This window comes from Coffea arabica, chromosome 1e (assembly GCF_036785885.1).
Source record: "Coffea arabica cultivar ET-39 chromosome 1e, Coffea Arabica ET-39 HiFi, whole genome shotgun sequence".
In the NCBI taxonomy this organism is placed as follows: domain Eukaryota; kingdom Viridiplantae; phylum Streptophyta; class Magnoliopsida; order Gentianales; family Rubiaceae; genus Coffea; species Coffea arabica.
Genome location: NC_092311.1, coordinates 57,316,284 through 57,438,179, shown reverse-complemented (window position 1 = coordinate 57,438,179; position 121,896 = coordinate 57,316,284). Strand labels below are relative to the sequence as shown.

The following is a 121,896-nucleotide window of genomic DNA, read 5'->3' as shown; positions in this document are numbered from 1 at the left end:
AAAATTTCTTCTTCTCTATTGTTGGAAAAAAAAAAAAAGAATTTGAAATTAAAGAACTAAAGAGGCTGAAGAAAGTAAAGACAGAGCGGAGATTTTTCGACCCAAATACAACAATGACACAACACAATCCATTACGACCCGTACACAGAGTGTCCATAGAAAAAATTAAGCACAGATGAGAGTGACATGATGCCATTAACACTGTGGAAAGTTTGTACACCTTTAGCGGATGCAAAGTGTTTAAATGCTAAAAACCATCCCCATCGACATTCTGGAGGATTGTTCAGAACAAAATCACAAGCTGGGCTCCAGGGCTCGGCCGTGGTTGGAATGCAAACAAAAATAAATGGGTATTCAACAAACAAAGTTGGCGTATGATTGCATTGTTAAGTTTTTCTCAAAATATATAGAGAAGGAAAATAGAAAATCCGGCAGTTGGTACCATTTCCTATTGCAAGAATATTACACTCCACAAGGAACAAAATGTTTATGACATCGAGGAATCTCCAGCTTCAATCATTCTGATTAGCTGGGACGAAATTATACTATCTGGAATGTACAAGCAACATTTAGATTTTTACAGAGACTAAGCAGAGCCACCAGGAAAAGAAGAAAGGGTCGTCCTATAATTTTTGCCAAAAAGTTGATGACAAGTCCTATGCCACGCTACTGAAATAAATAGGACTACTAAAAGTTTCCAGAGTTTCAAAAAACTATATATTAAGGTACCAAACTCGCAGCCTCAGGGATACAGCTCCCTTTCCAATTTAACTCGAGGGGATTCATAAATACATATATACAGTCACGTAATGGCTATGCTGTTATTTCCCTTCGTGGACATCCTCCTCATCAATGGTACATATCTTATACAAGGTACAGATCAGCCAAAAATTCTCCATATTTTGAACAAGCCGCAAAAAGAAACCGGTTGCACCTATCAACAATATCCCAACAAATTGAAGGTTTCCTCATTTTTCTTTAACTAATTCAACCAGAGATACCAAAATACTGAAAGGAAGATGACAAGGCGGAACCATATACCATTCACTTGAAGCCATTGATGATTACTCATCTCGGTCTCCAGCAGTTGGGACCTGTAATACAGAGAAAACCAAAATTAGGCCAAAAGCACAATACAAACCGGTTCCCACCTGTAGAGTTTCATAAAAGCTGCATACAAGTAATGCAAACCATTCCCCAGCATGCAACCTTCAAAGTTTCCTTGTCTTTTGAACAAACTTCTTGCTTAATCAGCCCTACCTACACCAACTCGCATAAATTGGCCTTATATAGAGTCTATATAATAAATAATAAAAGGATAGAAAGCCACCTTCCACAGGATTATATGGCACAAGCTACATGGTAACCCCTATTAATCTCATGTTACCATGTGTCTACTGCCTTTCAAGTAAATTTGATGGACAACCTGTTACTACTTTTCTCCTTAAACCTTTGCATACGTTTTTATCTCCATTTTCACTTCTCATCAGCCATCAGAATCTTTTCACTACCAGAAACTTGTGCCAATCTCCCTATACCCTCCCTCAAGCAAACTCAAATAAATGTTGGCTTCCAATTGAGTAAAAAAGGACATTAGGCAGTAGTTGTAAAGGGAATATGGTGTGATATTCCTAGGAAAAAGTGCAGGAAAAATACCTCTAGCTGCCACAGGTATTGGACCCCCAGAAGGGGGCCTATGAGGCATATGATTCATGGCTCGGGGAGGAAAAGCCCAATGATTGCTTGGTGGTGCTGCTTCACCAAGTTGGCTGGAAAATGGAGCGGGTGCATAAGGCATTCTTGATCCCTCAAGATACCGTGGCCCTGAAAAGAAGTTTCTTAATTCTTACTACTGCCAGCCATGCAAATTGGAGGGGGGAAGGAAAAACAGAATGCAACTCAGAACACCGATAAAAGCTAAGGAGAATCTTTACCAGGAAAAGGTGGGGGAGCCCTCCACCGCTCTCCAATATCATGTGGTGCCAATTTCATCCTATCACAATCTCTGTAAAAGTTTCCATTATCAGTGTTCTGTAAATGGAATCTGGTGGGGTGGGACGCTGGTGGGATATCCCTCCTTGACTGTGCTCGATGATCGACTTGCATGTAGGAAAACTGATTAGATGGAGCAGGATGAGGCGGACGTAAATGGAAACCCTTGTTGAATGCACCATCAGCTGGTGGATTATTTACTGTTCGAACTGGTGGATGGGAGACAGGTGGGCTACTGAATGAACAATTAGTTGAGTTTGGTATTTGTTTTGGCACCTGAGAATGAAAATCAATATGGCCATGTGAAGAACATTGAGCTGTCTCAGAAGTCAAAAGGTTGACTCCTGGTGCAATAGACTGATCTGCAGTAGATTTTTGCAAGTCATCTTCTATGTTCTGCAAATCCATATTGCATGATATTAAAATTAGAAATTCTGAAATGTCCTGTCAATAAACTCAGCCATATGAAAACTGAGAACAAATATGAAAGGAACACTAATACTCTGAATTTGAGTTTACCTGTGAACAAGTAAAGAGCTTAGAATTAAGACTACTTGCAATGCAATCAGGCCTTTCAGATGGAAGAGGAAGAGACGCTCGAGGAACTGGGAGTAGGGGTGGAGGTGGGGGTGGAGGAGATACTGGCAGAGGAGGAGACATTGGTGGAACATCCTTGGGTAATGGAGGAGCAAAGACCACAGAAGCTGGATTTCCAATTGAATGATGTGATGCATGCAGAATATCAGTTCCCGCACTATGACTAGTGGAAACAACAGCATCAGAAGAGGGAGCCACATCCTCCATTTCAAGCTCACCATCAACATCTTCCAAGATATGACGATGCTTCTCAACTACAGGGACAGGCTTCAAATTTCCTTCAGATTTTTCAGTGTCACGTTCAGGAGTGACTGCCTCGAAACTCTCTCCATCAGAATCACTTCCATCATCTTCATCCCTCAACATAGGAGGCATGCAGAATCCAGGAAGTTGAATACTTGAATTGCTGAAACAACAGAAGAAGATTGAATAATGACAATCCAGTAGCTCACCCCAGAAATAAACAAATAAAAAGAAAAAGGAACGAGTAAAACAGGAATTAATAGACCATTGAAGATAGTAAAATTTAAACTACTTCCCTGTCGTTTCCTCTAAATAGTTTGTAATGCATAAAAATTTATATCAAACGAGATGGAGGAGCCATACCTTCCATATTCATCAACATTCATGCCCTCCATTTCTCTAATTGGATCATCAAATGCCCTTTCATTTCGTAAAGGACGACGTGAGAACGCTCTAGAACAAGATGAACCACAGAGAGAATCGAGTTCCCGGATATGGTGGCGAACAATGGATTCTGGGAGGATCCTTCTTTCCTGCCAGACCCTCAAAACCTTTCAAGTAAAATCACAGCAATGTTAGGAACTAAAATTCAAGAATACATGTACAAATAACTGTTCACAACATAGAACATCAATTAAAGAAGAAATCTTACTCACTTTCAAGCACTGCCTACGATTTTCCTGAGAACTACTTCCAGGAGGAGCAGCAGCTGACAATAAACGTGGCAATACTGCTAGAATCGCTGAAGGATATATGCCACCAACATCACCTGAAATTTTGACATTTCAGCCCAACTACCATATACAGCAATTAATGTAATAATGGAAGTCTTAACTGGAAAAAAAATCACCATATATTGAAATTCATAAAAAGATAAACATACCTTTCAAGCCCCTTGAGCACTGCGCAATAGAGTCAACTAGAAAGAATAAGTCCACTCTTCGGTGTAAACTTGATTCTCGTTCCAAACTCCGTGCAAGAATTTCTACCACCTAAGAGTGAATGAGAGAGAGAGAGAGAGAGAGAGAGAGAGAGAGATTTAAGTTTTCCACCAACATCAAAGGATGAAACTACCAACAATACTCAAATTTAATGCACACATTTAATCTTCTATGCATTACATTCATGTTCATGATACAGTTCATCCTACCTTAGGATACATATATTTCTTTAATAGATTGATTATCACAAAATACAATAATTTAGACCCCAACAAAATTGAATATACCACATGCACCTTTTTTCACTTTAAAATTGGAACATACAGAATTAGCCAAACCAGTTCGTCATATGCCTGTATGTTCTACTATTTTGAAAAACATACAGAGTTGTGCAGGGTCCATCTACAACATGGACTTTTGATTGGATGGAGTAGTATTCACCATTTGAACTGCATTGCAATTTAACAACGGAAGAAATGAATTGTCATAGGAACTACAAGATCACATGATTTAACAATTTCATCACCAATCTATGTGATTTGCATCAATGATTTTGTAAGAGAGGAAATATAAAAAGGATTTGTACAAAGGCCATGCTTGGATGGCTAATTAATGAAGTGCACAATTTTCGGCTATTCATTGCGAAGAGTATATGCACAAAACAAACTACTAAATTTACACAATGAAAATGGATATAGGGTGTGAAAGGCCATACATATCCTTTGTAAAAATATCTCAAACGCATGCCCTTTCTATAAGAGTATCCAAGCCCCCCCCCCCTCCTTTTTTTCCACAAATTTTCGAACACGGGTGTTTGTATAAAACTCATATATTTTCAAGGAAAATTTGTCATTTGATTAACCTTCCTTGTTCTTAACATGCAAACCATATTTCAGGAATTAAAAAAAAAATTTTGAAGTTTTGTATCTCTAGCTTCTAATTAAAAAAAACCTTGAAAATTGAACATCTCTTAAGGCCTTCAGGTCACACAAAATATGGCAAATGAGGAGCATATATTGTTATCATCTGCTTACAAGAACCAAATGCTCAATATAAATATATCAACATGAGCAATGGAACCCAACAGTTTCAAACTCAAAGACAGTCAGACATCCTTTCACTAAATGATAAATCCACTAGAACGAGTCTCTCATCTAAAATATCTGGGAAATGACAGGGAAATGACAGGACCAAAACCAAACAATAAATTAGTCCAATAAACCTAAATTAAAGCCTTCCAAACTTAAACTTATAACTTTTACTTGACTCAAGCATTAAAGTTTATCAAACCAAAGTAACAATGCATCTTTCCATGAATACTGCAATCCAAGAATCCCTCAGAGTCACCAAAATTGTTAACAAGTTTGAAAAAAAAATGAATAAATTGCTACTGCAATTGAACACCTAATTCTGCCCACCTAACCAACACTCCTGGCGGTAAAAGGATGAATTGATTTTACAAGTTCATTCAAGATGACCAACCAAGCCTGATAATCACACTTCCATTTTCATGTATCATAAAAACATTCATCATCCCAAGTAGGCCAAAGAGGAACATGCATGAACCAAGACCAATGAAAATTAGAGTAAATGGCATAAGAGGACTTTTAGGTATATAATATTCTTTCTGATTCATGCTTATCTCACATAAACCACTTAATTATGTTTCTTTCCAATAGAATAATCCTGAAAAAATTCTCATCACTAGAGCTTTTGTTTTCAATTTTTCTGATCTTGGACTCAAGATAACCTAGATTGTACTGTTTCATACAACCTACTGATCACCGGATCACATATCTTTCACTTATAGCTCAGCAGAACCAGCTGAGTTTAACTGGGACATACTTGATTCACAAACACATACAAAGGATTTTTCTATATTCGTAACAATCCTCTCCCACACTAGGTAAATAGCACAAGCAGTTTAACAGTAAGTCTGCTAACCTGATGCAACCTTAATTTCACTCCATGACAATAATCCTCAATTATGAACTTCCAAAAGAACCTTAAAAACCAAAACAAATAACTAGCATATATCCAGAACTATATATGTACAAACTCATAAATCATTGAAAGGAAATGCATTTTAAAAGTCGAACAAGGTCAAACAAGGTTTTTTTTTAGCTTGCTTACGATTCTAAACTGATCCTTTCAGTTATTAAATGACTAAAATTTTGACAGTTACTGGTAGCACAATGAAATAAAAATAACCAAATACACACTCAAGATCTTTGCTTTCTGAAACTAAAATGGTGCTTGATTAGGGAATAGGGAAAATGCACCAGATAACCCATTAAAATCCTGTAAATACATCAGGAGAAGAATCAAGACAACACCTCAATTGCAAAGCAAAGCCGCAAGAAAAACAACCATGGCATTTTTTTTTTGCCGACGCTAAAATGTGTCTATATTGCTTCTTCTAGTTGCCCAAAAAAGTATCCACTATCAACAGTCAAAGCTCATATGAACTATTCAATTCCATTAAGGGGATTTTCTTCTACAAATATGCAAAATTTTCAATTTCATACTTTGGTATATCTATAAAGAGGACACAAACTATAAATGTCCTCCATCTAAAAGGCCAGCCAAAAAGGGACAAAGGAAAATGACGTGAAGAACAAAACCTACCTTAGCAGCAACACCAAATTTTGCACACTCAATGGCACTACGCGTTGCTCGACCAATGCTTTCCTTTGTCCTTGTTAGTAATCCAAGAATAGACTCAAAAGATGTCAGAGCAACATTAGCTTCTTTGTAGTTCCATCTCTCAGCAAATTTTTGAGTCTCATGATGGGAATGAACAGCAGGGCTACAAGAACCATTAACTTGGATAGAATTATTAACTGATACAGGTGCATTGCTGGTTGAATTATGCGGTGTTGCACGTAAAATGAAGTCCAAACCATCAGTCAGAGATGATGACGACTGGGTAACTGAAACTGTTTTGTCCCCTGAATGATCATCAGAGATAGAATTAGAGTGAGAGTGATCTTGATCCTCTTTGCCATTAGTCATAACATCCATGTGAGCTGGAGATAACATAGAATCACAATCCCTTATGGTGGGCCCAGTTGCTCCAACATCCTTCAACCTATGGAAAAATTCATAATCAATTCCGTGTGGAAAAAAATTATAAAATTGTAAAACTTCAAAAATATATTTACAACAGTGAGATAGTTAAAAAGCATACAAGTGCTCGGTACAAAAAAGAAAGGTAATTAATTACTCAGTTGATAATCATAGATAAGAAACCATATCAAAATATGGTTGGCACACTCACAATTCATTAACTTGTTTCTTGTCCTCTAATATGAATTGACACGACTTCATAGTTTCATCAAATTTGGCATCTGCATTATCCGTTTGCATATTGGTAGCACTATGTGGTAACTGAATGGTGGCATCTTCCGCTGCTAGAAGATTAGAACTTAACAGGGATGTTTTATCATCAAGAGTTTCCGGAGACTTGCCCAAATCAGTTTTTCCATTTGTGCAACCACCTTTTAATGGCAAGACCGCATCCAGTGAACCATTAGTACTCACATGAGCCTCTTTAGTTGACAAAGATTTGGGGCATTCTAAAATTAAAGCAGCATCAATGAGGTCACCAGAAGAAGATTCTAAAAGATTTTTACCATCAGAATAATCCACATCATCTTTGCATGACTTACTCTTTGAGCTATCATCGCTGGAGCGAATTGCCACCACTCCCGAACATATCCTAACTTGTTCTATTGGCAAGTCAGACTGCACAGAAAACTCAGAGACACCATCCCGAGAATCATTATTACTAAGATTTTCCTCTGCTAAACTGACTCCAAATTGACTGACTGACTGTCTTTCCAGAGAGAACTTTGCGTGGTCATCTGACGACGAAGAAAATCCATTAGTGTCAGCATTTGTTGTTGATGGTCCATCTGAAGCTATTTGATTGTCTTCAGCTGCATTCGCTGACATGGCCTCCAATGCACGATGCAAGCGTTTTGAGGGAGGTAAAGCAGCTTCACCATCTAAAGAACTACCAAAGTGTTGATTCTTTCTTACTTCCCATAAGTCACACTTCATGGCATGAGAATTATTTAATGGTGGTGAATTTTCTACATCTCCTTTCACAGTAGAAGGGTTCTGATCTGTAGAACCATCTCCTTCCCGATCGGATGACACATGGATATGATCTGAAAGGCTATTACAAACGTCTGGCCGCTTCTCTTCAGTATCCAATGAAGTTTCAGGTTCACATCCAGTAGATGATGCCCTACCCATACGAACCCTAGCTCTTTTGACCAAAGGCAGGTGCTCATCACCATCTTCCTTGGGGAATCTTTCAGTTGATCTCTCTTGATCACCAGGCAAGATACGTTCACCCTTAACAAGATCAGCAACTGAATCTACCTTTTCATCTGGTCTAGCATTGAATTCGACAACCTCAGAATTAGGCCTTTTTCTATTAGGCATCCTTCTCTTTTTATGGATGCCATTTCTTTGGAAGTCAAGCCTTTGGTTCTCAACATTTCTTTGAGCAAGTTCAATAACAGAGTCGGGATGTGTATCCTTACATTCAGACTCAACAGTGCTGCCTTCATTCAAGCTCAGTGAATCAGAGTCCGCTGTCAAGATTTCTGAGTCATTCCCTTCAATGCTACAATTTGAAATCAAATCATGCAAATCCATATCATGGCCAGTTAAAACATCAGGTGATTTTCTAATCCTTTTATTTCTCCTCCCAGATCCATCCCGAAATACACTATCTGTGACCCCAGAGTGGGTTATGAAATTTTTAACCTTACTAGAATCTGCCCTGCTTCTAGCCCGTCGAGCAGAGGGAGGCCTTCTACGTGTGAAACATTTTTGTGACCTATTGCTCTCAACAATTTTTCTGTAGGAGTCAGTATTTGCCCAGGCCATTTCTGTAACAACCTCCTTTTCAGGCATTCCTCTGTCTGGCAAATCTTCTTGTCCATTTACAGCAGTACCACTCTTGGATTTCACACCCACATCACCTTCTTCTGCAGTAGAATGTGTCTTTTTCTGACATAAATGAAATGTTGTACCAGCAGCTTCACCATTTGCATAAGATTTGATTGATAGTTCCCCAGAGTTATTTTCACTGGCCAGCGTACCATCAACTGTGGTGTTTGCATTATTGACTTGATCTTGCCTTTTCAGCTTCTCATAGCTTTCAATTATCTCATGCACAGCACGAACAAAATCAGAACCTTTTCCATGACGTCTGCCTAGAAGAGATTCCTTTTTCTCTTCAGTAAACGCTTCAACATCAGCAGGATTACAGAAGGCTCTGTAACGACAGAGAAAAAACAAAATATCAAAAAATGTTGCATATATATATTTAACACAAATAATTGAATCCTGGCCTACAACTTCACTTGTATTTATCTACTTTGATACCATTATTTGTTGTCATGTGTTTGGTGTGCATGCTTAGTTTATTTGGTTTGAACATTTTGTTATGTTGAGCTGGTTTTTACATTTTGTTACAATGGGCAAAAGTCAATCAAACAACAAGGTGCAAGCTGCCATAGCCATCCAAAGAAAAGGAAGAAGAAAGCATGCTAAATCCCCACCATTCCACCATGCCATCAACTAAAAATAAGAAAGCCCTAACTTTCTCTAATAATGCCCCTCAAGTCTCCAAATTTTTTATTTCACCACAAAATTCAAACAAACCCAAAAAGGCAAAACCACAACATGTTATTCCCACTGAGAGGAGCAAAAGACTGGATTAGGAGCTGAATTTTAAGAAATCTAATAACAAAAGACGAGTGCATCAAACACCCACAAAAAAACTCCAAAAAGATCATCTGTTGAGCACACGTAAGTCCACGCAAACAACATTCTATCTGCACATCACCTAATTGTAAGTGTCTCCTGTTTGTTGTACCAATATGTCATCCTAGTGTCTTGGACATATAGTATGGTGAGAGACAAGTAATTATACTGGGTTAACCAGTGAGATAGTCCTAAAGGTCAACTGGAGTAAGAAGCAGACCGAGTAACAGGAAAAAAGGAATGAGAGAGAGACGGAACAAAGGCCACTTGGAACTATCAATGTTTTAAGAATTTCCATCAGCACATAAACTCAGCCACCCCAAATTGACTTCTAACCTGACAAACTTGGACCTATTTAAGTTCTATATCAGTTATTCTAGATAAATCAACAATGAAGTTACATCATGGATTAACTTATGGACCAGATGTAGACCAAAGGACTACGCGACCCTTGCAACAATCCTTCAATTAGGTGCTCCAAGGCCAAGAAATGGTGTTTTGACTATCCCCAGCAGTGGAAAAAAGTTAACACTAAAATGCTTAGCAATGATTCGTAAGTTAGTCAATTACCTAGATTTCAAGAGATATACAGTGGCCTCCACGCTTAAGGAGCAAAACAAAGATGAAAAATGAAACCTCAAATGTCAAATAGATAAAAGAATAATACTTACCTAGTTATCTCTAGATAGTGCACAAAAAATTTTATGCATATAGCCACCCAATGCATGAACAAACAGACATCATGTGCAGATTAGACAAATGTAACAACATAGACTTTTACTGAAATGTAATACCATTGACGTATGTAATGCCATTTAACAGGAAAACCAAATAGCCACAAGAGAAGAAGCAATAGAACTCACATCTGTTGAGTTCCAAAAAAGTAGACAAGTACTTTCTTCCAGTCCGTAGCATAACCCCACTTCTCCGGCTCACTTACCTGCAAACAGCAACCAAGCAGGGTCAATTTACTCTTTCTACTGTATTCATTCTTTTGAAGAGGATTAAACAACATTCAAATTAACATGTATAAAATAACTATCGTCTATATAATTAGGCCAGGCGCAAAAAGAGGAATATATTGCAATTGCAATTGAAATGACTTGCCATGTTCCAAAATTCACTATCAACTACAGCGTGAATAAAATTGACTACTTGAAGAATGGGATAGCTAAATACTGGTGTTGGGACCTGTATTTTGCCTTCAACCCTTTTAATGTAGAGAGAGAGAAAGCCTATCATATTTTGTCACCTTAAAGCTAACAAAACATTCTGTAGCTAAACTCCTGTTTAAGTTTATGCTTCTTGAACACACTGATGGAACAATAATTCAAAATTCTCACATGCAGAAACACCAAATGACACTAGGCATTTCATTTAGCAAAAGCATTTGATCTAGATAGATTGATATATTTAGTCAACTTTTCACACGATTCTCCTTCTAAATGAAAATGATACAAGCCCACAGAATCACCTAAACAAACAAATGGGAAAAAAAAAAGCAAGGAAAAAGAAACCACAGCCTCTTGGCATCAAATTAATTCTTTTGGGAGGAAACTGAAAGATTGCCAGATTGCTAAACCGATAAAGCATGACATGTTCAAGTACTAGCTAGCAAGCATTTCTAGAGAAATGTAATTGGAGTGACACCTAAAGTAATATCATTAGAAAAATTCATAAAAGTAGTAGTGAGCTCATCTAACAAATAAAAACGAGCAGACATCTCTTTGCAGAATAAAAGTTGAGCCTTATTGTGCTTTTTGGTTTGACCCATACTGCGCTTCTGTTAGTAGTTCATAGGCCCTCCTTGCAGCAGTGAAATTTTGCCATGGTCCAGAGTTTTAAATAAACTAAATTTCCTAATTTCATCCTGTTATACCATTTTTATGTTGTATAGGAAATCTCAGTCTTACTCAATGCCAGAATAAGTCCTCGGACAACTCCTTATGAAGTTACAATACTGGGCCCGCCAAAGAAAAAATACAGATGCGAGATCCCCACCAACCCAAGGTTTACGAGACTCATTTCTAAGTCCAAAACGCATAGAACCATAAAATGTGGAGTTCCCTCTACCCTTTCCTTGAAAAATTATATGTTCAATTCAACTAGTTATGAAGCAAATACAGCCTCACCAAGTAAGCCACGAATAAAACCACTCTTTCCATCTAACAGAACCAGGAACAGCCATATGCAGTGAAAAGGGGACCAAATAATTAAACTTGGCACCAGATCCACAACCACTAACACACATCAACGAAATCTAAACCATATTCGGAAAATCTCGAGGAAATTATGAAAAGAGAAAAAACTTACTAGCTAAGTGGGGGAGACAAAAAAATATGAGCTAAGTTTTTTTTTGGGGGGGGGGGGGGAGGGGAGCGGAGGGGAAGAGCGAAAGAGTCTAAGCTAGTTGGAACATATAAGCAGTAGACATACCGTAGCAGGCCAGGCCGGAAAACCTTTAACTTTGGCAAGAACAAGATCACCAACCTTCCATTGTCGGCGGGCCGCGGCGGCGGCTGCGGCCTTATTGGCACCTTTTCTTCGACTTGGCGCCATGAGGACCCAAAATATCAGAGAGGTGGGAATCAAATTAAGGGCATGCGGAGAGTAAAAGATAAAAAGGAAGACGAATTGGAGTAAAAGATAAAAAGGAAGACGAATTGGAGGTCTTTGTGGATGAAAAAACACCTAAATCACCCACTTCTTTATAGAAAAAGCAAGCGCTTTTCAACTTCCTAGGTTTTGCAACACAAGATTTGATCTTTCGTGGCCCAGGCATTGAAAGATCATTCGCTCCCAAGAAGAAAAAATAACCTGCCGGCGACCAAAGAAAATGTCGAATTGAGAAACCCAAAATATATAAAATTAAGGAAAGCTTGTTTGGGGGGCTTTAAAACCCTAACCCTAATAAGCTTGTTAGAGAAAGGAAGTGGAAGGGAGGGGCGGGGGCTGTAAGAGAGTTTTGTGGAAGAGAAGCGGATAAAAATAAAAATACAAAATAAAATGGAATACTACTGCAGCAGCAGCAGCAGCAGGTACACTACTAGTACGGTATATGAGAAGTGGTTTTTGGGGCTGAGGAGGATTGGCAGGTGCTAACTGCTAAGCTGCGCCTGCGCCGCGGATGTTTAGGTTAAGGAGTAGTTGACTAACGTGCGCGGTGTGCGGTGATTGTTTGCCCTGCGGTCCACCTGTCAAAGTAGTTTCTTTCTTTGAAAAGAAATTACTATTGTCACGTGACAGGCATACTTTCAAAATTAAGTCCATTATTACGTAGCTACAATATCGATAGCTAGCTTCTATAATGAATCAACCCAATTTTATCAAACGAACCCCCGATTTGTGTGATTAGTAGTCGGACCAAAGTGGTTCGAATACCCACTCCACTCCGTCAGGAAAAAAAAAAAATCAATTTGTGTGAGCCACCACTTTAATAACCACGCAAGCACTAGTAATTTTAGTTTGTCTGGTAGATTATTTGAAATAATTTTTTAAAAAATTTATTGTAATATTTTATTAATGTGTTATATGTAAAAAAAAAATATGATTAAAAATATTGTTACAAGTGAATCAATTTATAGAAATAATTTATTTTTTTTAAAAAAAAAAAACCGACGCCCCTCTGTCATCAACTGCAACTCAGACATCAACCTCTCAACTTCATTTTAGCCACAGACTACAGCAGATCGTCAACCGGGACGGAATTCCCGTCGCGTTAGCGCCTGTTGGCATGAACTTGGACAGAATTGGGCTAGCCCATTTCCTTACTGCTTGGACACCACCGGACCCACTCCGGTGGCCATCTGGTGGATATGCCATTGCCAAAATGAAATGCGAATAATATTGTTGTCCTTGTCCTAGTGGCCCAGCATATCCCCACAGATCATTTGACATGTGGGTTCACTAGCCTCTGTTGGGCCAATGGGACGACAAATACCAGCTGTGTCCATCGTCTCTCTTTTTTTTTTTGTGGGGTAAATAGAAGGGGAAAATAAAGGCTGGTAATGTCTCTATTATGAACATGGGCGCCTAGCAAAACGCAAACCTAAGCCAGATGCTTAATAATTGGTAAATTATTCTTGGTGCATCGATATCGAAGAAGAAGAATCTCATTAATAGATGTGCCATGAATAAAACAGCCACAACTTGAGGAAAACTGCGTTGAGATTTGAAATGGTATGGACACAATGCACTTTGCTTCCCCTCTAAGTTGGTTTTGTTTCGATTATGAAGAACTAGGAACATTGGAAAAAAGAATAAAAATAAAATCTTTTGAAGAAGCGCAGAGTAGAGCTGCAAACGAATCGAGCCGCTCGAGTCAAGCTCGAGTCGAGCTCGAGATTAATCGAGCTCGAGTCGAGCTCAAGCCAGCTCGAGTCAACCTCGAGCTCGAACTCGAGCTCAGATTATTAAGCTCGTTAGCTCGCGAGCCGGCTCGCGAGTTTGAGTATATATATTTATATATATTTTTTATTTTTATTTAATAATAAAATTACGTATATTATATATAAATATATTTTAATTTTTTATTTTCATAGTGAAATTACGTATATATCCTTAATATTTTATTATTTATTCAGAAAAAAATATTATTTTTTTTTATTTTTTTAAAAATAAAATAAATTTTTTTTATTTTTTTCGAGCTCGAGCTCGGCTCGACTTGATTCGAGTCGAGCTCGAGCTCGAAAATTGCCAGCTCGTCGAGCTCGAGCTTGGTAAAATTTAGTCGAGGCTCGGCTCGATTAGCTCAAAACTCGACTCGGCTCGCCTCGTTTGCAGCCCTAGCGCAGAGCTTCCCCCGTGGAGGCCAATTGTGTGTTTTGTCCGCCCCAACATCAGGTGCGTGGAGGGGGGCTTCCCCAGGATTCGAACCCTGGTCCTTGTGTATAAGGGTCTTGGGGTTGAAGTCCTGGTACCACTTGGGCTATTTTACCAAGACTGGCAAGTTCATCATGCCCTTTTGTTTTGGCTGCTTAGAAACTCAGGAAGTTACCTTCTGTGTTCAATGGTGCATTTCTTTTCTAGTAGTGCTTTTTTTTTAAAAAAAAAATAACAATGAGTGTGTCTGGATAGAGTATTATTTGAAATATTGTTTAGAATAATCACTGTAACACTTTTTTTGTGATGTGATGCATGTGAGATAAAAAAATAGTTGAGAATATAAAAAAGGTGTTTATGATGCAAACTAAATATTATTTGGGTTAATTTAGCAATCCAAATATCTTATTATTCATATATTTAGCAATCCAAATATTTATGATGTACCTTTTTCAATTTCTTACAAATATCTTCTTATTCATATATACTAATAAATTTTACTTCAACATGAGGAGTTGAGAATGCCATATGATCAGTTATCCTTTTTCCTTTAGCTAATTGCCAAATTCTCGTTGCACGTTTTAATTTTCGTCCGCTCAAAACTCGTCTCTAAATATAGAAATAGCAGACAGAACGTGCTTTTCGTTTTTTGTTTATTTTTCATTTGCCGTGATTGCACATCTCTAATGGTAAACCTCATTCTACTATAAATACTATCAGGGTGGTGTTTCATTAATTTACAAAATAAGATGCTTTGGGAATGAAAATAAATATCAATCAATTACTAGGAGATTCTCGCATTAAGAAAAAAAACAAAACAAAATAAAGAAATTTATAAAGTAGAAATAGAAGAAGGAAATCGAGCCAAAAGCAAAAAGAATCAAGAGTAAGCATTTGAAAATCCTCAGCCCCCGTGTCATAATCAACAAAAAAGAGTACCGATGAACGAGACAAAAATATGGTCTATTAGTTGCTGGGTGGGGATCAAATCACAGAGTAAGTAAATCCAACAATTAACCAACGGGTTAGGGGTAAAAGGCGCAAAAAGTCAGGGGTATTAAAGAAAAAGCAAAAGCAAAATTTCACGCATAAATACTCATCAGTCCTCCACGCCAGGGCCTCGCGGTGCATGAGTCAGTCGGATGCATTTGCATGCCGCCTTCCCTCCTCCATTGCATCTACCTTCACTTAGAGATCATTTTCACCCAAAATCACAACCTCTTTTTCTTTAAACGAAAAAAACCTTGATCTCCATTCCATTCCTCTGCTCTTCCTTTTTTACATTCTTTTCCGTTGTCAAGTTAAACCTTTTCCTCATTTCATTACATTCCTTAATTTTGTTTTTTCCCCCCCCCCTTTAATTTCCTCAATCTTGCATTTCTCTTCGTCTCCAATGAAAAGGGACTCAATTTTTGTAGCAAGATTCCGCTTTTGGATGGTGGAAAGGCGGATGTTATGAACATCATTCATTCATTTCAAGCCGAGAATCTTATCCCAAAGTTGGTTTGGCTTTCTAGGGGCGAGTTTTCTTATGCTCTCTTGTTTTTTAGTCCAGTTCTTTAATATTTATGCTGATTTTCCTGAAAATATGGACTTGTTCAGTTTTTATGTTTTCATGAAAGACTGCCATTGTTTATTGAAGCCAGTCTGTCCTCCCACATGTACTCTATTGCATTCACTTTACGAGGTTATGTTCATTGCATCGTTCATCAAATTTGATTCTAAACTTTTGATTGAAAGAGTAAAATAGTTATACTGTACCAAACAACTATCTTGCAGAGGCATCAGCATGACCACTCGTATTTTTTCACAAGAACGATCATTGCATGTACTATCAGCCATAATTAATAAGGTGTAATATTCGAAGCATTTTACAGGTTGAGTCCACATTTTCTTTTTGCCAAAGAAAGTGGGGGGCCGTTTATTTCTTCTCTTTCGGAGGGTTCAAAATACACATTTCAGGTATGTCAGAGTTCCTATTTATGTTGAATGAAGTTCATAATATGGCTTGTTCTGTTCAATTCTTTCGAAATACCATTTTGAAGCAATTGAATTTGGACTTCTGAGGTTTGACTTGGCCATAAATTAGAGTCACCATTTTCATGTTTTCATGGCTGATGAGGTTTGAGGCCTTATTAGCTTCTGGTGGAAATAAATTAATTAAAAGAATGTCTAGTGTAGAACTGGGCTTGTCTGCTGCAGTTGCATTGTATTGCGAACTTATCCCCTTGTTAAGGTTAGATTATGATATGTCTCAACTGTTTTCTCAAATTTGCAGGTGATACGTAGTAGTATTGAAGGACACTATGGCTAGTGTTTCAGATATTAGCGTTTCAGCTGCTATCAATCTTCTTTCTGCGTTGGCATTTCTTCTGGCCTTTGCATTTCTACGGCTGCAACCAATTAATGATAGAGTTTATTTCCCAAAATGGTATCTCAAAGGTATAAGGGCAAGTCCTAGAAGTTCAGGACCTTTTATGAAGAAGTTTGTCAATTTGGATATAAGAATGTATTTGAAATTCTGGACTTGGATGCCTGCGGCATTACGGATGCCACAACCTGAGCTTATAGATCATGCAGGGCTCGACTCAGCTGTATATATTCGCATTTATCTTCTTGGGTGAGTTTCTAATATTCAAGCCTATAACACGATACCGTAATTAGTATAACAAAGAACTCACAGACTCAAGGCTATACTATTAGCATCTTGGGGAATGGAATCAGCAAGTTCTGAAGCAGTATAGAAAGATAAGTTTCTATTTTTAACGTTTCTCTAATTCACAAATTAAGTGCAGATTGAAAATCTTTGTCCCAATAGCCATACTTGGTTTTGCTGTCCTGGTGCCTGTCAATTGGACTGGGAAAACATTAGAGCATATTCACAACTTAACATTCAGCAATATTGACAAGCTTTCCATATCCAATGTTCCGTCAGGATCAGAGAGGTAAGAATCTAAACTACGTCAGTCCCTCTCGGACTCTTCTCTGTATTTGGTGTTCCAGGTATCAAGATGGTGGAACAGGGAAATTTTCCAACTTTTTGTTGAGTAAGCACTTCAGTGTATGAGTAGGTTATTGTCAGATCATGATGCAGTAAATCAGCAAATAAATAACACAAATCTATTTAATGTCTACTGTCAACTCTAATTGATGGATTGTGGTTGTAAAGCATATGAGAGCTGGTTCTCCTGTACAATTAAATCATATGCGGCTACTTATGGTTACATTACTTCATGCACTCTCTTTGTGAGATTTAATTCTTGAGATCCTGAACTGCAAAGAACATACCTCTAATCCTTCAAACTATTAGTCTATGTTTCAGATAAACCATTATCCTTTATGTGGATTTTTATGTAACAAGTACTTCCAAAATGTTAGGGATTCGTACTGCAAAATGTGCTGCATGTTTGTTGGCTGTGCTACTTATTTTGATAGTTATGCTGATGGGATATTCTCACCAAGGACAACATATCCCTCTTTCTTTTCAGGTTGTGGGCACATCTACTAATGGCATATACTTTCTCATTCTGGACATGCTATATTCTTTACAAGGAATTCAAGATTGTGTCTACCTTGAGGTTGCATTTTCTTGCTTCTGAAGGTCGTCGTCCAGATCAGTTTACTGTGAGTAGGTCACAAGTTGTATTGACTAACCATGTTTTTGTCTGAGTTTCTCATGTTCTCATGGGTTCAGATTGGTAAAAATAGGAGCCTGGTGGAAATACATTATAAAACTGGTCGTTCACTTGGAAGAACTTATAGGGGTATAGCATACTAGTAATATATTTGCTAAGGGAGGAAACTCTTCTATAGCCAACCGTCTTGCATACGGATTTGATTCATGTTAAACTGCGCCGTGTTTATAGAAGGCTGTCTTATACATGTTTCAATGAAGTGTATGTCTGGGTATCTGATAAAGTCCCACACTAGTAAGTCTTGGGAATGAATGAACTTAAGGTCTTTACCTCTTCTAGATATTCTTTTGTTTTCAATTTGTGAAAGAAACAGACAGAGTACAACATTAAGCTTCTGAAATAACTACGCAGCATCTTATTTTTTGTAAAGCTGGTCTTGTTGGTCTCCATAATATTTCTTTTTCATTCTATCATCAAATAGAAGGCAGGTCGTTTTGAATGTTATGGTTACCATATTACTTGCTCACTTTAACACAGTTGTGAATGCAATGGTAACATTTGATACCACAAGGCTGAGTCATGTCAATTTAACTACTTGTTCAAATTTGGACATATATTTGCTTTATCTAGAGAACATATTTCTTCAATCAGGAATAGCTAGAGTTGAGGCTTCTTAATGGGTTGGACTTCTTCACATGTGCTCTGGCCTTTACTGTTGCCATTAGACTGCTGATGATCTAAAAGAATACTGATCATTCTCATTTATGCAATCTTCTTGCTAAGTTGGATACATCAAGTTTGAAATTTGTATACCTAAATTATTCAGTTCTAATAAAAGGCCCATGTATGTGGATACATTAGAGTATCAAATTAAGCATGCAGCTATTGTTTCCTCTGCAAGTTACCATCATTTTCATTGTAAATGGATTACAGTATGTCTCTATGTGGCAAGGAGGTATCCTCATGATTTGCCATGGCACTTACATGTATACAGTATTCGTGTAGTCTCTCAAGAGCAGGTCATTTTCTGATCTATCTATGCTAATGTATCCAAATATTGCTGCAGGTTCTTGTGAGAAATGTACCTCCAGATCCTGATGAGTCAGTTAGTGAACACGTTGAACATTTCTTTTGTGTAAATCATCCGGATCATTATCTTTCTCACCAGGTGTTAAGCTTATCAAAAACACTCTGTTTAATATCATGGACAATCTATTAGAGTTTTGTTTTGCCTTCCATATAAAATCTGAATCAGGAAAATATGCGTCGTTTTTGAGGACTAAACATTGAGATCAAAAACTTTTTGTAGCAAACAACATTATATAATCTTTTGCTCTCAATTAATGAAAATATTGGACATTTTCATATGTCATGTTTTCTGCAACATTCTGAAGTAAGATGTTTTTATCAATTTTACGTAGGTCGTATACAATGCAAATAAACTAGCAAAATTGGTGGAAAAGAAGAAGAGTTATCAAAATTGGCATACTTACTACCAAACCAAGTACGAGAGAAACCCCAAAAAAAAGCCGACAACAAAGGTATTTTATCCGTATGCTAAGATGCTAGCTAGATGGGCAACTTGTATATAAACATGTTTTTATGTAGCTTATTCATTCAAGTGATATATGACAACAAGTTCATGACCTCATATTTAGACACGTGTAGACAGGTTTTTGGGGACTTTGGGGAAAGACTGTTGATGCCATTGACTACTATACAGCTGAAATTGAAAAGTTGAGTGAAGAGGTAAGTTTCTTTCACTCATAAATACCATCATGTCTTTTTTTCTTTGAGTAAAATAAATGGCATGTCTTTACAACATATAAAGTCTGTTTGGATTGGGAGTTTTTTTCCAAATACCAGTTCTTCACAAAAAAAAAAAAAACCGTACCACCTCTTTCTTCCTCAACTCCTACCACCACCATCATCTCTCTCTTCCTCCTCTTCCCTGTTTCTCATCTCGCCTCCACTACCCATCCATTTCCCTCTCTTCGGCGCTATCACTGATGGTGCCTCCACCAGCCCTACCTCCACTGCTTGCACCACCACCTATATACTCTTCCCCCTCCTCCTCTCTCCTCCTTCTCTTACCCCTACCTCCCCTCATTCCCCACTCTCCTTCCTGCCTGCAACCAGATATGGTCATCAGTCGTGACTAGTCTAAGAGGAAGAGGAAGATGGAGGAGATAAGAGGAGGGGAATGGAGGCAGGGGTGGGGCAGTGCTGCTGGTGATACCTAGGGGAAGGGGTTGGCAAGTGGTTATGGCGGGGAAGAAAAAAAAATTTAAAAAATATCTCAATAAAATTTTAAATTTAAAAAATACCCCCAATATATACATCTAAAATGAAAGGTTTTAATATACAAAAACAAAACTACAATAAAATTTTTAAAAAACACCTAATTTGTATGGACCCTAAGTATCATGGACATGGTTTAAGATGGTTTACTTAACAAAAAAGCAAATGTTCTTCTAGCCTTGATTTTCTTAGACTGTATGTGTCTATATTTCTCAATCATCTACTAAAGCAATTAGATTCTTCACAAGGTTAATGCATTTAAAGCTCACGGAAACTAGAATATTAAAGTACAGGCCTTTGGAAGGCTTTCCTATACTCGGTTTTGGTAGCTCCTAATTGCCCTCTTATGTTGGATAATGAAACTAGAGAAATAGATTGTCATGAGAAATCCCAATGCCAAATTGACAGTGGAAAAACAAACTACAGTTGCATAATGAAAGCATATATTTGTATGTTGCATCTCTGTCTTATCATGATTACAAATCCTTCAATGTTGAACTAGGAAGCTACAGAAAGAGAGAGAGTCATGAGTGATCCTAAGGCCATAATTCCTGCTGCATTTGTTTCATTCAAATCCCGATGGGGTGCAGCAGTTTGTGCACAAACCCAACAGTCCAGTAATCCGACAATTTGGCTGACAGAATGGGCTCCTGAACCACGTGATGTTCATTGGGCAAATCTTGCAATACCATATGTTGGACTCACCATTCGGAGGCTTTTGGTTGCTGTTGTATTATTTTTCCTCACTTTCTTCTTTATGATCCCTATTGCATTTGTGCAATCTATGGCAAATATCGAAGGAATTGAAAAAGTTCTTCCTTTCTTGAAGCCATTAATAGAAGCGTAAGTAAATTTTTTCAGCATGTACACGTTATGATTGTTTCATATGTGATTTTTTTTCTTCCTCATTAAAAAACAAATTAACCTCTGTATTGCAGGTCTAGTGTGGGTATAGCAAATTAATGATGCTTTCCATGTTCGTCCATAAAATTTAATCTAAGAGAAGAAAATTTAGATCTTTTTGTTTTCCATTTCATATTTAAAGACTTTCTTTTTTTGGTATTGGTCCATATTTATACTCATCAAATGTTAGAAATTTCTGTCACAGCAAAACAGTCAAGTCCGTCATTCAAGGTTTCCTTCCAGGAATTGCTCTGAAGATATTTCTGATTCTTCTTCCAACAATTCTCGTGACCATGTCGAAAATAGAAGGCTTCACATCCCTTTCATCTTTAGACAGAAGATCTGCTGCAAAGTACCACTTGTTTCTGCTTGTTAATGTTTTCTTTGGCAGCATCATCACAGGAGCAGCATTTGAGCAGCTTCAGAGTTTTCTCAAGCAGGCTCCAACGGAGTATGTTCCCTTTCGTTTTAAAATGGGTATTAATTTGTCTCAATCAGAGTTTCTTCCAGTTATATTTAAATATATAGATGTTATTCCTATGAATAAGATCCAGTTTAAGCCTACTTCATATATAAGGTCACAGGGTGGTCATATGCTCATTTTAACTCATCTGATATCATAAGTTCCTTAGCATCTAATGACTCACTGATTGAGACCTTGATCGATTCTAATGATCGAGTCTTTGCAAACATATATGTAATGTGTGGCTGCAGGATACCAAAAACTGCTGGTGTGGCTATTCCCATGAAAGCAACATTCTTTATCACTTACATAATGGTTGATGGTTGGGCTGGCATTGCTGCAGAGATCCTTAGATTGGTTCCATTGGTTATGTTCCATTTGAAGAATACTTTTTTGGTCAAAACGGAGCAGGACAGGGAGGATGCCATGGATCCTGGTTCAATAAACTTTTCTACCTCAGAACCCCGCATACAGTTGTACTTTTTACTGGGACTTGTGTACTCGGTTGTCACACCTATACTCCTTCCATTCATCATCATATTTTTTGCCTTTGCTTATGTGGTTTTCCGTCATCAGGTATGTCTTTCTTAAATGCTTGTATGATTATCCTGAATACAGCAATGGATGCAGAAAAATAATTGTGATAAATACAAATTGGTCATTGCTTTTCATACTGTGTTCGTCTTCTTCTTAACATTTTGTATTCTGGAGAAGTGAATATAATTCAAAATTTTTTCTCATGTCAAGATCATCAATGTGTACGACCAAAAATACGAGAGTGGGGCAAAATTCTGGCCAGATGTGCATCGTCGTATAATTGTTGCTTTGGTAATATCGCAGCTTCTATTGATGGGGCTGTTAAGCACCAAAAAAGCTGCCAATTCAACACCATTGCTGATTGTACTTCCAGTCTTGACAATTTGGTTCCATCTCTTTTGCAAAGGGCGATTTGAGTCAGCATTTGTAAAATTTCCATTACAGGTTACAATCTGATATTGTGTTTCCATAGCTATTCAGAAATACTCAAAAATCATCTTTAGCGGTGACTGATCATATAATCACTGTGTGTTCCAGTAACAACTCTTTTTTTGGCCGCATTCTTATAATAATGTTTCTGTTATATTATTTTTGGTTGTGTATAGGGCTAAAAGTTGTTTCTTAAGGTGATGGCATCTGATTTGTTGAACGCAGGATGCAATGGTGAAGGATACATTGGAAAGGGCCACGGAGCCAAACCTAAATCTGAAAGCATACCTCCATGATGCTTACATACACCCAGTTTTCAAGTGTGTTCAGCTTGACAAGCCGAAAGCAGTTGATGATGAGGAGAATAACCCACTTGTTGCCACCAAGAGAAATTCCCGTAGGGATAGTAAAACTGGGTCCGATGGCATTCCTGAAACATCAGTTTGAGATACTTCCCTCATATGCGATTTCAGTATAATTTATCTTGATTCTTCTTTGAATGCGATAATGATTTACTTGCACCAGGGTTTGTGATTGCTAGAAACAGTTTTGGATGTACACTTGTTGATAGATATGGCATTAACTGTGCATGTACACAATCAGAGCTAACGTTGTCAAACATTTTGTCATTTTTGTCAAACTTTACTTAACAGATGCTTCAGCAATTCACTTTGTGAGCCGTCGTACGGTCATACATACCTCTCGAATAGTCATAGCAATTCTCTGAGCTTGTCAAGACTCAAGAGAGTATCACAAGGGGGGGAAAAAGAAAGAAATCTCCCCTCCCATTTCCACAAACATGAAGTAATAACACAAAAAATAATAAATAAAGCGGCCAAGGCAATCTTTGCGTACTTGAGTTCATTCCCAAGAAGCCGAGAATGTCGGCGAAGCCTGTCATCAAAATTGTGAACGTCCTATGACGCTACTATTTTGCAGCGCCACAAATATCCAATCAATCAGGAACGAAGGTTGTAGTTCCTGGTTCCAAACTCTAGACAAGTAAAATATGTGATAAGAAAACTGCAGTATAAATTAGGACAAGAAATTAAGATACCGTTCCATTTCAAACCCAGGCGGCTCCTTTTTAGAGGCGCAAAAATAGAGTATCTTTATTATGTACAGGGCTTCAATATCTGTTGTTCTATGTATGATATACATGGCAGAGACTCTAAAGCAGCTAGATGAACTAGGGTTAGATAAGTATCTACCAGGAAAATACTACACTTCAGCGACTAGTTGATGGAACAAAATTCAGTATCCAGTTTCTATGATTAATTCAGCAGCTGCACCCATTGCACCAACCCCACTAACTCCCAACAAAGCCAGAGCCAATTCTTCTTCATTCCACTGCTTAAGTGCCCAGCTTAGCCTCTTCAAAACATCTACATCCACCTCATTCATCCATTTTGGTGTACAACCCACCATCAAGCTCACAAACCCTGAAACATATGCTCTCCATGTTGCCTTGTTACAACCAAGTGATATCTTCCCATCAACTGCACTAGCCAGAAATTCTAAGTGTGCTCCAAGAATCTTTGCTCGCCGCTTAGAGGCCCCCAATGACGAGTCTACTCCCCATCCAAAAGTTCCAGAAAGCACTGCAAAATATGCAAGAGCATAACCACCCAGCATGGCAACCATTCCTCCCGGTTCCCCTCCATTAGCTTCTGACCCTTGGGCTGATATGAACCATGATGGCAACGTTTCTTTGATCAAGGATTGAACTAAACTTAGTCCACCTGTAATCCAAACTATTGAAGCCCCCAATGAAGCCGCAACCTTGACACGAGTCATTGCAGCAGCAAGAGAAACCTGACCATATTTCATGCTGAATTTTGATTTCTTTAATTTCTCCTGTTTCTCTGCAGGTAAACCACTACTTACAATATCTTTAACAGATTGCATCAAGAGAGAGACAATTTCTTCAGTCATGAACATGACATTTCTTACAGCTCGATGGACTCTCAAGTACAGTATTCCAGGAGCAACAGGATGCATACCACCATAAAAATGAGAGCCAAATCCATGACCAAGAAGACCTCCCACGCCACCATTGCTTGAGATAGAAGAAGAATTCAACCCAAGAGTGGTTGTGAAACACGCCCTGAGGAGTTGGACCACAGCATCACTATTATGATGGAAGACTGTCTGGGATGCAGAGAAAACCAGAAAGTCATTCCAACGCTTCACTTTTTGGGCCCACAGAGCAACTATAATGGGCATGCTTGGCCAAGGGCAACCAATGGCAAGGTTACGTAAGGAAGGGCCGACCAAGTTAAGGAAACGGTCAGTGCTTCTCTCAAGTTTATAGGTTATCGTGAGGCTCACATAGGCTGCAAGGGGTAAAGGTAGGGTAGCTGGAGAATTGCCACCTGCAATGAAACCAAAATTTTAGGCAAGAGACTGACAACTAAGTCATTAAAAACCTCTAATCCCATTATACTATCCAGCCTATGCATACAAACTGCAAAACAAATGTCAATAAAGACAGTTTTATGAACTACTTGTTAGGCCTTTTTCCCCATTGACTAATTGAAAGATTAAAACCAGGTAGTACCCACTAACCGCACAGGACACATAGTTCAACTTTTTTTTAACTTGCGTTTCAATGGTACAGAAGTCAATTAGTTCAATAAACAATACTATCTTATGCAACACTTTCTAGGCTAGAGGAAGGAGTTGAATGACTAAGACAAAGTACACCAAGAACATACCTACAGGTAAACTTGGTATATCAACACCAGTGGCAGCTAAAATCTTCTTTATCTGCTGTTCGACATTGGCTAGATTTGCGGCTGGACTTGGCCAATCAGAACCATTCATACAAGCATGCTTCCACACACCTCGCGTCACTTCAGCAGAAAAGTAACTTGCAATTGTTGCCAAAGATGCAGGGAAAAAATCGGCCAGATCTTTGAGCCCTAGAAACAGTGTGTACGAATAAGTTATGAAGAAAAACTTTTAAACTATCTAGAAATTTTTAAAGAAGCAATGAACGACCAGTCCTAACAAAGGAATGTGCATGCCAAGTAAAAAGAACAAGGAAAAGGCAGAAATCAAATACCAAAAAAAGGGGTTCTTTTCAACATTATTACAAAGGTAATGATTGCTTAATATTTGGTTAGTGATAGGAAGAAAGGATACAGCAGTTTGGTCATGTTTCTTTTTGATTTAGTATGTGCAGGAAAAAATGAATAATGTGTTGAAATGTCACTTAATTTTGGGTGTACACTGTGCTGACAGAACTTTTCCTAATGTGCCTCATAGGGTGTCTATCAGAAGTTAAAGAGTATTGTAAAATCAAGGGTATGCAAAAACTGTCCAAGCTATTGAACATGTAAACAAGCAGAAAATTCATTGGGCAATCATGAAAATGTCCAACACCCTATGAATGAGATAAGAAACTATTTTGACAGGCATAAAAATACCTAGTCAACATTGGAGAGAATATCGATATATCACTGTGCAACTCAAACAATAAACCATTACAGATGGATTGTGGCAGATTACTAGATTTCTGTCCATACTTCTATCAATGGCATAGAACGGGCTCTAGTGAATAAATATTATCTTACCAGAAAATTATCATCATGAGTTAGACAAATAAATAGGCATTGACAAAAATTATAAGAAAATATAGCAGCATTTTTTTTTAAAATGTCAATAAAACTCTTGAATCAGCTAAACAATTAGAATTCTAGCATATAGTTCATGACGCAATAAATAGAAATGACAAAGGTCCCCATTTGTTAAGTTCCTCAGACAATTTACTAACCCGTAGCTAGTTCACGAGGTGATAGTGTTCCATGACCACAAGCTGTGAGGGCAGCATCAAGCATGAAAGGAATAGCTTCTAAAATATCCCAAGCAGGGATTTTAAGACGAAGGGAGAAGTCATCAATTCCAGTTCCAGATGAACTATTACTCCCAGACGCTGTTGGAGTCATTGGTTGAGCAACTCTGTTTATTCTCCTAAACATCATGGTCAAGAGGCTATCGACAATCTGATGAACAGTTCCAGGTACAAGGCCAGATAGGGTTGATGCAATACATGCTTGATTCTGCCGGTACCACTGTTTTACTTTTGGAAAAGAATCCATGACTATGGGTTCTCTATCAGATGGACTTGAAAGTCTTGAAAGTCTCTTGCTCTTAGATTGCCCTATAGGTGAATTCTCGGATGACGTCAATTGCAGGTTGCGCACCAGCAAAAGGTATTCAGGAGTCAAATGGGAGCCCACAGGGGGCACATCACCAAAAACATGTTCAAGTGGTGGTTGATCAAATCTCCATAACTTCAGCAGAAGAGTGAATGCATTCGAAAAGACAGTGTGGGTAGAAATTTCTTCCCCTGTTGTAAGAGTCCATGAGACATTGGGAGCACAGGAACCAAAAACCTCACAAATTGGCATCAATGCACCAGCAAGCTGTGGAACCTGGAAGACAAATCACATTCACTAGGACTTTATGTAGCAAACAAGCCAAACTTGAGCAGCCTTAAGCTTCAGCATCTTTGCATTAATTTCCTCAAACAAATTGTTATTTTCTACAACACCTACACAGTTATCATACCACATAAAAGCAATAGCAGGCTTTTGCTGCAATTGACGTCCAGAAATTCCACTAATTTTCATGTAATGTCCCCCCAATATGTTTAAGCTACAAAATGCAGGATAGCTACGTAAATAACTAGTTTATGAAAGCCTGCAAAAGCATTATTCAGCAATATATAGAAGTAATACAACAACATTGCAGCAAGCTCAGATCTGCTAAATTCAGAAATTTTGTCATTCATACTACATATTTCAGCAAAAGCATTAGTACATAATATTTTCACCTACCAATCCATGCAAGGAAAAAATCTGGATTGTGTCAACAGGTGATATCCCAACAAGAAGAACATTCAGAAATAGAGCATAGCTAATTAAATGACTCGCTGGGCCAGAATAATCAGCAGGAATAGGAGGTGAGAGCAGTCTAGTGATGAAAAGAACTGTATGTTCCTGCATATGGAAACAAAACTATGTTTACGATGGGGCAGTACAGAGTTAAAGTTATAATAAATTAGAAACCTAGCTGCAAAAGGAGATGCCATTCCTCAAATTAAGGAATCTAAAAAGACAAATTACTCGGCAATATTATTTACTTTCTGAGGTAATGACATGTACATATTAGAGGGGTTCAAAAGTATTGTGCACTTAATTAAATAAAATTCACAAAGCTCTAGTCAATAAGCTCACAACAGGATACCTGTATATTCCAACCACGAACAAGAGATGCCCCGCAGAGAACTGTAGCAGCAGAAATTTTCTCGTCATTTGATCCATTGGCTGCAATCTCATATACTTTCTCTATTTCTGCTAAGCTTCCATCAAACCCATGAGCTTAAATTCAGTTTCCTTATCACTGGGCATATTAACAGAAACAGAATCTGATATACTTGGCTACAGAAAGAGAAGGCTCTAACTAATGACCAGGTGACTTCAAGAAAAAATATAATACTTGTAGCCATCAAATATCAATCATTAGAACCTTGGGATTATCTTCTTTACAAGGACAAAATTGAAATAACATAACTGAAGCCATCTTTAGCACTTTGATCTTGCAAAAGGCTTGACTTGCTTAAACTTTCCAAAACTCAAGCTCAATCCCGCAATGTCTCCACTTGTGATATTAATTTCTTGTATTTTTTGAGGCTCTTTTGAGGTAGACAAAATTTTTAACATTTTTCTAGTAAATCAAAGTTTCCACTGTATTACATAAAAATAAGGATGATTTAAGCTAATTTTATTGCCACCAAAAAATAGACATATACTACTAAGAAAATATCTCAAGCTTGATAAAGACGAGCCAAGCTTATTGCACTAGGTATGTGCCAACAGAAGAGCTGAATCATTGTAATCTCAATTCATACTATAATAAAAGAAGAATACAGTCGAGCTTAGACAAAACCAAATCAGCTATATCTCTGGACAGCTGATACTTTAAACCTGTACCAATTGACCGCTTTTTCTTTGTTCGGAAGTGTCAAAAATCCCTTTAATAATTAATGGGCTGTCAGTCATGCAGCCAGGAGTTCAATGTATACCAAACAAGACCATGTCTGTGTATAACTAAAATGCCTCCTAATGGAAAAGTTATTATTCTTCAACAACTTTCTCAACCGTCTTCCCTCCAGATTTGTTCAATATTCATAATCCAGCCTTAAAATGCAGAAAAGACCTTACAACATACCGTCACCTAATTTCATTTCATTGACAACAAAAAGCAAGAAAGATGGAAGACAGAAGAATAGCTACAAAGCATTAAAAATGTAACATATTATAGTAAGATATAAAGAAAACCCCTCTAAGAACCCTTTTTCTCCTACCTTGAAGCAGGAATTGAAACCAATGCACTGACCAATGGAGGAGTTAAAGGAGATCCTTTCACTAAAGATGACCAACCAGGCATGTGGCCAGATATGCTACGTGGCATTTGGTTGGTGCGGCCTTTCACATAGCCAGGCCATAGATATGATGAAGTATCCAAAATTTCTCTAGCAATGCAAGCTTCAACAATTAGATGCAGCAGGTTTCCAGCTACACGGAGTTGCAAACTATCAGATATGGAAATGGAACACGGAGCCAGGCTTCAGTTCCCAGCTATCCAAATACAAATAAAGAACCAACAAGGTAGCACAATAAACAATAAACTTAAGCAATATCTTTCCCATTATACTCAAAGATTCAAGCAATATCTGCAGGGATGTAAATCTATTATGGTTTATACCATGAAAATAAAAGTCAAGCACACACTGCAAACACTTATAAAAGCCAATTATGTAACTATAGAACTGAAGGAATTCCACTTGCAACAAATCCTACAAAGCTGCAGATCAAAATTTTGAGAACAAAATTTCGTGAAGCATCTTGAAAGCAGGAAACAAAATTTCGTGAAGCATCTTGAAAGTAGGATCTAATATAACATTACGAACAACAATCTAGTTGCTTTACACCATGTAGAAAGCAAAAAAGAGATACTCACAACAACCCATTGGCATATCATTTAAACTTATGCCATCAAAATATCCACTGCCAACTGATAGACCTGAAAGGAACATCATCGCCTTCGCAGCAGCTTGATTAGCCAATGAACTAACAGATAGAGGTGGAGTCAACAGGCCTTCATAATCTTCTAATTGCTGCAGGCTTGCCACTAGATCTTTGCGACGCTTTCCAACTGAATGTTTCTCTTTTCTTGGACCAGTAAGGTGGCAGCTTTCAGATCCACCAGAACTTTCTTCCTCCTCAATGATGTTCACAATTGCAAGTGGGGTGATAGACAACAACAAACACAAGCAGGTATCTATGCGTGGTACAGGTGCCTCACTTGAATCCCTTTCCTAAACAAAGAGAATTAGGAAAACTCAGTGGGAGGAGAACTAATTACCATGTACAAGAAGTTTTCAATGAACCTTCCAAATGAGGTACAATGAATGGCTTAAAATAATAACCAACTCCTTAAAGATTCACTTAAATCACAAGTAAGCTAACTAGGTAACTTGATGCCTATCTAGGCATGCCAGGGTGAAACATCTTATATGGCCAAAAAAATGTCTACCTACAGTCACAGAGCCAGGACCCTAAGATTAGGGGATGAAACTGCTCAAGTACTCTTAAGCAACCATCAAAGGAGAGATTACAATTTTTTTACACAATACACACATTCACAAATATAAGAATATAATGATGGCTCTCTTAACTTTTTACAGATCCAAAAAATTATGGTAAGATCTGAGACAACTACAAAATGCCTAAATTTATAGAAATGTACATAAACAATGAATAAAAATGTAGATCATATGTCAATTTATGCATTAGTCTTCAAAAGGCTTTGCAATTTGTATGTTTCCAAGTGGCATTTATTTTTTATAATACATGGGTTATCATTTTTGATAGTAAGATTTAAAGACTTTTATGTGTGTGTATAATTTTTTTTGGGGTGGGGAGGGGAATGCAATTATGGGACAAAATTTAGATTATTAAAACTTTTCCTAGCCTACACTCAAATTTTTGAAAGTTGAGGGGCAGCAATTGCCCACCCTCACAGCACTGTAGCTCTACCCCTGTCCACATGGTTAAGGGAAGACTTGATCAATTCACAGCATCTGAAATAAGCCAAATGGTCCAATTTGTCATAACTTTTTAATAAGTAATTACAAGCTTAGAGTAGAATGCTCCACAAATAACATACTGCTCTCCCGCAGAACAAAGAGCCTCAAAAGCACATGAAAGGACGTTTAAAAATGGTATCAATTTTATATTACCATAACTGGTTCAGGAAACAAAAAAAAAACCCTAGCCAGAGAAGCAGCAAAATCCTAATTTCTCATCCTCTGCCTTCTTACCCTCTGAACAAGCCTTAAAGCAGCAATCCACAGGCCGAGAAATGTATCCTGCCAAGTTGTCCGATTAACAGCCTGAATAGCCTTCACTAGACCTGGAATTTTGATCTAGTTTATTATATTCTCCAGGAAGTATGTAACACACAGGTCCCCCTTAGTTCTTGGCATAACCAGAGCTTGAATACATAAAAGAAGCATACCAGTAAGAGTTTCAACAGCACTTGTAGCTGTCACTTGTGATCCATCCATGGTATCTTCCAAAAACATATCAATTGGAAGCCAAAGTGCTGAAAGACTTGTACCGTGGCACTGACCAGCAGAAGATATGAGCGATCCAGAGACCATTACTGCATGGAACATTTGCTGTGAACTTGTTTTGCATTCCCGTGACAGGACCCTACGTGTACTGGACGTCAATTCTAAGAGAGCTTCTGGGGAAATATTCTTCGAATTTCTCAAAGCAGTTGATTTTCCTGTGAGCAAGTGCAAATGCTGAATGAAAGATTCCCAATGCCCAGGCCTAATGAAAATAGAAAGACCAAAGTGTAATTAGATGCCAACCATGATGCTATATAAGCAACACAACTGCAATTACCATATTTTATAGAAATACAATTCAAGGAACAAATTCAACTGTCAACTGTCATGTCCTTTCTCCCCCTCTCACTCCCCCAGGCAGGAAGATTAAAGGGAAATAGATTCTAAACTGTGCACCAGTAATAATCAACTGTACAAGGAAGTCACAAAGGTCTGCACAAGAAGTTTGAATAGAACATGTAAAAGGATAAGATTCTCACATGTTCCGTCCTGCCAGATAGAGAATTCTGGAAGATACTTTATTTCGGAAAAATTCCCCAATTAATTCAATAGCCAATACAGTATTCATTTTCAGCATGGCTTCCTGATTTTCTGTAGTCTTCAACTGAATGCCATCATGATTATCTATTTCCATATCTTGATTCCTGGTTGCCCACCTGGACTTCTTTTCAGGAGCGATTTCGAGCAACCCCTCATCATCAAGTGATGCATCAAGCAACTCCCATACAATTGAGAACACAAATTCAACAACAAGAAGCCCAGGTTCACATGCCTGAAGCCCAAACATTTGGGTAAGATGAAGAACATTGTCTATAGACTCCATAATCCTGAAATTGCATTTGCAAACTAGTGAGTTTCTGTAGTTATATCAATGGCATAATTAGAAAGGACCCTCTTGTATAGGAAGCGATCAACAATGTAAACTGAATAACTGCAACTCATGCATTGACAATTGTATAGCCGTGACAGGAAAATATATTACTCACGAGAACTATTAGCTATATATATATATATAGACACACACGCGTACGCCTGTGTGAGGGTGAAGTTCCTCATGAAAGTTGCAATTGATGGAGAACGCAAATTAATTAAGCAGCGAACAGACGGTATTGCTTCATTATGTGAAATAAGTAGTAATTAATGAAACCATATGAACAAAGAAATCAGAGCCTAGAAATTCTATGCGAATTTTCAGAAAGCAGGACAAGCTTCAAAATGACAAAAAGAAATCATACTTCGGATAGTTGGGGCCATGAATAAGAGATGGCAGATAAAAGGCATATCTTTTAAGAAGCTCCATATACAGCCTGTATGCCGCAGGATACCTGTTTCGATTCGGAATTACCCTGCAGAAATTTTTTTCGAAAAAAAAAACGCGGAAAATGTTAATCCAGATAATAAAGGTCTAAGATACAGACATACACACATACACAGAGGGGGTTACTATGGGAGGAATAAGAGCTCAGCACCTGGTAGAGAGAAGAGCAAGGACGAGCATAGGGGGAACGATTCGGAGGGTGAGAGCTTTTTCAAGAAATTTCCAGGCGGCAGGAACGTTGTTGGCCCAACAAATGTGAGAGACGAGAAAGTTGGCAAGGTCCGGTGAGGGAACGGAGAGACCAGCGGAGGTGAGGGTGGAAGACAACTGCATCGCCCACATGAGAGGGTCCATGTTCCTGTCTTGCGCTGACTTGGTCAACTCCATCAGCCCCTCCCACGGGCTCCCTCCATGTCCCTGATTCTCAACAAACCCTACCCCTTCCGACGCCATCATAGCACTATGAGTGTTTCTTTCGAGTTGTCCTACGCCAAAAAATTCCCAAGGTTGCAGTAACAGATCTGGGTCAAGCGTGCTCTATCTCAGCATGAAGAAGAAGAAGGTCCAGAAGTGAGTAGCGTACCATTCGGGCCGTGTGAGCGAGAGAGGGAGGGAGACTTTTTCTAGTCCACTGTCGTGACTTTTGACTGCGCTGCTTGCGCAAGGGAGCCACCTGATCCTGATGTTGGGGTTTCCAAAAGAAAAGTCAGTTTTGGGGGCCTGGGAATAATACAGTAGCACTACTGCTTGTGTCGCTCTGCGATTTTAGTAGTAGAGTACAAAGCTTGATTGGCTATTTCCTTCTCGATCTCGCTGCTTGGTTCCATTCTCAGCCGTTACTACAGAAATGTCAAGGGATAATTTGAGAAAACTCTCCCTAGATTTCTTACAGTTTCACTACTGCCATCATCCTCTAAGATTTACAAAATATCACTACTAGCCTCCCTTAAAACATATTATTATATATCCTTGTAATTGTTTTTTACCCCAATTCAAAAACAATAAAGAATGTTTTTACTTTTTAAGTGTCCCGTTGATAAACATCAACGGTGCTGTAGCCCCTGCTGCTTGTAGTTGTAATACATATTTATTAAAGCCAAGGATAGTAGAACAACCCAGAAAAAAAAAAAAAAAAAAAGTAAAACAAATCAACCAGTATATCCAACTCCTGATGTATTGGAGGACCATTTTATTTTTCCCAGGTTACAGGTAAGACTTTTAGATGTTATTTTATGCTGCTGATGCGGCGTAACATTCAGTCGAGGGTAGGAACTGGGAAAAAAGAGGCGCATCAGTTCAATCGCCAAGTTTCCACTCTTTTTTTGGTACGTGGCTATTGACGAGCCTCAAAAAATGCAAAGGCGTCACTATGATGAAAGCAGAACAGTTGCCAAAAAAACGCGGCATCCATGAAAAACTTAATGCACATCAACAAAAATTCTCCAGTCATAATAACTAACCTCTAAAATGACCAAAAGTAATGTACAGTGAGAAAGCAAACATCGATCACTTCCTCCAAGAATTTGACATTTCAGCTTTAACGCAAGTATTGCAGGCATGTTCAAAGGCTTGGCTTGAATCCAAACACCAACATTTATAGTTTGACCTGGATATCCTAAAGAGTTCAACTGGTGTCATTTGCTCCAGTTCATTTAGTTTGTATGAATCATAAACAGTGCTTGAACAGAAATTGTCTTGAACCGGCAACGACCACCCAATCCCATCCATCCGGTGATCTTGGGAGCGCATTATCTTATACAACCTCATCACAGAGACACAATCTTCGTAAGGATCGCGCGCCCCAATTTGGATATCATACCTGTAAAGCAAAAACGAACTCAATGAACAAGTTAATAAAACTCTCTAAGAAAGATAATTGTATTACAGAGTTTAATGACATCCAGAAGCATTGCAGATCCAGAAAAAGAAATTTGATATGATCCGTTACTGTTATACAGCATACAACAGGAGAACTTCAAACTCATTATATCACAATAATGCAGGTAGCTCTTGTTTTTACACTGCATAGCATAACTAAAAAGCTAACTATATGAACTGATTTTTAATCCATTTGGGACGCAATAAGGTTTCACACTAAATAAAAGGGAAAAAAAAATGTTTAACCAGATTCCATGTTTAGGCATACACTGACTGCCCAATGTGAGTAAAAAAAAAAAAAATGAAATTTCTATTCTTCATTTTTTGAAATTGCCTTTCAGCATGAAATTTTGACAGAGCATCATCTTGAAACACCAATGATAGATAAGAAAAAGCTGAGATTAAGAACTGTTATGTGAAAGAATACCCAAACAATAACTGATAGATTATTTAAAGCTAAGAAACTTGCCCTAGAAATGTCTTTGTAAGATACTTGAGTGAGTGGCTGACAAGATTAGTCTTCATCAAGGGATGGTATTTTGCAGTATCCCTGCATGTACAAAGAAACAGATAGGAAAATAAGTATGTGAAAGTAAACGAAGCAGTGAATAGAATATAGAATTTCTTTTTAAAAAAAATGGAAGTAGTTCTTTTTTGCCCCTCAAAGTTTAGGTACAAGGGTCAGAATGCCCACATAAATGATCCAAAAATGGAGCTCATTAACTACCAAGCACAACCCTTGGACTATGTCAACCGCTTTAATAATGGTTATTCTCAAATTATGCAAGCACGCATTTTATATATTTTCAACTTCAGCATTTTCTAATTGAAAAGTGATACAAAAGATGTCACAAAAGTCCAATTTAAAGCCATAAAGGATGCTATTCTACAAGTTTTGCTCTATTCCTATCTTTCTCTGACTTTTTTCTTGTCTTTCATCCTTTTTGCAGTTGACGGTTTCTGGCATGGTAAACTAATAACACAATTAAATTTTTATAAGACAAGACTTCAAAACTTTGTCAAAAGGGATTCCAACAACAATATGGAAAAGTCAAATCTCAGGAGCAATGAAAACAAGTAATAAAATATGCTGAATGTCATGTGCTGCCAATTGAAGTTAAACAAGCAAACATGATGCAGTTTGTCCAGAAAATGCTGGTTTCTTTGTTATAAATACATGCAAACAACTGTAGAGTGCATTGGAGGATTTGAATTGCTCAGGAAACTATACATGTACTAAGGAAGAGCTAAAGAATTAATCAATGTAGCCATTATCCTGCAGAAAACATGAGATAAGATCTCAGTCATAATCAAGGACCAAACATTCTTGATATCCAAAATTATAGCAATTTTGGATTAAAAAAACCTCAGTAGATGATCAGGATAATTCATTCTCAAGCAGTCCAAGTCGTGCTCAAGATTATGACCCACAAGAACCTTGGCTTGTCCGCCACTGCACCATAAGCTCTTAACTGACTCCCCATTGCAAAGAATCTGTAGAATTTGGTCTTGCACTTCCTTGAGTGGCATGGCACCTTTCAGGTGTTCCTCTTTGATACCAGTGACTTCAAACCTTATGCAAATTGTGCAGAGGAACATGATCAAAGCGTACAACCATAAACCATAAAACTCAAAACAACAAAAAGATTATGGATAGAGATACCTATAGTCAGTCACAGGGATTTGGGGTAGCACATAAGTGTGGAAAAGTATCTTCTCATATTCATCAACAAGGCACACCCTCGCACAGAGATCAAGTGACCCATTGCTTCCACCACCTACCATTTCACAATCTAAGGCAATGGCTTCGTAACCTCTCCCAATGCCTTTTTTGATGTCCGATGCTAACTTATTAATTTGAGGTTCTACACAAGGCAACTTCATCATTCCCTGCAACACCATACTGAGACAGTGATGTATGTTCATTGATAGCATTTGTTAACAAGTTATGTAATGGTTTCCGCGATAAGCATCATTGAGAATATGATAACAGATAACTTTATGGAACATAAGCTATACACCTCTCTGGAGTTACATAATAAGTTACAAGTAAATATTTCTAATCCAACTCACAAGAGGATCAGGAGCAGGTAACTGACACTTGTGACTTGTAAGAGCATCCACACTGTCAAAGAGTTCCAAGCAAAGTATGCAACCCCTCTCTGTAAATATTCTTGAACAAGATGGTTTAGACAATTGACCTACAAGTTTAAAGGACAAAAAGTTGACAACTAACCAGCTTGAATGACCATCAAATTCCAATCAGAGAATCTCCATGATCATTGCATAATATGTTACCGTGGATGTGTTCCCTCAGAGATTCGAAGGATTTACAATACTTGTGACATACCCCACATTTAGGCTGATGAATAGAGTGGTAGGAGGCCTTCATGTGTTCAATGAGATGCTCCTTCTTCTTATACTGCTTGAAACATGCTGCACATTTATGCCTGGGAAAAGGTCCCCAGCAGTCAAACATCATTAATACGCATTAAGGGGGACACCATCTTTTGGATATGAAAAGAGAGTTTTGGGCCAAAAAATAAGGCTCAGGTGACCTCGAAAAGAGCAAAGATTCTGAAATAAAGCAGATACAATAGGTCAAATTTTAATAGTAAAAAGGTCCGCATTCTTCCATAAGGACTCAGAGATTTTCCATTCGTTAAGATCTTGTTAACTCTCAGGGAACCCTAATAATTTGTTAACTACATGAATGACTACGATTGCCAGATTCTGCAGACATTCTGTTCAAATAACTTATATAAAGCAAGGCATTTCAAGTCCTCCCCTTTCCCATTCCCCTTGGGAGGCTTGGAATCTCCCTCGAACAGACTAAGTAAACACGAGCAAGGCATCTTAAGTTACTACATAAAACTACAGAGAACCAGGAATCCTAATTTTAGAAGGGCAATTGTAACTTTAAACAAACAAAATACAAGCAAGCCACAGAAGGTGGTAAATTTGACCTGGCACTTAAATTCCAGTCCCCCTTCGGCGTGGAAACAGGTCGGAGCATCCCAAATTGAGATATTATTTGGGAGAAATTCTTAATATCAACAACCAAAAGCAATAAATGTCGAAGACCGGAAAAAAAAAAAAAAAGGCAATAAATGTAGAAGACCAAATTGCTGGACGATTATGCACAAAAGTTACATGCTTGGTATAAAAGTTTCCACGGAGCATAAAAAAATAGGTAGGGCGCTCACAGACGGAGTACCTAATTGTGGGAATTGTCGTCGTTGTTAGGACTTGTTGAGGAGGATCTTCGGCTAACTCCATGAAAATATCAACCTAAAAATGCTTTTAAAGATGATGGAGAAAGAAAATCAAAGCACTTTTCCTCAATAATTTGGACGCTTCGAAATCTGTCTGAAGAACTTGAAGCCAGGAAAGGTTTTTAGATTTAGCAGTTTTGCAATTGCTCTCTCGTCTTCGATTCCGCGGCCACAATTTGACACTACTAGAATTGGGCGGCCGTTTGATACCGTTCTTTTTTCTTTTTTTTTTTTTTTAAATGAATGGAAGGATCCAAAGTGGAAATTATCAATTTACTTCAGGTCAATTTAAATGCTCATATTTGACCTGTCAAAACAAACACCCAACCACAGGGAGTTGGGTCTGGAACACAGCTTAAATCCAAGTCCATCATCAAACCAACAAACCAAAAAAGTGTGGTCTCCAAAAACTAGACCATATTAAGGAAGGGAAGGATGTCAGGAACCAGAAGCAGGCGGTGCAAACTCTGAAGCCAAATCACATGACGCTGCAGTGAGGCGCGGTATCATCAGCGCGCGGCGGATAAGCGTACGGTCCATAACCATAACCACCACATCCATGGTGGCACTGGTAAGGATCCTGATGATCTGCCATTGCCCTCCTCCTTGGGCAGAAGGGTTGTTGGCCTAGATGGCAGTAACCGTTCTGATCATACCATGACGGGCCCCTTCTCGTGTACCTGCCATGGCAGCCGGAATTATGGCAGTCATTGCTGAGCGCAGGATGCTTCAGCCTAACCCATGCTACCTCCGCATGCTTCCCACTTCCTGATAATGCCATTAGTAGTATGCTTGGATCCACCTCGCCGTACACTTTTGCTAGCCCTTCTCGTGCATCAACTTCCACGGCATACACTCCTGCCACCACACACACACACACACACACATATATATATAGTTATAAGGAGATGCTGCCATGACCCGTGAGGATATTTCTATGTCATCTCATGTGGTTAAAGTGATGAATTACCATTCTTTTCGTATACCAGTCTGATCGATATAGTATACTACAAAAATCTTCAATGACAATAGTTGATCAGATTAAAATTATCAAATAGGAATACTACTTTTTTTTAATATATATATATATATATATATATATTAGCATAACTTAATTTTACGTATGATGCAACTAACTGGAGTGAAGGGATCATTACCGATGATGGAACTCAGCACCTCGACCACCTTCATCTTACATGCCTCGCAACGTACGTTTACTTTCAACACACAACTCTGCCAACACAAAATTTGAAATTTTGTTATAATTATGCGTACAAGTATATATGGAGGTTAGTACGTATGTTGATTAACACATCAAGTTTTAATTACAAAATAAATGTCGTCTGGCTACAACTTACAGCATCCGCATAAGGCTCCATTGCACCAATCTCAGGGACTACCCCAATTAGATACATACGCCAACATGCAAAAACCACGAATGCGTAATTTTAGAACGATTAGTATTCACCAAATTCATCGGACTGCACTAGTGAAGAGTCACTCACAAATTCATCGAATAAATGATGTTACAAAAAGCTTCACACTCAAAATTTCAAGTGGATCTTTTCCGGCCTCAGTCCCACCCCTAGATTTGTTCTTGATCATCAATTAAGAAATTAACAGACGCAATGATGTAGTATTTGTTTTCACTCGTTCATCATTTGACAACCTCCATTCTAGATTGGTTGGCCTTTTGACTGTTTCAAAATTCATCCAACGTTCAACCACGATGTGGTTGCATCATCGATCCCAGATTCAGTAAGGTATGGTACGTATGTTAAACAATGATTGATGGAAAAGAAAGGTTAAAAAAACAAGAACTACGTCGTCTTTATTCTAGATCATGATTACCATCCCTGTCGTGACAGCATTTGCAGAGGCATGAAAGCGATGTAACAAGTTCTTTCACTCTTTTAGTTCAGTTACTGTCTCATGCATCAAGCGATATTGAGAAGGACGAAAAGCAGCAGCAGAGAGCGTACCTTTGTTCGAGTGTCAGGGGCTTTCTGTGCGCTTAACAGCAAGAAATAAGAATCAATAGTAAGGTGAATGAATCGCGAGGTCGGTCGAGAGGAATTAATAAGGTGAATGTTTCACGAGAGGAGGACGGCTGGAGCTTATATATGATGAGAAATTGTTCTGTGGAGAGAAACAAATAAATCTTCGGACAAATCTCGAAAACTTAATTGCACCCATTCTTACTTGAGTCAATCTTTCATTAGTATAAAGGAAAAAAGATTCTTAGCAATATACAAGAATTTGAAGGTCCGTATCTTCTACTCCAAACGAATATATTTTTCGTCCGCGAACTTCCCTTGGATGCAATGGGTCGGTGATTATGAAAAGATTCAAGGAAATGCTAGTCCGGGAGCCAATGAGGAGGTTGTATCCATAATTGATTTGATTTTTTGCGTATCGAGATCTCTCAATTTTTAATAGGTACCTTCCTTAGTACGTCAAGGCATCATGCAGCATCTGGTGGGAATTTAAATAAGAAACCAAAAACTAGCAGTATTAGCTTTAACTTATAAGCTGTGCTAGCATGAATTAAAGTATGAATTAAGGAACAAAGAACATTCTCAAAGTCCTAGACATGCCACGGTACGTGTGTTGAGGTATAATTATGTGTGTTTGTTTCAAGACAATCTTGCAGTTGCATATGATTGAAACACAGGCTTGAACAAACTTAGTTGAAAGTGAACACCAAATAAATCCCTCCTTGGACTGACTGTAGGTAGGAGTTCAAACCCCACCTGCAGCAAAAAAAAAATTCAAAGGTAATGTTATAGCATCCTCTTGGTCTAGTCAGGTCTACATACCTACTAGCTCCTACACACAAGCCTCCTTAGGCTTCCCCTCCTTTATAGATTAAGATAGAATAGGTTATACAATTGTTATCGTTGCCCGAAAAAAAAAAAAAAAAAAATGTATACAAGCGAAGCATACACAAAGAGAAATGTGCATAAAACAGGTTTTGTAGTTAGGGGTGACATTAGGGCTCTCTAGGAGAGGCAAAGATCTAGCGCACGTTCTTGTTATTTGCCAATAACTCCAAATCACAAAAAAGGAGAAAATCTGGAGTTAGCGATAGAAAGAGCCTATCTACATAATTGTGCAACCACTATCATCTCCATGGGAACCATATCCACCATAACCGGGTTGTGACATTCCGGGATGAGAATAGTAGTCATCAAGGTGACTCCCATGGTAAAACATGGGACTTGCTCCGTGGAAAAATCGGGCAGAGTGGTGGGGACTGTTCCACGCAGGTACCTTCTCATGAAAAATCGGTCTTCTATTGTGAAGTTTGCAGAAAGGATCCCTGCATAGGTGTGGATCAAATTTGGGTGGTACATAATCTTCAAATTCGTGGTCATCATCTCCTTCTTTCTTGCCAGATTGCTTCTGCTCCATCCCAGTTCGTCGGAAGTTGTAGTCTTCCTTCCCGTGATAGTGATAGTTTTGTCCACGGTTGAAGAAGTGGTCATCATAAGCTTGTCTCTTGTCTTTGTTGGCCCCTTCTTCGCAGGACAAAATTTCCGCACTTTTCCCCATTTTTGCAATGGAATCTAGCAGTAACTTTGGGTCTACTTTGCCTGCAACATACACCAACTTCTTTTCTGGATCCACTGCAACCGAATAGACACCTGGACAGCATTACACAGCCGAATTTTCAGATCTCGAACACAAGCATAATTAGTTAATGTAGCCATATATATATATATATATATATATATATATATAAACCATTGAATTCGGATTGGGAAATTGGAAAACATTATTCTTAAAAGATACAAAACATAAAGGTATTAATTGTAGCGAACAACTATTACCATTGATACTCCATAATGCTTTCTTGAGCGTCTCAGGGCAGTCCTTGCAGCAATTTATGTTCACTCTGAGAACAATGATCTGCGGGTTAAAATAAAAGTGCTAGTTATTATTTTTTTATACAAAAGCGTCCGAAAAGAAAGAAGAAGAAGAAGAAGAAATGATGGCACCATAAGAAATGTAACATGCTAAAATGTGCTAAATAAAATTGAAGTGATCTGAGTACCGGATAAAGAACGTGAGTTTCCATCGTCAAAGACCAGAAGAGACTAATTTAATTCTTGGTGATCTTCTTTGCTTCAGACAAGCGGAGAGTTTTTAAAATCTGTTCCAAAAACTCTTTTCTGGAGGGGAATAGGAGAGAGCGATGACAAAAAGGTTGCGACGAGGTTTTGAGGATGGAGGAAAATGCAGAGACAGCGAATCTATAGCATTGATGGGATATATAAATGCAAAATTTACATACGCTTAACATTTTAGTTTAAAAAAAAAAAAAAAGGAAAATCTTACAAGTTTCTCTACGGGGAAAGAACCTAAAAATGTCCAAAAAAGATCAGAAAACAGATTTTGAGGAACCAGTTAAGACATGCATGCATGATTATTTGACCCACAAGGAATTAGAGTATCCTTTGAGCCACGTAATTAGAGTATCCATGAGAGATCTTTAGAGTATCCATGGACACAAAGGCCTGTTATCCTATTCCTCCCTAAATTACGCAAAGAAAGGAAATTTATTAATTTCTGGTTAAAAAAAAAAGGTTATGATAATATTAGTACGTATATTGGATTGACGAGGGAAGGAAAGAAAATCACAGTAAAAAGGCCCGTCAACTCCTTTTCTTTTCTTTTTTTGGAAGGGGGGGGGGGGCGCGGGGGGCTTGTCTGGCAAATAACTGAAATTTTTGGATGAATTCAAGAATGCTGGGGCCGGACTTGCAGGCCCCGTTCTGAGTTGTAAAAATCTTGGGACCAATCCAGAATATTCAGCGACTGGATTTATTGGCGCTATTTTGGTTTTAAACGCGCTTATATGAAACTAATCTCAGTTACAGATAATTAATCTCGATTTACTTTTATTAAAATGTAAATATAAATTCTCTGCTTCATTTTTGGAGCCTAAAATATAAACAGGCACATTACAACTCCATGTGATTATTTCTTTTCCCATTCTCTTGCAGCCATTCCTAGTCTTTAAATTAAAAGTATTCTGTTTCTAAGGATTTGGGGTCATTGAACGCCTATTCGTACAAAATATTTATGGCTCTGCTCACAATCCCACCAGAAGAAACTGATCAGCTACCAAGGTGCAAGGAGGTGAGGCGGCTTCCAAGTACAAAAGCTAGCACCGTCCAAGAAACAACTTATCATCAAATATAAACGAGATGTCAAGGCCATCTTAAAAATATCCCGTACGGTGAACTCCAAAACATTTCTGACCAACCACATTCTACAAAGTAAACAATTGAGAAGTTTTGCTAATACAACAAATATAAGCCATAAAACTGATACGTCAAATATCTCAATCCAAGGCTCATGCACAATGTCATTGCTAGACCTTTACCCACCACGAGCTTCCCTTCTAGTTGCATCATGAAGCAGTTCGATGTCAACTCCCTCTGGTGGTAACTGGACGTATCTCACCACTGACCCTCTAATGAAGCAGTTCCTCACCGAAAGCTGCAATTGAATGACCAGATGAATGGATAATTCCAACATTATGTCAAGCAAAATTTAAGAACAATCCAGATGTAAGATGAGAACGCGAGGAATAAGGCCTAGGAAGGGGCATGATATCCAAACTGATCTGAACGTGTTAAAATTGAGAACTTGATTGGATAAAGGGAAAGGATTAAAAGTTCCAAAAAAAAAAACACTAAATAAGTTTAAATCAATAACAGCTATGGGTGCATCTCAAAAAAAATTCTGACACGAACACAAGTATGCCCTGTCCTGGATGCTGCCAAACCAAGAAGAAGAGTATCATAATGCTACTAAAGGTTCATCATATCCAACATGCTAAAGGCCGCCAATCGTGGACGTACCAGATGCCTTGTTGGAACCACGAGGTCCACTGCTTCCAATTCCCAATAAGAGCCACGCTTACCATTTTTTCATTCTAAATTATCTTCATAAGTCAGTGACTATAATCATCTTATAACAATATGAGATGAAACCTAAACTTTTCATTCAGGACAGACTTACTAGTCATTACATTAACACAAGGGGCAATAGCCAGCTCTGTACTTCCAGTAGGTTTAATTCCAGTAGATTGCCAAATACAGCCCAGTAGAAGCAAAGACATAAATAATATAATGAGATGACAATAATTTGTTCAGACCCATCCACAGACTAACTTCTCATACATGGTGGCAGAGAAGAATAGTGAATCTCCTATACCAATAGAAGAACCAAATCAGACACGGGAAACAGCCACAAAAACCTAGACCATTAGTTCCAACAGTGGACTAAAAAACGTTTGAGAGTTCTGACTGAAAACTTTTAGACACAACTGATAAGGCCTCCCCACCCCACCCCCTTGTTGCAGCATTCCTTAAAACCGTGATCTTTTTTATTCTTCAATCAGAAAAGATGTGCATCTAACATTGCTATAGCACATAGTATTCGATAAACCTTCTAACTAGAACTGCAAAGTTTTGTTAGAAAATTATTCGACCTTTTCATCCATGAAACCTCTAACATTCCCAACTATATATTACTCCTTGGATTAGAGAAGCACAAAAAGGCAAAATATCATTCAGCTTCCATTATACCTTTGTCAATACACTTGAAATGAAGAACAATAGATCATGAAATTTACCTTTACCAGAAAATCAAAACCAATCACAAAAGTCAGTCAATTTTCAAAAATTATTCATAAGCTCACAGATTGATGTACAAGAAAGGACCAATAGTTATAATATATTTTGGTCTTTGAAAAACACACTACATGTTTGTAAAGTTTTTATGCATCTTGTATGAAAAATCAGGTTCCTCAGGAAAGTAACGAGTACAAGAAGCACTTGAAAAGAACAATACAGTTACAAAACCCAGAGTCACAACAAGAAAACTGAAAACCTTAAAGACTACAACACACTCAAAAATTACTTGAACTATAAAGTCATTCAAGAAAACCATGGCACCACATCCTTCTCATGTTGATTCCTTGTTAAGATTCCAAAATCACAAGTTAGATTCATACAAACAAAGCAAAAGATGACCAAAGAGAGATACAAATCACGCATTGAACAGAAAATTTCTTAGCACAACATCAAAATCAAACGAGAAATTGAATAATTTTCACTCGAAATTATCAAAAGCCCTAAAACCCACAACAGAAACATAACCCTAGAAGAAAAGAGTAGAAACGCCTGTACCATGTGGGGATAGTTTTCTTGATCAACAACCCTAGTATTTTCAAGCTTGATATTGAGGTACTGATCGACCGAATGGAGGGTCCCTCGAATTGCTAAATCATTCTTTAGTTCCACAGTGACTTCTCTGCCTACCAAATCCTTGAAATAGGAGAAAAACAACTGCAAGAAAACACGAATCCACGTCACAACAATTGAAAAAGGCAGTCCTTGAGGAAAGCATTAAAATTCTTATTGAAGCATCAAAAATTTGAAAACGAAATTTAAAAGAGAGATAGCCTCAAAGAACAGTATGTATTGGAAATAGAATAGTATCACCATTCTGATTCTTTTGGTTTATCTGTGCTCCGGCCGGGACGAACTCTTGAGACAGGAAGATTTGAAGCTGAACAAGGAAAGCTGAGCAGCAAAGCAACTCTCAGGAAAGGGTCTCGGGGAAGGAAAGGGGAGACTACTGGTTTAGTACTTCGATTTTTCTCTAGGCAGGTTATTGTGGGGCGGGCTGGGTTGGCCACCATGAGGGATTTTAAGTCCTTGTAAGTTGAGGCCTATTGGCTATTACTCTTGGGGCGTAGAACGGGGGATTTCAAAACCCTTTTGCGTCTACCCTTCCTCTTTGTGTAGAGGTGGAGCAAGAATTGCATGAAAATTATCGTGTCAAATTTTTTTTTTTTTTTTTAAAAAAAGAGGTTTTTTGAAGATTTCTAGGGAGGTTTATGTAATTATGAGAAATTACAGTGGAGCTCAACAAAAATTAAATATAATAAAGAGTTGAATCCATTTTTTAGTCAAGGGCTAACCTCACTGGATTTGCTAATTGAAGACACCAGACAACTGAGAGTCTATAGTATGTACCCTAATGCATTTCCACTTCTAAATATGTACGTTTGTTGGATACATACTTTGATAAATACTTATTGTATCGGAGAATGTGTAATTTAAAATTTTTAAAATATATTTATATCTTTATTAAATTTGGGGTGAAATGATTAAATTTAAAGTTTTATTTTTTTCAAATACAAAAATAATTCTAAAAGTACTAAATTTAAATTTCAGCTAAGGGCCTGTTTGGAATTGCAGTATTTTATTGAAAAATATTTTCCTGATAAAGCTTTTAAAGGCTTATTTAAAATTGAGATAACTTATTGAAAAGTAGTTCATCTGATAGAACTTTTAATATAAGCACTTATTGAGTTTTCAATTACTTTAAGTATATTGTTTGGGTACATAGTTTAGTGAGTACTTATTATATTAGATAATGTGCTATTTTTAAAATTTTTAAGTTTATTTATCTCTTTATTTAGTTCATAATATAGGATGAAATAATAAATTTAATATATTTTTTTAAGCACAAAAAACTACTCTAAAAGCACCATATTGTTTATGGAATAATGTTTACCAAATAACTCAAAAATACTTTTAGCATCGAAAACTACTTTCTATTAAAAGTATCACAACTCCGTGCCGACCTAAAAGTGCTGTCAAAGGTACTTTGTTTTTCTTTTTTCTTTTTTTTAACAAAAACACCTCACTTCAAAACAAGATCTCAATGGTACCAAATGACAGGTCTCTTTTCTATTCAATATATATCTCTCTCTCTATTTAATTGTAAGTGGAAGGATTCGACTCCAGACTTCTCGTTTACACGCCCTCCTTCCCGAACCACTCAACCCCTCCCTTTGGTCTCTTTTGGATTGCGACATTTGAAATTTTTATAAGAAAATATATTATAACAATTTGATTTTATGAAATAAAAAATTATTGAAAAATGTGTTCAATATAAAAATAAAAATTTTTATTCAAAAATTATGGTCCAAAATTGCAAACATAGTGCAAATCTTGTTTAATACTAAATCAAATCCTCACGAGCCATTATTGTGATATATTATTTTTTTTCTTTTAAATAAGTAAGATGTTTTAAATTTAGAATCTCCTACTTATAATCAATCATATCTTATTACCCAACCCTACCCAACCCTCTACTTGTTAAGCTTCAAACGGGCATCAAAGTGGGAATTCCCAAAATGGTGACATTGTTGTTCACGGAATACCACTGTAATTGAGTGGGAAAAGATAAGTGTTTGGATACAAAACTTATCCCAAATAATATTTCGCTTGCATCATAAACACATTTTCCAACTTACCTTTTTATATTTCCAACCACCTTTTTATCTCACATACATCATATCACAAAAAGTGCTACAGTAATTATTCCAAATAATATTTCAAATAATACCCTATCCAAACAAACATATTAATATTTTAAAAGGAGAATGTTTAATTACACCCCCTAATCCCAAATCCCGGCATTACGTGTTAATGCTAAAAGACATCAATGCACTAAATTAAGCCTTGAAGGTATTAATTTAAGATAGAGGTGTGTAAATGTAACTTCTCCAAAATAAAAAGTCATTTTACTTCTTCCTTTGCTGTAACATGGTTTTCCACCGAGCAATAGAAGGACAAATGCTTTGGCTCCCTAGTCCCGCGACCAAGATCAAGCGGACAAACACTATAGAAAGGCCAACCACACGAGGTTCCTTGATTCCTAGTTCATTCATGCAACTTCTTAATAAGCTCACGTAAATTTCCAGTTTCAAAACACACCCCCTCTTGTCATCGAGAGAAAATAGTGGTTAAACAACTTAACGTTGAAATTGATTATTCCGACTAGGAATACATGAACACCTACAGCCAAGCTTAAAGCGCAGCCGACTAGGAATAACTGCAGCCGTCTGCACTGTATTGCGTTGATGCCAAAGAAATACTCGTCCACATCTAAAAGAGTCAACAGCTTGTTAAATTTATATGGCCTAATATTACAGAGAACCATACATTTACAAACTCACAACGTAATGCGTTTAAAGATTCTGACATTCGAGAAAACCGACACTCCAGAATTGTAACAAGATCATGACACATACACAGGGAAGGCACTACATTTACAACTTTGTCAATCTAGAAGCTGCATTCAGAAAATTGTCTCTCTAAACCCTGCAAACTGATTTCAACTACTCTCTTTAACCTACAGAGGATGGTTGAATTGCAAGACCTACTACAATCTCTGCTTCACCCGCCGACCATTGACATCACTCCCGTCCAATATACCATCAGTCAATTGCTTGTTCACACTGACAGAATGCTCATTGATCCTAGCTACATACTCCAACAATTCTGTGAGCACGCTTGGACAACTTTCTTTTAGGTATTCAAACCCGTCTGTCTGCATAACAGCTGCAAAAGACAAACTTGAGCAGATTAGTTAAACTTGTACAGAAAAGTCTCACTATGCATATGAAACTCAACTAATACCAAATTATCAGTCTTCACTAAACCTCCATCAAGTGACACACACATTCAAGATAGTTAACCTTGAACTTTTAAATTGTTTTATCTGTCTTAAATCAAGCTTCAATTACTGAAAACAGGTTTACAAAACTGTCATCATTTCCTATGACAAATAGCCTCCCCGGAAACAGAATTGTTAAATGGCAGTAGATGATTAGGACCTATAAATAGCTATTGAATTAATTGTTCTTGCACATGACCCCAGCTTAGTTGGCAACAGCATACAAAGAAAACTGCTCTAATGACTGATTAACACCAGATAACAACCATTCAGACATGCCAGATACTTGAGCCAATTTCACTTATTGAGAGAGCAAACCAATCAAGCAGCATTGTTTTTTCAGAAAACTACTCATCATCACAATCTAGTAAAAAGATGTATGCACATCGGCAGTGCCTACAATAAATTGACTCTATACCCCTTCACAACATTTCAAGTATTTGAAAATATACGAAGGCACAAAATGAGAAGTATCATAATGCTTTCCAATAAAGACAGAAATTACCCCTAAGATTTTCTGGCATGGCAACAAATTTTAGGCATACAGACTTCAGCTGGAAACAGTGATGCTGCTCTGCAAGGGCCAGCGTAGTAGCAACAGTATTTATGGCAACATCCTCGCAGAGATTAGCTTCACATATCAATCTGAGCCTATCCAAACCATATCTATCTGCAGCAGCAAGCAGATGTTGAGCCATCAAGCTTGTAGCCCCTTTTGAGTTCAAACCAGTAAGTTCTTCCATATTGGGTAAGCAATCCCAGTATATGAAATGAAGTAGAGCCTGTAAGTAAAAACAAAGGCAACAGCTCTGTTCAGTTGACTTTAACGAAGAAAATGAATAATCAGGTCCTTCAACAAGCATAATTTCAAATGATTGACATTGTTACTATAAATTTGGAAACAGAAAATTTCAGAAAACAAAATAGATCCACATCAGCCACTAAGTTATATTCTGCACATTCCAAAGGTAAAAAAAAGTTCAACGAATTTGATAAGCACGGTTTACCCCATCATAGACAGAACACCTAAACTGTAATTGATTCATTAACGGGAAAAGGGGAAGGTATTAGGCCCTTTTTTCTTAAACCAAGTATGGCACCCTTTAAATCCATGTAAAGCTGCATTATTTTTCATAAAGCACCTTCCATAGAGAATATTTCCATGAACTAGATTTCCGTGATAGAGTAAAGATTTATTTTAAATTGATTTCGATTGCCTTTGTCAATTGACAAAATAAAAACACATAAAAACAAGTCAAATTTATTTCGATAGCCTTTGCCAATTTTTAAAAAAAAAACAATCAGATTTTGGCCAAGCACATAAAAACAAGTTGTGTCCTACTGTTCACACCAAATGTGCCTTTGTTGGAGACTTTGGCACGTTTTCAAACTCATAAGCATCACTATCTTGGTCTACCTACATAAACGTATTCCTGTACTACCAAGGCTGAAGATATAGCAACTATCAAGACAACGTGCAGGCATTATATAAGTTGTAAAACCAAAGAAAAAGAAGATAAGTAATCCATGAGTCATGACGTCTTCACCAGATACAGCACCTTCAGAATCAAGGAAATGTAGCATATTTTCTGTACTTGGAGAGAAGCAGAATATGAGCTCTTCTCTTTTATCACAATCCTATTTTCTAGTACGGAATACATACATCATTAGAAGTTCGTATTTGACAGAAAAGCATGGAAACATCAGATAAAGTTAAGCATCAAATAAGATAACTCTCCATCATCAATGGATGGCAGAGTTTTATGATGATTCAGACCTCCGAAAACCTGATTTGGGTAGGGATCGCGGTAGCAAAATTCAAGAGAAAATATTGCTCCAGAGATTTTCTTATTAGCATTGTATAAATAGAACAACCAAATTATCACCATACATTTACCAAACAAAATAAACTTTGGCAAATTGTACAAATTACAACAGGATAATGATAGGCGGGCTATCATAAGCCTGTTCTTTCACAAATCTAAGTTCTGGTTGAAAGAGAGAAGACATTGCATTGGGAATCAAACACAAAAGGAGGCCTCTTTCTTTAAAAGAAGGTACAATATATTTAAAGTACCATGTAGACGAATAGAAAAAAATCTTGGTGACAAATGATTTCCTGTCAAAAGAATGAGTTAAAATACAATGAAGAATTATAGGCACTAGACCTTAAAAACAGGAGCTTCCATGTCTTCAACTCGAATACATTGTGTGTCATGATCTTTCATTGGGCCAAATAGTTGAGCTCTAAATACAGGTGAGCGCGCAGCAAGAACCAACTTGTGAGCAGAAAATTTTTCTCCATTGACTTCAAAATTTACATCAGTTCCCTTTCCACATTCCAGTAGCTGCCCAAAATGTTGACCAATGTCCGAAGGTGGAAGCGGTATAGAGTAGATTTTGGGTCCCTCAGTTTGGGATCTAACTACACCAACACAACAATGAACCTGAAGACAATCATTCTTCAGATAGTCTGATGTTTCTAGTGCAGTTCTCTTAAAAAACCGCTTATAGCCCCTACAATAAAAAAACCATTAAATGATTAAACCAAAAGCAATTTACCAGTCATACCCAAGAAAAAAAGAGAGATAAACAAACAGAATAAAAGCTATGGAGGAGGATTCTAGAACCAAATTGATTAACTTTAAAAATGAAACCATGAGAGTTCTATCCCATGCAGCCAACAGACTCCAACTCTTAAAACATCAGAATCATTCATCACTAGCCCCATCATAAGAGAAGACGTGCCACAGTTCTTTGAAAGTAGAATCATGACAAAGCAAACATGATATCTCTTCCCCATGCAATGACAGTTAAACAACTACTAACATACTTCTGTTTATATAATATTGGAATCAAGAACAAGGCGCTTCATCATGTGTGAGCTGATAATGAAGATCATACATAGCTCAGACTAAAACCCAAGCAGAACCATTGACATGAGTAGGAGCCACAGACAAACTAACACAATCATACACCCATCCAAGTATCAATTTGTCCTATTCCCGCAGTCCTAAAATTTGTGTAATTACCAAAAATGATCACACATTAGTTTCATCATCTAGTCGCATTATAGTGCCTCAAATTCAATGGCAAAGCGGTCCCATTAATGTCAAACTTTCGACGGCTACTCTTCAGCATGTCTATCAGATAAGCATTTCATGGAGAGCTAGGATGTGTTTCAAATGGAACTAGAAAGGATGATGAATCGACCAATATACGATCCAAGTGGAGACAGAGTAGTGCTTATGCTTTGGAAAACAAATTGCCATGGCACAATGTTATTGTGATCGTGCCGTACAACAGCATTAGATTGGCAGTGAGCTAAAGAAATCCAAAACCTACTACTGCAATAACAGTCTGAGTGGAAATTAGTAGCAAGCAGTTGCCCAAAGAGCCAAAGGAGGTTTAAACAAAAAAACAAAGGAAAGCACGTATTTTGTTCTTCAAAATCACAGAGTCAACCTATCATGTTAATGCCAAATGTTTACAAATAAATAAAAAGAAGAAACCAAACCCTCTGAAATGGACTTGGGAAACATTTTTTGGGTCAGTACTAATACACAGACCTTACGCATTTAAAAGCTATTACGTAAATGTCTGTCATTTCCTGATAGAGTTAATAATGTCAAGCCTCAGACTCCTCCCACGAAATACAAAATCATCACATTTACTACTTTCAAGTTGGGGAAGAATATTCAATCAAACACAGTCAGATAAAAAAAAATTGATCAAATCATCAGCTACAGTTAGTATGAGGTGACCACCACCTTTTCCCTTAACAAATTAATTTTGGGATAAAGGGTGAGAGAAGCCATGAAATCCCAGCAATTAGATGCAACCAAAAACACAGGCTCTGTCCAATTAACAAGCAAATGCACAACATTCCATGAGAATAAATGAGTATGAATACATGAGGCACTTAATTAAAAATAACCAAAACTAACCACATGCTTCCGCGGTATTTTAACGTGTAAGGCCCACTCTCTAAAGCCCTTCCGAAATGGCTATGAATCTTATGCCTCGCTCTCCCGCTCTGATCCATAAGCGTCAGTTCAAACAGCGCTCTAACGTCCGTTCCCTCGCTGGCTAGCGCAATAAACAAGGAAACATACGTCGCATTGTCCTCCACGCTTTTCCCATCAGGATAGAAATAGATCGCCCACGCATAGCCTCCCACCATGAAAATATCAGACGCTACGTACTTGCCAATCCCAATTCCCTTGGACAAGGAATACCCCGTGATCTTAAAATCGTGCGTTCCATTCACAGTCTCCGTGATCGACGTCGACGTCGTCACCGGCGGCGGCGATGTTGACGCCGTTGTGGAAGACGACGGGTTGGAGGTTTCTCCATTGTAAACCCTTCCCATCCCCACCATGCGCGCAAATTACTCGTAGAATTAGCAGGCAATATAAAATTCGGGTGGAATTTGGAAGAATTGAAATTAGATCTAGGGTTTTGAAGGGCAATCAGGATGAAATGAGGAGTGAGAATTACTGATTGAGGTTTTAATCTGCAAAATTGGGTGAGGAAATCTAGGATATGTTACGTTGACTAAAAATCTGCAATTTCAATTGAAGAGGAAGGAAGGAATTAGAGAGAGACTCGGCTCAGTTTGGAAGACGAAATGGACTTTCTCGGCTCTCTCGCTGGGAGGACGGAGAGAGAGAGAGAGAGAGAGAGACAGAGAGACAGAGGCAGTAAAAAACAAAGAGAAAGGGGAAATGGGAGAAGGAAATAAGAACCGTTGATAAGCTGGCAAGTGGGAGAATCTATACATATATATATTGAATTATAGATAGATGAAAGCTGTCGGGAAATTATTGACTTATCAACTCGACGAGTGAGATCAGGTACAGGTAGGTGTATGATAGAACGTATTGCGGCCTCAATCCTGGTGACTGCTGGGATGCCGGTGATTGGTCGCTCTCAGCCGCCGACATGCTTTTCAACCTCCCTCTAGTCAAAAGCAAAACGAAACCTACGAGTTTTCCATTGAAAACGTGCATCATCATCTCACGACTCTGGTGGGAAGTTAATCTCGCGGGAGAGATGACCGAATGCGTCCATCAGTCCATCTCCGTAGACGAAGCCAGTAGGAGTGATCGCCGCCGGCCTGATCATCAATGTTAACTTTATGTCCTTTAAAAACTCAATTTAGTAAAATGTGGTTTTAATCTAAAATTTTAATATTTATTTAGCTGGAAATTATTGTTTATATAAAAAATGATTAGATCCCACTCTTTTAGTGACAAAATTGAATGTAGACCAGGTAAGATTCGACTTTTTTTGAAAAAAAAAAGAATATGATTTGGGTCAAAACTTCTTTTAGAGGTAAAAATAAATATGAATCAATTTTTTTGTTTAAATACAAATGGAATCTAACTTTTTTGCCGCTAAACAAATGATTATGTGTTTGTCAGGTGATAGAGGCGCTGTTTAGCACTTGAGTTTTTTGTCAAATTTGTTTGCTACAAGTTTTTTAAAAACTTTGATTGCAGTGACCTCAAAAAACTTTTTAAAATTTTTAAACTATACACTTCAAAATATTCAAAAATTTACATACTTTAAATTTTTTTTTAAAAACTTCTATAGTAAATTACAGTAAAATTTTTCAAATAATAAGTTTTTAAAACAGCGTTAAAGGCGCCCTCATGTGTGTGCAATTTTAGAATAAATTAATATTTATAAATTTTTTTTACGAATTGATAGTTATTCAGGTAATTATGCCAATTAGTAGTTATTTTGGTAATTAAGGATTAACGGATAAAGTTAATACCAAAATAACTCCACATATGCTTTATTATTTTATAGATATTGTACGATAACTCAAAACTAATTTTGATTTAGTTTATACTCATCAAAATCAAACAAGGAATATGAATGGCCTATGTGATATAACTAATTTATTAAATTGGAAATGCTGTCCAAAAGGTAACCTATAATAATCACATTAAATATCAAGCTTTTGCGTGAGAAGCCAAATGCGGGTGCTGTAGTAAAAATCCATGATAGAATAATAAAGAACAGGAGTGTTTAGTTTCTACTTTATGGCCAAAATTTGAGTAAACATGATTTTCATCCCCTTGCATTGATTTTGTTTGAAAGGCCCTTCTCATTGACATGGCCTAGCCCAGTCAGTACCGAGTCGAGCCGAGCCTTTTTTTTTTTTTTTTTTTGTTCCAACAAATTTATAGTTAAAATAATGATGATTGATCTAATTTGAAAATCAAAATATATATTATTAATTATTATGAAAAATTAAATAAAAAATATTCAAGCAAGAACAAGGAAGGACTATTGCAAAACACTCTAATTGTGATGATTTTTTGATGATCCTGTATAAATTATATCCAATACTGTAAATTGTGCTGCACCACTCGATGAGATAACTTGCCACAATTTGAGTTACTGTATTTTTGAACATAGGTCTAGCAAGTGTGAGCCCTATTTTCTACCTGCATTTGTCTTAAACGTAACTGGACCCCCCAAAGGAAAGTCATCGAGCGGTAATCGTTAATCCAACAAAGGGAGAAAAAAAACAAATTGGATCCTTTTTTTTTTTTTTTTTTTTGTGTGGACTCAGAATCCAACCTGGCAACAGTTTCCGCTGCCCCCACATGAGCCATTTTGGGTCACAGGTTCAGGTTCTCCTGCGAGAGTGCGAGGGAGGATGAGTCCAAGATAGGATTGTTAAGACCCCAGGGAGGGACAGAGCAATCCAAAGCAAAAAGGCAGAGACTTTGATATCAGAAGCTATTGGAAAGAGAAGAAGAAGGGTTCCCGAATACTGTGGGTGTTTCTGAGGAATGGCAGAGCTTTGCTTGGTGGCTTCACATGGCTCCCATCCCGGGCTATTTGTCCATCCAACTGAACAAGGATGCTTAGGCAGGGTCTTTAAGGTAAGCCTATCATCCTCTACTCAAAATTTCCCCCCTTCTTGCTTTCTTCTTGATATTTTGATTATACATATATACTATGTGTAATTCCAGATGGCTAAAAAGATGGGAATTGGGAATACAGATTGATATCTGGTGGTTGAGTGTGTTGTGTTTAACGCTAAAGGGTGGTTCCTTTTGGATGTTGATTGTTGGGTTGAAGCCCGTTTTCCTGTTTGCCGGTGAATCTGCAGGCATCCAATTTTGGCCAGTGGGTGGCTTGCAATTTATGTTTAAAATCATATTCATTCCTACTCTTATTTGGCCTATTATGATTTTGCTGGTTTTTCTCATAATGTTCTTTTACTGTTATTGAGTACCTATGGGTTTTTGGAGAACTGCTGATTTGCAATTCATGTTTAAAGTCTGCTTTATTGCAGCTCAAATTCAACTCACTGAGCTCCCTTCCCAGTGCTGGACTTGATTACTAGTTTCAACATGTTCAACATTTTTGGTTTATTGTAGGTTGCTACGCTGTTAGTTGTCAAGTGGATAAGAGGTGCTTATCACTTACAAATTTCCTTCCTGTATTGTTTTTATACCACTATTGCCACCCATAAACATCTGTGAGCCCGGATTGAAATTTGTATAGGTCTAAATCTTGCAGATTAACAGTATCTGTATTTGATGACAATCAGATTATGTTGTAGTGACTATTGATGCAGCAAAAGCGGATTATTGATTTGGTCTGCTGATTTCTTCACAGGGTTATCAACCTTTCCTGACAAACACTGGATCCTATCAGGGTTCTTTGCAGCCATGGTATGACAAACCAAGGCTGTGTTGGACAGAGGATCAATCAAAACCATCGACTGGCATGTTGGACAGTAATGAATACTTCAGGGCTGACTCAACTCCTCGAAGACCTCTACTCATTGATGTTCAAGGTATACTATTCACTATCGCATTATCTTCTTCAGCCTTGCTTAACCTGTCGTATGTGTCTCTATTGAACATTATAAACAGCAGTGCTATTCCTCTAAGTACATGCGGGACGGACTCATGCACTGTACTGTACTAAATTCCCTGGCAAAAACCGGTGCCTTTTAATGCATGATTATCTTTGTAATTCAGCCAATAGTTTGATTAAACATGTTACTCCCATATCATGCACTTGATTAGATTTGGCAGCCTTTGCAGTTGTGTGGTGCTTAATTAGATCTGTATCATTGTGTTGTTTGACAACAGACCTTCCTGCCAACTCTCTATTCTTCAGCTCGGGGATTGTCAATCAATGCATCATACGTGAGAGGGTCCTGAGATACCTCATGTCTGGACTAAATGAAGAAGAAAGAGGTGGTGTAGATTTAACTTTATTCTATGATTTGGTGGGACCTCAAGCACCAACCCTGCATATGCCTCAAGAACCCCTCTTACCTTTTTATGGGCGGACCTTTCTTGATTCCGAGGCTCAGCCTTCTCTAGTCTCACTAAGTAGTGAAACTTTGTCTGAGAAACCTCTCTTTGCGGGGGATGTGGGCCATGTTTCAGAAATTACTTATGACCCGTATCATCCTGATGACCGACTTTCAATTGCCAGCTCTGGGACTGAGATGGAGGATATACTTACTGCTCTTTCTAAGTTGTACTTGTCAAAGAACTCGATTAAGTTGAAGAAGCAACAAATGGTGGTCCCTTACTTTGATAGGTACCAATAGCTGCTTTTACTTCGTAACTAAGTTTTTCTATAGGACATTAGTGTTCTGATATTCTGCAAACTTTATTATCATTCTAGAGACATGTTGACAATTTAGTGAGTTTTTTCCTTTTCCCCCCTTAATCTACTTTATTGCATCTTCCTACTGGAGTTTTACAAATTGCCCATATTCTTGCTTGTAATTTATGACCTGTGCCACAATCAACTTATGGAACAGGCGGACCAGAAAAGCACCAAGGAATGATATTACTGGATCACCTCCAAAGTTTGGAACTGTGAAGAGGTAGTTTTATGCGTTAGCCATTCAAAGTTGTGCACTTTGCTTTCACTTTTTTTATTTTCTGGTTTTTGTGTTAATTTGTGTTAACGATATGAAACTAAATGTGTTAATTGAGGCCAAAGTTTGTGAAATGGAAATGACAAATTAGTTCTGATGTGAGAGAAACTTCAGTAACCACCAAATTCACGAGAATACATCTCATATATAATCAAAAAAACCTATTACAGACTGCAAAAATTTATCAATAGTACCTTTTTATGTAAATTCTAAGTCTTCAGTTCAACAGTATTACTTGTGCAATCAGAATAAATTACAAGTAGTATCACATGTTGGCATACAGCTTGCAATCGATGCTTTGTCCTGAATGCGTGTCATAATCCATTGGTCATTAAGCCTTTACTAGTAGTTAACTGTTCCAGTGCTTCAGGTTTTTACACTAAAGAATCTATAAGTTAAGGAAACAGAAGGTCTGGATGGTTTGTTCATTTTTGAGATGACCCTTCCATTTCAGACTATTTCCTGTTAGTCCAGAATGTCAATCAAGACAAATCCCAGTAAGAGCATACTCCAATAGCTCCACTAAAAATCTGAGATTCTTGAAAGTTTGACCACTATGAATTGTAGTAAATATCTATTATCGTGATGTCATGCACTTCATTTTCTGCTCACATGCAATGTGCATCATTTCATGAAACATATGATTATGCATATATATGAAACTACACTAAACGTAAATGTAAATATTTGCATTTGGGCTGCCTGTAGGTCTTCTAGGAAGTAAAAACATGCCGCAGAAGGTGTGTTATTTCTAGTTGAAAATCGTAACTTCACTATTTCATTCTTAGGAGGTAGTGTTGATTTTATTAGCCTAAATGAGCGTGGGCCTGACCCTGCGCAATTATATATTGGTTTCTCTCTCTGACATCTTATGGTTTCATAGTTCTGAGAAAGGTAAGTATAGGGCGACTTCGAATAAAAAGAGCAATATGAAAGCTGCAAAAGAGCGGGACCTTTACAGAAAGAACTTGTTCCATGCATGCGAAAGCCTTCTCTCGTTGACCGTTGACAAGAAGCTACATGGGAGAACTGCAATCCTTTCACTTAAAAAATCAGGTCCCGAACTGCCAAAGGCTCTCACACAGTTTTCTGCTAGCATTGCTGGAACTGGTCTTGCTGTTCTCTTTTCAGTTGTCTGCAAAGTAGCCTGTGCTAGGGTGCCCTTCAGTGCATCCAAACTCCTGAACACCGGGTTGGGTATTGGACTTGTTTGGCTTTCTTGGGCGGTAAATAGATTGGGAGACACTGTTATTTCGATCAAGAATTCAAACAAGTTGGATGTGAGAGAGGAGGAGATTATGAATAAGTTGGACAAAAGCTTAAAGGACATATACTTCCGAGCTGCTGCTATAATGACCGTGGCTGTTCTTAGGCTCGTATGAGTTCGATTTGGAAGTTCTTAGAAGTCCAGTCAGTCCAGTTTATCGAAGGAATTAGCAGGGACCAACTTCGTTGCTCTTTACCTGAAACAATGTAAATCCGCATCTAATCATTCAACTAAATTTTGCAGTTTGCTCGTCATGTGTAACACTAGGGAAAAGGACATTGCATCATGTATATGGAACTTTTTGGGCTCCTCGTCTATCCTGGCTTTCAAGATTTTGGATGCGTAGTTGCTTCTTATTTTGACAGTTGTAATAGTATGTCTTGTCTCGCAAGGGAATGGATAATTGAATACTCGTTTGAAGATCAGAAGACTAAGTCCCTTTTTTGAAGAAAAAAATTTAACTGAAAGGTTGTAATATCTGTTTCACTATTTACAATCTATGGCCAACTTTTCTTTTAGAACATATAAGTTAAAAAGGGATAAAGTAATAATGCTATAAAGTAAAAAGGTATTGTTATCTAAAATTTGTTAATATGCTGAATTGAATAAGCTACGAAGATAAAATGACTAGAAGATAAGAGTAGAGAGTAAATTGACAGCAGTGGTATGATTTAAAAAAAAATTAGGTGATAATAACCCTTTAAAAAAAATTAGGTGATAATAACCCTTTTATAAATAAATGCTAAAGATTTTGTACACACCGAAGTCCTCAAGTAAAAAATCATTGTGCTACTTCATTAGAGTCCAAAATCATTATGCTACTTCATTGGCCACGCTACCTCTTGGCCAAAAATGGATTAGAAATTAGGAGCCTACTGCTGTACCATGCATATCATTGTACAGTTTGGTCCTTGTTGGTTGACACAGGGGCCTCCATATGCGGTTTGGTGTCTTGGTCCCTCGTTGACGACATAGAGGCCTTTTAGGATAATTGAATATTTAAACTTAATGAATTCAAACTTTAATATATTTAATAGCATTCAATATTATAAAATTGAACATCTAAATTAATTAAACAGCACTAAATTTCCTCTACAAAATTTATTCCCAAAAATAAATAATAACCTATTTACTTATCACTTAATCTGATATACATTGAAATATATCGAATTTAGTAGTTAATAATTTAATAACTTAATAAATTAAAAATTCAGTTTTCACCCTTCATAGGATAGTTTGTAGAACACCCACGCATTTAACTTTTCAATCGACACATGCCATCATTGCACGCAGTACACGACGGCATTAACAATCCTCCCGGCTGCTCGAGGACCATGAGTACTGTTTGAAAAGAAAATTGCTCATTAATGATACGGACAATCACATTTCAAAGCAATCACAACTATGTTGACCAATAAGCCAGAACCACAAATGGTGGAGCCTTTGAAAAGGTATAATCACGTTCATCTCTGCTCAGTCGTTTTCACATAGCCAAGAAAAACGCGTCTACATATGCACTGACCAAGATGTCAGGTTTCTCAAAATATATCAACCAGAGTTTCAGTTTCATCCTCTTCAAAGGACATAAAAGTTCCATTGCATGCATACCTCAGGTCAGTACTTTTGAAACAACACCAGCACCAACTGTTCTCCCTCCTTCCCTCAAAGCAAATCTTTGACCTGCAACAATCGATTGATTAGATTAGCTCTGTAAAATACTTTTCTGGCCACTTGAGAAAGTTTCACATTACCTAATTACCACTATAGCCTGAATTATGAAAAGCTGAGATAACATGAAAACTAATGGATCAGAAGACGTCCAGACAAGGGCAGTATTCAGTAGTGACAAAATCATAAAGGTATTAGCAGGTCCATTTATTTTACAATACTTCAAAAGTCTCCCATGGCCCATTTATTTTTACAGCATTCTCTACTTAAGGAATTTTTAGAATTCCAATAAGAACAATGAACTATTCATGTGGCTGAGAGCCCTCAAAGCCCAGGCATAATGATTTGAAATCATTAGGGGCAGGCTCTACCACTGTGCTGTTATGGTAGCATTTAGCAAAAGGAGAAAATTACATTTTTCAACCTAAATCAAAGCCTTCCCTCCAATTACAATTCATCTTTGCATAGCATATATGCTTGCTCATATATGTGAATTGCAAAACCACATAATTTCTGTCACCATGAAAAGAAAAACAATTGCAACTGATATTAATAAAAGCTGCCTCCTGAAGGGAGTCCGTGCCAAACAAAGATTTTTAGAGATATGAAAAAACCTCAGAGTGAAGGCATGGAAAAGTAAATAACTTAAGTTAATGCATGCTGACAAAGCACAATGTAGAAGTCGAACTCATGTAGCCACATTTGCAAAAAGGCATAGCAATGAAGATAACATGACACTGGAAGGCAAAATCATCATACTAGAAGAGAATCAGCTAAAATTTAAAAACATTAGAATAAGCATATTGGTTGTTCTAACCTGCTTCCAGGGGGACAGGAGAAATTAGCTCAAAAACAGCAGTTACATTGTCCCCCGGCATAACCATCTTCACATTTTCAGGCAACTCCACCTTACCAGTGACATCAGCAGTCCTCAAGTAGAACTGAGGCCTATAATTTGAGAAAAAGGCAGTGTGGCGACCACCCTCATCCTTTGTGAGAACGTATATTTCTGCCTCAAATTTCTTATATGTTTTAACTGTCCCAGGCTTTGCAATAACCTGTATGATTAACAATATAAAAGACATGGAACAAAATTTGGTTTAATTATTCGGATTCACAATTAAGCTCTAGCACCATAGATCATGGTACCACTCTAAATGCCCACCTCCCTCAATAACCCATTCTTCTAGTTATCAAGAATTAGAAGACAGGAAAGCTCATGTCATCTAAAGATAAAATATAGAGGAAATAGTTATCAACGAGCTAAAACAGGACAAAAGGTAGTAACTTTAAATTTAACAAATGACAAGCAACCTACAACATGTAACAAATTTACACAAGATATTCATCTCAAGTTATTAACTAGCAGTAAATCTGCTTCTGCACTAGCCTTTTTTCATGACACAAACCTGCCCTCGCTGAATATCTTCTCGTTTCAAACCACGTAAAAGGAGTCCAACATTGTCACCAGCCTGGCAAAGAAAGAAAACAGTGCTGTAAGGCATAAAATGTATGTGTATAATACAAGACAGAGCATTTTAGTCCCTTACTTGTCCATGATCCAAGATCTTTTTGAACATCTCAACACCAGTCACAGTGGATTTCAGATTTCCCTGTACCACCAGGACTTATATCATGAGCATAAATTACAAATAACAGTTGGTTATTGCGACTCGTGGAGGCAAAATTTCATACAAAGGTTCATCTGGTTTGACCAAGTGCATACACCATATGTTACTATAGTTTGTGAAGTCCAAGAAACAAAACAGACCAATATGGAGCATGTAATTCCTTCCAAAGATTAGTGGTAATGAAGGATTAAGTTTAGACTTCAAGCACACCCACCTGTACATCTAGACTTGTATGACTAGTAAATTATAAAAGTATAGTTTAAAACTCAACCCTCTCCATCCAGATTCTGAAAATTAACTTTACCCCGATAACAAAATATAGGACAACATTTCAACAAAATGTAATGTTGACCATAAGATCTATTGATTCCATAAAGAGTGAAAAAGTACAATAATCCACCACATCAAAGAACCATAGCATAATAGTCGCCAAAAACCACTGAAGCAGTGAAAATATTGACACTGTCAGTCCCAATTGAAAAGTTTAATGACAATATAATAAATGACTAGGAAGCTTCCCAAGATAAAACCAAGAATGATAATTTCACGATACACATTACCTGCATCAGCCCCATAATCTCCACTTCATCCCCAACTTTGATTGTACCTTGTTCAATACGGCCAGTCGCAACAGTACCTCGTCCCTGACAAATAACCAGAACCAATCAAAACACCATGAGAACTATGCCTCCTGGCATTAACAATTCCTCCAAATGCAGCAAAAGAATAATTCCATACATAGCTAAGAGCCATATACGGCCAGTAAACAAGGAAAGGAATGAGCGTTTCAGTATCCATCTGATGCACTCATGATTTGAATGCACAACATAAACAGGCTCTTCAGTTCAAGGAGGGCACTAGTAAGTTTCAAAGGAAAGTGAAACAAACACACTGCTGTCTAACAGACATTTACCACCGAATAAAGAGAAATGCAATTCACCAACAAAAATAAACTGATAGTGATGTACTTAAAATACCTGGAACATAGGATAACAAAAATTTCATACTTTCATAATGGAAAGTAACTCGTATTTACCTGGATGGAGAAAACATCTTCTATTGGCATTAGGAAAGGCTTATCAAGTTGACGTACAGGATTAGGGATGTATCGATCCACTTCATCCATCAACTTTAGTATAGCCTTCTTACCAATTTCATCATTTGTACCCTGTAAAGCAGACAATGCTGAACCTCTAATGATCGGAATTTCCTCCCCAGGAAACTTGTAGAAGCTAAGTAGTTCTACAAAAATGAGAAAGCACACATGTAATACACTTCCAAATGAAACTTGTGCTTGTGGTATTAACTATTCAAGCTTCAAACATTCATCAATGCTTTCAAACGGAAAACCAGCTTACCACGGAGTTCCATTTCCACAAGTTCCAGCAATTCAGGATCATCAACTGCATCGACCTTATTCAAGAAGCATACAATATACGGTACACCTACCTGAAAACCATAAAGAACACATTAAGTTACTAAACTGGACATCAGCTTAGTCTCTCACACTTGTTAAAAATATATAAAGGAGACACTGACCTGCCGTGCAAGCAGAATATGTTCCTTTGTCTGGGGCATTGGCCCGTCAGGAGCAGATACAACTAGGATTCCTCCATCCATTTGCGCAGCTCCAGTAATCATGTTCTGACAAAAAAAAAGGCAAAGAAAACATTTATCTCATTGCACCTTTGTTTTTCCAATTGTTTGTTACGTGAAAGAATTTTGTAATTAAAAAAATGTGCTTAATTGTGTTCTTGAGGATAGCTATCTCCGTTCTTCACTTCAATCTTTTTATGTTCTTTCATAACTGTTCTATTTAAAAAAGCATATTATGCCCATCAAATCATGATTCAGGCAGATACTACACAGGTCTTACATGGTATAACAACCAAACTTACTGCTATGGAAATTAAATGATGGTGGAAGCAGAGAAAATTTCTAAAGCTTTAATAGTTGCACTTTTCAGTCTGTAAGCAGCTTGCTAATAGTAGACTTCACTCTAAAGCTGAATAGAAAAGAGCAAAATCATCTAGGAATAATATAAGTACCACCTATAGCATCCTTGACAACCAAATATTGGGAAAAAAATCAATTAATCTATATTCTGAACACATAAATTAATTTCATGGCTCACTTTAACATAATCTGCATGTCCAGGACAATCTACATGTGCATAATGTCTTTCCGCTGTCTCATATTCCACGTGTGCCTGCAAATTAGAAGTTAAAATAGGGAAATGGATGTGATAATTGGAGAGAAATGTTCAAATGCAACAATCCATAAACGAAAAAAGAGTCCAAACCGTTGCAATTGTAATCCCTCTCTTTTTCTCTTCAGGGGCTTTGTCAATTTCATCAAAGGCAACAGCCTTCGCCTTTCCTTCTTCCGCCAGTACCTAATAAAAAGTCACATTCCCTCAAAAAACTTAGGCTGTGTAAAGTGAAAAAGAGGACAGGCAAGCCAAAAAGACTTACCTTTGTGATTGCAGCAGTTAGAGTAGTTTTTCCGTGATCAACATGTCCAATCGTTCCAACATTAACATGAGTCTTGCTGCCGGAACCCAAAACATGTAGAAGGTAAAAAAGAGGGAAACTTTAAATGCATTTGCAAGTTTGAGAAACAAAATTCCAAGGTTTTTTCCCCCCAAAACCCAGCACGAGAAACCAGAATCTTAGTGCGCAATTATGTGCATGAACATCGCTACCTCTAGCTGTTAAAATTTCTGGATAGAAATAATACTCAGCATCATGATGCACATTCACTACAGAATACAATACACCCAAAAAGAAAAATCCTTCTGTGGTGCAAAAGGTACGAACTTGAGGGGCACATTCAACCCCCATAACACCAAAATTCCAAAATGAAAAAGCACGCCCGGTCAATACTGAAAAAATCAGATGGATTCCGAACATAAAAGCCAAAAAAGAACCAAACTTGATTCAATCCAGTGACAGGCAAAAGAGCATAGCGCAAAAATGCAGCACCAAGAAAAAGGAAATAAAAAAAGTTCTACAGCATATACGAAGTAAGCAAACAGAATGAAGCCAGGGCTTACGTTCGAGTAAAGGTGGCCATGGATCTCCACCATGGGTTGGAGGCGGTGGACGCTTCATTTGCAGATAGGGATTCGGAGACAGAGAAGCGAGGAGAAACTAAAGATGCTCTACAACAAGAGTAGATTTGAGAAGAGAGAGTTAACAGTCGCCTGGAATTAGGCTTTCTAAATGCGACAGTGGCCATATTTAACAACAACAGAGAGCAGAAAATGTGACGGAGAATAATGAACTACCCTAACTGGAGGGGGACGAGAGGTTTTGGGAGGTTCTGCAGGAGAGTACGCCTTATTGCCTTTGCCTGCTCTCTTTCTCTCTCTTCAGGGTTTTAGAGCCGTCGAAATTACCAATTAGGGCTTGTCATTGTGCTGCTCCTAACGACTGCGTTTCATGTAATCATTTCCTTTCTTAAATTAAAAAAGAAAAAACCCTAAAGTATCTAAATATATTTGCGCGTTCCTTTTTTTTGTCAAATATTTTATCTAACAAGAGAGGGAGTATGATTCAAGAATTGGGGATGAAAAAGGGCGATTAGACTCAGCTGTGTAAATTAGCAACACGTAATTCTGATTTCATCTAAAACTAGAATTTATCCTAAGCATTAGTGCATAGTTTCTTTAATTGTGATTATTTATGAACGAATAAATAATTCATCAACAGTAATATTTTTGCATGTTATTTATATTTACGTTAAAAAATGTATTCTTAATATTTCACTATCATATTAGTTTTTAGCTTCTTTATATGTAAATTTATTACAATGTGATAATTTCTATTAATTGTATAATGCATAAAAAAAAAAAGAAATGACAAATATCTCATCATATTTTTACTTGACACACCCCCCCAAAAAAAGTATTTTGGCGCCCTAAAATCTTCTCATCCTCGTACTATTTTTTATTATTATTATTATTATTTTTATCTCCGCCGAACGGAACTAGTAATTGAGTCGACCATATTTGTTCTTGTAGCCCAGCCACAGGACCACGGCCCACGTTGCCAAATGCTTAATAATAAATGAGAAGTGAGGAGGTGGCGAGTTGCTTTGCTTCGCCCGGTCGTCTAAGCTTAGCATCTCTTTCTACGTTTTCCCCTTTCCCATTTTTTTCAGTCTAATCGAATGTCCTGGACAAAACTATTCTCACTTTCCCCTTCCCCTGTAATTTGTTCCTCTTAACCTTTTTTTTCCTATGTTTTCTCTCTCTCTCTCTCTTCTGCAATTGCTGAATTATCTCTTCCCATTACCACTTTCGGAGTTGCCTAAATCCGAACACAGCAACCCTCATATTTCTTGACAATTTGACGTCGTCTTGCGCCATGGGAATATCGTTTTTGAAGACGATTGTGATTGCTATAGAATTTCTTTTGATTAGTTAGCTGTGCTGATAGCTGCTAGGGTTGTTCGCCTGTAAACTTTTTTCCGTTTCGCTTTTTGTTTTATAAAGTTTGCTCGAATCTTTTGAAGTAAAGATGGTAGTTCCATGGGGCGGAGTAAGCTGCTGTTTGAGTGCAGCAGCTCTCTATCTTCTTGGGAGGAGCAGTGGAAGGTTTTTCACTTACATCTCTCTCTCTCCTCTTTTTTCCCCCCTTGATATAATAAGTGAAACAGCAGCAATTGCAGTTTTCGTAATGCTTTCTTCACGTGCATTCATTAACTTTTTTTTTCCTTTGGGTATGATGATGATTTTTATTGCTTAGGGATGCGGACATCCTCAAGTCTGTGACTCGAGTCAATCAGCTGAAGGATTTAGGTAATTAAATGGAAGTTTCCATGGTTTTTGCTTTCATGCCTACTTTTTGTTGGACATTTTTAAGCTTTTGGCTTATGGCTTATTTGCCTCTTATTAGCTATTTGGCACTGCAGTTGTATTATGCACATTATCAATCTCTAATTACTGCAATTGTCGCTGAAGCACATTCCATTAGTTATTCTCCAGAATCCAAATGTGCATTGAGGTCTCTGTGTTGTTTCTTCTGATACTCTGTCTAATTATGAGGCTTAGCAGAGAGACCGTGTACAATTATATAACAGCAAAAATTTCTTTCCTGTATGATCGAAAGAAAAATGGAAAACTTCCTTTTTAACCCCAAAAAATTTTCTGGGGATGTCATTGTAGTCTTTTTTGGTTGAAGTGGTCATGCGTCTGAACTGTCACTGCTCATAGTATTAAAACTTTTCTTATTATAAGAGAGAGAGACCCAGTGTCTCGGTGTTACTGTTGTCCCATATTTTATATTTCTTCTGTTTCTTGGTTGTTGAAAACACCAATCCCCTAAAGCAAGTAAAAAGTTCGTCCTTGGTAAAGGCGGGGTATCCTTTTTTACTCATTTAAAGACCAATTCTAGCTTAATTATTTGTGTTGAGTAGCTTAAGCTTCATAATCACTACTATTATGTAGTTATAAACTTACAGATTTGCTGCTGCACAAGTCTATCTGTGAAACTTCTGTTGACACTTGTACCAATCAATGGTTTTCTTCTGCTCTGAAGTTGATTTTGGTTGTAGGCTCTTCTTGCCTGCCAATATATTTGTCCATAGGTACATGTGAAATATGGATCATTTGACATTTTGTTGTATCCAAGTGTTGATCGTCATGAATTATTTGGTTTTAATGAAGCCTATCTACCTCAAAGCAAGATGTATATGGAGGTTTTTTTACCTCTAATCTTGTTGGCAAATTAATTCGACATTTCTTTTTTCCTTTAGCTCAACTATTGGATAGTGCGTACAAAGTTTTGCCAATGGTGGTTGCGATATCTGGAAGAGTTGGTTCAGATACGCCGATCAACTGTGAGTACAGTGGTTTGCGAGGTGTAATTGTGGAAGAGACGGTACATGGACTAGTTCTTTAAATGGCATCGGAATTGTTTTTCTTGTATTTTGTGATTTTTTTTAATAGATTTTTAATGTTGTTCTTTCAGGCAGAGCAGCACTTTTTGAAACACAATGATGCTGGCTCATGGATACAGGATTCTGCTTTGATGCTTTCTATGTGTAAAGAAGTCCCATGGTACCTGGTGAGACTTGTTTCTTGTAACACGTGTACAGGCACCAATGCATCATGGTTGCATTGAAATGCTTGTAATGAGCCAGTTGAACTGATGAATATCTTAAAGATATGAGTGTTATTTTTACAAGCTACTTTGATTTTATCGTTTCTTCCCTTCCAGGATGATGGGACTAGTCGTGTAAATGTCATTGGAGCCCGTGGTGCTACAGGTTTGGTATTGACAGTAGGAAGTGAAGTCTTTGAGGAGTCCGGACGGTCTCTTGTACGTGGAACATTGGACTATCTTCAGGGTCTTAAGGTATGTCTTGGTATTTTCATCATTTCCCTTGCATTCTCACTTCCTGAGATGTGTATGTCTGTCCTGTTGCTTGATGCTGACAATATGTCTGAAGATGCTAGGAGTGAAGAGGATTGAGCGGGTTCTTCCAACTGGGACACCTTTGACTGTTGTTGGTGAGGTATGGTTGCTCCCTAAATTGTACGACGACTAATATTCTCTTTTATGCAGTCAAAATTCACGTCATAGTATGTTTGTTACAAATTTTGATGATAAGAATTCCAAAATGGGCTTATAGCTCAGTGGTAGAAAAAAATAGGATAAGAGTATGAAATCTATCCTAGCATGTTCATTAGGAATTCTGATGATGAGAATACCAAAATTATCTTATTGAATGGTAAAAATTATAGGGGTTAAGAAAACACATGCATGATGTTATAGCAAGGAACAGCTTGGTGAATTTAAATTTGGCTGGAAGTTTGAACTCGTGTGTAATATAAAAAATTGACCATGTGTAGTGGGATATTTCGATTTCTAATGCAGGACAATGTCTTTCTACCAAGTTTATATTCCCATTCAAAAAGATATCAATGTGGATACATGATGTTTTTTAATGAACTTATGGTCTACATGACCAGCTGTACAGCACAAGTGGTTTGAAAATTGTTTGGCTTTCTTTACTTTTAGTAGGGTTACATTATTTAAAAGCTCTTGGCTATGTTTCTTTTAAATGGGTGAGAGATCTGACTTTTGTGCTTCCCTGTAGGTTCTGGGTGTTGGTTGTCCATCTCCAGTAGTTGACATAAGAAATGATTCCTTTTCATAGCGTGTCTTATTGTTTGTTAATCTTTTAACACCTTTCTTTGTGAATAGGCTGTTAAAGATGATATTGGGACGATCCGGATGCAGAAACCACACAAAGGGCCATTTTATGTGTCGCACAAAACTATTGACCAGCTTATTGCAAATCTAGGGAGATGGGCCAGGTTCATTCCTGATACACATTTAAACTTATACAACCGACACATTCCATTTCCCCTGACCTTATTTAACCAAGGAAATGGAGGGGGAGAGAGAGAGAGAGAGAGCATTTGGATCTAGAAACCCCACAATGGGCCATTTTTTGCATTGTACAAAACTATTGACCTACTTATTGCATATCTAGGGTGATGATCCAGGTTCATACTTGATGGACATTGACACTTATACAACCCACATATTCCATTGTAGCTGACCTTACCCAACCCCCCCCCCCGGAGGGGGTGTGTGGAGGGGAGGAGGGGAGAGAGAGAGAGAGAGATGCCACATACTATCATTTCAAATCTTATTTCTTGTATACACACATTCTGAAGTCCTCTGAGGTTTTCTGTTTGTAATTTGTTGCTTCCAGGTGGTATAGATATGCCTCTATGGGATTCACTGTGTTTGGTGTTTATCTAATTGCAAAGCATGCTTTCCAATATATCATGGAGAGAAAGCGTCATTGGGAACTGAGGAGGAGGTATAAATCCATAGAATTGCTCAAGTCATGTGCTCTTAAGTGTTTTTACCTGAGGCATTATCTACGTCATGACAAGTGGCATTAAGATTCCAGCATGTCTCTAAGGCATTATCTTCATTGTTACTATTTGTGTTTTTTCTCCGTGTCGAGACATACCTATATTCATATGCTGTCATGGTCTGTTTAGGGTTCTTGCTGCTGCAGCTAAAAGATCAAGCAAAGAGGAGGAAGGTTGCTACTCTTGTTTCTCTGTGATAATATTCAGTTTTGTGCATGGGCTTGTCATGGTCCTGTATCTCCCTCATTTACTGTTTGCAGGTTCAAATGGTGTATCTGAGAATGGATCAGATAATAGTAAAAAGGATCGAACAATGCCGGATCTATGTGTCATATGCTTGGAGCAGGAATACAATTCAGTTTTTGTCCCGTAAGCATTCCACCAAATTCTTTTCTCTCTTCAACTAATTGATAGTCATGTCGTGCAACAGTTGGTGGCACCTGTAGATTAGGTTGTGTTGCAAGCTATATACTGTCCACTCTGCAAGATAGATGTTTCAGGATTTTAAACGGGGAAGCTTTATTGGTTTGACTTTCAGGTGTGGCCATATGTGCTGTTGCATGGCGTGTTCTTCACACTTGACAAACTGTCCACTTTGTAGGAGACGAATTGACCAGGTGGTAAAGACTTTTCGTCATTGAGTACCTTTTGAGGTTGGCATTGCCATGAGAGATGATCCTCCAAACTGATGCCCTTCCTCCAAGAGATTGAGGGCTAGGATGTCTTATTTTTCAACATTGTCCTGGGTTTGTTATGCTTATGGAGGTTCCGGCGTCTTACCTTACAAATGACATCATGTGGCAATGTGGAATTCTGTGCCTGTCGGATTGAAATATGAGTAAATTAAATCCAATGTCATGTCTCAGTGCCAAATACACGCTTAAATGTTTTCGGTGGAAGGAGTTGAGCTTAAAATGTGTAATAATTCATCGTTTTCTTCTGAAATTGTAAATACAAGCTGTACACAGAACTGATTATACTCGTCCTGCCAGTAGTCAGTAGATGATGTGCCCTTTCTCTTGCTTCTGCTTCGGGTTTACCGTCAGGCTTAGTTTGACTCTGTGCCGCTATGCATTTCTTGTACTGCAAAATAGATGATTTTTGTCACAAGAATTGGCACATGTTCGAATTTCTCAGTGCAGATTATTAAAAAAATGATAGTCCGCCTAGGCTGCTTCAACTTGTCTGGCGACAATTTGGCTGGCTTTTGGCTTTAAGAGTGGAATTCTCCATTTCTTTAAAACCCTTGCGTCATTACTCTTGTTCTAGTTCTTGCGTGTCCGCGTTGAACCATGACTACGGAAAAAAGATGTTGCTTGCACTGGCAAAGGATTAGCCGCAGAGACAAAAGTAATCACTATGGTTTTGGTGCGTCCGTAGTTGCGCAATGTGATTCCTGGAAGCAAAGACGACTCTCCTCCTTTTAGACTTACGAGACCCCGAATCTGATGCCACACCATGCGATTGTATTCTGCTCGTATTTGGTTTTCACTTTCTTTCTTTTCGGCTTTAATTGAGTTCTAAGAAACTGTCTCGTCAATTGTCACGAAGCTTAATTAGTATATTATCCATTAGCTCCAACAGCCAGTCACGCTCGACCTGCTTGGCAACTCCAATAATAAAATGAGAAGAAACGAAGAAGATAGAGCTTGGAAAATGAGAAGAAAGATTCTCTTTATCTTTCAATGTAAAGTAAAGGAATATGATCCTTCTCAATAGCATTTAAAATTTAGCAGTAGGAGAAACTGCTCTTCTGTGTAGAAATTCCTGCAAAGTTCTACGGAATCAAGTGTAAACGTTCACATTGTATGCAACAGGCGATAAGCAAGTTCACGCAATTAAGCCCTCTGTGACGAGACCGACCGAGAGATCTGTCTTATTAATATGCTACCACTCGGCAACATATTATTGTTATTGACAGCAAGTACTATTTATATTTCTCGTCTGGCCATTCATTTCTGGCAGGCAAAATTAATTACCATCTCAATACGAGCAGCGAGCGAATGGAAAAGGAAAACCGCCAGGCTAATGCAGATTGCACGGGCGTCTGTGAGAAAATATACAATGCAGTGGCTTTTCGAGCAATTCATCGCAAGTCGAGCCGATCACTACCAAGTCCCATGGCTGTCATTACAGATCCAAATCAGCCCGGAGCCCAGAGAACAGACGACAACGCTGCCAAAACCAATGCCCTCGAGAAACCTGTTGCCCAGCATGATGGAGAAGTGCATGTTCCTATTGAGTTCGGGCCAACAGCGGTGCAAGAAGAGCAGAAAAAGCCGAAGGCCCGTGCTGCTGCAGGTGATCAAGAAGGCAGGCAACCAGAGCATAGCCGCACTGCCAGCAACTTGTTTTCTGATTATATTACCCGTGCGAAGAACAAAATGAGAACCCCATCAAATGTTAGTGAGGAGACCGTGAATACAAGTCCATTTACAAGGTTGGCGACAAGGCGAGACAGCTTCAATGACAAGGTTGTTAACTATATCAACCGAGCCAGGAAGGGCATCAGAACCACGTCAAATGTCGGTAAATGAATCGATATATACATATACATATATACATCCAAGTGCCGAGTATGCAGCAGGATAAATTATCGTGAATTTATATGATCCCCGTATATGCCTTATAAAGAGTGAATAAGCTCACCTCCGTCCGTCTGATGGTTTGGATGTCACGCCGGAGGAAAGATCATCGTGAATTTTTTTTTTTTTTGGTGCGTGGAACTGATGTCTTATGAATCGTGTACGCGGCGGCACCGGCTAATCTGAGTGCATATCTCTTTTGAGAGCTTTCTCGTGATGTAATTAAGTGAAGAAACTAGCAGTACAATTCATAGTAGCGTCTTTTTTTAAGAGTGAAAACGATCAAGGGGATGAAAAAAGAAAACTAGTACAATTCTAGTGTCACTTGGTTTTCTAGTTGTCATCAACTCAGCAGACAGCGAAAAAGGAAAAAAAAAAAAAAAAAAATTTGTCATCAATTCACAGTAAGTGTCTTTCCCGTTCTCAAAGAGCTCGACATCATATCTGTGTATTTATTTAGTAATCCTCGTTTTAGAATGTCCACGATCCGCGGGACAACAATGGCATGTAGATGTATACCCTACTTTTTATAATGCAGTAGTCTCTTTATTTGTACGTACCGTACCAGAAAATGTTTGGCGGCAAAACTTGTCCACACAATCGAATCGATGGCTCTTTCTTTCATTACCATTACTAAAATTGTAGACATGTTGATGTTGTGGCTGCAGCTGATAGTCAAGAGAAATTGCCAGTTTTCAGTTTGATTAGAATGACTGCCAGCTAGAGCCGCCCAGATGCAGCAGGTTGATAGAAAAGTCTATAGTTTTAATTTTCCAAAGTTCTTATCAACAAAAAGGTTTTCACTTGTACGGGGCAGGATGTGGTTTTCTGTTACCATTTGAGTACGATACTGCATCTACATTATTTTTCAGGTTCAGAGCATATATGTCTATCCATAATAAAAGCGTGCATTATTATTAAGCTACATATCTTCAATTCTGGAGAATTTCTTTCCAAAGATCCAGCAAAAAACGCCTCAGAGATGAGAAAATACTTTTGTTTAAACAAGAAAAAGGGGGAAAAAAAAAAAGAAGAACGTGACAGAGATATATATATATATAAAGAAAAAGAAAAAGGTAAACCAACCTCCCATGCATGGAGATGGAAGTCGTTTGAAAAGTGAGATGCGTTATTTTGAAGAAGTCACGAGAAGCCCATCGCTTCGCTTTCATCAACGCCACTTTTTCTTGAATGCTGAATGGATCGGAAGTTATTCCACAATCAGTACCTGGCCTTTCTGATGTGTTCACATTTGTCTGCTTGGTTCATGAAGACGGTGGAAAAGTAGAGGCCAATTCCAATTTAAACACAAACATTTTTTATTGATCATGTTTGAAGCTGGGGACAAAAGATGCATGGTCAGCTCTAAGTAGCCTTATAACTATACCTGGCAATTGGACGGGTTAATATTGGATTTTCACTTAAATGGGTTATACTCAATCCGCTCAACTTTAGATTGAGTTGGGTCATATTGGGTTGTCTCAAACCCATTACCCAAATATGATTTAACATATTAATTAATACATTTTAATACATAAACTTTTTCACGTACATTTGAACACACGCAAAAAAAAAATTTCACATATATAAACATATTTTCACATACATAAATGTATTTTCATGCACACAAACACACACTCGCTTCTTATACTAAAACAATTTAAAAAATCAGGAACCTTGTGATTACTTAAGATGATAATACCTGATCGTGAAAAGTAATACTACTACTATATCTGTTTCTAGCGTATAATAAAAGTAAAAATTAATCTTTTCTACACTGACGGTGTATGCACTATCAGCGTTGGATGACTGATAACTGTGTAAAATTTGAATTTGAAATTCCAGATTGTTTCGAGTCTAGCAAATAATTGACGACCAATTATTTAAGGTGCACTTTGTAACTAGCATAAGCAGAAGCAGAAGTTATATCCATCAACGCATTGAGCATTGGTGGAATTAGGATTCCAAGTGTTAAAAGAGACAAGATGTGTGTTTGTATATGTATGTATATATAGATATAGATATATGTTTTAATTAGTGAATTGGTTGATAATGTGTTTTTCCAAAATATTTGGAGCGAACAGAAATCATTTTTTATAAGAACTCTTGTGGATGGCACTCATCCATTATTCATAATCCCACTCCATATCATCGTAACTCAAGCCAGTGATTTGAGATTTGGCTACCGTAATACCTTAGACTGCAGTGCGACATTAATAAGAGAAGGTGGTCTAGTATTGTATATTCATTCTTTTTGGAAGCATGGCATAGCGTGTTTTTTTTATATATATAATAATTATAATACCAACTTAGTTTGGGGTGATTTCGATTTTGGTCATCAACATCATTACCAATCAAGACATGCTTTTTACAATATTTTGAAACTGAGGCCGTTAATTGAACCGGCGAGATGTTCGGGTCGATGTTTAACCGGTCGGATCGGTTCAACTCTAATTTAATGAATTTCTTTTAAAAATAATTTATATAAATATATATGTACAAAATAAGACGAGCAATGGACTAATTTAAGACTTTATGTGATGAAAAGTTCAATATTTTCAAAGAACTTGGATTTCACAGATAAAAATTTTAAATTATAAGTTGCAAGAAATAAATTTCATTTCAGACTCAATTGTATCTACCAAAAAGTAATCTAAAAAACACTACAATATTCTAAAATTATACAAAATTCGCGTCCATGGAAATTAGATATTGTGAGTTTAAATTTTTAATTCATGTATTTTAGATTTAGAAATTGCAACTTTAAACCAAAAAAAAAATAAGGAAGTTTGGAGTTTAAAAGAATTCAGAAAAATACAAATATAGAGATGCAAACTCGATAAAAAGGCAAAAAATGAGAAGAAAGTGAATGGATGTGGCATTTAATAAGTGGTCTTTAGGGTTAAGGAAAATCTATTTTTTAATATATATATATTTTCAATTTAATAGACAAAAATAAAAAATCGTCGGTTCAATCCGATTCGCATGATTCAAACGGTTCTTACTGATTTTTAAGTCCAATTAATTCGAGATATGAACCGGACCAGAGCTGTGGTCCGGTCCATTTTTCAAAACAAATGACTTTTTAGAATTATAAATTACTCACGGGAGTTCTAACAGATCCTCTATCCACATAATTCTCACATCAGCAAGTGAACTCAGGTGCATGATCCTTATTGAAGAAAATGATCCGAACCTGCCAATTAAGCCGACTTATATTGGCACGCACGACGGTTTGTGGTGGCAGTGGTATGCCCGCGACCGCTCAGCAGCATCCATAACCATAAGCTTTAGGTAAAGGCGAAAAGCTAACACCCATTACTACTTCTTTTGGATGGTCCATAACCGCTCCTCCCTACTTAATTGCCTGCACATAAATGGCCCTCTGCCGTCCAGTCTTCAAGACAACAAATTGCATTGCGTGCTCATGGAAGTTGCCGGAGACAAGAGTGCTAACCATTTCACGAGAGCTACTATAAAAGACTTCCTTCTTCATGGCAAAATGTTAAAGCTAGATTCAGGGCTTTTACCGTCCTCTCAAAAAATATGAATTGTGCCATTAATTGCTATTAGAATAGTAATTGACGTCTGAGATGGCGAGCGGTCACGAATGTCCATCCAAATTTGAGCAAACTTTAGAGAAAGATTCCAAGGAAGGCCTTCGGCTTCATGTGCACCCTTGACTTTATGCTGAGAAGGGGAAATATGATCCCACCTTTTAGCTTTAGGTGAGCTTGGGTTTGGTCCATCAAATTAACGTGGTGAATCGGTTCCCTTGGTCTCCCTACTTTCATATGTCTTTTTTTTTTTTTTTTTTGTCAAACATCCTACTTTCATATGTCTCTCAGTCTCTTTTCTTTTTTACTATTTTTTTTTTAAAATTTTGTTTAAAGTCCCTATTTAATATGTTTGATGTTACTGCAGTAAGAAACCTGTGATCTTGACTTTCTTGGAAACCTGCAAACCCGAAAAGGAGAGATTCTTTGGTTGTCAAAATCATGGAGTAATTTTGAACCCATTTGTTCTTGGTTTTCATGAAAAAAAAAATTTTTTGATTCTTAATTATGAAGTATTGTGTTTAGGCACGGCTCTGTTTAGATTGATCATTTTTTTTTCAAAAATAAGTTTTTCAAATATAATGCTACAGTAATATGTAATAATTTAAAAAACATCTCATCCATATAATATATCAAATATTCCAAAAAAATTCATAGTAAAAAATTTTTCACATATATATCGTTACAGTAAAATTTTTCAATATTTCAAATAGTATGATCTCCCTATTTTGCCTCAGAAATTGAGGGCACGTAAGGGAAGCATACGCTTTTTTGCCGCAAAATTGATCTAAAATGAGATTTGAGACCACTGCTTTGATTAATTTTGAATGCAAGGAACCATTTTTTTTTTTTTTTGTTGGAAAAAATGTGTAAGGAATCATTTTGACAATTTTCCCTCCCAAAAGCGAACGAAGGTGAACATATTTTCCAAGAATCCAAACTCTGATCTGTTACTCAAAAGGAAGCAAACAGCTTTTACTTTCGAGAATTTGTGGTTTGGGGAAACCTTTGGAAAATTCTTTGGAATAAAACAACACATGTCCTCCCTCCCTTTGACAATTTTCAACTGATGGACGTAATGGGAGGGGGGGCGGGGGGGATAAAGAGAAGAATTAGCCATCATATCATTTTCATCTCGGAGAAATTCCCACAGTTGATTGTGCTTTTAGTCAAAATGAGTTCGTAATTCCACAGATTATATAGCTGGAGTTTAGAACAAAAAAATTCCAAGAATATGAAAGTTCTTCGTCAATTACGCAATGGAAAAAATTGGTATAGTTGAAAACTATCAACTCGACAGGGGGAAAAAACGAAAAAGAAAAAAGAAAGAGGTTTTACAAAATATGACAATCTGGGTAACAAAAGTTTTATGCTTTGCTTGAATTGCATTTTTTTTGAATTTTTTTATAAAAAATTATTGTAATGCAGACAAAATGTATCATTAATGTGAAATCAAATAAGACCCGATACTCTAGTAAATAAAGAAGGCGCAGCCGAGTGGCAGTGGCGACTGACGTGAAATATGCTGCTGTTCCGCCAACTCATGTTTGCCGTTTGGTGCTTTGGTTAGTGGCAGCTTCTATTTTGGGTTCATAGGTCATCACCAATCCACCATTCACCACCACAAGTAAATATTCCTTACTCCACCGCCTATTCCTCCGGTCCAGGGTCCTCCCCACCGCTGACTGGGACCTAACTCGTCTCCCTCGGCTCCACGGCCTGGCAGGAGGGGGACCTGCCATTAGAAAGGAACAATCATGATGTTAATTCTTTTCACTTTTTTATTGTGATTTTACTTTTCTTCTTGGGACGAGGGGCCTGGACAAGACAACCGTCCCAGGCAGTTCACGGCTTGGATGAATCCTTAAAAATTTGTGCGGCTCAGATCATGTCTTGTAACTCAATTTTCATGTCGTGTGGGATCCACAAAAATGTTATTTTATTTTACTCGCTGTTGTTCAATTGTTACACCTTGTACAGATGATGTTACACCATGTACAAATGGTGTTACACCTTCCGGAGCGGTTGTTCTGACAACCGCTCCAGTCTCGCGTCCTTCTTCTTGCACCTTGGCAGGAAGACTTGCATCCAATTTGTAGAATTTTTTTTCATATTTATTAATTATTATTTTACTTTATATACATCACGTCACATCACCGTAATACTCCTATATTATTTTTATAACAATTCTTAAAAAGTTATAGTTTAAACCGGACCTAACCATTGAACTCCCAACTCTCAACCACTAACCCAAAGTTGACGGTCAAAAACCTCCAAGTCTTGGATTCTAGAGAATTACGTAATTATGTTTGATTTTGAAAGAAGGGATAATATCAGAAACTGCCCTTAAGGTTTCTCTTAATATCACTTGATATTTTTGAGATTTTTGAAATATCACTTATCTCTCCTAATAATTGTAAAAAGATTATACTAACTTTCACTTGACACATAATTCACATATCAAATAAATGGATCTCAAAAAAAAAAAAATGGAAGTCACTTTCTTCTCTTTCCCTTTTTTTCATCATTCTATCTTACTTATTTTTTAGGCGACTATGTCATATTTTATTTGTAAATTATAATAAATTAAATTTTATTTATCTTTTATTTTTTGTAATTATGATAAAGTTGGGTATGATTTATTTGCTTATTTTGAATTAATTTTTATGATAATTAGTACAATTTAATAGTTTGGGTTAAGGTTACAAACGAATAGAGTCGATCGCAAGCAACTCGAGTCCTAGTTTGAGTTGACCAAATCAAATTCGAACTCAAAAACACTAAACTTGTTAATTCGCAATTCAGTTCGAGCTCGATTATATATATATTTATTTATTTTAATAGTATAATATATTCCTAATATTTTATTATTTGTTAAAAATATTATTTTATTTATTTTTTAAAAAATAAAATATTTATTTTTTATTTTTTTAAACTTGAGCTCGAGTTTGACATTTTGAACTCGTCGAACTCCAATTAGAGTTCGAGTTTCATAAAATTATGTTGAGATTCGGTTCGATTAGGTCGAAATTCAATTAGACTCGACTCATTTGCACCCTTAGTTTGGGCAAGAGCTGAGAAGGCGTTGAAAAAAAAAATTAAAAGTTCATAAGAAATCGGCTTTAACTATATAGAGTTAAATTGGTGCAAGTGTATTTCTTTTCAAATATATTTTTTTTAACTTTTCAAATTTATATTTTTATGAGGTATAACATTGTAATGTAGTAGTACTAGAAGATATTATTTGTTAGGTAATAGTTTTCTTGAAGTGAGTAAAGTAGTTTAAAGATATTATTATTAAGCAAGTAAAAGGGTAGTTTAAAACTTTTAAAAATTTTGTTACACAAATAACAAAAATAAGGGAGATAAGTCATATTTTTAGAATGTTAAAAGACAGGAGATTATTTGTCCAAATATATTTACTTACATTACCATTACAATTTTTAATACATTTTTTTATATTTTCAATTATCTTTTTATCTTACATACATCACATCACAAAAAGTGTTACAGTAAAAATATCTCAAATAATTTACAATCCAAACACTTCTACGGTAAAACCGCAGGGAGGTTTCTTATATTTTCCCTTGAAAGAATAAGAAGAGAAGAAAAGAACAACTTGTAGTCTTGTACTGGTGGGGACAGACGAACCCGACCAGGTGTCCATACAATTGTCAACTACCTAAAGCACTTCCAATTTTCAATCGCAACACCCTAGTATTTGCTGCACATACGCAACAATTTTAACTCTTTTACTTGCCAATTTAGCACCCGATACAACGAGAATAGCAAATCCTTTCTTGTAGCTGTAGAAGTATTTGTGAGGTGTTTGGTGAATATTATCACATAAAATTAGGAGTTGAAATTTTTGTGTTAAAAGGACCCTTAGCAAAATCTCAAATTTGATACTTTTAACTTAGTTTTTGTATTTCAAAATTAAATAATAAATTTAATTATTTTATTCTATATGATAAACTATATAAAGGGATAGATACATTTGACAAATATACAATAAGTATTTGCTGAACTATGTATTCAAATAAAATACTTGAACGCTTGATAAGTGCTTTAATTAAAAGCTTTACTAAATAAAATATTTTGCAATAACCTACTGCAACTCCAAACGAGACTTTAATAATTGAGTTTAGAACCATTTTTATTCTAGCTTGACCGCATTTCTAATATGATTGGGGGTACTAGTTGAATAATGGATTAGTCGAGGCCTCGAGAGAATTGTCTTATATATGGTGCTTAATTGTTAGTGAAGTGTAAGACGGATATGGGGGCTGAGGAAATTATGCCATGGTCAATTTAATCTGGTTGCAGCGTTTTTACTCTGTTTTCTTCTTTTATTGGTTACATCGTTCCTTCACTGACCAATGACGAATTACTACTATTAATTTGCGATTCAAGTACATAGTCTTTCTTTCTTTCTCTTTTTTTTTTTTTTTTCCTTTTTTGTGGATGAAGATAGAGCATTACTATTTTGTATCATCAATAAAGTAAGATAAGGTAGCATCAAATCTCAAATGCAACTGTAGGCACAAGTCAATAAGGATGTCAAAGCTCAAGTACTTTAGATTGGTTTATACTCACACAGCCCCCTCTCTGTTTCTCTTTATGATTTTAATTCTTGGGAAGTTACTTCCACACACTGTTCTAAAAATTAGTGCTTTGGCTTTTTCTTTTTTTTTTTTTTTTTTGGATAAAGAGCCAATTTCATTAATAAATTGTTGGAAATCGTCCAACACCCCGCAAGTTAAACATACACTAACAATTTAATAGATACAATAAATTCAAAAAATTATAAATAGATCTAAAAAATATAAAAAATTTCCAAATTGTCTTTTAACGGATAAATTGCTATAATTCCCTTCTATGCATGTTATAATTGCTTATGAGATCTGTCAAAGATAGATCCAGAATCTAAAAAAGTTTCAAATCTAACAACCAAATCTAATATTAAAAAAAAAACAAATATCTCTATAGAAATTCCTAGTAGAATAGAAAATTCTCCTTGGGAATCCATAGGAGAACACATGGAGGGAAAATTCACGGAAGTGTAGTCTCCCTCCTTAGAGAAGAAGTAACAGAAGTAAAGAGAAGTTGGAGGACATCAGAGGTGAGAAATGCTTTGCCTTGGTCAGTTCTAAAGTCAACTTGAGACTATTCAGCACGGCTGATGACAAATGGCTCAGGGCTTGTCCACACGGTGCGCCTGAATGATGGCATCATCTTTGCGTGTATTTTTCTACGGATGATTATGGATGGCTCTTTTTCTGTTTTCGTTTTGGGGGCTTAACCCGATAAACCTGAGAGAAGGGAAAATAATGACCACAACATCTATTAACCGTGGCAAAATCTAGCATGATTTCTTATAGTCTGTACACCCCTAATGACGCCATTAGTGTCTGCTTAAATCGTGGTTTTAATTCCTCAACAGCAGGGACTAGCCTCGCTTAGAGTCCTTGAAAAGGTAGTTCCTGTTTGACCCATTTGCCCTGAATTAGTTTATGGGACATAATATTTTAATTTTGTTTATGTTAATTGTTCTATAATAGCATATGCCTATTTACATTTAACTTGAAGAAAAAATGATGATTGATATATCAAAATTCTTTAATTGTAATATTTGATTCGTTCCAAAATTCAGATTTTTTTACTAAAGTTTTGCCTCCTTTAATAAATATAAATAGTAACTTAAGATATAATTGCACCAACACAAAATTTTATAATCAATTTTCTAAATAAAAAATTCTTGCGCGATTGTTCAAAATTCAAAGAATTAATTATCTTAAAACATTTATTTCCTAGTTAAAAAAAAAGTATTTTAAACACCAAAGAATTGTTATGAAAAATTACATTCAAATAGGGTTTGTTTTGATTGCTGTTTATTTGTCAAAATATAGTTGCTTACGTCATCATTACAATTTTCAACACACCTTTTTATCTTCCCAATTACCTTTTTATCTCACATACATCATATCACAAAAAGTGCTACAGTAAAAATATCTCTAATAATTCACAATCCAAACAGTTAAATACAATTCAAATAAAATTATAAAATTCTTAATTGTTCAATTAATGGTAATTTTTTTCTCATAAGATCAATGACAAACTACTAGAACTGTTAAGTAGTTGGGGCGCGACAAAACCATCGAGTCCCAATTCAATAGGTTGTGTTAAAACCTTTTACTCACCAGCTTTCATGATCCACCCGAGATGATCTAAGCATAGACGCACATGAAATATAATCTTCTCATCTTCAAGAGTGAAGAAGTAATTTTCGCCCTGCAGAAGTGAGCCGCCCGAACTGGAGCAGTATCCGTGCCTTGGGTAGCTCACCTCCACTAAGTCACCTGCTTGGATAAGAAAAGGGACTGGATTCCCCGGTATAACTCCGAAACTCAAGTCAGTTCGGATTGCAGAAATGTGAATAAGCAATGACTATAGATAGAACCCTACCGAAAATTGGTCATCCCCTTCCTTCATGGAGGCATTAGGTATTTATAGGGGATCATCAGAGAGAGAGAGAGAGAGAGACCGTGTGCGCAGGTCCCCAAGGATCTGGCATGATGGCGTATCAACCTGACTTGACTGATTTGGGTGACAGACGCGACAGGACATCTCTGACAGACTCAGGCGGCGAGTCAGAGCAGCCTTTGCTCAGGTGTCAGAGGTCACATCCCTCCTGTCACTCGATATCCACCTCGGTATTACGACCCGGTATCATAATCGAGGTGATAAATCTGCCGACTTCGCCTTCCGGGACTATTGCCGAGGTGGCACTTCAGGAATTGGTGGGGCACTTGGCCTCGGGCTATCCAAGACTAAATGGCCCTCCTCACGAAGCCCCCCAAGCTTTGGGAAGGTTGAGATGGGCATTTGCCGAGGTCGTTGCTTCCCAAAGCTGAGAAGCGTGTAGGACACGGAATACAGACACGTCATGACCGCCTAGATGGGACTGGATGAGGACTGAAAGGACGGCAGTCAGACGTGTTGGCAGACGAACAGTCCTCTCATTAATGAGGAGAGAAGGTGCCGTCGTTTGGGATTCACCCTGGTGGCCTATAAATAGGGACCTTTTTTCACCGTTTTACTCTTCACAAAAAAAATCAAGAATCACCCCAGAGCTCTGTTTCTTCGTCCTCTTACTTCGACAACCTCTTTTAAACTACTTCGGTACTTCCTTCGAGCCATATCTGACAAGTAAGTTCACTTCTTCCTCTTCTGACATTATGGCTAGGACAGCCCGGACTCACAAAGAGACGGTGAGACCTGATTTCACCGAGACAGGGAGGCCTGACCCCTCCGAGGAAATGACAGCGTCCGGCGGCGGAGATGCCGAGGCGTCTCACCGAGCCGATGGAGTTGGAGCCGAGACGTCACGCCGTGCTGATGAAGTTGAGGAGCAGTCCGAGGGGATTGAGGTCGTGCCCGAGGTCTTGTATAATGATGACCTCGGGACCGAGGTACCTAGGGATGAGGGCGTACAAGAACCTTCCACCCCTCCCAACGTGACAACTCTCAATTACGGCCAGATGCCGCTCTTCGGCAGTGGTATGGACCGAGCCTCCGTAGCCGAGGTAGTTCGCAGGTATCCCTGGAGAAAGGACTATAGCATTTACGTACCCCAGCCTCATCAATCAGCCGCACTGCCACCAAAGGGCAGGGTGGCCATCTACCAGGAACAGCTAGAGGCCGGGCTCAGAGTGCCCACGACGAGGTTTCTTCGGGACTGCCTGAGATACTGGGGGGTGAGGATTACTCAACTCACTCCTAACGCCATCCGCATCCTCGTCGGCTTCCAGCTACTCTGCCGACATCAGAAGATAGAGCCTTCGGTCAACCTCCTTCGGCGCTGTTATTCACTCAAGAACAGCGGGAGTGAGAAAGGATGGTTCTACTTTGGTAACAAAGTTTCGAAGTTGGTGGTTGATGCCCCGAGCTCAATAAAGGAGTGGAAGCAAAACTTTTTCTTCGTCTCGGCGGATGACTTCCCTCGCGGATTCTGGTGGAGGCCTCCCACCTCGGTCAAAGAGACCTCTCCCGGGAAGTTAGAAGAGCGTAACTTCCAGAAGTTAACGGGGTCGGGCCTTAGGATAAACTGCTGGGACTTCCCCGAAGTGGTCCTCGTGGAAGGCGGGATCAGTCGGGCTTTGACGAGCTCCGATCAGCCCGTCTTATTCTCGACCAGGTTCCACAGACCTTGTATTTTTCCATTTCTTATCTCTTTGTTTGTCCTTCCTGAATTCTAACTAACTCTTTTTCATGCTCTGCAGTGACGAGGATTTCCGACCTGATAACCTCGGGGGACATCGAGGTGGTCAAGAGAGCTCCAAAAAAGCGCAAGGACGCCGCTGAGCCTTCTTCCAGGCAGGCCAAGAAAACCGCCGCGGCGAAAAGCGACCGGGAGCCTGCCGTGGTGATCGTGGGCGAGGGCTCGCACACCTCGGCCACCCCAGGAGGTTCTCGGACCTCAGCAATTCCTGTGGGAATTCCTTCTCGCGGGGTCACCATTGCCACTCCTCCCCGAGGTCAGGGTGTGACTATATTCCCAGAGAACCCCGTCACGGGGTCATCTTTGTTCAACCTCCACCCCGTGCCCCACAAAGCAGTTGAGGAGGACAAGAGGCACCCCGGATTACATTGGTGTCCGGAGTGGGAGATTAATTTCAACGATCGCTGCAAGAATCCTCTGGTGGCTCAGGAGCTTTTGGTGCACTCAGTGCTGCCTCGAGACAGCACTTATGCCAGAAAACTCTCCGCGGGAGAACTGATGCAGAGCGCCTCGGTGTCGTGGGCTTCCACCACTGCCTTTTTTGCCGAGATGATCCAACGGTATGGGAAGTTCATGGAAAACTATGAGCCTCCGGCCGAGCTCCAGAAGAAGATCGCCGCTTTGGAGAGGAAGCTAGAGGCCACCGAGCTAGAGCGAAACGAAGCCGACGCGGCGAGGGAGAAGGCCGAGGTCGAGAACAGCTCCCTGATAACCGCTCTTGACGAGGAGAGACGGAGGAGAGCTGAAGAAGAACAGTCAAATAAGGAAGCCATTAACGAGGCTGGAGTCACGGCCGTGGAGGCCTTCCGGACATCGGAATCGTTTACTCGTGACCTCGGCGAGCTTTCCCGGCCGAGCTTCATGCTCGGCTATACCTCAGCCATCAACGAGGCGGCGTCCTTTCTCTCTCCTGAGCAGCTGGAGTCCTTTCAAAGTGCTCCACACTACAACGAGGACGCCAAGGAACTGTGCGACCGCATGGCCGAGGGTATCCGAAGTGGAAGAAACCTAGCCGAGGTGCGTGCAGAATTCAACAAATGGCTTCAGGAATTCGATCTAGATGGTGACAGCGCTGGAGAAGACCAGGCCGGCGGAAGAGTTGAAGGTCAGCAGGACACCGGAACAGGAGCAGGTGCTTAGAAGCACCTATTTTTGTAGTGGAGGGCCGAGGTCACAGATAGCCTTAGTATTTTACTTTTGTAACTGGGCCGAGGTCATTTACAACCCCGGCCATTGCTTCAATAAAGTTGGTTTTTTATGAATTCCTTTTGGTCGAGTTCATTTTTCTTTTGACTCTTGCCTTGTCCCCTTATTTTTCGCTTGTGAGTCAAACAAGAATAAGTGAGAAATAACTTGAAGTCATAAAATTTAAGAACACGTACCCTCAAGGGTAATACAGCTTAAGATTCTCAGCATGCCAAGTTCGGGGCACTCGAGACCCATCTCGGTATGCTAGTTTACAATACCCATTATGGCTGGACTCAACCACACGGTATGGTCCCTCCCACTTGGGGGTCAGTTTGCCCTGAGGTTCAGCCCGGCTGACTGAGTTCTTCCTGAGTACCAGATCTCCCGGACTAAATCGTAAGTGTTTGACCCGGGCATTGTAGTAACTAACTAGGATATTTTTATAGGTGGCGACCTTGGCTGCGGCCATATCGCGTCTTTCTTCGGTAAGGTCGAGGTCAACCCGTCGCTCTTCTTCATTGACTTCGGCGGCGTAGGCGGCCATACGGGGGCTTGGTGTGATGAACTCGGCTGGGACAACAGCTTCGGACCCGTAGGTTAAGGAGAACGGGGTTTCTTGAGTTGCTGACCTCGGCGTAGTTCGGTAGGACCACTGCACGCTGGGAAGCTCTTCCATCCAAGACGATCCAGCCCGGTGGAGCCTAGTCTTGAGTCCATGGAGGAGCGTTCGGTTGAAATTTTCAGCTTGTCCATTTGCTTGCGGGTGTCCAACCGAAGTGAAGTGTTGCTTAATCCCCAAGTTTTCACACCATGCCTTGAAAGGATTATCTGCAAATTGCCTGCCGTTATCTGAGACAACCACCCGGGGTAGGCCAAAGCGGCAAACCACGTTCTTCCAAAAGAATTTCTGGATCACCGACCCAGTGATATTTTTCAGGGGTTCGGCTTCGACCCACTTGGTGAAGTAATCCACCGCTACCACCACGTAGGCATAATTGCCCGGAGCTCTGGGGAAGGGGCCGATTATGTCAGTTCCCCACTGTTCAAATGGCCATGGCGAGGTGATAGGGATCATCAGATTGGTCGGCTGGTGGTGCTCGGGAGCGTGATGCTGGCAGGAGGGGCAGCAAAGGACCATGACCTGGGCATCCCTTCTCATAGTGGGCCAAAAATACCCAAGCAGCAGAGCTTTTTTGACGAGCATCCTGTGACCAACATGAGCACCACAGAGTCCCTTATGTATATCTTGGAAGATTCTCTGGCCTTCCTCGGGTGTTATACACCTCAGCCAGGGGCCGAGGTAAGATCTTTTGTACAGAAGATCTTGTCGGAGGGCATACCGAGCTGCTTTTCGTTGAAGCTTTCGGGACTCAGTTCGATCTTCTGGTAGCTCACCCCGGCTGAGAAATCGAATCAAGGGTCCCATCCAAGTGTCCCCATAATAGATGGGGTAAACAACCTCTCCTTCGTAGCCCGGCTCGGCTAAGACTTCCACGAGGACTGTCTTGTTCAGATCGGCAAAAGAAGTAGAAGCGAGCCGGGAAAGGGCATCAGCCCGCCGGTTCTCCGACCGTGGTATTCTCTGGATTTCGAAAGACTCGAAGTGTGCCACCAACTGGAGGACCTTAGAGAGATAGCGGCGCATCACCTCTTCTCTGGCCTCATATTCACCTAGTATCTGGCACACGACGAGTTGAGAGTCACTATAGACCAAGATGCGGGCGGCCCCGAGCTGTCGAGCCAATTGTAATCCGGCAATGACAGCCTCGTATTCAGCTTCGTTGTTGGAGGCGGTAAAATCAAATCTCAGGGCGTATGAGCACACATCTCCTTGAGGGTCTTCGAGGAGCAAGCCTGCTCCACTACCCTCACTGTTAGACGATCCATCCACGTGTAATATCCATCGCTGGAGCCCTGCGATGGCCACTTCAGTTGTGACCGGGGTGGTAGCCGGGATGGGTTCTTTCACCTCGTCAAAGGTGAGTTCGGCTAGAAAGTCTGCGAGAGCCTGGGCCTTGATGGCTGTGCGGGGTTCGTAAGAGAGGTCATACTCCCCCAGCTCAATGGCCCATTTGGTAAGGCGTCCCGAGGCCTCAGGTCGTGTGAGGATCTGCCGAAGTGGTTGATCAGTTCTCAAACAAATGTGATGAGCCAAAAAGTAAGGCTTGAGTCTGCGAGCTGCGTGGATCAGGGCCAACACAAGTTTCTCCGCCTGTGTGTACCTCGTCTCTGGACCTCGGAGAACTCTACTAACGTAGTAAACGGGCATTTGGATTCCTTCCTCCCTTATTAGCACGGCACTCACGGCTTCGACCGCAGCAGAGAGGTATAAGATCAACTTGTCCCCTGGACGAGGTGAAGTGAGCGTGGGAAGGTAGTGAAGATAGTCCTTCAGCTGCTCAAACGCCTGTTGACACTCCTCAGTCCAGGAGAAGTGGTCAGCCTTCTTCAATACTCTGAAAAACGGCAGGGCCTTGGAGGCCGACTGTGATAGGAACCGGTTCAGGGCGGCCAATCGTCCTGTCAACCTCTGGACATCACGGACGCACTGAGGCGGAGACATCTCCTGGATGGCTCGTACCTTATCGGGATTCGCTTCTATGCCCCGTCTTGAGACGAGGTAGCCCAAAAATTTTCCAGAAGTGACTCCAAAGACGCACTTCTTGGGGTTCAGCATCATTCGCGTCTTCCGGAGGACATCGAGGACCTCTTTCAGGTCGGCCAGAAAGAGACAGGTCGTTTGGCTTTTGAGTAGGATGTCATCCACGTAGGCCTCGACGTTCCGGCCAATCTGAGACTTGAATGCTTGGTTAACCAAGCGTTGATAAGTAGCTCCGGCATTCTTCAGACCAAATGGCATGGTGGTATAACAGTATGTGCCGCGGTCAGTGTAGAAGGCCGTCTTCTCCTGGTCTTCTTGGCTCATACCAATTTGGTGATACCCTTTGAACGCATCCAGGAAACATAGAACCTCATACCCCATTGCCGAGTCTACCAAGGTATCCACCTTGGGCAGCGGGTAGCAGTCCTTGGGGCAAGCCTTGTTGAGGTCGGTGAAGTCGACGCACATCCTCCAAGCCCCCGACTCCTTCTTGACCATGACCGGGTTGGACACCCAGGTCGGGTACTGGACTTCACGAATGATTTTGGCGGGAAAGAGCTTGCCCACTTCCTCACTGACAGCTCGGCTACGCTCAGGACCGAGGTGCCTTCTCTTCTGTTTCACCGGACGGGCTTGGGGGTCAACATTCAGCTCATGGATCATGAGGTGGTGCGGGACTCCCTGGACCTCTTCGGCCACCCAAGCAAAGACGTCCCGGTATCTTCTAAGGAGGTCCACCATACCTCTTCGGACAGGACCAGGCAATCTGGTACCAACACGAACTGTTTGGTCAGGCTTCGTAGGGTCCAGGGGGAGCTCCTCCACCTCATCCCCAGTTTCCAGCCTCGAGGCCCCCTCAGCTCGCTTAGGATCGACGCTATCTATTGAGAGGATATTTGACCTCTTCTCGAGCCTTGTTCCGGAGGTTGATGGGGATGCTGCTTGTAGGGTGGCGAGGTAACACTCCCTGGCTGCGTAGACGTCGCTGCTGACCTCGGCCACCCCAGTTGGAGTAGGAAACTTGAAACTCAGGTGGTAGGTGGAGTAGATCGCCCGTAATGCATTGAGCGTGGGCCGACCTAAAAGTAGGTTGTACGGGGAGTCAGCCCTAACCACCACAAAGTTGACAGGGACGGTTCTACAGCGAGGGTGACACCCTATGGTGACTGTAAGAGTGACCATTCCCTCGGGGTGCACCACGTGTCCCCCGAACCCTACAAGAGGGGTTCTTACTGGAGTCATGCACTCCCTAGCCATTTTAAGGCTCTCAAAGGTACGGAGATACATGACGTCAACTGAGCTTCCCGGGTCCACATAGACTTTTTTCACAATGTAGTTGTTGGTAAGGACTTCAATCACCAAAGCTTCATGGCTGCTGGATGCAGCTGGAACGGGATCGCTGGGTCCATAGGTGATCACCTCGGACAGGCGAGAACTCGACTCGGTCTGATCCGGGTTGGCCTGTCTGTAGGTCCTCTTCCGGGAGTTCTGACTATCTCCTCCCGTCGGACCTCCGGCAATGGTGTTAATGACTCCAGCGATGTTTGACCCATATCCCAACCCGGGTTCCGAAGATCCGTCTGGGGGAGGCCTTTTCTTCTCCCTGGGATCCTCAGGGGGCCGGCAGCTGCTCCTGAAGGTTCGCCGCTCATCTCGGCGTGTGTCACCTCGTTTGTCACGTCGGCTTTCATCACGTTGGTTACCTCCACCTCGGCGGATGAATTGTTTCAAGTGCCCTCGTCTAATGAGGTTCTCGATCTCCTTCTTGAGATCGTTGCAATCCTCGGTTTCGTGGCCTATGTCACGGTGATACAAGCAATAGAGGTTCGAGTTCCTCTTGTCCCTGCTTCCAAACATCCTCGGTGGAGCCTTTCCGAGGTTGTTTTGTTCCATCACGGACAACACGTGGGACCGGGTAGTATTCAAAGGAGTCAACTCAGACTCGGGAATAGGTGACTTCCCTTTGGATATTCTGTCGAACACGCTGCGGCGGTCTCGGCCAGGACTTCGGAAGCCACTTCCCGATCCCACGTCAGTTCGGCTGGCGTCTTTTCCCTTTCGGGGATCAGCCCTTGGACGGGTGGCTTGGACTTCTTTCTTCATGCGGTGGAGGTCTTCGGCCTGTATGCCCTTTTCAACCTTCAACCACAATTCATGCAAGGAGCGGGGGTACTTCTTATGGATTCCCGTATTGAATTCTCCGGCAACGAGTCCATGGGTAAAGGCTGCGAGGGTCACCTGCTCATTGGGGTCAGGTATTTGAACGCTTTCCTCATGGAACCTCTGGACATACGACCGGAGGGACTCCCCCGGGTTCTGCTGCACGGTGAGCAGGTAAGCCGAGGTCTTCGTTGTGGGTCGGGAAGAGACGAACCGGTGGAGAAACTTCTCCACTAGTTCCCCCAGGGTCGAGATGCTCCTAGGTTCTAGTGCCCAGAACCATTTTCGAGCTGTTCCCCGAAGGAATACTGGAAAGGCCCGGCATATGACGGAGTCCGGGATGCAGTATAAACGGAAGGCCGAGATGAAGGCATGGAGGTGATCCTCGGGGTCACCTCTGCCATCGTAAGATTGTACAGTGGGGAGCTTGAAATTGGAAGGAAGTTTTTCCTCGTTTATGTCATCTGTGAACGGGGGGGCTCTCATGCGGTCCACCCCAGGTATTCCCAAAGGCCGAAGTTCTTCCTCGGGTCGTCGCCCCATGAGACCTCGAGAAAATGCCTTGGTCAAGGAAGCTACCTTAGAGGTGGCCTTAGAAAGTGCTCGCTTCGAGGAGTTTCGGCTTAAGCGCCTCCCATCAGATTCCTCTTCAGACGAGTCCTCAGGAGATCCATCTGACTTCCTCTTGGAAGACTCGGCCTTCTGCTTACCTTGTCTTTTTAGGTACCTCCCCAATTCCTCAAAGATGTTGGGATTCTCTGTTACGAACTCGGCCATACGAGTTATGGCTTCTTCGTTCGCGGGCTGAGTCCTTGGGGACTCATGCCCCCCGGAGATATCTTCAGGTTGAGCTGCATTGCTCTGCTCAGCCTCTATAGTGAGAGCTTTTCTACTCTTAGAACGCGTAGGCTTCATTTTCTAATGCCTTTGCGTTCCCACAGACGGCGCCAATTGAAGAAGTAATTTTCGCCCTGCAGAAGTGAGCCGCCCGAACTGGAGCAGTATCCGTGCCTTGGGTAGCTCACCTCCACTAAGTCACCTGCTTGGATAAGAAAAGGGACTGGATTCCCCGGTATAACTCCGAAGCTCAAGTCAGTTCGGATTGCAGAAATGTGAATAAGCAATGACTATAGATAGAACCCTACCGAAAATTGGTCATCCCCTTCCTTCATGGAGGCATTAGGTATTTATAGGGGATCATCAGAGAGAGAGAGAGAGATAGACCGTGTGCGCAGGTCCCCAAGGATCTGGCATGATGGCGTATCAACCTGACTTGACTGATTTGGGTGACAGACGCGACAGGACATCTCTGACAGACTCAGGCGGAGAGTCAGAGCAGCCTTTGCTCAGGTGTCAGAGGTCACATCCCTCCTGTCACTCGATATCCACCTCGGTATTACGACCCGGTATCATAATCGAGGTGATAAATCTGCCGACTTCGCCTTCCGGGACTATTGCCGAGGTGGCACTTCAGGAATTGGTGGGGCACTTGGCCTCGGGCTATCCAAGACTAAATGGCCCTCCTCAAAGAGCATGCGAGGAGAATATGCCAACCTACCAACTCGATCTCGATTGGTAGTGCCATGTATTAGCATCTTATATTTCCTCATATATCTCATTTCTGTCCCCCCATTTGCTTTAGGCTTCTATTTCCTGTACTCCAAAAGTGTGCACGTGGGATATATTCTAGCATGTAATGACGCTAGCCATAGTTCAAGGGGAAAAAAAAAAAAGCTTTGCAATTTGCCTCTCTCATGCAAATTAGAAGTGTAAAAATAGGGTGACTCGTGGTGGGTTTGGATGTGTTATAATTAAATAATAGGTATAATTGAATTAATCCATTTATACATATTTAAATCAACGGGCATAAATAAGTATCCGTTTATACTGATTTGCTAAATACGTACAGGTATATCCAATTATGAGTCACTCAAATTCTACTTAGTTTTTTCGCATGTTGTTTGACAAAAAAAAAAAAACAATGGTATTTTATTATTATTAAATTGGTAAGAAATTCAAATTTACTTGCTTAACACTCACTAAAAATTGAGTTTAAATATATAACGATTTTTAAACGAATAACAATAGGTGAATCAAGTCAACCGACTACCCGTCAATTAAATTGATTTAATTGAATACTCATTTAGACCCATTCAAAATTAAAGTACGGATCACTATAATTAAATTGTGATTGATATCTCTATATAGGGATAATAGATAGCATGGTATTCAAAAATATTTTTCGTATGGCTTCACAGTGTACTTTTATCTTTATCCCTTAAGCGAGCCAATATTTAGATTGTTCAAAAACAGGTAGGGTTAAAAAAATAAAAATAAAAATCGACCACTAAAAGTTTGAAGATCAATCTATATACAGCACCAGTTGTTTGATCATCACTTAATTAAGAACGAATGATTAAAGTGACTAACAACACTTAATATTAGTTGTTAATCGAGATTCTCGCATAACGTAGATTTCAACGATGGCGTTTCTTAGATACCATCTCTTAATGTAAACCTGAACCACGGAGCTTTTGGGACTGCCCTCGTATTATTAGTTGTTAATCTGGTTGAGATTATACAGACTTTTATTATGGTGTTCAGAACACTAGTATTATTACCTCCCCATAATCAGAACAACAGATTAACCAGCACCATATTATTATTAGGTTAGTAGAAAGCAAGGGAGCTGAGCGGTGATTTTATACTAGCCAGGTCCGCGAGACGCGAAGCTTCCTTCGTTACCTTAAAATAAGTTAACACGTCAGTATTCTTTTCTTCGCAGATGATGCCACATCATAATGAGGTCCCACACAAGGAGCTCATACGATGGTGGATGCGGGTGCACGGACTGGTTTTTAAGTCCACCAAAAAGGCAAAAACCCCCCTGAAGGCCAAAACCAAACCCTCGCTTTCATCTCCGCTTTTTCTCTCGGTACAGGTACTACTATATATTATACCCGCGCCAGCCATAGTTCTGCTGCCAAACATTTCCATTATTCCACTCAATGCTATTTTTGCTCCCTATAATATAAAACCCGAAATATAGGCCGACGGGTAGATCATTTCAGAGATAAATATTACTACCAGCATTCTTTTGAGTTTTATAGTTTTATGAATCAATAATAATACAAAAAGAAAGGTGACCAGCTAGCTGAGACTACAGGGAGTAGTAGTAAACAAACACACACACACACACACAAAAAGGAAAATTGGAGATGCCGCCGGCGGCCGGCGTAGTTGCACAGTCCGATCGAGTACCGGTGGTGGGGCCAATGGTGATGCCCACAGTGATGCAACCGGCTCCAGGGGTGATGCCGGAGGCCTACGCTAAAGATGCCATTATAGCCTGGTTCAGGGGAGAGTTCGCGGCGGCCAACGCCATCATTGATGCCCTCTGCAGCCACCTGAAACAGCTGGAGGGAGGCGGGGGGTCGGAGTACGAGTCGGTGTTTGCGGCCATCCACAGGCGGAGGCTGAACTGGATCCCGGTTCTCCAGATGCAGAAATACTATTCCATTGCCGACGTGGCGCTGGAGCTCCGGAAAGTGGCCGCGACCAAGATGATGGAGAGGGAGCGAATCGCGGAAGAGGCGGAGGCTAAGAAGAAGAAGAAGAAGAAGAAGGACGCAGAAGAAGAGATGAACAAGGTGGCGGCAGCGGCGGGGGATATCGCTGTACCGTTAAAAGAAAAGGCTGGTGAAAATCCTGTTTCCGAGGAGGAGGAAACGATATCAGTCGGTGACGAAAATGGAAACGGCGAGATAGTAGGTGACGGACAAGATTCTACCAAAGATGATTCTCTTGCCGAGAGTGAGATTACCGATGCAGGTAAGTCCAACTTTTCATCATCTCTTTCTTTCTTTTTCTACGCATTTCTAAGAACATCCTTTTTCATCATTCATGTTGCATTTTTTTATTTTTGAAAAATTATCGTAACGATTTTGATTTAATATATGTCACGTAAAAAATTGATTAGAAAATATGTTTATGGAACGCAGTAATTTTTCTTCAGAAATCTGCAATCCAAACATGGGAGATTGCGATTTTGAAGAGTTCTCCTCCCCTTGGGTAAAACTTTGAAAAAAAATGTCATCTTTTTCTTTTTCTTTATTTTTATTTCAGAAAATTCCGGAGTCCTTTGCTTTCTGTCTCTCTTCCCCTCACTCTTTGCTCTTATCTTGAGTCTGGGTCTGGCATGTGAATGTGGCCCGAGCATACGGAATTCGTAGTGTATTTAGTAAGTTTAAAAAGGTTGCAGCTTTCGCTCTGTTGTGATCTTCTCAAAAATCTCTAAGTATTTTTTTTTTTCTCCTTTTCGTGACTTGTCCATTTAATTCATGGACGATATACGAGCGGAGCGTTTGAGAGAGCTTCGCAGCTTAATAGTCGGATCCGCCGTTTCTCGAGTCGAGTTGTTTACGTAGATACATCTGTTCGCGTAATTTCGCCTTTTCTGAGCTCAAAATTTTTTTTTTTAAAAGGAAACTACTGACTGTTTCTGATCAAAAAACAGGCTCTTTTTTTTTTTTTTTAAAAAAAAAGAAAGGACTCACCTCATCCATCTCTATTCATTCATTTGATAGAATAGAAAATTTTAGGGGATCCTTTTTCATTTTATCTTTCTTGAATAGTAAATGATTTTTGTTTTGTGTTTTCGCAGTGAAAGTTTTTAGGAATGATTTTTTTTTAAAAAAAAAAAGTTTATTTTGTAGAATATTCGTTTCAGTATTGTAATTTTATTTTCTACGAGAGAGAGAGAGAGAGTGCAGTGACTGTTCATTGGTTTGGGCCGTCGAAATTTGATTACGAATAGTACCGAATCTCCACGTTCTTAAAACTTTTCTGCGGACGCTTCTCAAATTTTTTTTTTCATAATAAATAAATATGGGTAGAGAATATTTCTGTGGAGAATGGGAAATTGTTGTTGAAAAGGACGGGTGATATATTCATATTCAAATATGAATTGGTCGAGGTTTTATGTACGGGTTGGAGAATCAGGGCTTGTACAGAAGCTGTTACGAAAGCTGAAATCGTTACTCAACTCAAGAAAAGTGGGAGCGGTATTAAGTAGGTGGTCGCACCTGTAATTGGGATCAGCAAACTCATCATAATCGTTATTCTTTTGGGGAAAGGTGAGCTTGAATTAATTGGGGGAAACAAAAAAAACAAAAAAAAAGAAGAAGAAGAAAACGGAGCTTTATCATATTCACATGAGAGAGAGAGAGAGAGAGCAGGGGCTGTTGGGTGCCTCGACGTGCGCGCTCGCGCGGGGGGAGAGAGAGAGAGAGAGATCATATTAATGTTAATATTAAATTAATAGGTTTGACTCGGAGGATTGGTGTGGGCGGCGGGCGATCCCAGCCGTCTGATCCTTAACGCACGTCACGGCTGCGAACTGTTGGATTCACCTGAGTTGGCCTCAAGAGGAAGAAGCTATTCTTTTTTTTTTTGACAAACGACGAGGAAGAAGCTATTCGAGTTTCCCTTTTTTAATCGTTTCGGAATTAAATTCCCCAGGTGGAATAATAAAATGTATTTTTATTTGTTTGTTTCAAATCATTGACAATGGAGGAGTCAACTCGAACGGTCGGTTAATACCAGTAGTAGTGGTGGGTGTAATTTGCTTGAGTTGGACGGAGGAGAAACAGGAGTCCCATGTCAAGCAAGGCATGGAATAATAAAGTGTCAATGGGAAATGAATGGCGGAGGAGGAATACGGGAGCAGTAGCAGTAGTGGTAGTAGACTGGTAGCTGGGCTTTCATTTTTCTTTGTTTTTGTCACAATGTGGCAGGCAGTGAACAGTGAACAGTGGAGTGACTGCTCTGTTCTTCTGTTGCGTGTGTTCTCGTTTGATGTTTGTAAAAGGACTTTTTGCAAGGACATCGTTCGTTGTTTGTGTGATTCGTGATTGGGACAGGATAATGGTGTTTATGGTCCTTCCTTTTACCATAATTTCGAACTTTATTGCTTGGCACTGTAGGCAAAAAAAAAAAAAAAAAAAAGAAAAAGGTGTGCGTTGTTGTTCAGCAAGCAATTATCAACGGAAAGGATGGTCGAGTGAACTTTGCTCTAGAAGGGTAGTTGTAAAGCCAGCGAATAGGAGCCACCCCCAACACACACACACACACACACACACACACGAAAAGAAAACCCCCTTTTTCTTTTTCGGGGAATGTGGGACTCGTTACACAAGTTATTGGTGGTCCTCTAATCTCCACTCTGCAGGGGATGTCCCATTGTTCCTCGGATCAGATCCCTTTCCTTTGCCATCAAAAAAATTTGCACTACTTTCATGTGTTGACCGTTGATTGATTGACAACCTGTTTAATTTGCTCTCTGCTGTAGCTTTGAACGAATAATCAACTCTGAGAATTTGTTTTCCTTAATAATTTCATAATGCCGAAGTTAGATGAACCCTCTCGTCAATTTGGTACACTTACTTCATTCCAAGAAAGTGTGTTATCATTATTGTATTTGAAAGTCATCGGGTCCTGCCCCGCCACCACATTTGCCTTCTCTTAAATAGTGTGTCCTCCTTGTTTCTGGAGTCGCAATCCATTGTTGACTGCAGGAGCTATTTGTTATATTTACTACTGTCTGATTCCCGTAACACAATTCTTTTGCTCCGTTCATGTAAAGCTGTTTATTTCCTCAAATATGACGCACATTTTCATCGAGAGTGCTTCTCTGCACGCATTGTGGCTGTCGACCACACGAGCACCAAATTTCTCAGATGTCAATACTCTGTTTCTGTTTTTGTTTTCTACTGTCACAAGACTAGGTGTTATAGTTCTGTTAGCCTCTACTGAACTGCAGGATCTCATGAAGTGCCGCCGTCACTAGAAAATAGTGATATTTGTTCTCATCATGAAGAATGTCAGGCCCGTCGAGAGAAGATTAAGATTACGAAAGGATTCGTAGCCAGGGAGCCATTCAAAGGGCACATGGCAAGTTTTTTCTTTTGATGGCACACAGTTTCAATATGTATATATATGTTTGAAAAAAAAAAACCGAGTTGATGAAATTGAGTTGATGTAATCAAGTAAGCCTGAAATCTCATCCTCTGCTGCAAAGTCATGCGGGGCTTAATTATTGACCTGAGATTCTTGTTGTGACTGACAGGTGAATGTTGTGAGAGGACTGAAGTTGTATGAAGACATTTTTAATGATGCTGAGCTCTCTAAGTTGAATGACTTCGTGAATGAAATCCGGGTTGCTGGCCAGAATGGTGAACTCTCAGGTGGACCCCGTGATTCGTGACGCTTTTATAGTTAAACTTGTTTTCCTTTTCGGACGCAGTTTTGAGATAGTAAAGGACATCTCTGTAGTTTTGCTTGGAGCAGGTTTGGGCAATTCATTTTACTTTATGGCTTTGTTCCTTTTTTTTTCCTGTTATGGGGCTATGTGATCACAGTTTATTGCCTGTGTCAACAGAAATATATATATATATATATATATATATATATATATATATATATATATATATAAAGAGTTACGTGAACAGGAGCTTGAGGCTCACACCTCATAATTACTATTTTTGTCGTGCGTGATAGGGCTCGTCTGATTCAATTCCTACCGTCTTGGTCATTTTTCAGTTGATCATTTGCCTTTTGACGAAGTCATTCTTTTAGTTTGCAGAAAGTATGTATAAATTGAAATGATGACTGACTCGATTGAAATTGGTTCAGGAGAGACCTTCATTCTGTACAACCAGCAAATGAAAGGAAACAAGAGAGAGATGATTCAGCTTGGGGTTCCAATTTTTGGGCAAATAAACGAAGCTACAAGTAAATGTCCAAAGAGTAAGACATGCAACGTCTGTTAGATATCTTGCTTGATGAGGTTTAATGCTGGATGCTCGTCTAATCCTTGAGGAATCTTTTATTCTTAACCACATAGGGGGCTTATATTCTGCACTCTCTCTGAAAACTTGTGTATTTCCAGGCCACATTGAGCCAATTCCAGCTCTTCTCCAAGGCGTTGTTGATCACCTGATTCAATGGCATATTATATCAGATAACAAAAGGCCAAATGGCTGCATCATCAACTTCTTTGATGAGGTATTATTCTTTGCCTTGTATTCATAATTTTGTGTTCATTATCTGCCAGAGTGCGGTGGTTAACTGGCTATATCAGAAGAGAAAGTTGCAGTCGCTATTAAACAGCCCATGTTGTGAGGCTGCATTATCTCGGTATCAATTCTAATTTAATTTAGTTCATCGCAGGGTGAATACTCGCAGCCTTTCCTTAAACCGCCACATCTGGACCAGCCAATCTCCACCCTCCTCCTGTCGCAGTCAACAATGGCTTTTGGTCGCACTCTCGTCAATGGCAATGAAGGCAACTATAGAGGACCACTCATGCTTCCTGTAAAAGAAGGGTATGTACTTAATGAGAGTAATTTGAGTTCTGGTAATTCATTTTTCATTTTAGATATGCTTTGTGAACATGACATTCGGATATGAGAGGATGCTGTCAACATTAAGATCGACTAGTGACTTAAGTGAACAGTGGAAAATATAGTATGGACAAAACCTCATGTTTGATGGTACTTCCAAGGCTTCGAGAGAGCTAGATAGATATTTCAGCATTCTATTCAAGACCCCTTCCCTTGTTACTCATCAATCTCTTTTTCTTTTTCTCAAATATCTTTCTTTTAAGAGAATTCACTCTCTTATTACAGCCTACGCTCAAAAGCTGATACTATAGTGCAACTTCATTTGTTTAAATCCAACAGGTCTTTAGTGGTCATGAGAGCAAACAGTGCTGACGTTGCAAGACATGTTATGTGCTCATCCCCAAACAAGAGGGTGAGCATCACATTCTTCAAAGTCCGCATGGAGGAAGAAAGCACCTTAATGCCAACGGCATCCCCAACCAGTGCCATGACTGTATGGCAGCCAGGAGTTCTAACCCCACACCCAACAGCGAACGGAGTGCATGCAGGCTTTGAGGCAATGGACATGATTCCAAAGTGGGGAGCCATGCGGACCCCGGTTGTGATGTTAGCTCCCTTGCGTCCAATGGTTGTGAGCCCCAGAAGGGTATCACGCGGCGGTACAGGGGTTTTCCTGCCATGGACTGTTGGATCAAGAAGACCTGCCAAGCATCTTCCTCCACGTGCCCAAAAGGGTCGGCTTCTAGCATTGCCTTCTCCTGTTGAAGCATGTAAAACGGATACCAACTCTGATCCACGCGTTAGTGTGTGAATGGAATTGGCTCAAAACGTAAATCTGTTCAAGTGGTTTATGTCATGGTCTAAATGAGCTAGTATCTTGTAAAATGAGGCTCTGGTGCTAAGGTATTTGTACTCCTCAGGCTTTGATGTTGCTTGTTAATCGCTTCCTCAGCTGCGAAATCAATGTAGGCTCGAGAGTTAGTTTCAAGTGGTTTAGGTTGAATAGTGACTGAATTTTGTATGCCCGTTAGTTATTTAGAGCATGGTTGGAATTGTTCATTACACATCATTTCCTCCTCTTTTGGAACAATTTTTGAGCTTTGTGATTGACCAGTGCTTTCTGGTTTGCCTTCCATGTGCAAATATACCCGTTCTACAATCTAAAGCGTAAACCGCTCAAGGTTGGTGCAATCTATACGGGGTATGTGAGTAGTAATAATGCTTCCACTACTTCAGTGGTCGTTCGGTCGAAGTAAGCTGCATCAGTTATCGCACTACCACTGGCCCATACTGACGGACTACCACTCTTGAGGAAATTGACAATTGAAAGAGAGAGCATCTCTTATAAAGAAATTTATCACGTATCACAAAGGATGCTCGAGAATATAGAGTCGGCCCAAACTGCCATGAGATGACTATTAGTAAAAACAAAAACGAGAATTTAGGATAATTAGGCAAGACTACAATGCTTGAACAAAAAGTTATTAGGTAATCTTTTGGTTCCTTTCAATTCCCCAACAGACAATGAAGCTGAACTTGTCAGAACTGCAATAAGTTCTATCAGTGAAAGTGTGAAACAGCAGCTCTCAGGCATACAAACATCTCAACTGTAAGTGGTAGCGCTGCAGATTTACCCAATACTGATGAAACAGCTTGCTTTTGAACATACCGAAAATCTAACCACACCCGGTCTTTATCGGTGAAGTAACTAGAACCGAAAATTTCTTCCTTAACACAGTGCAGTATAATGCGACTAAATTATGCCCAAAAACTGATAATTAAATCACATCTGATCCATCAAAAACTCAATTGAATGCAGGATATAGTCCAAGAAATGAAACAGAAGGCTATCACAAACTATAACACGCTCACTTTGATTCACTGAACAGGGGTTTATAGCGGCATAAACAATTCCAGTTTCATAAACGAGGTAATAGAGAACTCTCCACCCTGTCAAACTGAAAAGTTACAATATATAGAAATCTTGAATCAAACAAATTGATCAACTTCGACAGTTCCAAATGCTTGACGTTTAGTTGTTATGAGTTTGGAAATGCTTATGGTGTTCCCGCACACTTTCCAGCTTCTGACTCTTATCTCGGGTTTGAGCTTTAACAGGGTCATTGCAACTTCCATATCCATTTCTTTTACAGCCAGACGACTTTCACAGGTCAATCATCTTCTTCAATATCCCAACTCAAGTCTTCATCTACTTCAGCCACACTCAGCCGCTTCCTCACATCAGCTCTATTTGGGCTCCCACCTTGATTGTTGGAATACGCTGTCCTCTCATCACCGCTACCAATATCCTCAATCTCATCCCACCCCATGTCCTCCTCCTCCTCCACCACCTCCTTGCTGTGCACAGACTGCTGCCTTGACACAACTGAAACATCACTGTGCTTAGTGGTTTCAGACTTATCAACCTTGCCATCCAAGTCTCCCTTATCATCGTCCTCCACCAATTTCTCTTCTTTCTTCACTTGAGGAGAACTCTCTTCAACCTGTGCCTTGTCATCGGGCAAACTTACCTCCCTCAACTCCACTACATTAGCATTGTCATCAACATTATCACCAGCGGACTTATCTTCTCCATTTCTGCTAACAGCTGCAGGACTTACCTTCATTTTTCCATCACCAATACTCTTTTCTTCCACAACAGAGGATGAGTTTTGTTCACCCAATGCTTTCTCTTCCAATTCATGTCCCTTTGATTTTGCGTTCTTGTCTAGTTGAGTTTCATCACCAGTGCTCTTTTGTTCCACAATAGCGGATGCATTTTGTTCCCCCAATACTTTCTTTTCCAATTCATGGCCTTTTGATTTCGTGTTCTTGTCCAGTTGAGTTTCAACATCGTCATCTACATCCCAAGAGAGTTCTTCCTCATCATCAATCGAAATTGCTCTCTTCACAAGACGAGCTCTCACCCTCTCTTGCTGTTTAAGCTTATGGACTCTATAAAAGTACCTACACCAGAAGGTCTCAATATCAACAACATTAGGGACCATTTTTCTGTAAACACCCTCCAAAACTCCATTTTCTCCAATCAAATCCTCAACTTCCTCTCCCCTCTCGTCCAGAGAAAATCCTGATTTCCACTCCTCATAGTCCTCCAAATCCTCCGGCTCTTCAGAGAAAGTATTCACATCACCCTGAATGACATTCAATTGAGCATCGAACCAGCTGTATCTACCCGTACCCGAGACCCGACTGGTATCAGGTGTTTCCGATTCAACATCGGAGGATAAAATGACAGTGTCTTTACCGTGGGAGATGATATCAGCCGTGGATTTGATCACGCCGTCAATAGCGTGGGTGACCGATTCCAGAGATCCATGAGCAACCGAAGCACCAACCTCGATCGAAGCCGGGAGATCCCTGACGGCTCGACCGGCAACTTCCCGGAAGAGTTGAGATTCTTTCCTCAGACCCGAACCAAACTCCTGCAAATCGCGACGGTAAGTCTCGAGCACCGACTCCGATTGGGAGGCTAAGGTCTTGATCAAGCCACCGAAGCTCCATCCACCGACGCCACTAGTAGTAGAACTAGTTCCCGCGACAGGTGATGAATCAGGGGTGGGGTTTGCATTGGGACTCTTAGCAACGACTCCGCTTTCTTCATCAGAATCCTGAGATGAACAGGGTGGTGGGGAATTGGGTTCTGGTTCCTGGGTTTTCTGGGGATGCGGAGGGTCCGGATCATCTGATAAAATGGATTTGAAGAAATTCATAATAATGTCAGGGAATCAGGTAAGAATCCAGTGAGGAGGTTAGGGATTTTTTAAAAAAATTTGTTTGGAAAGAATTGAATTGAGCGAGACGACTTGCACATTCAGATCGGGCACAACAATAATAATATTTGTGGGGAACTCCTAATAAAATTTAAATTTAATAATAAAAAAAACACATTGATATACGGCTCTGTTGGGCCGTTGGACTGGGCTGACAGCAACAAAATCTGGAGTAGCTCTCGCCTGCCTAACAAAAGTCACTGGCGATCGCTTTGGAGGACTTCTTGAGAGTGGGAGACTGACTTCTGGCGAAAACTTGGTGTGAACAGCGTCCGAAAAAACATTGTGAGAGGAGAGGATTTTTCTAAACCTTTTTTTCTATTCTAATGTGAAGGTGTGTTTGATAAAATTGGCATCTGAATTCTGAATTTAGTAAGTTATTAAATTGTTAAATATTAAATCTAATATATTTGAGTGTATTACGATCTGAATCCATTAAATTTAAAATGCATTATCAAGCAAGACCTCGTTGGTGTGAGAGTGTGAATTCTATATTTCTCACTTACACTTCCTTCCGAACAACTCAATTCATCATTATCCATTAAATTTAAATGCTGAATTACGTTATTAAACAATGCCAAAGTGGTGTGAGAATTTGAATTCGATATCCTCGCTCCCTTTCTCAAATAATTCAACCCATCATTCTCCAAAAAAAAAAAAAAAAAAAAGAGAGAGAGAGAGAGAGAAAGATACTATTAATTGCTTGCGTGTTACGCTGACAAATCTCAACAGCTCACTTATTCGTGTTGGCAATGCAACCTGTCGAATCCCTCTGCCATTCCAACTCCGATTTGTTCCAAAATATGGGGACATGTCCCATGGCCTGTGATCATTCAAGGGAGGTGCAAACTGGAACATATCCCATTGTTGAAGCTCATTCAGCAATTGGTGGGGGCCTTGTCAAATGATTTGAGATGTCAAATTTGATGCTAAACCTGCGTGCCACGTCCGTCTTTGGTCACGGTCTTTACTGTGTAGCAGTAGCTCTGGAACTCTTTTTAAACGACTTTTGATATTTTGACAAATCTAAATCTCGTGAAAGCCTATTGACAATTTTTTAGGGTCTCACAGAAAACTTATCTACTCTACCCCAAATCCCCTAAATTTTGATGTGAAAAATCAACCTTCACAAGGGAACCTGCCAGACCTAAAGAGACCCCATATCCCCCAGACAAGGTTGATGTCTTTTTTTTTTAAGCCCAAAAGACTTTTGATATTTTGACAAATCTAAACCCCGTGAAAGCTCACAAAAGCTAGCAACTTCTGAGGGTCTCACAGAAGACTTATCTACTCTATTCCAAACCCCCTAAATCCCCACTTGGGATCTTCGGTGACATGTTTTCTATGCCAACCCAATACCACCAATAGTGTTGTGCCAAGTGTCATGTTATTATTTACACTTTAATTTTCTAATAATTTAATTTGACTTGGTTTAACACAAGTGTAAATAATAACATGACACTTAACGCAATACTATTGGTGGCATTGAATTGACATAAAAAATATGTCACCGGAGATCTCAAGTGCTAAATCCCGACGTGGGAAATCAACCTCCACGAGGGAGCCTGGGACTCAGAGTCTTTACTTCGGTGCTGGTGATCTATCTTTGGCCCTACCGAGGAATAAAGCGTCACAGAATTTTGAAAATTCTGTCTCCAATAGTTGTTGCATTTGTACGGCACCGTGGACTTCCCTGGGCCGTGGATGGATGTTGCTAGCAGAGAGCTACATATTCCGATGATTTCTCTAGATAAAGATAATGATGATGATTACGCTTGCAGACATGCAAGCGACGCACACCAATATTCTTCCCAGTGAGCTTGCAGCTGCCATTTTTGCTTTTGACATAAAGCCAAAGGTGGCCCATGACAGAACAAAGCCTCCTTTTCTCTTAAATGTGAAAAGGATGATTCAATTGAAACCCGCTCTTCTCACCTTTTCTTTTCGAGTTACCCTATCTTCTAAGAATAGAATACACAAATCGTTCATGCATTTCACATGCCACTTTTTTGGAACCTGCAGTTAATTAATTTGACCTACAACCAACCCATTAATCTCTTCAAATTTGCGTCTCACGACTCCAACAAGGGGCGAAAGTTAATGAAATGGCGAAAGGGAGGGACGACATGCAGCCTCTGGGCGCCTGTCGCCGCTTCTTCAATTTCATCATTAACCATCTCAGCAGTCAAGGCATCAAGCAGGTTGCCCTTGGCCTTGAACGCGAGTCGATCGAGGTGCCTATTGAAGAAGGTTCATCATCCATAAGAAATCATGTGAAGAAGAACACCACTGTCAGGCGGTTGTCCAACCCGAATGGTGAAGTTGTAATCGAGTTCAGGCATATCGAGACGCTGGAGAACGCTTCACCGGAGCAAAATGGCCTGATTGTAGATGATGATGATCGAAAGCTGGTGCGAAAGGGTGTCACAAGAAAAGAACCAAGAAGACACTCTGAACCTGCCCCGACGGCTACAAATGGCAGAATGGTGATAGTATCAGCTCCAAAGAATTCTGATGCCGGATTCCCAGTCCCAGATAAGGGTCCCCGAGAGATAAAGCAACCCCCGGCCGCTCCGGAGACGGGCCTAAAGAGGATGATCCCTGTTAGAGAAAGTGCAGGCAACGGAGAGAAAGGAAAGAAGAATAAGCAAGACCCGAAAGACATTCCAATCCACCAACCGACTACGTCTGGAAACAATCAAGACACGGCAGCACTGTATCAGAGCCTCCCGCAGAGGACGGAATCCAACATAAATGAAAAGGCGGATGCCTTCATTCGAAGCAGGGAGGAAGCTTTGAGGCAAGCATTGAAGCCTTGAGCGCAACACTTAATTAATTAGTTGAGCAATGCACTTAAAAAAGTTGTGGTCCGGTTTTCCATCCAACGTCCGAAAATAGATGACTTTTAATTCCTAATTTTGATTGTTTTCACTGTAAATGTGCATTGGTTGACAATTTCTTTTTAATGATGAAACTCCCTGTAATAGTGTATTACTTGACAGGTAATACTTGTGGATAACCTCTTTAATGAATTAATGTGGCTCAACCAGTCCTTTAATTAATCTTGACCTCTCGGAATAATACTACCAAGATTCTGGTATTACAAGTTGCAAGATTCATGCCTCAAGTCCTTATCGTCTTCACAAGAGAGGGATTTGACTTTTTATTCCAAATTGAACCTGCCCCTTCTTGATGGGATTACACTGCGAATTTATGACCAGCTAGTTTATGAGGAAATAATTAGGACCAGGCCCAACTAGGTTCTATAGAAATAAGAGATGATGAATCTGGTGATGGTCCCTGATGCTAAAGGTACGATCAAGCATCCTCGTTTCTCTAGCATCATTAACACTGCGGCCAGGATTCTACCAGCTTTCCCCTTCATGGGGAAAACAAGTTCCACAGGCAGAGAAATACTATATTTGTACGGATCAAAAAGGAATAATCCAACTGCCCCTCTTGGACAGCTCGTTTGGTCACGACAACCCCTTGAAAGTCATTGTCCAGCTTCTCCACCTGGGATCGAGTCCTAGTGGTTATCGTGCTCGGGGGAAAGGGGCCTCTCCTCCCGAATCGAAGTGGAATTAGTCGGGCCCCATAAGAATTGACCCGGACACCCACCCCATCAGGAAAAAAAATGGAATAACCAACCAAGAAAAAACAGACAATTACACATATTCCTGCCTCCCCCAAGAAAAATAAACAATTACAAACATTCCTGCTACGCTTTATCCTGCCAACAAGTTTAAAAAAAAAAAAAAAAAAAAGAAGACAAAAAAAGATTTGAGTGAGAAATGATTTGTCACCATGAGTTTAATTATAGAATGCTTCTAGCAGCACTAACATATTCTATACATGCACCAAAATGCGATACTTTTATCCACTCTACAAAAGGAATGTTGTTCGTTCTATACATGCTGAGCTCTGCAATAACTATTTTAGAGAAGAAGCAAAATGAGAATATATAGTTGTTTACAAAGCAATAGCTAATTGAAGAGTAAAGTTTACTCATAAAAGAAAAAGGAGGGATGGGGCCGGGTTCCTGAAAAGAAAAATGAGAATCACGACAGCAATTACTAATCTAGAAGCATGGTTATAAAGAATATTAGTAACACAGTGGGATATAACTGAGGTGATTACAATAAAAACTGCTCTATACTTAAATTGATCAGCAAGTACTTGGACGGCAATCTCACTGCTACAGAATGGTCACCCCTTCCACAATTTTGGCACTTTGGACGAGCTAGCTTTGTGTACGCGGAAAAACGAAAAAAAGAACATACATTACTGATTATAGAAGTTTCAGTCTCGCTCATGTCCTCCATGCACGGGACAAAGTTGAAAACTTGAACCCTGTACCTGGACAAAATGAACAATTTCTCGACAACATGGCTTTTTTATTTTTTAATACAACTTCACTGAAGAAAAGGTACATTACTAATACTGTTATCTTCTTCTCAGCAACCCCCCCCCCCCCCCCTCGGGTGTCTTTTTTTTTTTGGTTCAAAAATATTTGTGCCGATCGACTAAATTCAAGAAGCTCAAATCAGAAACTTTGTGTAATAGTTGTAACTTCTCCTGCATAGACTAGCTGGTAAAACCCTTTTTTTCTTTTTTTTTAGTAATGTCTTTTTCTCCAGATATTTGATCACTATACGTCTAATTTTGTCGACTAATATCCCATCCCCTTCTCTCAAAATCCAAGCCCTCGAGGAATTAATGAATTACAACTCTAATCATCACTTGTCACTAATCCTCAAAAGAATGTTTTGAGGAGCGGTAAAGATCGTAAGGAGCCCATAGATGATCAACGTTGCAGGGTTTCCTGGAGTCCAGTCTCAACCACGGCTTACCCTTTCCGCTCCAATGCAATAAACTGATGGGCCCGGGATGCAAACTCCTGCATTTTCCTTCAATATTATCACCACCCAGTCCGTGCTGATTCCATCTGTGATCAACTGCCTTAATATTTCCGGCCAGGACGAGCAAGAATGGCGGCAAAGAGCCCAAACGGTAGATTCTCTTTTGCTTCTGCACTGCCATCCACTCCTCAACCTTCTGAGTATAGTTTCCTCGTCTCCACCTATCAGCATCCACCACCATAACTCCCGTATTAAAGTAGCAAGGATCTCTCCCTTGAAAAATTCTGGGCAACTCCGGGTCAGCCCAAAATGCTTCCGTAAAGTAGTTAGTGAAGTTTGCATGGCAATATTCGGGTGCAGCCAAAACCTTGTCTTCCAAATCGACGCCCCATAGCTTCCCAACATCGTCCACCATGACAAGATCAGAATCGAGATAGATAACGCGCTTGACCTCCGCGGGGATTATTTCTGCGAGATATACACGTGCATAATTCAAGGGCTGGTCTAGAGCTTGGCGAACGGACTTGGATATTAACCCGCGAACCCTGCTCGAATCGAAGCGATACACCTTGAAGTTGAGGTAAGGGAAGGTAGATTTAATGTTGGAATACACCTCGGTTTCGTGCCTCACCCAAAGAAAGTGGAAGACGACGTTCTCGGGGCACGTCGAATGTTGCAGGATGGACAACACGGCAGCCATGGTCCCTCTGAGATAATTAGCATCCAGGGTCATGGCAATGTGGATGTGCTCGGCGTCCCCGGAGGGTCTTCCGCATGTCTCCCCGTTACGGAAGGCCGGAGCTTCGCGAAACACGGTGGCATCTGGGACGAACGGCTTGCGTACGATGCCAAGACGGATGCCGGTGGCGATGGTGGTTAAGGGAATGGCGGAGGTAGAGGTGGTGGTGGTGGCGAAGGGGTGGAGGAGGGTAAGGAAGAGAGACAGGAGGCCAAGGAGGAACGGAAGAGAGCATAATCTTCTCATCCTGCTCTTGGCACTTAAGGGTGTTTAATAAAAAAAAAATCAAGAAAAAGGAGGGGAAGCAGCCATTGGAGGCTGGCTAAGAGAAGGTTTAGGAGAGGTCAGAAATGACTGACTGGAAAAGGGAAGGAGGGAAGGGAGCTTTGTTGGTGTGATCGATTGTGAGGAGATGAACAAACCTCGGAGGATCTTCTACCCGCAGGAACCCATGCCTCTTTTCTTCCTAATTTCCTTGTTACAACAAATTAAACAATTTCGAAACTACTCCTCATAGTCAAGGACTACACTATTTCTATATGGATCTTTTACTTTCCTTAATATGGAGTATTGCACTAAATAACTTGGAAACTCCTCAAAGTCAAGGACTAATCTATTTCCTTTTTTTTTTCATATTTCCTTTTGGTTTCTGCGGCTTCCAAAAGTTACTAGGAGAATTGTACCACTAGAACTTTTCCTCAAAAAAAAAAAAAAAATACCACTAGAAATATTTTTACCATTTAAATACACACAGGTTAGATATCTATTTTACCATTTGAATTTACATGCTCACATTTTTATGTTCCCTTCTATTCAAATATTTTCTTAACTTTATTTTCCCAAAAAAGCCAAAAAAAAAAAAACAAAAACAATTGAAATCTTTCATAACTAATATGCACAAGTCGGTGGTCAGACAATCCTTACCACCATATTACTAATTCTGACGCAGTATCTCTCTTCTTATTCAAAAGAAAGAGGATGAGACAAATAAAAAAGCATGGTAGTATTTTAGCACCCAAGGAAAAAATCAAAGTATTTGGGGGAGGAAGGGGTGGGGCAGAGGTATTCATCTGCCAATAATTGAAAATTTGGTAAAAAAAATTCGGGAGTTCGAGAGTCGATTTTTGAAGATTAATATCTGATCACTCTCCAAATATTAGTTTAGGAAATTGGATATTAGTAATTGGATTTCAGCTGGAAAATTGGTAATTTGGTAGTATCCGAAATCCGAAATGTCAATAGTAAGTTAAAATATTTTACCTTTCTCTAAAAAAATTGTTGCATCAAAATAATATCGATCCCCTATGTTTTTTCCAACAAAATTCAACCAATTTATCAACTAGTTAGTGGTCAACAGTTAACTTTTTTTTTTTTTTTTTTTTTTGTAAATGGAAGGACTTGAATTTGGGATCTCTCATTTATACTCCCTTCCTCTAAACCACCCAACTCATCACTACTAATTAGTATTATATACTAGGAAAAAAAGCCCGCGTCATGCGCGGGAGTTTAGTACCTATAATTAAAGATAGTTAATAATTATTATTTAGTATTTTGTAATATAAGAATTGAAGTATGACAATTTTATTATGTCATATTAAACAGAAAAATTATAAATTACATATTGAGTAAAAAATATAATATGCACTGAAATATAATTATAAAACACAATTAACCACTTTGCTTCTAATCTAATAGAATAAAAGATCTACTTATATCTGCTCATGCACTTTAGGAATATTAAATTTTGTTGTTTAGTTTGAATTTGATTTTGATATAAGGGCAATCCACCTCATTATCTTGTCATATAAGTGAGATTTGAACAGTTAGCATATTTGAAGAAATCATTGTTAGTGGAATTTCGGTTCTTGCAAGCCAAATTCTTTGATTTATATTGATTTCAAGGACATATCATCATGAAACATTCACATTGACCAATCAATCAATTATGATTTATTGTGTGATTTATGACATATAGCAAAGCATCTCCTTCTCAGTAGGGGTTACAATCACAAAATATCAGTTTTTGACCTAGTTGCAAAGATATACAATAACTAACATCATAATCTAGATGAATAATTACCTCAAAAAAGTGCTAAAACATCTTAATCCACTCAATTCAAGAAAACAATCACTACTATAAAAATGTCGTTTTATGACATTTAAAAGCGTCATTATAGGTCGATGTAATGACGTTTGATCTATAATGACGCTTTACTAGAAACGTCGTCCATTCCAGCGTCACTATAAGTTTATGACAGTTATACAAGTCCTAATTTGTAGTTATTTTGGCATTTATAAACGTTATTATTTATCGTTTTAATGACACTTTTAAATGACAAGAAATGCTAGAGAACAGTTAAGGTTATATGAATCTAAAGTGATACTCGCTGCTTGTCATATATTGGATCTATCATGATACTTCGATTATGTAAGTACAATAAGATATTATGACACATTTGCAGTATAAGTAGAATGAAATATTGTGACACTTTTATGGTGTAATTAGATTAAGTTGTTCTGACACTTATTAACATGAAAATTGGTGAATATTATGAACTGCAAAACTCGAAGTGGTGACACTTTTAAGTGTCAATACATCATATTGCATTAGTTCTGTATACCATTCGGATTTTTATACCCAAAAGCAGAATCAGATTTCATCCTGCCTGCACAATATAGATTCTAATTTTTGGAATAATAAAGTTATTAGTACCACCTTATAAAGGAAAACCAAGGTGATTTACATTTTCATAGTAATTAGTGCAATACAAGCAGCCAAACTGGTGCAAAAGTACATCATCCAAGCAACTTACATGGCTGCTATGTCAACAAATTACATGCCAATTCAGAGATTTTTCAAAAGTTATGAGTATTGTAGTAGCATTGCCAATACATATCAAAGAAGCAACAGTTCAACAAGAACTCAACAAAAAAACGCATTGACAATGTCTTCAAAAAATAGCCATTTGACCCAAGGATCCTTTAGTTTTTTTCAAGAATCAGCTACAAGTGTCATAAACCAAGAAATAGGAGTTACAATCACATCTACAACTCTTCTTTTACAGTTTTAATGTTAGAAAATAAATAAAAACTGAGTTAAACAAATGATAAAGATAGAATAAAAAGATTATCAGGTTTATTGGCCAAGCAATAGCTACTCCAATCTTACGAAAATTATGGTATGACCTCATTAGCTCTTCATCATTCTCCACAGGCACATTCACGTGGATTTCACACCAATGTGATCCCAAAGGTGTGTCACCAACTTTAGCAGTTGGATCCAAATTTCTAACCACTCAAACAGCACAAATTTTGTTCGAATCAACAATGCTTCTTATTGTAACTTTATCCCCAACCTTGAAAACAAATTTTATAAAACATATAACCACATATAAGAAAGCAAGTCTTGAACATATATTCAATACACAGTACTATAAGAACCAACCCAAAATGACAGCCACAACAAGTACCAAAACCAAAGTGCAGTCTATTACAATCAATAATGATATCCAAAACAAGAATCTCAACAATTAACATATAGCAATTACAAACATGTTCATGAAAACCATTTGTGAACGCAACATCTAAACAAGGTCATAATTGAGCTGTTTATTACTTTTATTGGCCGAAGAATAGCATTTGATGACTGTGCATGTAGTATATCTTTGCGGAGATGGCGAACTTTGTCCTTGCGATCTTCCTTGTTGAATTGATTCTAGTTGCTGAATTCTTCGCTCCATTTTTGACATCACAGCACTTTGTTCCATAACCAAGTGAAAACATGTTGAACGACTTGGTATATCACCCCACAAATCAGATTGTGTAACTCTTAAACCATATGTACGAACTCTTCCACTCCTTTCTTCACCCATTACTTTTGCAAACACGTCATTCCTACCCATACTATCTTCTTCTCCTTCTGGAAGTTAATTTTTTAAGCTTTCCATCTCCTCCTAAAATTAACAATTCAAAGTTACTATATTCTCGTTCTTATCGTAACAGAAAAAACCTGTTTATGAATGAAGTGAATAAGCAGCAACAACATACCATTTCCCCAACTTCATAACTAGATGGCACTCCATTAGAATTAGTGTAGCATATGGTGAACATATCTGCTCTAGAGAGAGAATGCCCAACCCAACCTCTTTTTCCTACATGTAATAGTACATCTAACGAATATATCAGAATGAAAACTTAGATATTGTTACCAATTTATATATTATACCTTTTCTACTCGAACTTGAGCAAATGGCTTTTTCCCTGTACTATGAGTATATCCCTTAATAAAACCTTTACATATCAAGTGTGATTTTGCCTGCTCTCTCGTGACAAATACCCCATTCCTATACCTAATACATGGGCATAAAATCATCTCCCCTATACTTCCATTCGTAAATGCAAAATCAAGAAAATCTTCTAAACTAGCTTTATACTCATCACTTGATCGTGACATACTCATCCATCTTTTATCCATGTTCACATAGATTCTAATTATATATATATATATATATATATATATATATATATATATATATATATATATATATATATATATAAAAGAAAGCTTCATTAGCATCTACAAGATAGTTCTACCTAAACTATTACTGGTTTTTGCATAAAACATTTACTTAGATAAGAAAACTAATTTCAACGAGATTAATAGAAGACACAAATCTCTCATGGAATATCTTCTAAAGTAAAGATACCAAAAGTATCAAAACAGAATGTTAGAACCAATCCAAGTGTTCTGGACATATCAAAACAGAATGTTCACATATCCAGGTGTTCTAGACATTTGAGTAATAAGAACTAATCCAAAAGTATCAAAACAGAATGATATCAAAAGGAAAGAAAGCAAAAGTTCAATTCTAGATTGTAAGACACAAACTATCGAACAGATGGTAGGCACAAAAGAATAACAGTCTATGAAATTCAAAATTAGTCCAATAATGTAGTCAATATCAATTTGAGATAGAGAACTTAGACAAAATATTAGCAACCAAACTAATCAGCAATAGAAGTTCTACCCAATTGAAAATAACTGCCATGAACTTTAATGTATTCGTAACCTAAGAGTAGCAGAAACTTAATGTATAATTTTGGTTACCAACAACTCCAATTTGCTCTAAGTGAAAAGGGAATCAACGATCAGTGCTCGCTAGATGGAATCGAAGATGATGGCCGCTACAAACTTGAAACTGCATTGATGGAATAAGCTTGACTTAGTCACCACTTTTTTTTTAGTCACAAAAAAAATATTATATTATGGAAATGAAGCCTGAAGAGGCAGAACAAAATGATACAACATGATCCCGTATAGTTGTGGTATGCATTAAGCAAAAGATGAGTGACCACAAATTACAAACAGTACATCTATCCTTCTGTAGTTCTCCAAAGTGTCTTAGACAAAGCATCACACGTCTTTCTACTAAAATGCCGCACTTAAGACCAACATTGAGTTTCATGATCCTTGTAGACTAGTAACACTTTGACAGTGAAAAAAATGTGATGTATATGACAATGAACCATAGAGATATACTCAACAGATCCGTAGAAAGAATTGCAAGACCTGCCAACAAGTAGCAATTTTTTTTCCCTTGGTTTGGTTTTTGGTGCTGCAATTTTGAAAAAGGAATTAGAAAAACACAGATGAGATGTTAATACTCAAAAAATGAAAAAAGCATTTATGTCAAAAAATTATTGAGCAGATATGAGTAATTTATCATCACATATCAAGCTTATTAAGTAAAAAGAAGTTTCTAATGTCCAGTACGCAAATCAACTTTTTCAATTTTTCAATATTACTATTACGCATGAAAGGGAAGGAAATTGAACTCTATAAAATGCAAGAATGGTCAAACTAGACTTTATTTTGGCCATTATATGCAAATCTTGGCATCACGCATGACCTATGCTTCAACTATATAAATAACTAAAACCTGAAGCTACTGCGTTAAACTTCTCTGTATCGCTAGTTCTTATAACTTCTGAGCACAAGTAAAAAAAAAGTTTTAGTTCATTAGTTGCATTAATAAAAAAAAAAATCTGGTAAACAGAAAGAAGGTGGAACATGGGCAAGAGAAGGAATAATCTCAGCAACCAATCCGTTTATTGACCTCATATAAGCTGGGCAAATTTCAGCTATTTCATTAAATCCTCTTCTCTGCATTCATTCCTTGGTCCGTCCATTCACTGGGCCCATCAATTCCAGGTATGAAATCTATTCTAGGACCAATCCAGTTAAACTAACAATGGTAAACTCAAGATGATTAAGGGCGGTTTCCAGCATATTCTCCATTGGGGTATGGAATTAGTGTAATGGGAATTTGGTATCTATTGTTGATCCGACCTCCAACAAGAGAATATCAATCACCTTACCAGCGTGGATATAGGGAGACAAACATGAGATGAAAGAGCTGAGAATATCAATCACTCTCAATTAATTGCTTTTGCACATGCATAGGACCACCTCTGCTTCTCAACTGAACAGCGACGCTGGCTCCAAAAAATGGTTGATCTTATCGCCTGTAGACATCCACGGCAAGGACTGTATGCTTCGTTTCCGACATCAATTTCTCGCAGAGGTAGGACCCAATGAATCCACCGGCGCCAATCATGCAAATTGCATCCGCTTTATCGGATTCCCATCCAGATCTACTCTTCTTGCCATTTCGTCTCCCCAAATCCTTAATCCTCCGTCACCCACCTTGCTCCTACCCCATTTCCCATGAGTCCCCGGAGAAGAAATAAAGTAATAAAAAAACTATCAATTTTGTCTAAAATGTATAGGTTACCTGGTAGTAATCTTCCTTCAAATGTTGTTGTAAGTAGGAGAACAAGTCCTGAGACTTGTTGGCGATTTCCAATGAACATCGTAGCTCCACTGTTGCTAAAAACCCAGATACCAATTCCCGTTCAAACTTCATGCTGTTGTTGATTATGCTATCTTTTTAAAAGTTTACATGTTTGTCTTCAAATTGGGGAGAATTAAAAATCGGGTAGAAAAAAGAGAAAGAAACAAGGGATTCGGTGGTGAGAGGGGTGAAGGATTTAGGTTTTTTATAGAGACAGTTAATGTGATTGAAGGTTTTAAGAGAGAGAACTGGGATGAACAAAGAGTAAAGTACATTGGATTTATTGGAATAGTTAGAATTTTTTCCCCAAAAAAATGGCGCTGAAGTGCAGCGCCATTCTCTTTCCCTTTTTTGTTTTTCACTTTTTACTTCTATTTGGATAAGTTAGAGTGATACGATGTCGTACCCGTCATTTTCTTTGTCACTTTACTGACGTTCCCTACTGCATGTTACAATAATTTGTTGTTATGACACTTTTAGGAAAATGTCATATTAAGTGTGTGACTAAAGGTGCTTTTTGTAGTAGTGAATTAAAAGTAATAAAGTACATATTTTGGATCTACAACCAAATAGTTTTAAGTAGATAGTTAAACATATTGGCAAATCAAATGAAGTGAAAAATTGCCTAAATGGAATCATCAATAAAGTAGCAAACAATTTGAAAATTATTGTAACTAATAGTTAAAACAACAAAAGAAGTAGATGCAATCTATAAATGAAAAATTTTATGATGATAAACTTATTCTAAACCACAAATAACAATTAACAAATGTGATCTCCTCCGTATCAAACCTATCTAACATGGGCAATTGAATTAAAACACTAAAAAAAGTATTGCACATACAACTTGCAAGATTACAAATTTTTTACAACCAAAAAAATAGATTAGTTAAAGAAAACATACCTATTAAAAAAGATGTTGCAAAATGGGAAAGAGGAGTAACTAATATAGCAACATCTGAATTCAATAAACTATATGATTGTAGTGGAACAAAGTTATAAGTAAATGAAATGAATTTGAATAGATGGGGGTTACTATGGTAACGGCCAAGAAACCAAACTTCTCTACTAATCAGTATTAATTGTGTCTTAACATCTATATATCATAAGTTTGCAAATAACTGATGAGAAAGACTTTAAGAAATTAAGAGACTTGGATGTTAATCCAATTAAATGATTAAAAGGATTTTTATGTAATTCCACTAAAATACAAGCTGAATTCAATTGTACCTAATGTTTAATCGGATATCGAATATTGCCACATGTTAAACTTACTCATAGCTTTAAATGTCTGACAGAACATTTAAATAATTATAAAAAAATCAAATTAGCTATAATGATTCATATTCAATACTTCAATTGCATTTTAAATACTCTCATATTTTCAAAATAACCCCACCCTTGCGATTGAAATTTTTGTCCTAAACTCATTCTTATATAGTATAAAGATATATGTACACACTAATTAGTATTATATAATTAGTATATATATATATATATATATATATAGACATACATATACACACAATCTTAAATTATAAAAGTTTAGGAAATTCTATGTATAATTGATAACTCAGTAATGTATTCTTAATATCAGTTCCCAAACGGTTTTAGGATGGGGCAATTTCTTTTGACCCCTCTTGTTTTACTATATTCTATTATAATATAATAGTATTTATTATTGAATTTATCTTATATGCATTGATAGTATATACATTATCAATGTTGAATGTATGACAGATATGAAAAATTTAAATTTCAAATTTAAATTCAAATGATGTATTATGTTCTGACGGTAAAAGTGTATATACTAACCGTGTGTAGAAGATCAATCCTTTATTATTTAAGATGTTTTAGAAGTGCCGACAAAGATCGTTAAAGCAGGGGCTTTTCGTTGAGAGTTAGAACCAATAATAATCACCACCAAAGTTGCTCTTTACTATATACGGTTCCATCACCAAACCTAAAAAGATAAAATACTCCCATTTGAAGTTGAACTGTTCATAATGGTCCGTGAATTTCCTCAACGGAAAGGGCAGAGCGTATAATTCATGCCATGCACTTGAGCACGCAGGTGAAGTTAATTACTTTATCCCTTGGACTGTAGATCGATGCATTTAGAAACGAAAATAAAAGCAGCCTTTCGTAGATATATAAGTCCAAATGGTAGTCAGCTTGGTTTACCCCCAAAAAAGGGGGGAAAATCAATTAATGCCAATTGATTTTCTTTAATTAATTACTCGGGCAGCAATAGAGATGTGTTCACAAAGGTCGGCTGTATTGTTAGAGCCTAATTAACCTCCAAAGGTCAAACCTTGATCTCACCCTCCCATGGATCTATTGGCCCGCGCCACAGCAGCCCTTTGTAATTTGCTTAGCTTGCACTCCGCGGGTCACCCAACCCATAGTCCAAACAGGATGGGATAATTCGTTGTTGGCTCGAGGCTGGCCAGCGAGGGCATATATGGTACTCTAATTATTATTTTTTTTAAAAAAAAGAAAAATTACCCTGGCAAGAAAAAAAAGGTTTTTTTTTTTAACGATAAAAACTTTTATTAATCAAAAGGTAACTATACAGGTTGGACTAGGTCCTTTTCTTGCATGTCTAGTGCACCCTTGACTAAGGAGAGGAATGAATTCTCTCCTGGTCATTGACGATCCTTAGCGCATGAATGCAAAAATGTGTACAAAGATCCATGAATGCTAAGACGTGTACTTAGCGCATGAATGCTGAGATGGTAAAAAGAAGAAGGTAGGCACTTGGTGTGGCTGTATCGGCAAACGGCTTAAGCTCGACCTTGACTGGGAAAAAAGGAAAACTAGATGGAACCTTACCTTCATAATAGTTATTAAACTCGGTCCGACGGTTGAACTGATTGATCCGATGACTCAGACATTAGATCGGGCTAGGTCTCTAGTTTGATCGGACAAATAATTGACCCGATTAAATCCGGTTGACCCGATAGTTCAATTGGAAACCCATTCGATTTTTCAATTAATCCGATTTACCTTTTTTTGAAAAAAAATGTGGGTCTTTGTTTTTGAAACAATTGTATATATGCTCTTGATAAGATTTATTTATTGGATTTTCATTTAAATATATATAGACTTTATCACTTGTTTAGTTTTTTTATTTGATAACTAAATATATTTTTAATAAACTTGTTTAGTTTTTATTTTATAATTAATCCTTTTAACTTTTAAACTGACAATATTTGATTAGTTAGAAAATTACTTTGTTTTAAATAAAAAATAAAATAATGAAAAAATAGTGCTATATTTTTTAAAACAAGGGATATAACTATTGTTTTGTACTTGACTATATTATTTATTTATTTAAAAGTACAATAAAATGAAATTAAATCTTCTATTAATAACTATATATTTATTATACATCTTTCGAAGTATAATAATTAGTATCTAAAAGCATTTATTATATACTTTATGTATATTAAAATTACTATTTTATATTTATATATATTAAATTAATATTCATCAGTTCAACCAGTAACCCACTGATTATCCAATCCCTCTATCGAGTCTTTGCACTTGGTACATGTGTTTCTTACTTGACTTACATGATTACATGAGAAATGAATGATAGGGCAAGGGTGTACTTTACCGCACTTGCCCTAATTTGACTTGTTCTTGCTATTGATCGTACTTGACTTGTTGTACATGTACTTGAAATATGTTTTGCCTGGAATTCCAGAAACCCTGTGGCTAGTTAATCGAGTCGAGCCGGTAAGGGTCTGGTCGATTAGATAACAAACCCTGGGTCACTTGTAATGTCGAGTGGAGTGTTATCTTCTCGACTAAACGGTATACTCGAGTATTACCACTCATGTTTTGTATGGCGTGCGGGCCCGGAATAGGGGGTTGATCGGTAGACGGGGATTGGCGTGTAGTGGAGTTTATTTGGACTTGATATTACTTGAAAGTTGACGGAGTGTCAACTACCACTTGACCAAGCTGGAATGGAGCCGTAATATGAGTACTGTATCCTTATATGTGAATGTGAATCTAATATTACTTGACTAGCTGAAGTACTATTTCCCTGATTTGACTTGTTTGCTCGCTATTTCACTATTATTTTGCTATAACTTGGTTGTTGACCAATTTGATATTTGGAAATTTCACTGAACTTTGGCTCACCCCGTTAGTTTGTTTTCCTTACAGGGGTACGAGTGACGCGAGAGACTTGTAAAAGACTAGTGTAGTCTTTTGTTTTTGATTTTCGACTTTTTGGTCTTGTACTCGCGCTATTCCTCGAATGGAACATGTTGTACTTAAATTGTATACGTTTTGAACTAGTTTGGTGTATTGAGACTTTGTACCTCGATTCCTAACAATGTAAATTATAAGTTTGAATTGTGAATGTTATTTATGGTTCATGGATGTGTGTACATGACTCGATTGAGATAGTGAGTGAGTCCTGGCGAGAGTTGGGCAGGCGGTCCGCCGAACCCTTTGGTACGTCTTAGGGGGAGGTGGGGTTGTCACATATGCTCTTGATAAGATTTATTTATTGGATTTTCATTTAAATATATATAGACTTTATCACTTGTTTAGTTTTTATTTGATAACTAAATATATTTTTAATAAACTTGTTTAGTTTTTTATTTTATAATTAATCCTTTTAACTTTTAAACTGACAATACTTGATTAGTTAGAAAATTAATTTGTTTTAAATAAAAATAAAATAATGAAAAAATAGTGCTATATTTTTTAAAACAAGGGATATAACTATTGTTTTATACTTGACTATATTATTTATTTATTTAAAAGTACAATAAAATGAAATTAAATCTTCTATTAATATCTATATATTTATTATACATCTTACGAAGTATAATAATTAATATCTAAAAGCATTTATTATAAACTTTATGTATATTAAAATTACTATTTTATATTTATGAATATTAAATTAATATTCATCGGTTCAACCAGTGAACCACTGATTACCCAATCCCTCTACCGAGTCTTTGTTAAATCCACTGGTGGTCTTTGTTAATTGCTGTCTTTATTTATTTATTTAGTAACCAGTGACCCCGATCTTTGTTAATTGCTGTGCTTATCCATTTTTTTGTTAAATCCATTTAGTAGATAGAGTATCTCTCATTTTATAACGTCCGTACACTGGTGCCGATTCCAGACTGTGCTAAAATAGTTATTTACTTGAGCTCCACATCTTACATAGATGACTCAAAAATTTTTTTTTTTGGGGGTGCATGAGGAGGGGTTTGGATGAGCGCATTGTCATCCTTGGGGATGGGACATGGAATACCCACCTGTCGTCCATGAAGACAGAATATAAATTTGTCTTTGAATTGGACAGTGTGAGTTCTATTCGATCTCATCCAAAAGTTTTACTTCATCTCATTATTATCTTCTCCAGAGGCGACAAACTGCTATTGATGAACTCAACATACGCAGTATATTTGAAGAGAATGACGTTGTTTGTGTAAGCCCACCAATTCTACACCTTTTCTGGTGCTGCTGGTATCAGAATTTGTTGTCGCAAGGCTGCATGATACATCATATAGAGATCCAGAATTGCAAACCGCCCCACCAGCTCCCACCCTCTTCCCCCCTACAAAAATAAATATAAATATATAAATAAGCAATCAACTTGAATGTCCTGTTGTTTTTCTTTAATTTCATCACAATTTTTTTTTTTTTTTTTTTACATTTGAATCTTTTGACATATGGAAATTAACCACTTATAATTTAATGATTACCGGTAATCATTAAATTTTGAGGAGCCTTTGATCTCAAGAACTTGATACTTCGAGCACCTAACATAGATTATTTAGCAAAGATTGTGCTGTTGCAGGCTGTAATCCGTGGTTTCCAACATGATGGAAGTCTACACCTACAAGCAAGAAGTCAGAAGTCTGGAAAGGTGCATCTGTGATCCTTGGGTTTGAAATTTATGTATTCTTGGTGCTGATCATTGAAAAAATGCTAAGGTGTTCAAAGAGGAATTGTTTCGGGTCTCGAGGAGCGCTTGGGGTTAATCAATGTTTTTGCTATCTCCATGTCCAATTGGTATTACCCACACCTCGAATCTCCTTCCTCAGCCTCTCGATCTAAACCATTACACCTATTATACTTACTTTTATTACTTTCAACTTACTCATTTTGTTTCTTTGTTATTTTTGTTTCCTTTTGGTTTTTTCAACAGCTTCATAGAGGTCAGTTGCTCAGAATCCCCTCTTATCTGGTAAAGAGGCGCAAACAACATTTCCACCACCTAGACCTGTATGGAGTTGACTTGATACTCGGCTGTAATGGATTCATTTGGGTTGGTGAACATGTTGAAGCCAAAGATGACATGGTAGCGGATCAAATGATCAAATCCGAGCAAGAGAATGCCAATTTAAGTGGTTCGGCGAGTTCTGATGATCAAGAACAAAGTCACACATCACTAGAGATTAGGCAACATTTATGTAGAATAGCAAATGCAGTCAGAGTATTATCCACTCTGCGTTTCATGGTTACTGCGGAACTGATAACTAACTGAGATACTTGATTTGAGCAGGCTGCATAATCTTGATATACATACATGAGATGCTTGGGGCTGAATTCTATGTCATTGTTGTTGAGAAAAGTTTAACATCAGTGTTTGATTTATATGTGCCTGTAAGTGGTGGCAAAAGCCATCTCCCTGAAGAGAGAGACAGAGAGAGAGGGAGAGAGGAAATTCATTTTGTTGCAGTCGTCTTTGCTTTTAACTTAGTTTAGACGTGTATTTCGTTGAGATCTTTTCGAATCATCGACAGATTTGTTAGTGTCAAATGACCAAGGCAATGAAGACAAATTGCTTTCATGACATAAGAAGCGTCCTATTTGTGTATGCATGTATTTGTGGGTAATGTCTGCTGTCTGCAGACTTGCTCCTTGGTGATTTTTGGTGGATGGTGCGTGCATGAAGAATAGTTCATCTGTTTAGATCAAGTAGTCAAATCGAAGCAATTCATTGAAGCATTCCAAGCTGTTGCCGTAGACGAAAAAGTTTCTTATTGTTCCGTGTGCGTGAAATCTTCAGGCTCAGGGGAACATCCATCTATATAGCTATTGACAGATTAAT

General features: G+C 38.6%; 13 protein-coding genes, 1 long non-coding RNA gene and 1 other non-coding gene across 33 annotated transcripts; 5 read left to right on the top strand and 10 right to left on the bottom strand.

Moving 5' to 3' along the window:
• Positions 1-495: 495 nt before the first annotated feature.
• On the bottom strand, positions 496-12,605 carry LOC113733833 (protein HUA2-LIKE 3-like). Of its 4 annotated transcripts, none has more exons than XM_027260027.2 (12): positions 12,051-12,605; positions 10,424-10,500; positions 7,054-9,069; positions 6,402-6,864; positions 3,716-3,824; positions 3,489-3,601; positions 3,196-3,383; positions 2,512-2,995; positions 1,935-2,388; positions 1,657-1,824; positions 1,042-1,094; positions 496-934 (listed from the first exon to the last, which is right to left on the bottom strand). In XM_027260027.2, exons 1-11 carry the CDS (start codon positions 12,117-12,119, stop codon positions 1,069-1,071), a joined length of 4,167 nt encoding a protein of 1,388 aa, XP_027115828.1. In that variant the 5' UTR covers positions 12,120-12,605; the 3' UTR covers positions 496-934; positions 1,042-1,068. The 4 variants fall into 4 exon arrangements, with proteins under 4 accessions (XP_027115828.1, XP_027115847.1, XP_027115819.1 ...); XM_027260046.2 differs by having other exon boundaries at positions 1,935-2,268; XM_027260018.2 differs by having other exon boundaries at positions 11,997-12,590.
• A 2,913-nt stretch (positions 12,606-15,518) lies between these two features.
• Positions 15,519-23,314, top strand: LOC113733871 (CSC1-like protein At4g02900). The gene is made up of 13 exons (XM_027260086.2): positions 15,519-15,900; positions 16,259-16,343; positions 16,660-17,001; positions 17,177-17,326; positions 17,870-18,005; positions 19,083-19,184; positions 19,438-19,557; positions 19,685-19,765; positions 20,820-21,160; positions 21,426-21,671; positions 21,935-22,259; positions 22,431-22,664; positions 22,875-23,314. Exons 3-13 carry the CDS (start codon positions 16,688-16,690, stop codon positions 23,094-23,096), a joined length of 2,271 nt encoding a protein of 756 aa, XP_027115887.1. The 5' UTR covers positions 15,519-15,900; positions 16,259-16,343; positions 16,660-16,687; the 3' UTR covers positions 23,097-23,314.
• A 370-nt stretch (positions 23,315-23,684) lies between these two features.
• LOC113733878 (mediator of RNA polymerase II transcription subunit 33A-like) lies at positions 23,685-33,508 on the bottom strand. Of its 3 annotated transcripts, XM_027260107.2 has the most exons (13): positions 33,258-33,489; positions 32,826-33,159; positions 32,592-32,702; positions 31,836-32,183; positions 31,239-31,558; positions 31,042-31,133; positions 29,679-30,036; positions 29,023-29,233; positions 27,903-28,017; positions 27,494-27,655; positions 26,428-27,088; positions 25,367-25,573; positions 23,685-25,024 (listed from the first exon to the last, which is right to left on the bottom strand). In XM_027260107.2, the coding sequence occupies exons 2-13, from the start codon at positions 33,128-33,130 to the stop codon at positions 23,904-23,906; spliced, it is 4,011 nt and encodes a 1,336-aa protein (XP_027115908.2). In that variant the 5' UTR covers positions 33,131-33,159; positions 33,258-33,489; the 3' UTR covers positions 23,685-23,903. The 3 variants fall into 3 exon arrangements, with proteins under 3 accessions (XP_027115908.2, XP_027115899.2, XP_027115914.2); XM_027260098.2 differs by having other exon boundaries at positions 32,826-33,508; XM_027260113.2 differs by lacking the exon at positions 27,494-27,655 and having other exon boundaries at positions 32,826-33,489.
• Positions 33,509-34,061: 553 nt separating this feature from the next.
• LOC113733898 (RNA exonuclease 4-like) lies at positions 34,062-39,208 on the bottom strand. Of its 6 annotated transcripts, XR_011822062.1 has the most exons (10): positions 39,186-39,201; positions 38,985-39,060; positions 37,770-38,685; positions 36,851-37,002; positions 36,626-36,753; positions 36,216-36,442; positions 35,919-36,125; positions 35,784-35,828; positions 35,022-35,102; positions 34,457-34,493 (listed from the first exon to the last, which is right to left on the bottom strand). XR_011822062.1 is itself a non-coding variant. In XM_027260126.2 (9 exons), the coding sequence occupies exons 3-9, from the start codon at positions 37,829-37,831 to the stop codon at positions 34,181-34,183; spliced, it is 1,170 nt and encodes a 389-aa protein (XP_027115927.2). In that variant the 5' UTR covers positions 37,832-38,685; positions 38,985-39,060; positions 39,186-39,200; the 3' UTR covers positions 34,062-34,180. The 6 variants fall into 6 exon arrangements, 5 of the variants coding, with proteins under 5 accessions (XP_027115927.2, XP_071924069.1, XP_071924075.1 ...); XM_027260126.2 differs by lacking the exon at positions 35,784-35,828 and having other exon boundaries at positions 34,062-34,493; positions 39,186-39,200; XM_072067968.1 differs by lacking the exon at positions 35,784-35,828 and having other exon boundaries at positions 34,158-34,493; positions 36,216-36,455; positions 36,903-37,002; positions 39,186-39,208.
• Positions 39,209-43,006: 3,798 nt separating this feature from the next.
• LOC113733914 (sm-like protein LSM2) lies at positions 43,007-45,586 on the bottom strand. The gene is made up of 3 exons (XM_027260151.2): positions 45,348-45,586; positions 45,033-45,191; positions 43,007-43,335 (listed from the first exon to the last, which is right to left on the bottom strand). The coding sequence occupies exons 1-3, from the start codon at positions 45,348-45,350 to the stop codon at positions 43,216-43,218; spliced, it is 282 nt and encodes a 93-aa protein (XP_027115952.1). The 5' UTR covers positions 45,351-45,586; the 3' UTR covers positions 43,007-43,215.
• A 2,220-nt stretch (positions 45,587-47,806) lies between these two features.
• LOC113733905 (BTB/POZ and MATH domain-containing protein 2-like) lies at positions 47,807-53,133 on the bottom strand. Its single transcript, XM_027260139.2, has 4 exons — positions 52,326-53,133; positions 50,547-50,895; positions 48,884-49,160; positions 47,807-48,263 (listed from the first exon to the last, which is right to left on the bottom strand). Exons 1-4 carry the CDS (start codon positions 52,757-52,759, stop codon positions 48,085-48,087), a joined length of 1,239 nt encoding a protein of 412 aa, XP_027115940.2. The 5' UTR covers positions 52,760-53,133; the 3' UTR covers positions 47,807-48,084.
• A 1,829-nt stretch (positions 53,134-54,962) lies between these two features.
• LOC113733922 (uncharacterized) lies at positions 54,963-59,008 on the top strand. 2 transcript variants are annotated; one of them, XM_027260172.2, is made up of 6 exons: positions 54,963-55,283; positions 55,700-55,818; positions 56,026-56,206; positions 56,508-56,967; positions 57,194-57,259; positions 58,197-59,008. In XM_027260172.2, the coding sequence occupies exons 3-6, from the start codon at positions 56,137-56,139 to the stop codon at positions 58,693-58,695; spliced, it is 1,095 nt and encodes a 364-aa protein (XP_027115973.1). In that variant the 5' UTR covers positions 54,963-55,283; positions 55,700-55,818; positions 56,026-56,136; the 3' UTR covers positions 58,696-59,008. The 2 variants fall into 2 exon arrangements, with proteins under 2 accessions (XP_027115973.1, XP_027115964.1); XM_027260163.2 differs by lacking the exon at positions 55,700-55,818.
• Positions 59,009-59,680: 672 nt separating this feature from the next.
• LOC113733932 (elongation factor Tu, mitochondrial) lies at positions 59,681-65,240 on the bottom strand. 2 transcript variants are annotated; one of them, XM_027260192.2, is made up of 13 exons: positions 64,935-65,240; positions 64,354-64,429; positions 64,182-64,274; positions 64,014-64,088; positions 63,419-63,523; positions 63,238-63,328; positions 62,916-63,121; positions 62,440-62,523; positions 61,799-61,861; positions 61,658-61,720; positions 61,066-61,306; positions 60,189-60,260; positions 59,681-59,921 (listed from the first exon to the last, which is right to left on the bottom strand). In XM_027260192.2, the coding sequence occupies exons 1-12, from the start codon at positions 65,117-65,119 to the stop codon at positions 60,190-60,192; spliced, it is 1,353 nt and encodes a 450-aa protein (XP_027115993.2). In that variant the 5' UTR covers positions 65,120-65,240; the 3' UTR covers positions 59,681-59,921; position 60,189. The 2 variants fall into 2 exon arrangements, with proteins under 2 accessions (XP_027115993.2, XP_071924035.1); XM_072067934.1 differs by lacking the exon at positions 59,681-59,921 and adding an exon at positions 59,923-60,086.
• A 739-nt stretch (positions 65,241-65,979) lies between these two features.
• LOC113733946 (E3 ubiquitin-protein ligase SP1) lies at positions 65,980-70,803 on the top strand. 2 transcript variants are annotated; one of them, XM_027260202.2, is made up of 11 exons: positions 65,980-66,479; positions 66,631-66,683; positions 67,640-67,764; positions 67,855-67,950; positions 68,104-68,241; positions 68,336-68,401; positions 69,094-69,206; positions 69,611-69,721; positions 69,909-69,952; positions 70,040-70,148; positions 70,318-70,803. In XM_027260202.2, exons 1-11 carry the CDS (start codon positions 66,403-66,405, stop codon positions 70,418-70,420), a joined length of 1,035 nt encoding a protein of 344 aa, XP_027116003.1. In that variant the 5' UTR covers positions 65,980-66,402; the 3' UTR covers positions 70,421-70,803. The 2 variants fall into 2 exon arrangements, with proteins under 2 accessions (XP_027116003.1, XP_027116012.1); XM_027260211.2 differs by having other exon boundaries at positions 70,381-70,652.
• A 14,783-nt stretch (positions 70,804-85,586) lies between these two features.
• On the bottom strand, positions 85,587-91,067 carry LOC140020946 (uncharacterized). Its single transcript, XM_072071613.1, has one exon. It carries the CDS (start codon positions 91,065-91,067, stop codon positions 85,587-85,589), a length of 5,481 nt encoding a protein of 1,826 aa, XP_071927714.1.
• Positions 91,068-92,987: 1,920 nt separating this feature from the next.
• Positions 92,988-99,618, top strand: LOC113733961 (RNA demethylase ALKBH10B-like). Its single transcript, XM_027260221.2, has 7 exons — positions 92,988-93,983; positions 96,973-97,103; positions 97,279-97,396; positions 97,845-97,958; positions 98,101-98,216; positions 98,382-98,536; positions 98,894-99,618. Exons 1-7 carry the CDS (start codon positions 93,371-93,373, stop codon positions 99,363-99,365), a joined length of 1,719 nt encoding a protein of 572 aa, XP_027116022.1. The 5' UTR covers positions 92,988-93,370; the 3' UTR covers positions 99,366-99,618.
• A 784-nt stretch (positions 99,619-100,402) lies between these two features.
• Positions 100,403-102,596, bottom strand: LOC113733971 (uncharacterized). Its single transcript, XM_027260231.2, has one exon. It carries the CDS (start codon positions 102,283-102,285, stop codon positions 100,726-100,728), a length of 1,560 nt encoding a protein of 519 aa, XP_027116032.1. The 5' UTR covers positions 102,286-102,596; the 3' UTR covers positions 100,403-100,725.
• Positions 102,597-107,094: 4,498 nt separating this feature from the next.
• On the bottom strand, positions 107,095-108,192 carry LOC113743465 (probable galacturonosyltransferase-like 4). Its single transcript, XM_027271486.1, has one exon. The coding sequence runs from the start codon at positions 108,190-108,192 to the stop codon at positions 107,095-107,097; it is 1,098 nt and encodes a 365-aa protein (XP_027127287.1).
• Positions 108,193-111,411: 3,219 nt separating this feature from the next.
• LOC140015392 (uncharacterized) lies at positions 111,412-115,110 on the bottom strand. Of its 6 annotated transcripts, none has more exons than XR_011822035.1 (4): positions 114,320-115,110; positions 113,516-113,561; positions 111,994-113,144; positions 111,412-111,899 (listed from the first exon to the last, which is right to left on the bottom strand). It is a non-coding gene; the product is annotated as an uncharacterized lncRNA (long non-coding RNA). The 6 variants fall into 6 exon arrangements; XR_011822036.1 differs by having other exon boundaries at positions 113,491-113,561; positions 114,325-115,110; XR_011822032.1 differs by having other exon boundaries at positions 114,325-115,110.
• Positions 115,111-120,273: 5,163 nt separating this feature from the next.
• Positions 120,274-121,391, top strand: LOC113730432 (uncharacterized). The gene is made up of 2 exons (XR_011822026.1): positions 120,274-120,854; positions 120,991-121,391. It is a non-coding gene; the product is annotated as an uncharacterized protein (transcript).
• The last annotated feature ends 505 nt before the right edge of the window (positions 121,392-121,896 follow it).

What these genes read in the sequence shown, in the direction of transcription:
- LOC113733833 (XM_027260018.2), bottom strand. Translation starts at nt 12,119, where the DNA reads ATGGCGCCAAGTCGAAGAAAAGGTGCCAATAAGGCCGCAGCCGCCGCC. An exon ending in TTCCGGCCTGGCCTGCTACG is followed by an intron (nt 10,501 to 11,996) that starts GTATGTCTACTG and finishes TGCTGTTTGCAG; the next exon opens with GTAAGTGAGCCGGAGAAGTG. An exon ending in AGCTCTTTACTTGTTCACAG is followed by an intron (nt 2,389 to 2,511) that starts GTAAACTCAAAT and finishes ATGGATTTGCAG; the next exon opens with AACATAGAAGATGACTTGCA.
- LOC113733871 (XM_027260086.2), top strand. Translation starts at nt 16,688, where the DNA reads ATGGCTAGTGTTTCAGATATTAGCGTTTCAGCTGCTATCAATCTTCTT. An exon ending in AAAAAAAGCCGACAACAAAG is followed by an intron (nt 19,558 to 19,684) that starts GTATTTTATCCG and finishes AGACACGTGTAG; the next exon opens with ACAGGTTTTTGGGGACTTTG. An exon ending in TTGAAGCCATTAATAGAAGC is followed by an intron (nt 21,161 to 21,425) that starts GTAAGTAAATTT and finishes TTTCTGTCACAG; the next exon opens with CAAAACAGTCAAGTCCGTCA.
- LOC113733878 (XM_027260098.2), bottom strand. Translation starts at nt 33,130, where the DNA reads ATGATGGCGTCGGAAGGGGTAGGGTTTGTTGAGAATCAGGGACATGGA. An exon ending in TATCTGGCAGGACGGAACAT is followed by an intron (nt 31,559 to 31,835) that starts GTGAGAATCTTA and finishes TATTTTCATTAG; the next exon opens with GCCTGGGCATTGGGAATCTT. An exon ending in TTTTTTCCTTGCATGGATTG is followed by an intron (nt 27,089 to 27,493) that starts GTAGGTGAAAAT and finishes TTTGTCTTCCAG; the next exon opens with GTTCCACAGCTTGCTGGTGC.
- LOC113733898 (XM_027260126.2), bottom strand. Translation starts at nt 37,831, where the DNA reads ATGGAGTTAGCCGAAGATCCTCCTCAACAAGTCCTAACAACGACGACA. An exon ending in TACCTGCTCCTGATCCTCTT is followed by an intron (nt 36,443 to 36,625) that starts GTGAGTTGGATT and finishes ATGGTGTTGCAG; the next exon opens with GGAATGATGAAGTTGCCTTG. An exon ending in ATCCCTGTGACTGACTATAG is followed by an intron (nt 36,126 to 36,215) that starts GTATCTCTATCC and finishes AATTTGCATAAG; the next exon opens with GTTTGAAGTCACTGGTATCA.
- LOC113733914 (XM_027260151.2), bottom strand. An exon ending in AAGAAAACTATCCCCACATG is followed by an intron (nt 43,336 to 45,032) that starts GTACAGGCGTTT and finishes ATTCAATTGCAG; the next exon opens with CTTTCGGTGAGGAACTGCTT.
- LOC113733905 (XM_027260139.2), bottom strand. Translation starts at nt 52,759, where the DNA reads ATGGTGGGGATGGGAAGGGTTTACAATGGAGAAACCTCCAACCCGTCG. An exon ending in AAATACCGCGGAAGCATGTG is followed by an intron (nt 50,896 to 52,325) that starts GTTAGTTTTGGT and finishes TTTTTATTGTAG; the next exon opens with GGGCTATAAGCGGTTTTTTA. An exon ending in TGGAAGCTCCTGTTTTTAAG is followed by an intron (nt 49,161 to 50,546) that starts GTCTAGTGCCTA and finishes TTTTACTTACAG; the next exon opens with GCTCTACTTCATTTCATATA.
- LOC113733922 (XM_027260163.2), top strand. Translation starts at nt 55,191, where the DNA reads ATGGCAGAGCTTTGCTTGGTGGCTTCACATGGCTCCCATCCCGGGCTA. An exon ending in GTGGTCCCTTACTTTGATAG is followed by an intron (nt 56,968 to 57,193) that starts GTACCAATAGCT and finishes CTTATGGAACAG; the next exon opens with GCGGACCAGAAAAGCACCAA. An exon ending in AAGTTTGGAACTGTGAAGAG is followed by an intron (nt 57,260 to 58,196) that starts GTAGTTTTATGC and finishes ATGGTTTCATAG; the next exon opens with TTCTGAGAAAGGTAAGTATA.
- LOC113733932 (XM_027260192.2), bottom strand. Translation starts at nt 65,119, where the DNA reads ATGGCCACTGTCGCATTTAGAAAGCCTAATTCCAGGCGACTGTTAACT. An exon ending in GACATGCAGATTATGTTAAA is followed by an intron (nt 63,524 to 64,013) that starts GTGAGCCATGAA and finishes TTTTTTTGTCAG; the next exon opens with AACATGATTACTGGAGCTGC. An exon ending in ATATTCTGCTTGCACGGCAG is followed by an intron (nt 63,329 to 63,418) that starts GTCAGTGTCTCC and finishes TATGGTTTTCAG; the next exon opens with GTAGGTGTACCGTATATTGT.
- LOC113733946 (XM_027260202.2), top strand. Translation starts at nt 66,403, where the DNA reads ATGGTAGTTCCATGGGGCGGAGTAAGCTGCTGTTTGAGTGCAGCAGCT. An exon ending in CAATCAGCTGAAGGATTTAG is followed by an intron (nt 66,684 to 67,639) that starts GTAATTAAATGG and finishes TTTTTCCTTTAG; the next exon opens with CTCAACTATTGGATAGTGCG. An exon ending in AATCTAGGGAGATGGGCCAG is followed by an intron (nt 69,207 to 69,610) that starts GTTCATTCCTGA and finishes TGTTGCTTCCAG; the next exon opens with GTGGTATAGATATGCCTCTA.
- LOC140020946 (XM_072071613.1), bottom strand. Translation starts at nt 91,067, where the DNA reads ATGAAGCCTACGCGTTCTAAGAGTAGAAAAGCTCTCACTATAGAGGCT.
- LOC113733961 (XM_027260221.2), top strand. Translation starts at nt 93,371, where the DNA reads ATGCCGCCGGCGGCCGGCGTAGTTGCACAGTCCGATCGAGTACCGGTG. An exon ending in GAGTGAGATTACCGATGCAG is followed by an intron (nt 93,984 to 96,972) that starts GTAAGTCCAACT and finishes ACTGAACTGCAG; the next exon opens with GATCTCATGAAGTGCCGCCG. An exon ending in ATGCTTCCTGTAAAAGAAGG is followed by an intron (nt 98,537 to 98,893) that starts GTATGTACTTAA and finishes TAAATCCAACAG; the next exon opens with GTCTTTAGTGGTCATGAGAG.
- LOC113733971 (XM_027260231.2), bottom strand. Translation starts at nt 102,285, where the DNA reads ATGAATTTCTTCAAATCCATTTTATCAGATGATCCGGACCCTCCGCAT.
- LOC113743465 (XM_027271486.1), bottom strand. Translation starts at nt 108,192, where the DNA reads ATGAGAAGATTATGCTCTCTTCCGTTCCTCCTTGGCCTCCTGTCTCTC.